At 38.3% G+C, this 144,179-nt stretch overlaps 1 protein-coding gene across 3 annotated transcripts; it reads left to right on the forward strand.

Annotated features, from left to right (window-relative positions):
* Window positions 1-13,826: 13,826 nt before the first annotated feature.
* LOC149821280 (uncharacterized) lies at window positions 13,827-90,107 on the forward strand. 3 transcript variants are annotated; one of them, XM_089982132.1, is made up of 21 exons: window positions 13,834-14,190; window positions 14,778-15,364; window positions 15,458-15,912; window positions 16,683-16,751; window positions 16,871-17,075; window positions 17,695-17,971; window positions 51,812-52,021; window positions 52,100-52,213; window positions 52,335-52,416; window positions 52,493-52,552; window positions 52,630-52,682; window positions 52,769-52,935; window positions 63,838-64,042; window positions 64,709-64,766; window positions 64,855-64,911; window positions 65,008-65,253; window positions 66,055-66,116; window positions 66,247-66,303; window positions 66,433-66,526; window positions 87,758-87,898; window positions 89,719-90,107. In XM_089982132.1, exons 2-21 carry the CDS (start codon window positions 14,797-14,799, stop codon window positions 89,794-89,796), a joined length of 3,258 nt encoding a protein of 1,085 aa, XP_089838258.1. In that variant the 5' UTR covers window positions 13,834-14,190; window positions 14,778-14,796; the 3' UTR covers window positions 89,797-90,107. The 3 variants fall into 3 exon arrangements, 2 of the variants coding, with proteins under 2 accessions (XP_089838257.1, XP_089838258.1); XM_089982131.1 differs by having other exon boundaries at window positions 13,827-14,190; window positions 14,778-15,912; XR_016426405.1 differs by lacking the exon at window positions 66,055-66,116 and having other exon boundaries at window positions 13,827-14,190; window positions 14,778-15,912.
* The last annotated feature ends 54,072 nt before the right edge of the window (window positions 90,108-144,179 follow it).

Here is a 144,179-nt window from a genome sequence, read left to right on the forward strand (position 1 = left end):
TATTGATTTTGTAGGCCTGGTTGTGGAAGCATATTGTCGCCTTCGCCCTTAGTGTGATCCTGCGATGTGTGGTTTTCCAAAGATCGACCGGTGGGCTAGAATAAATGTCAAGGAAGATAATGCCAAGTTTATTTTAGATGGTCTGCAATTAAATGAGGTAAATGGTTTAAAATCGTTTACAATCATTTCAACGTTTATCATTTATTAGTAGAAATTGTTGAAATGCATAGCATTCTTAAGTAATTATTGCTACAGGATTTTGTATTCTTTAGTACAAATTGTTATCGTTTTAGCATTTAACTTTTAGTACTGTAAATCGTTGTAATTGTTTGCATTCATAAGTAATGATCGTTGCAGGATTTTGTATTCCTTAGTACAAATCATTATCACTTTAGCATTTAACTTTCATTAGTCTAAATCGTTGTAATCGTTTGCATTCTTAAGTAATGATCGTTGAAGGATTTTGTTTTTTTTAGTATAAATCATTATCGCTTTAGTATTTAACTTTCATTAGTGTAAATTGTTGTAATCGTTTGCATTCTTAAGTAATGATCATTGCAGGATTTTGTATTCCTTATTACAAATCGTTATCCCTTGAGCATTTAACTTTAGTTAGTGTAAGTCATTGTAATCTTTAGCATTCTTAGTAACAGTTGTAATATATTTAGCATTCGCTATTATAAATTATTTTAATATTTAGCATTCATTAGCATGAATAATTATCTATACCTAAACCATAATCTTCAATGTACAGGTTGTATGGAGACTGTATGCAAATGGGGAGGACGAGGACCAAGAGGTTGTTGCTGAGGCTGCGAGACTGTATGGCTACGATATTTGGTTGTTTAACAATTATGAAGCCGAGTTGCAGCATAGTAGTCGAGTTCTCCAACAATCTGGCTTGGGACAATCTACCCCAAAGAAGCTTATGAAAGTGAGAAGGAAGATGAATAGTGGTGGGGCCAGGAACGCGAATTGGCATGAACGCTACAGGGAACAATTGCATAACTGGAACAAAGGAGGTGATTGTGCCATAGCGTACGATTATAAAGAACAACAATATGATCCCAACTATTTCAAAAAATATTGGGAACCCATGCATCGAAATATGGAGATTGAGAATATTGAAAACACATGCGTCCCTCCTGTCCCCCATCATGTCATCTCCCAACATAGAAAACACATTCTTCTTCTCCCTCCAGCTACAACAATGATTACCTCAGTTACAGTACACGATGAGGAGCAAGCACAACTCACAAAAGAGAAGGTAGTCTTCACCGCAAGGTTTGAGATCTTGGAGATGGAGAATAAGGACTTACAGAAGCAGGTGACGAATTTGGGGAGACAAATACAGTCACAATATGATACACTGGTAGAGATGATGGCCAGTGTTTATAATAAGATCGAAGGAACCAAGAGGCCACCAAGGAAAGAGAGTCCAACAAGAAAAAGAAAGAGATGATTTGTATGTCATAGTCTATCTGAGTCGTCAAGTGCCACTGAAAAAACAATAGTGATTTTTTTTATCCTGATAATTATTTGTTGTAATTTTATAATTCTTTGTTGTAATTCTATAATTCTTTTTTTTAACATGACATTCTTTAATTGTTTAATTCTTTTTTTAATAAGTGTAACACACAAGTACCACTGAACAAATCATGCTAATGTTCGGCCTTCATAAATAAAAGTGATCGCGATTTGTTTATTATAAGAGATCACGATTGGCTTGCAACCAATTGTATAAGAGATCACAATTTGTTTTTTATAGAAGGTGTTCTATCACGATCTATACAACCATCCCACCTAAACTCATCAAATAATCGAACCAAATCTGTTTGAAAATCATATTGTGATTTGCCTTTACGAGCTCTGTCTAAGTGAACGATATGTTCCATCATAATTTACATAATGACTGATTCATATATGGCGGAAAAGAAAACTAAACAAATCGACACGATGTTAGATTGAGTAAAGAACAAATTGAGTTAACTTCAAAGATACATACGTCATTATATAAATCGCTCTGGGACAATATTATAACGATTCAGATACATTATATGTACAACAATTTGTCTTATCACGATTTACACTGACTAATACAAATCTACTTAGAACCACAATTCTTTAAGTATCATAATATAATAATATTTTTCTTTTAGCGATTTGCTTTTATGAGCTATGTATATGTGAATGATATGTCCATCACGATTTTCACAATGATTGATTCATAAAAGGAGGAAAATAATAACAATAAACAAATTGACACAACGTTTAGACTTAGTAAACTATAAATCCTAAAATAGTTGCATATCGATTTCACTGCAACGATACTTGCTTGATACCGATTGTCCTCTTGCTAATTTATTTTATGAGCTTTGTATATGTGAACAATGAATGATTCATGCTATCACAATTTGCTTAATGATTGATAAAAGCCTGAAACGATTTGTACGTATGAAGGTTGTGCGCTATCGCGATTTGCTTGATATCGATTGTCTTGTAACCAGTTATAAATATTTGTTTTAGGGTTTTATGTGGTAGGGTTTTAGGGTTTTATGTTGTAGGGTTTAAGGTTTAGGGTTTAGGATTTTAGGGTTTAGGGTTTTATGTTTTAGGGTTTAGGGTTTAAGATTTAGGGTTTAGGATTTAGTGTTTAGGTTTTTATGTTTTAGGGTTTTATGTTGTAGGGTTTAGGGTTTAGGAATTTAGGTTTTAGGGTTTTATGTTGTAGGGTTTAGGGTTTAGGGTTTTATGTTGTATGATTTATAAATTGTCACGTTGTTTATTGGTAAACTATAAATATAGGTAACTTAACAAATACAAAATTGACTTACAACCAAAATACTTTAAGATTCATAATTTAACAATATTTATCCTATTGTTATTTGTTGTTACGAGCTTTATCAATGTGAACGATATGTCTTAGCACGATTTACACAATTACTGATTCATAAATGCCGGAAACGAAAAATAATAAACAAATCAACACGATGTTCAAACTAGATAAAGTAAAATCGAGGTAACTTCATAAATATAAATCGTTTTACAACTTGATACCGATTTAAGTAACAGTTGCAAATCAATTTATGTTATCACGATTTGCGTTGTCGAGCTTTGTCTACGTGAACGATTTATCCTATCGCGATTTACACAATTACAAATTCATAAAATACAGAAGAGAAAAGCAATAAACAAATTGATACGTTGTTTAGACATAGTAAAGAACAAACCGATTTAACACTAATGATAAAGACGTCATTGTGTAAATCGCTCTCGGATAATATCTGGTATAACAATTTAGATACAGTACATGTAAAACGATTTGCTTGATATCGACTGGCTTGGTAACAGTAACAAAACATTGTATAACAACCAACGATTTGTTGTTTTAGAAGTGTTTTGACATGATTTGTACAACCAAGGACCAGTGTTGTGAGAGGCGAACGCCTCAGTACCTGAAGCGTACGCTTCAGAGGCGAAGCGCACGCTGAAGGTACTGAGGCGTTATAGTGATGTGTCTGAGTCTTGAAGCCCACGCTTCACATGGGTGAAGCGTGCGCCTCGCATCGAGAAGAGCTTCGCTTCTAAGGCGTAAGCATCAGCGTCACCAGGCCCGGCCTCCACGCAGAGCTCAACAATGAAAAAAAATAACGCAAATTCTCTACTGAACTCAAAAAAACTCCAAAAAAGGAAATCTGCCTCACGAGACACTATAAAATCCCCAAAAATCATACCGATTTTTGCTGAGCTTTGCAACTTCCAACTCTGAGGATGACGAAGAGCGAGTTCTGATACAGAAGGCACTCTGCCTACGTAATAAAAAAGAAAAATAACCCAAATTCTCTATTAAACTAAAAAATAACGCCAGAAAAGGAAATCTACCTTATGAAACACTAAAAATCCTCAAAAATCTTACGATTTTTGCTGAGCTCTGCACTCTCCAACTCTGAGGAAGACGACAAGTGAGTTCTGAATCTTCTTATACAGAAGGCGCTGTGCCTACGTAACGAAAAAAAATTGCAAATTTAAACTAAAAAAGAATGCCAAAAAAGGAAATCTCCCTCACGAAATCCCCAAAAATCTTATGATTTTTGCTGAGCTCTACAATCTCCAACTTCGAGGAAGACGGTGAGCGAGTTCTGAAACAGAAGGCGCTCTGCAGGAAAACCCCTTTTTCTTCTTTTGTTTCTTCTCCTTCTGGTGTTGCAGGAGAGGTTGAAAGAAGGCGGTGAAGTCTCGATGAAGGTTTTTGATTTCGAGATTTTCCAAGCAGGAGAGCAAGGAAGCGACGTCCATCATTGATTGGAGATGCGAATTAGGGCAAGACGATAGATTGAATCGATGATCAGAAGCTGCTTCTCCGTCAAACCTCCACCCACCGGACATCCCATGCCGGTGGTTCTAAAGAGGGGCAGGTCGAGCCTGTCGATGGTGCCGGAGATGAGGACGGCGTTGCCCCCCCGACCTTTCATCTTCTCTCAGTTTTCCCTTTCGTAAAAGGGGGAAACCAAAGGGCCTGCACCATTTATAAGAGAGGGTGGAAAAAGAAAAAAAAAGAAAAGTAAAAGGAAAAAAGGAAATAGAAAAAATAAGAAAAAAGGCCTGCACCGTTTATCGTCTATGTTTTACGGTAAAATTATCAATAAAAAATCATTATTTTATTAATATTATATATTTTATTATTTTGATCATGAAGCTTACGCTTCAACGCCTCGAGGCTTACGCTTCAACGCCTCGAGGCTTACGCCTCGCTTCATAACAGGCTCAACGCCTCGCTTCGCCTCATCGCATTTAACAACCTTGCCAAAGACATAAAGCAGAAACGATTTGTCGTATCACGATTTGCTTTTACGAGCATGTGCAGAATATGGGGAGACAAATACAGTCACAATATGTTCACCCTTCATAAATAAAAATCAAAGAACCATTTAGCATTGTGTACTTTGGAAATTATGATTTACTTTTACGAGCTTTCCAATCGCGTTTAACGATTTACATAATGATCAATAAAAGCCTAAAGTGATTTGTACATATGAAGGCTATGTGCTATCGCGATTTGCTTGATTCAATTGTCTTGCAACCAGTAAAAGGCAGATGAAACGATATTTATTCATTTAATTAATGCACAATGCAATTAATTTGCATGCAATTTTTGAAAATGGGCGGTAAGTGAAACAATATTTCCTTTATATCTGAATGACACATCGCACAAGTTCAGGAGGGTGTCACTTTGCTTTGCTTCGTGATTAAAAAATAGACGAACCGACATTTTCTTTAAAAATGACATGTTCGTGAAGCGAACATATAACTTGCTTCGTCGCAAAGGGGTACAATGTCGAGGAAAGAGACGACGACAACTACATGGCCATCTATGGTGACGAAGGAGATGACAAAAGCTACCTGGCCAGCAATGGCAACGAAGGAGACGACGACAACTACACATCCAACAAAGGTGATTCAGGCGTATATTGTCTAAACCTCGTGATGAGTTTCTTCAATATTTGTCTATTTTATGGCGTATAATCAATTTGTGTTGTGTACTGTAGAAAGGAATTTCAATGTCGTTTATTGAATATTCTGATAATGTCAACGGAACATCCACAAAAAAAGGTGCCCAAAAACTCTGCAAAGAACTCCAAGAGAACATCAATCTGCTGCAATAAGAATTTGCAGAAAATAACACTATCAGTAATTTTGTACGTATGAAACCACTATCAGTTATATATTTACGTATGCCATAGGTATATATGTTGACAAGTTCATATTTGTTGCAAACAGACTATATTTGATTTCATCATGTATATGAAAAGCAATGCAACATGCAATACTAGACGCATCGTCACCCTTTATTTCATGGTATATCGATTCTCTTATTTGTTTATTTTTTTTATTTACTCTTGTTGTTTCATGTTTTAACCTTACTATTATCACTGTTTTGTTCAAGAGACTTACGTCCGCCGAATGACATACTCCATTGAATTTCAAGATGCACTATCATACTGGGGTAACGATGATCACTGCGGAGACTTTTGGTCAAGTGAAAAGGTAAGTGAAGAAACGTCTTGTCCAAGGTTTAGGCCTAACAGTCGTAACACGATTTGTAAGATATTATATCGATTTGCAGATATTAATTCTTACACTCTTGGAAACTTCTGAGCATTGGGTCTTTTACGTAATGGCTTTACAACAAAAATAACTATGGTGCTACAATTTACTGGACTTTCACACTGGTGTACAACGTAACATTGTGCATTTGGTAAGTTTCTATCTATAAGTGTATCGTATATTGTACGGTGGTCATGAATTTACTTGATTTTGCATTAACCACTGGCAGGATTCCTCAAAGACGTTTTGGGTGTCAACATTGATGAGTGGAGATTGCTCTATGCACACCATGCTCCTTTACAAAATAATGGCGTCGATTGTGGCGTATTTGTAATGAAGTATATTAAAGCAATATACAATGGACAAGAACCTCATTTTGTCGCTGTATGCTCTATACTTAAACATGTTTTATTATCCTTTATTATTGGAGACTCAATTTATATATTGGTGTGACATTACCTTTTTGTTGCAGGATGATATACCTAGATTCTGCACAGAACTATGCAAAAAATTGACGAAGTTTCTAATTGCGAAAGAAAAAAAACTCAACCGGCAAGAATACTTACAAGGCAACGAACGACGCGACCCCACCAGGAGTAATATGATACACATAGATTTCTAACAAATTTTGTAGAATGTGTATACAAATTTTGTAGAATGTGTATACAAATTTTGTAGAATGTGTATACCGACGTCCCATTAGAATTAGTAAAGTATAAATCGAGATAAGTTCAACGATACAAATCGAGTAAACTTCTTAAAAACAAATCAATTTTGTTCATAAACACAAACAAAGATATATCATTGTCGCGGTAACTTCATAACTATAAATCCACATGATTTACAACCACATCCATTTATAAAAAATATTTGTAATGCAACCCATGTTCATCACCAGCATGAAACCCACGTTTATCATTGAGTTCATTTCTTGCTGCAAACTGATTCAAGGTGCAGTTGTGGATGCATTCTCTGCAAGAAAACGAGCTCATTAGTAATTGTAGCCCACTGCACCATTTTCCTCACCACTCTTGTGCACTACTTTAGAGAGAAGTATGGAGACAGAGCTGACAAAGCTGCATAAGGTATGGATGCTAACATGCAGAGAAGATGAATTTACACGACTGTAGCATATTTGTCATGAAGTGTATCGAAGATTAGGCAAATATTTTTCTAACTGTGAAAGATATATACAAAGAAGATAACCACCATAATCATCATCGAAGATTATCCAGATCTTTTCTCACAGCGTGAAACAACTAGGATATCAGTGCAGGTAAAAGGAACACAGAAGAACAAAGAAGAAAGAAAAATACAGGAGAGAAGAATGAGAAGAAGAAGAAAAAGAAGAAAAAGATAAAGGCGGAGGAGAAAAAAGGGATTGAAAAAGAAGAAACTGCGCTGCTGTAGAAAAGAGCAAGATAGGTTAAATAGATTAGGGTTTTAGACCTGCAGAATGGGTCGGGTAGGGTATTACATAGAATAAGGTTTTACACTGATCTATATTAGGGTTTTACATAGATTAGGATTTTACACATGTATACCTCTTCTTCTTTTTCTTATGTCGTTCTTTTTTCATCTCCTACTTCTTTATTCTTCTTCTTATGTCCGAAATGATTTATACCATCACGATTTACATAATGACTGGTAAAAAGCTGAAATGAGTTGCACAAACATTGATAAAAAGCTGAAACACTTTTGTCTTACCACGATTTTCTACTACGGGATTTGTCTATGTCAACGATATGTTATATAACGATTTACATAATGACTGATAAAAAATGAAGAAGAGGAAGGAAAAACAAATCGACATGATGTTTATTGGTAAACTATAAATCGATTTACAACTTGATACCGATTTAATAACAATTGTAAATTGATTTCACTGTAACGATTTGCAAAACCATGGATATAAAGCTGAAACATTTTGTCTTATCACGATTTGCTTTTACGGGCTTTGTATATGCTAATGATATATTATATAGCGATTTACATAATGACTGATAAAAGATGAAAAGAGGAAGAAAAAACAAATCAACACGATTTTTATTGGAACACTATAAATTGATTTACAACTTGATACTGGTTTAACAGTTGCAAATCGATTTCACTGTAACGATTTGTACAACCACAGACATAAAGCAGAAAAGATTTGTTATATCGCGATTTGCTTTTACGGGGTTTGACTATGTCAACGATATGTTATATAGTGATTTATACAATGACTGATAAAATATGAAAAAGAGGAAGGAAAAATAAATCGACACGATGTTTATTGATAAACTACAAATTGATTTACAACTTGATACCGGTTTAATAACAGTTGCAAATCGAGTTCACTATAACAATTTTTACATCCATGGACATAAAGTTGAAATGATTTGTTCTATCACGATTTGCTTTTACGGGCTTTGTTTATGTCAACGATGTGTTATATAGCGATTTACACAACGACTGATAAAAGACAAAAAAGAGAAAGGAAAAATAAATTGACATGATGTTTATTGGTAAACTATAAATCGATTTGCAACTTGATATCTATTTAACAATTGCAAATCGATTTCACTGTAACGATTTGTACAACCATGGACATAAAGCTGAAACGATTTGTTATATCGCGATTTAAACAATGATTGATAAAAGATAAAAAAGATGAAGGAAAAATAAATTGCGAAGATTTTTATTAATAGACTACAAATCTTGGTAACTTGATAAATACAAATCGACTTACGACCAAAATTCTTTAAGTTTCATAGAATAACAGTTTTTGTCCTATCGCAATTTGCTTTTATGATTTATACATGTGAAGGATATATATTACAACGATCGAACATGCAGGAAAGACAATCAAATACAATTATGTAACTGAAGAATTCATACGTGATTCCTATGTTGCATTGCTCGCAGTTGAATTAAATTGAGCCTGTTATGAAACAAAACAATATAAGACACTATATTGAGTTTAACAAGAAATGCAAACATCCTCTCAACATTGATTACATACCAAAAGACTTGTAAAACTGATGCCTTTGTTCCACTGAAACTGGTCGGGTGAATTGAAGGCCACAACATTTGAGTGCATGTCTGTAAGGTATTGCTGCATGTTGAAAATTACACAAGTTAGATATTGATAAGCTGCACGTAATGCAAAATACTTGTGAAACAATATAATAATGTATTACATACCTGTTCATGCAAAGGGATTAGTTGCTTTTGCTTGGGGGTAGGTTGTTTCTTAGACCTATTCTTGTCAACCAATTCTAGTGCACCCTTTGTCCTCCGATGACTGCAATTAGAGGCATATTTCATTTTAATACCCTTCGCTAGGTGAATATTTTCATCATAATCTACAACATTGACTCCTGATTTGTTGAAGATGATGTTTACGGTTCGGTGCAACTTTTCATGCAGGTCAGAGAAAGCATGATTTTCACCTTCGTTGTTCGCTCTCATTTTCTTAGAATGCTCTTCATGAGCTGCAACAGACTGATGGTGAATTAACTGTACATTTTCAAGCAAGTCCCTTGACACTTTTCTCATGTATATATAGGCTTCTTTACTTTTCGATGCCAAATCTGCAACATGCATACATGCCCTACATAGTTGTTGGTAACAAGAGGCTATGTGACACTTCTTATCAACACCAGATGAACTGACATTATCTGTATCCAGCAGTTCAATATTTGTTTGTCTCATCCATCTTCACATTAAATGACTCAAGTACTTCTTGTATCTTCTCTTGATTAAGTGCCTTTAATACATGACGACATAAAATACCTTTTAATTCATACGTTTTGCATGTACATTCAACTGTTTCGTTGTTAACATTATACGTAACATGTGCTTATTGCCTTTTCTGATGCTCTTCGCCCTCCCATATAATATAGTATTTATGCATATTCTCAGTTTGCATACGTCCTTCTATGTTGCATTTCATGACCTGTATAACCTCCTTAATCCATTCAAATACAGTTAGTGTATACAGATTTGCAGGTCGCATCAATATTTTCATGCCCAAAGTTACAGGACATGTGTTGAAGCATTTCACATCTTGTACAAGCTCATTTTGTTTAAGACCGTCTACAAATAATTCATATTGTTTTATGAAGCAAAACATTGTTAAACATGAATACAAGGTTTTCTTCAGTGTGACATGCATAGATTCAGCTCGTTATGTGTTTATCATACCTGCACAAAAATATTGTCTTCTATATGCCAATGCCCACTTCTCTTTGTCTGCATATAAATTTTTTAACCACACACAATCTTCAAGATCGTACATCTGAATCATTTCCTCTCAATCAGACATAAAGGTAACCTCGTCTACACTCTCAAGTACACACCTTGTAAACTTTTTATCAAACTCTGTCTTCTGATTAAATATATGTCCTATGTTCTTTGCTGCATTTTGAAAGATATGTCACAAACATAGGCAATGATGTGCATCTGGTAATACATGAGACACTGCAGCCGCAATTGCGTGATCACTATTTGTAAGTACAACTTCAGGGTGCTTCCCATTTATTTCCTTTATAAATACTCTGAACAACCACTCAAAGCTTTCCTTGGTTTAGTCATACAAAAAAGCGTCGCCTAATATGCAACTCTGTGAGTGATGGTTCACTCCGACAAACTGCGCAAATGACCACTGTTTAGTATTAATCTTCACTGTCGTATAAAAAACAAGCACATAATTGAAGCATTCATAATCTACTCTTGACTTTGAATCTGCCCAAAACATATTCACAACATATCTATCTTCATCCAATTGCATTGCACTAACGAAACTAGAGTCATTGCTTGATTTCTTCTGTAAGTAATCAACCAAATAACATATTTCTTCTTTCTTTATGTTAAATGTCCTCTTCCTTCTCAAGTGATTTCTTAAATCCATAGGTGTGAATGAAACATTCTCGCGGCCATCATCTATGTGCGCGCACAAATTATATGTCTTCCTTGGTGCAATGTCGGCGCTATCAACTATTTCAGCATGCGCTTCAATTACTTTATAATGTGACCTTAACATAAGACTCATATATGAAGCTACTAATTCATGGTTATGATCACTGATTAAAGTACGAACTACATATTTTCCATTCGAAAGTCTTCTCAACACCATTCTCGCTAGACAACCACATCTTGAATATGGGTTGCTCCTTGTTGGATTTTCACTTGACTTCTTCTAACCTTCCTTAGAACAAACATATGTCTTTTTCACCACGACACCCTATGCATTTTTTGACCAAGAATTTCTAACACTGAAGCTAAGTTTTAATGCATAATCATTGTAAAATTTATATGCAACTTCTTCATTATTAAACTGCATTGCTTCTACGGGAACAAAGTCAAGTGTACTGTCATGATCGTCTACCTCATCATCGAATTGCATTCCTTCTGCGGGAAGATTCAAGTCAAGAGTGAATCCAATGCTTGCAACCTTCTTATCATATGCATTATTATTGCACATGTTCACTTCTTCAGATGCGTGATTAGTACAGATGTTCACTTCTCCATAACTTTTCACTGATTGAGATACATCATCTTCACTGCAATCAGATGATAAACTCACCACTGTCATAAATAAGATATCAATTTGCGTTAGCCAACATATACATTTACTACGATTTACTCAAGATGCATATAACAACGGATACAGATTAGTTAAGCAAGTCAAAGAAACGATTGAATGAATCATAGTATTTGCTTATAGTATGCATCGAGTTGTTAATTACCATGCTAATAAAAGAAACGATTTAACGTATATGTGTTGATGATAACGATTCACGTGAGAGCAATTTAATTATATGTACGACGCTGTGAAGCGATTTCAATAGAAATCACTAAAATTAGCAGTGATTTGAATACGCAAATCGCCACTGCAGGTGCGCAACAATATATTTTTGCACCCACATATTTTTAAATCATACTAAAAATATCTTACAAATCGATACTAGAAAACACATAATATCTTACAAATCGATATACATGTCACACAATATATTACAAATCCATACGACAATTCAATATAATGGCTTACAAATCGTCACTACAAAACACATAATATCTTACAAATCGATATACACATCGCATAATATATTACAAATTGCTATGAAAATTCAGCATAATAACTTACAAATCGATATTAACAAACAATAAAATATCTCACAAATCGGTATTATGTTACTACAACCACGATTTGCGTTATATTGCATATACTGAGTGAATGGACGATACCAGATGGGGGTAGAGGCCCTTCTTCACTTTTGTAAACAAGCATTCTTGTCAACAGGTCTCAGAGCCCTACAAATATCTTTAATTTTCCAACTTTCGAAAATACATCCACCTGCAATAACAAAACAATGCCTTAATGGCACTCACGACGACATACGTTCTTCAACAATAGCATGATGACATGAAAATGTACTCACGACGCCTTAATGGCACTTGTTTGAATGTTTGTGTGTCATTGCTTTTTTCCATACTGCCTAACAAAAACGAAGAAGAAGAGAAGACTGTAAAAAGAGATGGCCAACAAATGCCCCTATGACAACCACCAATGATCGAACCCGTCAATCGATTTATAGTTATCTACACGTAGTAGGAACGAATCCGAGAATGTTTTGTAACACAAGGCACAAATGAAAAGGCGACAATGTGTTGTAACACAAGCTAAAAACCAAGGCGGGAACCTGGACTCAGGAGGATGACAAAGTGTGCTCCAACGGCAGCAGATGACGGCAAAGGGTGCTTCGACGACAACAGACGACAGTAAAGAGTGCGTCGTCAAGGAGCTCCTGTTACAACAGATGTTGCGTCGTCAAGGATTGATCCGCTGACAGCATAGCTGTTTACTGCTTAGGGCAAAAATAAAACATTTGGACTTTTTGAAGAATTAAGATCAAAACTCCCTTTTCTGGATGAAGAACATTTTTGTCATTTTCTCGAACCATCGTTTCATAGCGAGAATGGCGGAAAAAGGGTACTTAAGTGTTTGCAATCACACCGGACTCCGATGCTAAGTGATGCCGACATACATAGGGATACGAGCCACACATGCTTATATACATGGTGATCATTCGAACCCCGAACACGCACTGTAGAAAACCGTGCGTCTTCAGGGGAGAACACACAACACCCTCTCGTTTAACATGGATCTTATTCCTACTACCCCTTATAGGTAATTAAGGTGGGGAAAGTGTGTAGGGTAGGCTCTAATGTAACCCCATGTACCAAGAATCTCAAGATAAACCCCCTAAGTGATCTACATGACAAAATATACTAGACCAACACATGAGGGGTGATAACTTATCATGGCAAACTCTTGGTTTAACAGAGTTCCTACACCCAAGATGCACTTGTTCACATCCAAGCCATGATTAACTCCAATAACGTATCAACTAGCAAGCCACATAAGACCTGCTTAACATCTCATCAACCCGAACGGTTGATCTGAGCAGTTATCAAACTCATCTCTTATCGAGTTGCAACTGCCACGTCAGCGCCTCAATCTCAACGATGGAACGGCCAAGCCGCATTATTTTGAACCGTCGGTGCCAGGTAGGCTTGCCGCATCATCCGCGCACCCACGGTCGAGCTGCCACGTCAGATTAACTTTTTCGGTTGTGTGGCTTCCGATTGGCTGGAGGTGAGGAGTAGGATGTCCACGTCATCGCGTGAAGCCCGGACCCAAACCTATAAAAGGCCGATGCGCTATCCGCGTCGCGTCCTCCCGTTGCCTTTTTCAATTTTTTTTTTACTTCCCCATTTCGGCCCTCTCTTCACCGCCTCTCCCTCTCAGAGGTGGCTTAGCTTCTGGGGAAGAAGGGGGCGCGGTTCGATTCGACCCCTAGAGTGGCGGATGGGCCTTCTTCTTCTGTGGCTAGGGAAGCACCGGATGGATCTGTCGTTTTCTTGATGCCCTTGTTTTTGCTCTTTCATTTTGCTCCTGGTTCTTCTCAGGTCGGGGATGGATTTTGGAGTTAGGTCTTCCAGTGGGGCTTTTGCGCGGCTCGTTTCATCGGAACTGCGAGATTAGAAGAGGCAGAAACCGAGGGGATCTGTCTCCCTGGTTTCTGCAGCGTGGAGGTTAGTAGTATTGTTAATTTGTGAAATTTGGGGTTGTTTTTTGGTGGTTTAGGGCTTCATATCTGCGTTGAATGTTCTGTGGTTAGTAGGAACCTTTTTTTTGGGGTTTCAGGTCATTTTCGATGAATCAGGGCTTCATTTCCGTGGATTCTCTCTCTCTCGGTTTTGTTCTGCGGTTTTTTGGTTATAATAGCGTTCCAGTTGGTTACCTTTATAAATCTAGTGTTATTTTTTGGTGGAAATGGGCGTGATTTTTGTTATATGATTGTGCTTGAGTGTTGCTTTCTACATCTATGGTCACTTCGTTGGTCTATATGGATCTATACTCACTTTTAGGCAATGAATGCCTTTTTTTATATCCACCTGTGATTTTGATGATAATTTTTCTTGTTTCATGTTCTCCTTTTCTTACTGGATATTTTTTTTTGAATAAAGAGAGTGATTGGTAAAGACTATTCATAGTTTTGATATTAAAACAATGTGATTTTTTTTTAAACTGATCGCCCATTAATATTTTTGTTTTCTGATATCAAGGAAGATGCTGCAAAATTCTTTTGTTATTGGGTATCTTTTGTTGATTTTTGCAGACTCTTTTGTGGTGGTTAAATGCTGGCTGATGGTCCAAAGGTTTGTGGTAGTCCAGCGACTAAGATGGGTGCACCTGCCAATTTTGGGCGTCCTCACCATTTACATCATGATGAACCTGTTCCTCCAGCTTCTAAGAAGCTGGATAGGGAAGTGATTGAGGAGGACTGCGAGAAAGATGACTCATTCATGGATTTGGTGGAAGGGGCTATTCCTCATTTCGAATTTGACTCAGAATTGCATAGCGATGATTGTTTGGTGTATGACATAGATTCTAGAGTTGCAGAAGCTGGTGCTTGCCTTTTGGTTCCTCCAGAAATTAAGTCCAGAAATGTGAATTTGGTTGAGTCTCGTGAGGATGCCTCAAAAGTGGAGCTATATGATTGTGGCGATTCCATGCTTTCTACTTTCAGTAAAAATTTCAAGGTAGAATCTGGTGATGGATTTGAGTCTTTGACGACAGAACATTCTACTATTGAAAGCTCTGGTGATGACATGATTCACAGAAACATTGAGTTTGATGTTAATGGGTACACGGATAAAAATGGATTGGAAAATAATCCAAATGTTGAACTTCGAGGGTCAGTAGGTAGTTCTTTTCCTCTCTCCACTCATGATAAAGTGGAATCCTGTTCTCGTGTTCAGCATGGTGATGATGCTATTAATTCTTCCTTCATGGCAGCTATGAAAAATCTTTCTAAGGATTTGGATAGAGGAACTTATGAAACTAATATGGCAATTGATAGTGATGAGTCTAAATGTTCAGTGGGACCTTCAAACTACAACATGGAGGACCAGACTTTGGCTGTCATTGGCGAAGAATTAGACAGTAAAACATCATCTAATGCTTTTAGCTTTTCACAACAGTCAAATTCTTCCATGGGAATTTCTGGTTCATCTGGTGTTCTGATGAATGAAGAACTTTTTGGGGCAAATACAGATGGGAAAATGGAAATCGCTGAACTGGATGTCACGGATACTAACAATGTTGTATCACTATGTCCTCATAAAAAAAAACTCGATCTGAAGATATCAAAGAAGGTGGCTGTAACAAAGTTTCCTTCTAACGTCACAGCATTTCTTGGAACTGGTCTTCTGGATGGCTGTCCAGTCAGATACATCAATCCTGGAGAACAGGTTGGTTGACATGCACCTATGCAATGCATGCTTGCAATGTAACCCTGCATTTATAAACATGTAGAGTTACTCATATACTTGCTATCTACTGAAGGTTAAGGTTATTCAGTTTTGAGGTATGGGTATGGACAGACAGAGGCAAACATGCAAGCTAACACATACCCATTTACATGCATGCACTCACCCATCTACATGCATGCATACTTTTGTATGCTATATGCATTCACAGACATGCTTTCAGGAATGAAGTTGCTTATCCCCCCCCCCCCCTCTCTGAGTGTAATATTTGGAAAAACAGTTTCTATACCCCTATTTTAGTCATGACTAGGATGGTCGATACTCTAAGAACAATCTCATCAATCTGATAAAATAAAGTGGCTCTGCCAGGATTAGCTTTTGGTTGTGGCATAAGATTACTGTGGGTTCATGATTTAAAATAATGGTCAGGAAGAATGTGGGAGTTTGGTTGGTCATGATTTAATTGATTGACATGATTCTTTAATTATGAATCACGGAAAGCTACTTTGCATATGTGTGGGTGCATGCACATGCATGTTTTTTCTTTTTTCTGTAAGGGGAGGGCTTTGTGGTTATATGCACATATATGTATAAATATATGCTTCCGTTTTGTTTTTTTATCTATTGTTTTGGGGGCAAGAGGAGTGTGGGGCAATATGCCCATTTCTATGCACATATATCCTCATTTATTTTTTATCATTTTTTGTCAATTTATTTTAACATGGCTTCTCTTATTTGGAGAAATTCATCAGAAAATACTCCATGGAACAATAAAAGAAGGTGGATTTTTGTGTAGCTGCTCCTCATGTAATAGCTCTGAAGTAAGTCAGACTGCTTACCTAATATGATGTTATAGGGCATAATGTCTTTGTTCCATATGCTACTTGATGTGATGCTGCTATTCCGTATCTCAATCTGATTGTTAGAAATTTGTTAACAGATAATCACTGCACTGGATTTCGAGCGTCATGCTGGTTTTTTAACAAGGCATGCATACTCATATATATTTGTACCAAATGGGATGCGACTATATACAGCAGTTCGCAAACTAAGGGATGCTCCTCGTAGCATGTTGGATGAAATGATTAGATTCATTACTGGTCTGGCACCAAAAAATGGCCATGCTGATCATCACGATGAAAAAGGTGATGGCCTTTAATTCTGCATGTTAAATGTGACACTCAAAGCTTTAGATTATCTAATTTGATGAGATTTTTCTCTTTCATACCATTATGCTACTCTTGTGAAAAACCAACCCTTTGGGGTGCTTTTGGATTCATTGTGGCTATATGTCTTGGATTCATGTCTGGGAAGTGTTTGGATTTTTCCAAGACATAGACACGATGACTATAGTAGTCTTAATTTTTAGTATCTTCATTCCTTGAAGAAAAGTTGAGTGTTTTGGCTTTGGACATGTCTCATTAACTTTTCCGTTCATTGTTTCACTTTTTTTTTGACATGAAATTGTAGGTCTATCATGTTCACTTTTTAACTTTCATTTTTTTGTCATTTATTTTTCTGTACTCTGTGCAACCCAAACACAAGTACATGGTTATTGATGTTTAGTTATGTTTGTCCTTGGTCCTTTTCATGTCGGCTATCCTTACCCAAGAACCAATCACTACCTTCATGCTAGTATTCTACTTCTTTTCAAGCCAGTGGATCTCTCTCACTCGCTCACTCACACATACACACACACATACACACAAACAGATACACAAACACACGCATGGAGACATAAAGCATTATTATTTTCATGTCCAGAATTTGTTCAACCACCAGTGGAAAAACTTCCAAGATTTCGAAGAAAGCAAAAGGTGTCTCAGCATTCCCCAGACAATTCATATGTTCAGACTCAAAGAAAACGAACTGTGCCTCGACGTTTTCAAGACAGTTCAGTTTTTCACACTCACAAAAAGAGCAATATGTCCCACCGTTCTTCAGATAATTTGTGTTCTCAGGCTCCCCAAAAAAGAAAGGTGTCTCAACATTCTTCAGACAATTTATGTGTTCAGAGTCTTCAGACATCTGCTAGCAGAAGGTAGCATGTATATGTCATCATTTAATCTTCTCATTCCATTATGATTGCAAAATCAAACTTTTGAATTCCTGAGTTCTCCAGGATGTGCTTATGGATTTTATGTTTAGAAGTTTTGATCAATGCACTTAATTTCGATGTATTATAAATTCAGGTTGCAGAAATTGATGATCTGTAGACTGTGTTTGGTTTTTCTTCTAAAATCAGAGAAAAAATTCGTCTTATATTGGTGTGATCATGTAATTTGTTGCAGTCTCACTGTGGCAAAAAAAAAATCTCCTCTTTGTGCAAAAGAATACAATTCCAAGTAATTATGATCAGGGGAAACAATATTGAGGACTGTCTAGGCTGGTTCTTTTGTTCTGAAGAAAATTGGGGGTTATTATGGAAGCCTAAGTATATATAAGGCTGTGGAAATGCAAAAATTGTAGAACAAAATTGAAATATCTTACTAACTAACAGAATGAGCAATTATCTACTCTAGAAGGATAAAGGCTTAAAGCTTCATCCGGTTTATTAAGGAAGCCAGCAAGCAATCTGCAATAGAATTGAACAAGGAGTATCTTATTCTTCTGTGTTCTACCTTTCAAACACTACTAATGTGTGCTCATAACAGGCTTTGTCTAAAAAATTTGAACAATCAATATCGATGCATGCTCACCAAGGGATTCATCTAAAAACATGTGAACCATGAAAGTGCGTTGATTGGAATGATCTGTGTCTACAATGACAGATTGTTATTTCATCAGGTAGGTGATGGAGATGGTTTCTCTATATGATTGTTATTTCATTAGGTAGGTGATGGGAGATGGTTTCTCTATACTTGTATTCTATAGTCAGACTAGCAGTATGCCTAATTTTCACTCATCTAGAACAGTTATCAATCAGCAGGAGGTGCATAAATGGATAAATTGATGTTATGAATTTCTGCCATCTTTGTTTTGGAAATCTTAACTGCCAATAAGGTATGAGGTAATCCTAGATTCCATCAATTATTCAGGTTTCACATTTTGGCTGTTTATGTTGTCGAACTTGGCATTACTTAAGCTTTAATCATTTGATGGAAATTGAAATGGATGTATTGCCTCTAGTATCTCTCATAGATCCCTAACCCCTTGGCTGTTTCAGGGTCGGGTTTTGGGTTGAGAGGCTACTTCCAGAGTCGAGCTAGCCACCTCCCCCAGGCTATGGGGGAGGCTTCACATGGTGATAGTTTTGCTCACCTGGATTCCGGGAATCATATTATTGATACAATCATGATCTCTGATGAGAAAAAGGGTGATCGTGTAGTTTCAAATCGCGTCAGTAGTAGGTGTTCTCTCATTGTTCAGATCATGGGCTATCCTTCTATCCCTCCTCAGCAAGGATTTGCCTCTTCTAGAAGATGATGAAGGGTGTAAGTCTATTCCATCATCTTTTTTGGAGAGTAGGATAAACCAATATAAATTCTCATGTGTGTGCAAGTGGGACCATAAGTCTATGGAGAGAGAATTTTATATACGTGAGTTAGTAATAGATGGAAGTTGTCTGCTAGGCCAAAATTGTCTGCACTTCCTCATAGTGAGTTTCTTGTGGCCTTTGACAATGAGAAATATTGAAATTTGTTTTGAGCAATGGCTCATGGGTGGTGGCTCAGAGAACGTTGTTGTTGGAACAATGGGATGGTGTTGTCATCCCTAAATTTCATGGGCTTCAATCTATTCTGGTGTGGATTCAAGTTTATGGCTTGCCACTGATTGCATGGTGTCATGATGTGTATTGGCTTATTGCTGAAGCCTTGGGTGGTAAGTGTAATGAAATTTGCGGAAATACAAAATAAGGGCCTCTAAGGGCTTATAATATCATAAACACAAAGTGCTCATAAACATTCATAAGTCCAACTAAAGGACAATACAGGAGCACAAAGGTAATATACAAGTACTAAGTGCATTCAAGACAACAAAAAATTTAAAGAGGAACACAAGAACATAAAAAATATATATTTTATTGAGTATGAATACTTAAGAGAAGCATTAAAGAACAAGAGGGGGTTCACCCCTATTTATACACAAGAGAAAGTCTTAAATAGAGTTGTTGGACTGTTCCATATTGGTCAACTCTATGTTGACTAGTCCAAAAGAAACCAAACAACTCTATTTGGTCAAAGACCAAATACTCCCTATAAAAACAGAAAAGGACAAAAAGAACAAAATAAAGTAAAAGTACTAATGTGCTTCTAATGGGTACAACTTATTATAAGGATTGAAATGACCAAAATACCCCTAATGAGTATTTACCTATTACATCATTATAAATAAATAAATAATATATATATATATATATATATATATATATATATATATATATATACAACTTAATGAAAAGAAGTCGCCATTCATATCTGGGTTTGGATCCGAGATCCAGACCCAACTCAAGTTCATTATGCCACATGTTTATTAATGGTTCAATTATATTTAAGCATGTTGTGTAAAGGGTATTTTGGTACCCTAATATTTATACTAGCATATACTTACTGAAAAGCCTAATACGCAAATCCCTATTGAGGGTTTTCAGCAGCACACGTTCTCTCTCCCATTCTCTCTCTATTCTTGTGATTGAACATCGAAATCTTCAATTTCTATCATGGTATTCGAGCAACAGATCCAGTCTTAAAGATCGTGATCTCCTTGTGATCATCAAATCGAGTTTTTTGTCTCTTTCTAAGGTAGTTCCCTATCTAATCTCGTCTCTTCTTCCTGTGTTCTTTCTTCTTATTGATTTTATCAACCCTTTCTTTCATTCCTTTGTTTTTAAATCAATTCTTGGATTTGTTCGCGTTGACGTGCTTTCTTTTTCTGTTCTCTTCTTGTTTGTCTTTTCTCATCTGAATGTGATCCCACACGAACAATATTTTTGAAAAATCACGTAAGATCAGATTTTAATCTAGGTGTGATTCCAAAATTGAAAAGGATCACGTCAAAGTCCTTTCTCCTGATTTCCAAAATAGATGCAAAATCAGACTCTGATCTGGGCGTGATCTCCTCTCCTATTTGATTAATCGATATCCTGGTTGTTGATCAACTTTTTGGATTTAGCTTTTCTTCCATTATAATTCAGAAAACATGTAATTTTCAAAGCGACGTGCTCAATACTGGTTGAATTTTGTTCAAAACATATTTTACAGTAAAATCTGGTTTACCGCCTCTGGTCTGTAGACCGTCTGGAATATTAAAAAAAAAGGCAGCATGATTTATTTGAAATCTAATTTCTTTTCTGAATCTCTTCTGAACCCAACAGATTTTACTTGCCACTGCATCTTTGTTCTAAAGTCATTTTTCTCTTTTGTTTCTCATGCTTTCTCGCTTTCGATTTTCTTCTTCTCTAGAATATGGATTCATTTCCTCATCAATCTGGTCTTTCCTCAAGCTTTCTCAGTCAACTTGTGTCTGAGAAATTGAACAACTCCAATTTCCTAATTTGGAAGAGACAAATCATCCCGTTCATAAGAAGTCAGGATCTTTTCGGACATCTGGATGACTCTGTCTCCAGAGTTCATATCACAAGAAGACAAGAATGGTAAGGGAGACTCTTCTATTACATATGTCAGAAATCCATAGTATGTATCCTGGATGAAGCGAGATCAAACGTTGGTGGCCTATATCATTTCTACTCTGTCGCAAGAGGTGCTTGTGGCAATCTGATGCAGAGCAGGCCCAGAACAATGATGCAAAGCACGTCCCAGATCCAGCAGCAGGCAGAGTTTGTCTCGGGTCCGGACCCGAGACCCGGATCCAGCCAAATCCTTTTAAATAACTCAACTTAGGGTTGCGTGCGGCAGTGAATGGGAAAAATCATAATCTCTGTTATTTTGTTTTTTTAGCCGCACACCTGTTTCTTCTTACTGTTGATTTTCCTTTTCCTGCTTGTCCTTTTTCTGTTGGTTCACTGCAGCCGTAGGTTTCTTTCACGTTGTTTGCATTTATTTCTTTACATTCAGCCAATAGTCGTCAGTCTGTTTACCTTTTGAACCTTATAATGGTTTATTAGTCCATTGAAAAGAAGAAAAAAAAGAACGAAATTTCAGCAACCTCTTTCCTCCTGTTTTCTTTATTTTGCTTTTCCTCTGTCACGTCAGAATTGCAATAGTCCTTTATTTCTTTTTTTTTGTCATTACTTCCTTTCTTCCCTATTGTTTATTAGTTCCATTTATTACTTTTCTGTTTCACGTCAGGTTTTGCAGCCTTTCTTCACTTTGTTTATTTTGGTATTTCAGCCACATGTTATTACTGTTTGTTTATGTCTTTATTCCTTTTGAATCAGTTTGTTTAATCGCAGTTTGTTTAATCGCTGTTAGTCTTTGTCTTCTTTACTTCATTGCTTGCCCCGCCTCCGCCATTGTTTGGGTTATCGTGTTGCACAATCGTGCAGTGGAAGAGTGCAGCCAGCGACAAACTAGCAGCATGTCAGCACCCATTAACACGAAAGTTCACGCCGCATCAACGAGTATCGACGCCGGCACCCATTAGCGAGAGTTTTCGGTTCCTACACTGCATCACAATCTCAGATGACTGCGCAACTATGGAGTTATGGCACTGACTGGTTCAAACATATTCTCAAGTTTCTCAAGCCAGAGTACTGTTTGTAAAAGAGTTTCAAATGTTGAAAACGGACTCCATGACTATCATGGACTACTTGAACAAAATGAAAATTATTACAGATCAATTAGCTATCGTGGGTTGTGCAGCTAGTGACAAGGATATGGTGCAAAAAACTTTGAGCGGGCTGGGACCCGATTATCATATGATAGTTCCTTCCTTATTCTGTTTACCAGATTTACCTACATTTAAAGATCTTCGTGCCAAGCTTTTTTAGTATGACTTTGAAAAGATTTTCTGAAGAGACTCATGTTCACATTGGAGCACAAGACGTGCTTGCCATAGGAGTTGCTTATGGGCGAGGATGTGGTAGGTATGATTTTCGAGAGAAGGGTGGTCAAGGAAGGAATGGACAAGGAAGTCGTGGCATTACTACCTACACCCAACATTTCTCCTAATTCGTAGAGGCAAAGGATGATACCCACTTATTTTCTATGTAACAAAATGGGGCATATCAAAGCTAATTGTTGGTTTAACCCCCAAAATAGAGAAAAGCAATCAGAGACATGAAATGAGACAAATAATTTGCAGAACAATGGAGAAGCCAAGGAGCTGTTATTGTCTGCCTTTGCTGAATTAAACTTAAAACAGAATGATCATGGCACTTGGTATGTTGATTCTGGTGCAGCCACCACTCATCTTACTGGTGATGCTGCTAAGCTCTTAACTCTTGTTCCTTATGTTGGTAGAAATAGTATAGTCACTGTGGATGAATCTCACCACTTTATTTCTCATATTAAAATCTCTGTTATTCTTATGTCAAAATCCTTGCTCACTCTTTCGAATGTCATTCATGTTCCTAACATCAACAAAAATATTGTTTCTATTTTTAAGTTTGTTGATGATATTAATGCTTCAGTTGAGTTTACTCTTTTTTTTGTTCGTGTTAAGAATCTTCACACGAAGGAAACGTTCGCTGAAGGAAAATGATAAGGCAATATGTAGGTCTTTGAAGAGAATCCTTCTACTCGTGTTCGACCTGTTGGTTCCACCTTGAAGCTCACCTCACCGTCCTCTTCAGTATTTCCTAAGTGTCTTTGGTCTTTTTTAATGTATTGAGCCGAATCTTTGGCATGGTTGTTTGGGTCATTGTAGCAGTTGTTTCATTGAAAAGCTTGTTTCAAACAGTCTTATTCCCAAGTCAAGCTTAGGATTAAGTGTTGATGATAAAAAATGTTCTAGTTGTCTTCAATGTAAGAGTTATGTTCTTCCATTTCATTCTATTAATAAAAGAGCTTCAAGGCCGTTTATCTGTTCTGATGTCTGGGGTCCTGCTCTAGTTTCCTCTATGTCTGGAATTAGATATTATCTCATATGTGTTGATAGCTATTCTCGCTGTACATGGATCTTCTTTATGAAATACAAATCTGAAACCTTGAAGTTATTTCAGAATTTTCATTCCTTTGTTAAGAATCAATTCTCTGAAAATATTCTCTGTTTATAATGTGATGAAGGGGGTGAATTCTCCTAAAATGACTTTATTAATTTCCTTCAAACTATTGGAATAAGTAGGCGGGTGTCTTGCCCTCATACACCTTAAGAGAATGGGATTGCTGAACGGAAGCATCGCCATATTGTCGAGAGTGCAATGAGCATGATGCATGATAGTAATTTTCCAGTTACCTTCTAGGCAGAAGCTTTTCATTCAACGGTGTATGTCATAAACCGATTGCCCATGAATATCTTGGAAGATAAATCACCCTGTTTTTCTTTGTATGAAGTTCATCCCAATTATTATGATTTGCGTGCATTCGGTTGTGTATGTTATGTTCATGTTGACAGTTCAATGCGGCACAAGTTTTAGGATAAGGCCTTGAAGTGCAAATTTGTGAGATATGCTAATGATTATAAAAGGTATAAATGCTATGACCTCGTGAGTAAGCACATCAAAATATCTAGGAATGTTGTTTTTGATAAACTAAACTTTGATCATAATGTTAACACTTCTTCTGAAATTGAGGTTTATCATCCCTGATTGAACTTTGATATCTTTTCTAGTACTGATGATATTTGTCCTTCTGAATGTGATCAAAGGAATGAGGGAACCATGTTTGATGCCGCAGAAAAGACTCAAGAAAGCATGATATCCGAACCACTCTTGGAACCTGAAAGGTATAAAGGCATCGTTTACTCTCGACGAGAGAAGGAGGCACCCCTATCTCTAATTAGGAGATGAGCTCTTCTTTTGTTCCTGTTCCATCCCTTGATCCTAGAAGATCTACTCGCTCTCGACATTTGATTGAAAGATGAGTTAGTTATGAGAATTTCACGATGGACTTCTAACTCTTTTTAACCTCTTTAGGTAAGGACTATGTCACAGGGATTCGGCTAGCAGGGTGCCGCACCTGCGTCGACATGGGTTTGGGTGCGACACCGGGTGCGGTCAACCCGATCCTGGGTGCGTTGACCGCACCCAGGGTCATTTCAGTCTATTTTTTTGGATTTTTTAAAAAAAAAAATTTCCCTACGAAATGGGCTGCGAAATTTAAAAAAAAATCTGCTGACAGCTGCTTGATGCTGCTCTTGTTTTATAAAGGGGCACTTGTGTCCACAACATCTCACGAGCTTTGTTGGCATCCCAGATTCCCATGCTATTCCTGCCTCCAAACAATTAATTCGCAGCGTTGGAAAACACACTGTTAACTTGGAAATGCTGATCCATCTTCCTCAAAAATTAAAACCAAAATTTAAGAGCCTTTTGAAGTCTTTATCCTTCAAGGCTTCAACGATCCAGATCCTTCTTCGTCAAGGATTTTCTCTCTCCATAATAAATGATAATGATGGTGGTAGCCTTGGTGGCTATTAGTATTCACTTTTTTCCTGATGAGATGTCGTAGCCTTGTGTAGACCTCTCTTTTCCACATGTCAAATCCAATAAATTTCTTTTAGCTGTCATCTGTGTGCATGTAACGCCCCAAAATCGTGGACTTGAAACCTTTTATGAAAAAGGTTGAAAGCTTTGAAATCAATCATTTATCAGAGTTTAAAACAGAAGTTCAGCGGAAGATCAGGTTCAAAACAAGTCCCTAGACCTTGGGCGCATTACAACCAAAAGCAGATTCCCCCTTACAAACCGATTTGCAGTTCAAATATATATTTTATTGAAATGAAAAGAAGAACCACATTTTGGTAATACAGTTTTACAAATGCAGAGTTATAATCAAAAGAGATGCTTTCAAAGAAACCTTATACCACATCTATCAAAAGAGTCCCCAGTGGTGCAACTTCAGGAAAGGGCATTGTCTTGAATGCATCGCGTCATCGTGCCATCGCAAGTAGTAAATCCTGTTCACCACCTGCCCATGAAATGGGTCAGTCTCACAACAGACTAGTAGGGGTGCAAAGGACAATAAAGAACAAAGGCTGCAATAAGCAAGATAAACGCTAGCTCAAGTAGGAACAAGCAAGACTAACAGATCTAACCAAATGTGCTGTAGAGTCAGCAAGGCTCTAGTAAGGCAAACAACTACGTACAAGAGCAATAAGGATTATAGTGCTAAACAAGCAACTATAGCAATCTCATAGATATAATAGGTGAAGAGTAACTAACTTTATCCACCAGTCAAGCAAAGCAATTGCATAAGACTGGTATTCATGACAACACTCGTAATACCAGTATCATTGGATGGATCAGCCCATCGGCAAGTAGCTATATTAATCGTAAGGCACAAGCTATTGCATCACAAACAATTCATAAGCTACATATGATAAGCAATCATACGGCAGCAACTATATTACAAAGGTAATAACTAGTATAACGCTACTAGTATAAGGAATTGGCTAGTATGAGAAGCTAGTCATTCCCTTGCAGAACTGCGCAAGCAGTTTAACCAACTAGAGTAACGCCTCGACAGACGTACATAGCTCAACGGGTAGCGTACCTAACTACTGAGCTAACAAGTAAGCAAGCAATGCACATCACAACATGTGTATCTCATGATAATGTGTATGAGTTATATCTTGTCTCATTACTGAGCAGGTCGTTGTGGGTACGCACAAGGCAAAACGTAGAAACAACCGAGATCGATTCGGGGGTCCATTATGCTATGTATTTTATTATACCCCGAATGACTGACTGAGTTCGCTTCCTAAGGGGACGATCTGTGACCAAGAGAGTAAATCCTCAAAGGCAAACAAAGGCCCAATAGATGCGCATCCGAACTTCTGCAGAAGTGGCCTAAAGGATTTTCCCTAACCTCCGATGACTGAGGAAGGTCGGATCTTTGCCCGAGATTGCCATTAATGACTGTCCATCGGAGTTTTGTACCATCCATACTCTCTCTTGATGAACCGTCCCGAATGAGCACGACAGAGGGTTTCTTAACCGCCGTCCCATTCTACATGCTCTGGTCTTTCAACCGAATCGAGCATCTTGCCTGTGAAGGCGCATGATTATTATTTAGGTGAGTTATACGCGCCATTGCGCGTTCGAGGCAACCATACAATTCACATCCTACTCACCGTAGTACGCATCATACCTATTCGAATGTACAATCACGATGAAAAGGGCCAATCCATAGTGAGGGTAGAAACATCACTCTTGTGATCTCAAACACATGCCATTGCATGTTCGAGGCAGACATAGACCTCTCATCCTACTCATCGTAGTACGCAACGTACCTGTTCAAAAGTACAACCACGATGAGACGGGTACGGATCTCTCGCAGGAAATCCCAATGCTTCTACTTTATAGAAGCCTACAGTGAACTCATTCCAGTTCCAACTGATCGTGCTTGGGTCCTTTAGACAATCGCAAACAATCTGCCTATTAGGCGAAATCAACATAGCAGGATTAGCTTAATGTGACAATACACGCTTAGAGGTTACTATAGACCTCTCGTTCTGCTCTTCGTAGTCCAAACATATCGTACGAAACTAAAGGTAAAACTACAAGAGGAGGAACATGGATCCCTTGTAAGAGATCCAACAATACCTTCGCAAAGGAAGGAAGGCGCTACAATCTTGGTTGAACCAGAAAGCCTAGAAACTAGGTCTCGCATCAGAGGTGAGGTAACGCCGATCTAGTGATGGCGCAAGTACCTTGCTAGGATCCCCGCCCTACTCGTGCTCAGGATCCTAAACAAGGTTATCTAAGTCGTATCGAATAGGCAAACTAAGGTTGTACACATTTATCCCAAATACATCGATTTGGGAGGTCCAGGCGCTACCTCTGCTTTACAAGCTATACATCTTGAAAATAGGTTTGCACCTAAGACGATGTCTTTGGAGAACCGAAGTGCATAAGTGTGTGTCGTGGCTTGTAAGACAAGTGAAACGATATACACTATACATTCGAAGCTGCACTTAGGGAGTGCAAGCTGACAAGAGGCAAACTCATGCACATACTAATACAAAGGCAAAACGAGGGGCAAGACTCGTTGGGCGGAGCTGCACCGCGAGGGTAGAATGCTAGGGCTACTCACGAGGTATGAGATCATACCTCGATCATCGTAACGCACAAGCAGACAACTACGTAAGCAACTCGTGAGGTAGGAGATCCTATACTGACTACGCAAGTGTAAAGGACGACTCACGAGGCATGGGGTTGCACCTCGATAGATCGATAAGTGTAAGCAAGTGAAGAAGCATACGCCGAAGATAGAATACATGCATTTGCAAGGCATATGCACGAACTGCGGCAACAAGATAAAGACGAACACATACAAAAGGTAAGGGCAAGAGCAAGCACGACAGCACAGGAAGGTAAAACACGAAAAGTAAAACAGAAGCAAGGCCATGGCGCATAAAGCGCGGGGCAACAAGTAAATGAAGGAAGTAAAGTGCAAGAACGTAAAGGAGGACCAGGATGTCCTAGAGTAAAGACAGACATGTACAAGTAAATGCCAGGGCGCAAAGCGCGGGGCAATCAGGAAAGTAAAGTGCGGGAAAGTAAAGAGGACAAGGATCGCGAAACCGCGTCCTTGAATTAAAAGACATGAAATGTAAAGACAGGAATGGAAAGCCTAGGCACATATAGCGCGGCGGCGACAGAAAAGAAAGTGCGAGAAAGTAAAGAGGACAAGGATCGCGAAACCGCGTCCTTGAAGGTAAAGACATACGTATATATATTATACCTATACATATATCGTCCTCTTTTAATTATCTTTCTTATTTTAGCATTTATCAGTTCATTGTCCTTTCACGCAAGAATCCCCTACCTTAAGGGGTTGCTGGTCCTCGTACGCATGCAGCGTAGGCAAACAAGAGCTCGAGCCACAGAGGGCGAGCTAGATCCACCGTTCAACCTGGAGAGCTTAGAACGTTAGTATATGCCGAATATAAATAAGCAACAAGGCAACAATGTCTCTTGCCTGCAGGAGGCAGAGGCAGGAGCTTCTGCATCCTGCAGACAAGGGTGTCAGAGGCAGGGGCCTCAGCCCTGCTTGGCAACAACAGCAGAGGCAGGGAGCAGAAGCTCCCTGTCTGCCAGACACAAAGAAAAAGGCAGGGGAGGGAGCAGAGGCTCCCCGCCACGCCTGCCGCAACAAGGCAGGGGGGGGGAACACCCCCTGCCGAGGAACAACAGGAGAGCAGGGAGCTTCAACCCCTGCTGAGGAAAAACAGAAGGCAGGGGGGCCCTTGCCCCCTGCCGGCAAACAAAAGAAGACAGGGGGCGAAGCCCCCTATCGAGAAGCAACACCAAGGCAGGGGGGGACCCCTCCCCCTGCCGAGAACCAAACAAAAGAGCAGAGGGGGCTCAATCCCCCTGCTGACCCACTGCAAAAAGGCAGGGGGGTAACCCCCCTGTCGACAAGAAGCGACAGGGGGCTCAGCCCGCCTGTCGACCAACAACAAAAAGGCAGGGAGGGGGTAACCCCCTGCCAAAACAAGAGGCGACAGTGACTCAACCCCCCTGTCGACCAACCGCAAAAAGGCAGGGGGTAACCCCCTGCCAAGCAAGAGGCGACAGGGGGCTCAGCCCCCCTGTCGTCCAACAACAAAAAGAAAAGAGTGACAGGGGGCGGAACTTCCTGCCAAGAAGAGCCAACGACAGGGGGCTCAACCCCCTGTCGACCAATAACAAAGGGAGGCAGGGGGTTTAGCCCCCTTGCCAACAAGCGGTGATGACAGGGGGCTCAGCCCCCCTGTCGATTCACCCTGCACACAGAAGAAAAGAAGCGACGAAGAGGGGATGGTTCACCTCCGAAGACCGCAACGACGGGGGAGGAGCTTAGTGGAAGGGGTGCTGACGGCTCTGACGTCAGGGTTCTGGCTCAGCCGATCGCCAGACAGGAGGAGATCTCGCATCGTCGGGGCTGGAAGGACGAGGCCACCGGACGGAGGGTGGTGGCGCTGCCGAGGCTCAAGGGCTGTCGGAGCATCTGCCAGACGTAGGGAGGAGCAGTAGAGAGGCATAAAGGGTGGCCGAGGCTGCCGGCTGGCGAAGGCCACCAAGAGGGGAGGATCGTTGGTGCTTGCGCCGTCGGGAAACCTGCGGGACCGAGAAAAGGTGGCCGCCTGCGTCGATCGCCGACAACCGAAGATCGCCGAAGGCTGAAGGGTTGCCGAGGACTTCGATCACCGACAGCAGCAAAGGTGGAGGGTCGGCTCGAAGGTCGCCAGACTGAGAGGGGAGGCGGCCGGACGGAATCGCTCGTCGGTGTCTCTGATCACCGGCGGCAGCGTGAGGGGGGGAGATCGGAGCATGGGAGAGAGAGAAGGGGCGAGGGGTTCTGCCCCTTGCCCGAGACGCTTGTGACTTATTAAAGTCACAGGCTTCTCGAATGATCGAGAAGCCGGGTCCGAGTTCAGGCTCGGGTCCGGGTCCAGCTCGGATCCGGGTCCGACACGTCGGACCGACTGTGACACGTGTCCGACACGTGCAGGGCACATGTCTGACACGATTTTTTTTTCACGGTCGTTACAGTGCAACTGTATATAAAATGAAATTTGAAGAACCCTAGGCAATGGCATGGCAGTGGAGCCGTAGGCCTCGTAAAGACTCTCTCCAACAAACCACATCAAACCTTTGCTAATATTTTTTTTCGTGAAGACCAGGGAATTTCAGACATGATTGAATCATGACAGTCAGCAGAACGCAGCAGGCTGGGTCGATAACTGGACCCCGACCCGCGCCGGGGGAACCTACGGTATATATATATATATATATATATATATATATATATATATATATATATATATATATATATATATATATATATATATATATTACATTTTTGCCCCTGCCGCACCCCCGCACCCGGGTTTTTTGGAAGTGCCGAATCCCCGCACCCGCGCCTGCACCCATGTGACATAGGGTAAGGAAGATCAACCCACAATATTTTATCAAGGCACAAATTTTAAAAGGTGGATCAAAGCTGTGAATGAAGAAATGGAGGCTTTTTATGAATGTGGTACTTGGGATATTGTTCTTAGACCACATGATAGAAATCTTGTTGTGTCAAAGTGGGTGTATAAAATAAAGTACAAGCCAGATGGTACTATTGAACAATACAAGGCTAGACTGGTTGCAAAGGGTTTTACATAAGAGCAAGGACATGACTATGATGAGACCTTCAGTCCGGTTGTGAAAATGGGCACCATCAGAATTATATTATCATTGGCTATTGAGCATCAGTGGATCCTTAGTCAACTGGATGTCAAAAATGCATTTCTGCATAGAAATCTGAAAGAGGAAGTGTACATGGAGCAACCTACTGGATATGCAGATGAAAACTCTAAAGAACACGTGTGCAGGTTAAAGAGAGCTATATATGGTTTGAAACAGACGTCTCAATCTTGGTTTGACAGTTTCTCTCTTGAAGTAGAGATATATGGTTTTAGTTGATCTCTTTTTGATCTTTCTCTTTTCATATTCAAATGCAAAGATATAGTTACCCTGTTATTGATATATGTAGATGACATTATCATTACAGGTAACTCTAATGAACATATTGAGCAGGTCAAAGAGCTCTTGAACCATAGATTTAAGATGATGGATCTTGGTAAACTGCAGTATTTTCTTGGAGTTGAAGTTGACAGGACTACTGAAGGCATGAATCTCATCCAACATAAGTATACCATTGACCTTCTTAGCAAGGTAGGTATGAAAGATTGCAAACCTTTAAGCACACCCAGCATACGCCATCAGAAACTCAGTTCCCAAGATAGAGAATTGTACGAGGACTCTACAGGATATCGCAGGATAGTAGGGATGCTTCAATATCTCACTTTCACTCAGCCTGATATTGTCTACTCAGTTAATCAGGTATCTCAGGTCATATGGAAGCTGTTAAACGTATTCTTCGGTATTTGAAGGGAACTATCAGAGATTGTCTTCTGTATAGAAAGAGTATGAATAAGCATCATGCACATGAACTTCTTGCGTACACAGATGCAGACTGGGCAAGAGATCCAGATGAGTGCTGGTCGGTCTCAGGTTACTGTGTTTTCATTGGTCTAAATCTAGTCTCCTGAAGCAGTAGGAAACAAAAGGCCATTGTTAGGTCGAACACAGAAACCAAATATAGATCAATGGCAGCTGCCACAACCGAAGTAACATGGATTAGACACCTATTGACAGAAGTAGGAGAATCGATCTTTCGATGCCTTCTCTTACGTGACAATCAAAGTGCCATTAACATGTTCTTTAATCCCATCTACCACAGTCGTGCCAAGCATATTGAAATAGATCAATATTTTGTAAGACACAAGGTTGAAGAGAAGAAAATTGAACCTGAATTTGTTCGGACTACTAATCAAGTTGCTGACTTGTTTACAAAAGGGCTGATTAAGGACAAATTTTGGATGTTAAAAGACAAGTTGTTTATGGTTCAAAACCATGTACAACTTGAGGGAGGGTAAAAAGATGTCATCATTCATATCTGGGTTTGGATCCGAGATCTGAGGATTGAACCCTACTACTGCAGTAGAGGATGCATCCAAAACAACCTGTTAGGGTTATCCTGGTATGAGTTCTATCACTCTATCATGGATAGGGTCATCAGGCCTCTCGGGTATCTAAAATACATAGAATAATAAACTCCCAGAACGTTGTGTTGATGCCGAAGTTCAAGCTTCTCCCGTGTACCAGAGGGTGAACGATTAATATCAAAACAATGATTAGTTCTAGGTTCAACGATGTATGAATGTGCGTTGTTTTGACAAGTCTTGCATAACCTTGTGGAAGGTGTTGGGTTCGATATACTACTGGACCGATAGGGCAAAGACCCGTGTTATATTCACACGACTAAGCTAAGCTCGAGGAGCTCTCGCTTGGATTCGTGGGATACAGATGTGCCAAGTCTTGAAAACTTGAGCTCGATGTTCTAATTGAGACCCTGAAGAGGCTCACGTGATATATGCAAGTCTTGGAGACTTGAGTGAAATATTCAAATCATGGCTCAAGGAGGCTTTCACGGTATACGCTAAGTCGTGTAGACTTGAGTATTGTTATTGCGAACTATGACCTTAAGTGGTCTGTGTATTTTCCCGAGTTTATACTTGTTGATTTGAACCCGTTTAATGAGGAATACATGTATTGAACTTGCGATGCGATATGCGGAGCAAGGCGGCATTGAGTTCTAGGGTTTCTCCAGACAATGTTATACCGCTTCTTTTATAAAAATCTGTCTCATGGAATACAACTTTTTCTAAGCAGCGATGTTTGTACTCAACAACTCATTTTTATAAATAAAACACTTTGGTGGTCAATAATTGCTTGGCTATATACATGTGACTTGCTCGGTGTTTTCTAAAATCGACGACTCATTATGGTCCATTTTCGCTACTAAAAACCTTTTTTAAGTTCTGTTGTAAAGAAAAAAAAAAGAAATCCATGAATTTTCGACTTAGTATTGTTTTGGAAATCCAGGGCGTTACATAATTGATATCAGAGCCTATGTCTGAGAAACCTTGTTCTAGATCCATAATGTTCACGGTATCACACTGTATGTTTTAAAGTTTTTGATCGGGTAAAATCCTTGTCAACTATAGATGACAACTCATGATTCACATGAGTACTATTATCAGTGATGAATCATGCACTCCGAATGACTGTGTCCATTAAAAGTTCAAGATTGCCAATTATATGGCGATCGGCGGGCCTAATCTGAGGCTGTTCACGTCGAAAAAGAAATCTAGTTCTTAGGAATTGGATATGTTTTGACTCAACAGACTTGTGTGTGGTTTTCGCTTCTAATGTAGCGTGACACTTATAATTAAAGGCGATGTATGCTTGTTGCGATATAAGGCATATATACAAGTAAAGAAAATTTTAATTCCCTATATATATATCAAGAAACTGATTCATATTGTTTGTATGTGATTAGATAAATGACTCTTGTAACGAGGAGAATCACACCAAGTGAGGAGTTCCACACGCAGGAATTCCTATTAGAGACTCAACAACCTAGTGACTGCCATCCGTGTGACATGGCAAGAACCGGCCCCGCCTCGCAACGAGAGCTCGGGAGGAATAACCTATGAGAAGTCCTTTAAACTTGACCCAACAGTCTTCGCCGGTAGAGCTGATCAAGAACTTATCGAAAGTTAGATCGAGAAAACAGAACGTACGTTCCTGATATTGGGAGTACCAGAGGATATAAAAACAAATTTTAGCATGTATAGGCTGAAAGACAACACACGGAAGTTGTGGGATATCACTAAAATTACCTAGTTCTCAGAGCAAGAGGTCATCTCTTGAGGTGACTTTCAGAGAGCATTTTTTGGATAATTACTTCTTGATACACTACCGAAACAAAAAAAGATAGAGTTTGCGGAACTAGAGCAGGATGGTATGAGTCTCATCGACTATACTATCAAGTTTCAGGAGCGGTATTGCTCTAGGTTATTCGAGACTGATCAGGAGAGGGCCGACAAATATATAAATGGGTTACGGGAAGGGTTACAGTCTCGCGTGATAACTAGTATGCCCCAGACATTACGGGAAGATTAACGCAGACTGGGAGTGATCCAGAAGGGTCGCAGGGAAGAGGCCAGTAGCAAGTGATGGGAACAACAAGAGGACGTTCTCATGTGGCCAAGAATCACGACTACCTTCCCATAAGAGGGATTTCCAAGTAAAGAACTTCACTCCATCGGTCGAGCGGCCACCGTAGATGGAGGAAGCCATTTATCCCTTACCAACAGTCTAATTTTCGTTGCCCGAGGTGTAACTCACATCACCTTGGAGAGGCTTGTCCTCGTGATACAGGAGGTTACCTATATTGCGACAAACAAGACCATCATATAAGAGAATGTCACAAGAAGGCTTTAGATCATCAACGAAAGAATATGGGATATGGAGGACCCTCCCAACAAATACAACAATGTCCCCCATTCCAACGGCTATCATTACCTTTGGCAGAGCAGAAACCTGTGGCGGGTCGTGTTTATGCTGTGTCAATCGAACAACTCACGGATAATAACCTTATCGAGAAACCCGAATACCCTTGATAGGTAGGAGTTGTGTTGAGTAAAAAGGCAATCAGAAGATAAAATCAAATGAATACTCAAGCCTAGACAAGTGGCTCATGACCTTGTCTATGATCATCTGAATCGATATATATTTTGTTCTCCAAAGTAATGATAAAAAATCTTGGACTTATCAAATCGAATTTATACGTGCTTATGCTCAAATTGGTGGCTATCGACCCTATGAGTGGGTTGAGTTTGCGTAATTAAAACATTAAAAGTCGCTTAATAAAATTCATAAATCGTTGAAGAATTGTTTCCAAGAGAACTCTGTGAGGTTTTACATATCCAAGATCGGATAGTCTAGCCAGGGCGAGCGTGTGCGGATGTACAACTCCATGTGAGTATATATGTTCAAAACAAGTAGCTTGGCTAGTATGATTCTGTGAGGGTGTACTGACCCAATATCAGGTGAGTTTGACGAGGACGAGCCTGTGAGAAAGTATGTTTTCAAGACCAGGTAATCTGATAGGGAACTTGTTCCAATATGGTAAATCCTTGTGAGAATGATCAGGGTGTATGAAATAGTCACACAGAATGACAATGATTGATAGCCAGTTGTAAGAACATAGATTTAACAAAGATGCCCCCATTATAGCGTAATTTAAACTAAGATATAAGAAGCATACCCTTATCGATCATAGATTGTGATATGAGGTTATGATTAGAATAAATGTGATAACGAACTAGGTGAATGAAACACCACACCTACGTAGAAACCTTGAAAATGATTACAAAATTGTTATCCGATATCTGACTAAGATGTATACGTTGACATACTAGTGAGAAAAATGTCACGCCTGCTTAGTCTTTTTATTGATAGCATTATGAATCCAATATACAGGAGAAGTATCCTGAGGTATTCATTTAGTACTCTTAACGAAATTTCGAGGACAAAATTCTTTTAAGGAGGTAATGCTGTAAGATTCACAATTTTTTAGCAAAATTTTTGAATAAATCTACGAGGTATTTTATGTAAAAATAACATATGAACCCGAATTGCGAAACCAATAGATTTCAACGAGCCAATTATGCTTATGACGTACGTATCCTCGCAAATATATGCTTAATCAATCAGGGAGCCATAACTTCATCCCTGAGTAAAATTAGGAGATTTGCACGAGCAAACTTTCTTAGTTTCGTCGATACGAAGAGAATGACTTACTCAGAATTTTTCAAGAAAAAATTGTCAAAACCTCAAAAATTCGTGGGACCTCAAAAAATGTTGGCAGGCCCCACGTAAATGTTAGAAAGTGACTTTGAATATATTAGGTTCAATAATAAACCCATACACATGCACATGAAGTGCGAATAAACCCACTCAATGGAACAACACAAGCACATCATGTGCTAATACATAAACCCATAAAAGGGGTAAATATGACTTAAAGTCATAAGTTGAATATTATTGAAGAAAAAGGAAGAAGAGGGTAAAAACCCTATACAATGGAGCAAATGCTCATACAAGGAGTATTCTACACAAGAGGGAAAGACCCCTATTTATAAGCCTTAAAGGGACCACCTTGGGGGCTCCCAAAGGAGACATTGGAGAGCCCCCAACGTCTCTATTGGGAGGCCCCCAATATGGTACGAAAAAGTAAAAATAAAAAAACAAAAAAGAAAAATATTCCAATTGGAATATGCGTAAAATGACAAATTACAGAAATACCCTTGAGGGTATTTTAGGAAAAAAAAATATATTTATATTTATATTTATATAAATAGAGATACATATATATATATATTTATATATATATATATATAAATAAATATATATATATATATATGTACATTTAAGGATTATATTTCAACATACATATATGTGTACTCATACACCTATTTTAACACCCCCTCAAACTTTGCGGGAAAACGAAAAGGTTGAAAAAGGCGCAAGACTCCAAGAGGCTTCGGTAAGGATGCTATTGAAACTTGTAAATGCCTTTCTTCAATTGCCTTCTAATGGTGAACATATGTCCCGATCCATCCAGGGTACTTCCTTTTATCCTATCTCCAAGATCCTGTGGAATAACAACAAAGAAACAAGTAAAACATATCTTTGCACTTTACTCAAATGGAACATTTCTAACAAGATTAATTGAAACCATATCGGATGACACATCCGCAAAACAATGGTGCAAAAATATAACTTATGCATAAAAATTTGAAGCACATGATAGGATAATTATTTTAGCATGAAAAGTAAATTTAGAAAACCAAAGTTTCAAAATCATACATCATGTTAAAGAGTGAGCGGAAGCAAATTATGCGGAAATGAATTGCAAGAATGCATAATGCATTCATAAGGTCCAACATTGGACAAACATAACCCCATAATGGGGAATAACACAATGGTCCCCTAAGGGACACCACAGTAAGCCTACGAAGAGGCATAAGTTACATATGCTTTATTGAATGAGAGCCTAAAAGGCCATAACGAGCATATGCATATACTATCATGAAATGAATTAATACTTAAATGAATCATTAATGAACATGCTCCAAACATGTAATGAAGTGCCAAACAAGAGAAACGAAGTCTCCAAGCATACTTTAGACAAAATAAGCACAAGAGTTCACAAGGTTTTAAATCCATTTACGAGGCAAAACGAATAGTGTTATTTGAGTAGAGAATCTTACCCATTTAGGAAAATCTCACTCAATTGACAAAAAACACATTTTGCATACAGAAGTGGCCAAAAAACCATAAGCACTTAATATATAGATTAAATACCAAAAAATCAATTTGATTTTAAAATATGCATATCAAAGATATGATTCACTTGAATATCTTAAAACACAAGTCATGAATGAAATTTTGCAAATTTTAACAATAGTTCATCCATTACAAGCAACCACCTCATTAGTCCTCCAAAACCCATAAATCAAGTGTATAAGCTACTAGATCAAGAATATAAATATAATGCCATTAAAGGCCCAAGACACACATAAAGGTCTGCAAAAGAACCTCTTGTCTACATATAATAATACTTGAAATGAGTGTATCTACGACAAGAACAAGAGAATACACGTCAACATGGACCAAAAAGCATCTCTTGTCTACGTAAAAATACACTCAAAACCAAGTATGTTCAGCTACTTGAACAAGAGTAACAAGCCAACCATGGGCTAAAACACAATACATCTCTTGTCTACATAAGATGGCACTTGAAATGAGTGAAATAAGCCAACCATGGGCATACATCTCAGCGACTAGAACAAGGACACAAATGCCAACATAGGCTAAAATCACACACCATGGTGTGAATCAACGTGCCTTGTCTACATATAATAACACTCAAGATAAGTGTGTTCAGCTACTAGACCAAGAGAACAAAAGCCAACAGAGGGCTACCAACACACGAATGTGTAATAAAATTCTTGTCTACATATGATGACACTTAGATAAGGGGCATAAAAGGAGAAGACTTTTGATGCAATAAAACTTGTAATGAAAAACATATAAATAAAACCTTGAAATAATATTCTTCAAAAAGAATACCCATAACAATATCATTTTGGAATAAATGTGTGAATATACACACACCAAGAACACTTGTGCACAAAAGCACAAAACATAAATGTGCAAATGCACTCATATGATTCATAAACAATAAAAGGTTGGGCAATAATCCCCAAAACCTTGATTTTAATATACCTTAAAACATTTAAGGTTTCAAACACCATATATCCATCACATTTACATGTAAATGAGAGCATCCATTAGATCAATGGCCAAAAGAGAAAAAATGAGTGACACACTCATAATTAGAGATCATATAACAAATCATTTTAGAGTCCCAAGGTGCCCATAACTCACCTCAACAATCATCTATAATATGGCAAGTGGACAATCTAGAATGATATAACACGAGGTGCCCATAACTCACCTCAACAAACATCTCTAATATAACAATAATAAGGCCAAAACAATGATGCATTAAAAAACATGTGATGGACAAATATAGATGCCACAAAAAGGCAATAAACACTTTAGGAATCATTTTTCAAAGAAAAGACGACCGATTAAAAATTGAATCAAAGGTCCAATATAATCAACCACAATAATATGCTTTATAACAACAATTTTGCATAAACACGAATTATGCTTAATCTTCAAAAGAAGTCATTTATACAAAAAAGACTTATTATGCAACTAACACAATTATGAAATATTAAGCAACATCATGCGTAAGAACCGATTTGGAATAATAAAAAAGTCAAAAACAAACCTCAACTATGATAGATATAAAGTGTAATTAAATGCAAACCAAATGATAATAGATGCACTTTTATGCAATGCAAGATTTTTAAATGACAATAATCTTGAATGAGCAAATAACAAACTTAGGCCAATATAGGCATTCATAAAGATGGTGAAGTTTGAAAATCTTATGAAATTCACTATTGTAACTTAAAAAATGATGCTCACAACCAATCTCAAAAGATCCACAGAGGGTTACAAGTATTAATGAATCTTCGAAGGATATTATGCAAGGGAAAAGATACTCACAAACAATCTTCTCACAACAACCATGAAATCTTTACAAAAGAGTATATACTCACAAGAAGATCATAAGGACAGAAAGGCTCCTTAAAGAGAGCTCAAAAAACACACAAAATTCCCAAAGAAGGGGGAAACTCCACTAAAGTGAGAGAAATCCCAACAAAGAAGAATAATAGATTTATTAAAAAACCTTATGATAAAGTAAGATTGTACTATGACATAAATCTATAAAATTAAACATTTATTGAGGAAAAATTCAAAAGCTCTTAAGTTTTATAAAAAAACATGACTTAATAGATTATTACCAACTCCTAATGTAATAAGTACGCAACAAACATTAGTGAAGACCATAATTTTTATAATGAGACAAGCTCTTTAAATCAAATTGAAAAATCTTTTAAGAGTATAAAGATGCAAAGAAAATCACCATATTCCAAAGAGTATTTTAAAACTTAATTCAACCGAAATTATAAAAAAAAACTTTCTTAATTAAATGTTGCTCATATAAAAAGGACACATTAGGTAAGTGAATCAAAACTTATTAAGGAATTTTTCATATATGTCAAGCATTTTTCGAAAAACTACATCTCACAAACATTTTAATCTTAACATACCTTTCTTTAAAGACTTACCATATATAAAAGGTATTCTTATAAACAAAGTTAGGTTTAAAATATAAATTCAAGGCTCCAATGGTCATAAATTTTTACCGACCCATTATGTTTTGAGCAATCATATATCTAATTTTTCGCCAAACAAGTTATCATTTTAAAATTTTTCAAAGAAAAACATACGAAAAAGTATGTATACGAAAAAAATTCAATAGAGTATCAAGTAACTCAAATTTTTATAAAAAAACATAATGACAAAGAGTACACATAAAAAAAGAACATATTAAATTCTTCATACAATACTTAAAGAAATAGAATGCATACCGAATAACTTTAAGAAAGAAAAGAGAGAGAAATGAATACTTCACCATTTTTCTTTAAAAATTTCTTGAATACCACGCTTCCCGATGCACCAAAGAGCAACTCGATCTCAACCTTGCTTTGATACCATGTTAGAAAGTGACTTTGAATATATTAGGTTCAATAATGAACCCATACACATGCACATGAAGTGCGAATAAACCCACTCAATGGAACAACACAAGCACATCATGTGCTAATACATAAACCCATAAAAGGGGTAAATATGACTTAAAGTCATAAGTTGAATATTATTGAAGAAAAAGGAAGAAGAGGGTAAAAACCCTATACAATGGAGCAAATGCTCCTACAAGGAGTATTCTACACAAGGGGGAAAGACCCTTATTTATAAGCCTTAAAGGGACCACCTTGGGGGCTCCCAAGGGAGACGTTGGAGAGCCCCCAACGGTCACATTTGTGACCGTTGGGGGCTCCCAACGTCTCTATTGGGAGGCCCCCAATATGGTACGAAAAAGAAAAAACAAAAAAACAAAAAAACAAAAAAACAAAAAAGAAAAATATTACAATGCATATTCCAAATGAACCAATATGAGAATTTCGTTGGGGCGTTCCCTACTGAGCGACGCGCTGTACTCTCTAGGTCCGGAGGCAGTGATAAATGGGCAAGGGTTGCTAGGTCGTCGCCCAGAAGCGACGTGTCACACCGGCGCTCGGGTGTGGTGTCAAATAGGCAAGGGTTCCCTCACTTTGTTGGACGGGTGGGGGTAAAGAAGTTAGTCCAAGACCATAAAATTAGGTTAGCCACTTGGAACATAAGGTCTTTAACTGGTAAGTTGGTAGAGTTAGTAGATGTTATGTGTAGGAGAAAGATTGATATTTTATGTCTACAAGAGACCAAATGGGTAGGTGAGAAAGCAAAAGTGATACAACCTTGGGGATATAAGATTTGGTATACAGGAATAAATAGGAATAGGAATGGAGTAGGGATTGTTATGAGTCGTCAGTTTATAGATAATGTAGTTGAGGTCCGTAGGAAAGGTGATAGAATTTTACTTATTAAATTAGTATTAGGTACAGATATTATTAATATTATTAGTGTTTATGCACCTCAAGTAGGTTTAGATGATTCCATTAAGCATCAATTTTGGGAAGATTTAGATGGAGTAGTACAAGGGATATCTTATGGAGAAAAGCTTTTCATCGACGGTGACCTTAATGGACATGTAGGCATTAGTAGGGATGGATTTGAGAGTATCCATGGAGGCTATGGTATAGGAGAAAGAAATGAAAGTGGAGAAATGATTTTAGATTTTTGTTTGTCCTATGATATGATCTTAGCAAACACTTGGTTTAGGAAGAGGGAGTCTCACCTAGTAACATTTAAAAGTGGGGTTAATACGAGTCAGATAGATTTTTTCCTACTTAGAAAGAGAGATAGGGGTTGTTGCATCGATTGTAAGGTTATACCAGGAGAAAGTGTAGCTACACAACATAGAGTCTTAATTTTAGATCTTAGAATTAGACAATGCCGCACAAGGGATAGACATAGGATAGATCCTAGAATTAAGTGGTGGGCACTGAAAGGAGCTAAACAAGGAATGTTTGTAGAGCAGGTAGTTAAGGAAGTTGATTGGTGTCTCGAGGAGGATTCAGAATCAATGTGGAATAAGATAGCGGGTGGCATGAGAAAAGTGGCTAAGGAGGTATGTGGTGAGTCTAAAGGCAGTGCACCACTAGGTAAGGATACATCATGGTGGAACGAGGATGTCAAATTAGCTATTAAGGTTAAAAGAGAGTGTTATAGAAATCTAAGAGTCGTGATAATGAGAATTTGGAGAAGTATATGATAGCAAAGAAGGAAGCTAAAAAAGTAGTTCGAAACGCGAGGGCTAAGGTATATAAGGAGGTTTATGACAAGTTGGATACCAAAGAAGGCGAGAAGGATATTTATAGGCTTGCAAAGATGAGAGATAGGAAATCGAGGGATTTGGGTATGGTTAGATGTATCAAAGATGAAACGCAAAGGGTTTTAGTCAAAGATGAGGAGATTAAGGAGAGATGTAAAGATTATTTTGATAAGCTTTTTAATGATAGTCATGCTCAAGATCTTGGAGACTTGTCCATTCCTTTTCATGAGATAAATCGTGGCTTCATGCGCAAGATTCAAAAGAAAGAAATTGCAGAGGCTTTGAAGAAAATGAAATCAAGAAGGGCAGTTGGCCCAGATGGTATACCTATCGAGGCTTGGAAATGCTTGGGAGAGAAAGGTTTAGAATGGTTGACAAATCTTTTTAACTTGATTTGGCGAACAAATAAGATGCCTAATGAGTGGAGGAAGAGTACTTTGGTGCCTTTATATAAGAATAAGGGTGATATACAAGATTGCACAAACTATCGTGGTATAAAACTCATGAGTCATACTATGAAACTTTGGGAGAGGGTGATTGAGTCTAGGTTGAGGAAGGTTGTCATGATAACGGAGAATCAATTTGGTTTTATGCCTGGAAGATCAACTATGGAAGCTATACATCTTCTTAGACAACTTATTGAAAGATATAGAGAGAGGAACAAAGATTTGCATATGGTTTTTATTGATTTAGAGAAGGCATACAATAGAGTACCTAGGGACGTTCTCTGGTGGACAATGATGAAGAAAGGTGTTTCTCTCAAGTACATTAGTATAATTAAAGATATGTATGAAGGAGTAGTAACCAATGTCCGCACTTGTGGAGGGGTGACAACCAATTTTCCGATAACGGTTGGGTTACATCAAGGATCTGCTTTAAGCCCTTTTCTATTTGCGATAGTGATGGATGAGCTTACGAGATCAATTCAAGAAAATGTACCGTGGTGTATGTTATTTGCTGATGATATTGTTTTGATTGATGAGTCTAGAGCTGGGGTTAATGCTAAGTTAGAATTATGGAGACAGACATTGGAAGCTAGAGGTTTTAAGTTGAGTAAGAGTAAGACTGAATATATGGAATGTCGGTTTAGTAAGCAACAAAGTAGTGATGGAAGTGTAGTGAAGCTTGATGAGCAAGAAATATCGGTGAATGATTATTTCAAATATTTAGGATCCATCATTCAAAAGTATGGAGAAATTGATGGAGATGTAAATCATAGGATAAAGGTTGGGTGGATGAAATGGAAAAGTGCAACTGGAGTGCTGTGCGATCGTAGAATGCCATTGCGGTTGAAGGGAAAGTTTTATAGGACGACTATTAGGCCCGCTTTACTATATGGTACGAAATGTTGGGCTGCCAAGAGACATCATGTTCAAAAAATGAGTGTAGCTGAGATGCGGATGCTTAGATGGATGTGTGGAAATACAATAAAAGATAAGATTCGGAACGAGGAGATACGTAAGAAGGTAGGTGTTGCGCCCATTGAAAACAAGATGCGAGAGAATCGTTTACGGTGGTTTGGACATATTCGGCGAAGGCCTAATGATGCTCCTGTTATAAGGTTGGAGAAATGGGAAAATATATTAGTTAAAAGAGGTCGGGGTAGGCCTAGGAAGACTTGGATGGAGATGATAGGAAAGGATATGAATGCTTTGAACCTCACCGAGGACATGGCATTGGATAGAAATGATTGGAGGAAAAAGATTCATGTGGAAGACCCAAAATGAATTTCTTTTTTGGTTCATATCGCTGACCCCAATTGTTTTGGGATGAAGGCGTAGTTGTTGTTGTTGTTGTTGCATATTCCAATTGGAATATGTGTAAAATGACAAATTACAGAAATACCCTTGAGGGTATTTTAGGAAGAAAAAATATATATTTATATATATATATATATATATATAAATAGAGATACGTATATATATATATGTATATGTATCTTTATATATATATAAATATATATATGTACATTTAAGGATTATATTTCAACATACATGTACGTGTACTCATACACATATTTTAACAGTAAAAATATCTTAGAAAATATCTTATGGGACCCACAAAATATCTCATGAAAAATTCAAGTGGGTCCCACACCAAAGGCACTGCTTGACCTTATCTTAAAAGAGAAGGGTAAAATGGTAAAAAAGGGTAAGCCTTATCCTTTAAAAGGAGAAAGCTTATTCTTAAAGAAGGTTAAGGAAACTTTCTTTCTTGGCCTATAAATAGAACCCCTCTCCCTTTTGAAAATTCGACCCCCCCTACTCTCTCTATTTGTTTCTCTCTCTAAAACCTCTCCTACCTAGCCTAGCCTACTTGAGTCCACTTGACCTGGTTCTGACCTAGCTTGAGCCTGCTTGACCTAGCTTGAGCTTAACTGGGTCTAGTCAAGCTTGATCAAGTTAACCTCTTTTGGTCCTAAACTAAGTCTGACCCACCTAACCTAGACCTAGCCTACTTGATCTAAGTCTAAACCCACCTGACCCAGTTAACTTGGACCGAGCCCAGTTGGGTTCAAACCACTTGGTCTTAGTAGCTTGACCTGCTCTTTCTTTTTCTCAACTAGGTTGAACCCATCTGACCTAGTTTAGCCTCTCTAAGGAAGGTTCAAACCCAGTTTAATCAAAACTAGGTTCGAAGCACAACTGAACCCATTTTACATGTTTGAGAGTTAGTTTGCTCACCGATCTCTCTCTATCAAGTGATTGTTGATTGATGTGGTGTGGTATAGATCGTATACATTCCTAAAAAGAGTATTTGACCCTAGTCCTTGTTTTATGCCCTCTAAGACACTTCAGTGTTCACGTGTGTACCCTTGTGACTATCGTTTGATATTTATGTTGAAAACGCAGTATATGCATTCTTGAAAATAGTATCTAGCTTTAGTTCTTGGTTTACGCTCTCTAGGATACTTCAGTGTTCACGTGCGTACCCTTGCGACTATTGTTGAATATTTTTCAATAAAAGCTTCTGCATCCTGCATATATATATATTTGCTTATGCTTTTAAGATTGCCGTTGCATCGAACGATGTCAAGGCTCCTGCTTCTGCATATTACATATATATGTATTTGCTTATGCTTTTAAGATTGCCATCGCGTTGAACGATGCCAAGGTTCCTGCTTTTTGTAATTTGCTTCTACATTTAAGATTGTCGTCGCGTCGAACGATGCTAAGGCTCCTGCTTTCTGCAAATATATATGTATTTGCTTTCTGCAAGTTATTTAGTTCAGTTTCTCCCGCCGAACATTATATATGCTTTCATGTATGCCGCCACGTTATATCGTACAGGCTCCTACTTATATTACATATAGCTGCGCATAAATGAACATTCAAATGGAGATTAACTCCTATCGCCAATGCGATTTCATATGCCGTTCTTCGATCAAGATTCTGATTGACGAAAGAAGCCCCTAATGGAAAAGCTTCACTCTTGCATAAAACCGCTTTTTCGTAGAAACCTAAGTCACTCGCGCATGACCTAGCTAAGGTCTAAGGTTCCAACAAACCACGATAGATGCGAAGTATGCACAATGATAGGCATCTATTCCTGAGTTAAGTGTAACGTTTCTTCCATCAAAGAAGGAAAGCGTTGCCGAATTTTCTGAAAAGATGCTCACCGAGCTTAAAAGAAGACGGTCGAAGACGATGATGGTAATGCCGTGAGTAACATGTATTTATCATGAATCGACAGAGTTCAAGGGACCTCACATCACTCAGGAGGTTTGGAGGTCGGGTTATCCTTAAAATCTGAGGATTGAACCCCACTACTGCAGTAGAGGATGCATCCGAAACGGCCTGTTAGGTTTATCTCGGTATGAGTTCTACCGCTTTATCATGGATTGGGTCATCAGGCCTCTGGGGTATTTAAAAAACATAGAATAATAAACCCCTAGAACATCACGTTGATGCTGAAGTTTAAGCTTTTCCCGTGTGCCAGAGGATGAACGGTTAATACTGAAATAATGCATTAGTTCTAGGTTCAACGATGTATGAATCTATGAATGAATGCGCATTTTGACAAGTTTTGCATAACCTTGTGGAAGGTATTGAGTTCGGTATACTACTGGACTAGGGAAATGACCCATGTTCTATCCGCACGACTAAGCTAAGCTCGAGGAGCTCTCGCTTGGATTCGTGGGATACAAATGTGCTAAGTCTTGGAGACTTGAGTGAAATGTTCAAATCATGACCCGAAGAGGTTTTCGTGATATACTTTAAGTCATGAAGACTTGAGCATCGTTATTGCGAACTGTAACCCTAAGTGATTTGTGTATTTTTTCGAGTTTATACTAAATGCTTTCTTATTAGACCAGCAATGGTTCTAACTGTTAAAATAGAGCATGCACATGAATCTGGATATTGATCCAGATCCATACGCACGTCAATCCTTTTAACTATGCAGCTGACGTCTTTTTCATTAATGGCATTTATGTAATATGATTGTTGTGGTGTGATATTTTAATCCCCATTGTAAAAGCGTTTTAATATAAAGAGATTAGGGCTTGGAGGTGGAGTTTAGTTTTTGCCGCCCCAGCCATTCTGCATCCCCCTCTCTCCCTTTTCTCTGTTTCCTGTGCAGGCTGAACATAGGCTGAACATATGAATAAACCCCTCACGATATCTTATATGGTATCAGAGCTTCGGTTGCGGAACCCTACCAGAAGCATGTTCAACGAGATCTGAAGAAGCAGGTTTTGATTCATCTTTGTTTCCTGTTATTCTATCCTCTTTGATTCCTTTTTCTTAAATCTCTGTCGTGAATACTCTTTTATTCTTCTTCTTCATAATATTCTTCATTTTCAACATCATCTACAACTTCTTCTTCACCATCAATGACTGACGTTCGCTAAGGGAGAGCAACGAGGAAACATGTACGTCTTCAATAGATTCCCTCAGTTCCAGTTCTCCAGTTGAAGCCGTCCAAGCATTCTTCGATGTCCTCGCCTTCAGAGTTTGTCTTTCACTCCATTGAAAGTTTTTAATTCATCTCATTATAATAAGTCAGATATCTGGCACCGTCGCTTGGGACATTGTAGTCGGGGGTTTCGTTGAAAATCTTGTATCTGATGGTCTTCTTTCAGAGTCTAGTTTATGTTCATTTTTAGAGAATAAAAAATGTTCATCTTGTGAACTCTGCCTTTTCATATTATTAATAAAAGAGCTTCAAAGCCATTTAAGATTGTTTGTTTCGATGTTTGGGGACCCGCACCTATTCTTTCTCTCTCTGGCAGTTATTACTATGTTATCTTTATTGATTCTTATTCCCGCTATACTTGGATATATTTTTTGAAACATAAGCATGAAGTTTTCCAAATATTTCGGGAATTTCATTCGGTGGTCAAAACAAAGTTTTCCTGTGATATTGTGCATTTATAATGTAATGGTGGAGGTGAGTATTCATCGAACGAGTTTATTGCCTTTCTTCGGGATAAAGGAATAAGTCGACATGTTTCTTGTCCCCATACCTATCAACAAAATGGGGTTGTGGAGAGGAAACACAGGCACATTGTCGAAAGTGCGATGCGCATGTTACATGACAGCAATGTGCCCATTAGTCTCTGGACAAAAGTTTTTCACACATCTGTTCATGTCATAAATCGTCTTCCTATGGTACTTCTAGATCGGAAATCCCCTTATTATACTTTATTTGGGCACATCCCTCTTATGATGAGCTGCGTGTTTTTGGTTGTGCATGTTATGTGCATATTGATTCATCTTTGCGAAATAAGTTTCAGGACAAGGCCGCTAATTGCAGATGAATATAAAGGCTATCGATGCTATGACCCTACTACAAAATGTATTAGGACCTCCAGGAATGTTGTTTTTGATGAGCAAAATTTTTAGATCAATGACTCCGAAGAGTTGCCATCTCGAGAAGTAGAGGTATATGATCCATGGATGAACGCAGATCTTTTTGCCAATACATGAGAGACATGTCAGGCGACTTGTCCTTCCTTTGACTTGAGTAGGGAGTTTGATGACTCACAGATGTATGTTGCGCCATCTTCAGTTGAGCCACCTCCAGTTTGATGACTCATATCTGCTAGTGTTTGAACACAATAGAACACCGAGTAGGGAGTTTGATGACTCATATCTGCTAGTGTTTGAACATAATAGAAAATGTGAAAGAAGAAAAATTATGACCTGCATGATACATCCTACTATGAAATACAAAGTACAATTCACACATGCGTAGGGAGGGAGCCTGCGTTGTGGCCAAAAGCCTGGGTGTCTGACATTTTTTTGCAAAAAATGCAACGTCACTAGTCAGAAACCCAGAAATCAATGCTCAAACAAAAAATAACAACTATCACATTCAATGCTAGAAAAATTTATAATTCATATTCCTGTTGCAACCATTTAGCAAATGCATCATGTTGTAAGCATATAATAAATAATACATCAAGTAAATTTCATAATTCATATTCCAATTGCAAGTTGCAACCATTTAACAAATGCATCATGTTGTAAGCATTTAATAAATAATATATCAAGAAAAAATCATAATTCATATTCCTGTTACAACCATTTAACAAATGCATCGTGTTGCAAGCGTTTAATAAATAATACATCAAGAAAATTAATAAAGTTAATTAAGCATACCTTTTTCAAGAAATAAATCCAATGACTTGTTATTTGAGGCCGTGATCATAAAAAAATCAATAAACTAAAAGATTACATGAAGATATAGTTAAATTTTTAAATACACAAAACAAATTATGCATTTAAGCACTAAAAAACATATTTAATTTCATGCATTTCAAAGTTCAAAGTATAAACTTGAGTCTTTAAAATTAACATAATTCACTTCAACATTCAAACTTCAAACCATCAAATCAAACAAACAAAATATTACAAGTCCATAACAAAAAAAACACTGCCAAACAGCCAAAGTAACACAAGAGTTTTCAAAGTCCAACACTCCAACTAAATAATCAAAATAAATAATCAAGAGTTCATTTCATAGTCAATAATCAATAATGCATCATTTTTCTCTCTCACTTCATTCACCAATAGATTTGGAGGAACTTCTACATTGATACCACCACATAAAGTCTGTCACACAGGCACTCCATTTTCCCTCGGTACCCGTGTCGACATGCGTGTCCCCGTGTCGACACATGTCGACACTTGGAGACGCCATTTTACCCTCTGTACATACAAGTTTGTATTCAATTTATAATTATATTTTCAGTATATAATATGTATTTTAGATATAGCATATATATTTAGATTATATTTAATTTATTTGAAATTTATTTTGTATTTATGTTATATATATATATATATATATATATATATAGTGTCCCCATACCCACATTTTTTGAAATTGCCATGTGGTACCCTCCGCACCCGTACCCATGTGACAGCATAAAGTAAACAAATATTTGTGTTTGTGTGAAGAAAGCAACCACGAATCTATAAAGTATAAACTAATCACATTTGCAACTATAAAGAGTTCTAACTTCTAAACAAATTTCTTAATTAAAAAAATGAATGCACATTCTACATTGATACTACTGATATATAGAAAATGAAACATTGAATTTTAAGTTCAACATTAATGGGAGGATTTTCAAGCAGCTTGGCTGTTAATATGCCTGGATCATGATCAACGAGTAAAAAACTACATAGACAAATAGAAGCTAAGGTTTGAAATGGAACTAAAGATATTCAACAAATGAGCCAAGTCAAACTGAACAAGAACCCAAGCTTAAGCTGCTTAACAACCTACTCAAAATTCAACATAAATTTGAAGCTAGAACTTTCCTACAACATTTGTCCTCATAAAACATAAAAGATGCTCACTGGAAAGAAAAGTCATTTTTAATGCAATAACCAACCTTTATTCTCAAGAGGGCAAACTCACATGGAAGCTCATTCTCGTATGTGCATAATGCATACATTTCCGCATGTAATAAGAGGTTCAAAGCGAGCAAGAACCAGAGAGAGAGAGAGAGAGAGAGAGAGAGAGAGAGAGAGAGAGAGAGAGAGAGAGAGAGAGAGAGGTACCTGAGAATGCCTATCGCCATTGTTGAAGGAGAGAGGGAGAGTGAGAGACAGAGAGAGCGAGAGAGTGAGAGACAAAGAGAGGGGAAGAGAGTGAGAGACAGAGAGGGAGAATCAGAGAGAAGGACGGAGCGACTGAGAGAGAGGAAGAGGGGAGAGAGAGAGAGAGAGAGAGAGAGAGAGAGAGAGAGAGTTAGAGAGAGAGAGAGGTACCTAAGGGTGCCTATCGCCATCACCGGAGGTTGGAGGCTTGTAGGAGGTCGTCGGAGGGTCGGATGTCGGTGGAGAGAGAGAGAGAGAGAGAGAGAGAGAGAGAGAGCCTATGTGATTTGGGGTTTTTTCACAAAAAAATTAAAAATGACCATTTTGACTTCATAGAAAACACATTTCCTTTTTTTTTGGTAAAAAAGGCTTAATTAAGGGTGTAAAACTGTCCAAACCGTTAAAAAAAGAAACTCATTTCCCGATTTGGGGAAATGCGCTTCCCTTTATTGGGAAGCACATTTCCTGTTAATGGGGAAGTGTGCTTCCAATTAAAGGGTTGCTTCCCCCCGCATTTCGGAAGCTTCGCGTTTTGCGCTTTCGAAGCGTGTTTTGCAGAAACGCACTTCCCTACTCCTATAGGTGCTTTTGGTAACCCTGATCCAAATATCAATCCTCACAAAACAAGACCATTTAGATCATATCTACAGGGTTGAAGCATCACGTTTCGCGCTTCTAAAGCGTGTTTCAGGGAAGCACGCTTCCCCACTCCTATAGGTGCTTCCGGTAACCCTGATCCAAATGTCAATCGTCACAAAAAGACCATGTAGATCATATCTACAGTGTCAGATTTACCCAAGAAAACAAAAGGAAAAAAAGTAAAAGAAAAAGCTAAGTTGATTGCACATGCAATTGATTGTAGCAAATATCTTCCTTTATATATGTATATAAGTGTGTGTGTGTGTGTGTACACATACACACATGGGGCTGGACAATGTGCTGGGCAGCCTGTGGATGGCCCATGACCACACACACACACACTGTAGCATTTGCATTCTGGAGATATATGACTTGAATTCTGTATTTATGGGTTTTTACCATTAAATAACCATTAAGAGACTTTGTAAAGCTGCCAGACTTTAAAAGGAAAAAATCTTTGGCCTTGTGTAGTACCCAAAAAATCATATACTCTGAAAAGAATCAGTAGCAGGTCTTGTTTGCTTTCAGATGAAGGTGTCCATTTAATTTCGTCAGACTCATAATGTGGTTAATTTCTGATGAATCTTAAACTGCTACAATATGAAAAATTATTTTGTCCGTGTTTATATATCTTTCTTCATTCTGCCCACTAACTAACATCATTGAATGTAGCTTTAACCGTGCTGATTTTGTTATGTCTTGAATTAAACATGCACTTTTCTTTTATTTTAATTTTTTAATGTAGTGGATGCTTTTCAGGCCATCACTGTCAATTAAGATATCTGGCCCCAGACATGGTGCATCCACCATGCAGTTGGAGCAGGCCAATGATCCTCAAATTACAGTGGAGAGAGATGAACAGAAAAAGATCAAGCTAAGATTTTCAATGAAGACGCCTAGTCCCAAGGATATGGTTCCCATCTTTGGATTACAAAAGACAAATAATTCTCACGATGTGATCAAAGAGAAGTTTGTATTTGTTTGCAGTGTGATTCTTTTAAATGAAAAAACATTATTTTTCTCTTGTTCAAGATAATGGTGGTGCAGGTCACCAGAATTGGTCAAGTCATGTGATTGGAAAGAATTTGATCCTAAAGATAGTGCTGCCATCTCCGCAATGCTACCCATGAACAGCCATATAGTTTGCAAGAAGAAGAAAAAGTTGGTTTCCTGTCCTTTAGTTGGGTTTGGTCCCTGTTCTCTGTATTGGCATGCTAGAAAACCATATTGTCCCAATTAGGTGCTAGATTGTTTCTACAGCTAGTTCTTGACTTTTTTTCAGGGATACCAGTTTGCATAAATTAGTCTTCATGTCAAATGGACTGCCTGATGGAACTGAATTAGCATATTATATCAGGGGACAGGTCAGTTGCTTCTTAAATTTCATATGATGTACTCTTTTGAATGTGGCAGTCTCCAATTTGTTCTCATTTTCAACAGAAATTGCTTGAGGGATATAAGCAAGGAAATGGTATAGTTTGTAGCTGCTGTAACACTGAGGTGAGATTGTGTGCCATGTATCACTCAAGTATATGCAAGGTTGTTTCGTTTCTGAGCTTCTAAATTCTGCTGAGCAGGTTAGCCCTTCTCAGTTTGAAGCTCATGCTGGATGGGCATCAAGGCGCCAACCGTGAGTGTTATTGAAACTATATGGCTTAACTGTATTTATAATTGGCAGTCCTTTGACAATGAACTTTTCGCTATGGGATTTTGCAGTTATCACTATATCTGTACTCCCAGTGGACTTTCGCTTCATGAAATTTGTGTTTCCTTGTCAAAAGGTCGGAAGGTCACTGCTAGGTACAATGATGACCTCTGTACCATGTGTGGGGATAGTGGAGACCTTCTCCTTTGCGATGGATGTCCTAGGGCCTTTCATGCAGGTTTACTATCCTCCTTTTTTTTTTCAAGTTTCCTCATTTATCCTATTTTATTTTGAAAATTTTGAACGTGTCACATGAAGGTTGTCTTATTTTCCCTTTTTAGAGAGTCTTCAGATCTGTTGCCTTATTTTTCCTTTTTAGAGGATCTTCAGATCTGTTGCTTTGAGCTTACTTATCTGCTTATTTGTGTGTCAAGGCTCAACCAAACAAGTCAGGAAGGCTTGTTCAACTAGTGCTCAAGATCTAATAACCAAATTCTTCATTAAATGATTGGAGATATTCACTTATTACTATTGAATACAATGTTGGAATATATGTAGTTATTGAAATGAAATGGGGATCTTCGAAACACGAGCTTAGATTAACAAGGGCAAGTGTCAAGAATGACACTAAAGCATAACCCTTAAAAAGGGTATAACTGGAAACAAAATAAAAATAAAAATGTATTCTTTATTGATATGAAAAACCAATTGCTTAAGAAGCATTGGAATGAAATACAAGAGGGGCTGCACCCCTTTATATACACAATTGAAAGAGGACTCAATAGAGCTGTTGGGCACAGTCCAACAGCTCTATTGCTAGTCAAGTCTGGACAGGACTTGACTAGCAAGAGTCATTCTAGTTCAAACTGAACTAGATGACATAAAGACAAAAAATAAAAATAAAGGAAAAAAATTACAGAAAAGAAAGAAATGAAAAATGTATTTATATATATATAAAAATATAATATTATTATATATACATATATGTACAGTTTTACATTTTAACACTCCCCCTCAAACTTACGGTACAATGAGCGAAAGTTTGTCTAAGAGAAAGTGAAATCGGGGAGCAGCGAGAGGCTTTGTAAAGAAGTCTGCTAACTGATATTCTGAAGTGACATATTGTAACGACCCCAATCCAGACCCTTTTAAAAATGCGGATTTTTTTTTTCTAAAGAGTTGCAGAAACCTTCCCAGAGATCTGGGGTCCTCACAGTTCCACTTTCCATTGGATAACCCATCCACCACAAACGAAGTTGCAATTATCATCCATATCAACCAACTAAAACTCTTTTATTAATGAGTAATAAAATTTCAAAGACAAGGTTTTCTTCAACTGAAAGTAAAGTAACAATTGCAGAATTTAAAAGAACTGAAAGACAAAAGAAAGAGCCACAATATCCTCTACTGAAGCTGACAGGTCCAAGTATAACTCATCCATCCCCAGATGCATGTCCAACTTCACTGTTCACCATTTCCTGTGAAAAACCAACAAAGTAGGTGTCAACCGAAATTCTGAGCATAACTACTTCTAAAGAAACCAGATGAGAGAAAGAACATGGATAAAATTTCATGCAGTGATTTGAGTGAGTGCAGATATAAAATTTTCAACATCTAAATTTCCATAACTACCAATGATTTCATTTACTCACCAATCAATAACAGTAAACAGTGTCATATATCAACAACTAAATAACCAACCTTTCAGCATGATTTCACGAAGTAAAGCGTATGCTACCACCAAATGATGTCATGATATCAAGAATGATTCAAACATGCATGATCTAATGCATAACAGAAAAATGCATGATTATGTGCAATGCATGATTTCTTCTGTTATCTTTCATTTAAGTTTCATCTTTCCATATGCATGCCCTATTAGATGCACACATCTTTAAGTTCCTCTTTTTAATTACCGTGGCCCGCGGATACACCAAACGGGTACAAACCCCGAGGTCAAGTAGGTTCCCAGGGTAGCTTAACACACAATTTGTATTTTATTACTGGGTTCCAACTTAGCCCTCGACCGATATCAGGAAATAACACCATCCATCGGAACATTAGACCTCCACATCTAATGTCGGGGACACAAGGGACACCCCACGCCCACAAGTGCCACTTCCTTGGTACCATAAACTCACAGCTGTGACTAACACACCACTCCCGGGTAAAGTGCCAGATTCTCCCTAAAACCGTGGCCAGGAGAAGAACCTCAATATCGGGTTCAGGGGCAACAACGCACACGGAGTTTTTGTATCCTCACAGTCTCCCCAAGACCGGATATCCAAGATTCTCATACTCCAGATGAGATATCCCAGAATGTATATTACACTGTTCTTATTCTTTATTTATATTTAAAGTTCATTCTTTAAGTTTGCAACACTATATGCAAAAGTAAAGTGAAAACCCTGCATCCTCCCTTGCAGGGACCCATTCGGGACTCCAGCCCGTGTAAACACATAGAACAGTGTAGTAAAGTGCCAAACCATCTTATGTGGTTTAAGTGATGCTGTTAAAAACATAAATAAAAGAAAACCCACCCCACGGCACTCCAGGCCGATGATGGTCAAATTTGGCCATCGGTGCATCACATAATAAAACCATAACAGTATTTCCTTTATAACACTAAGCCAAAGTGCCAAACAACATACATCTTCATGCAAATATAAACCCAAACATATGCATGTCATAATTCATTCATATGCATTTTCAACATGTGTGTGTTACCTACATCACATATGGGTCTTAACCAATCCATGGTTTCTTTAAGTGTGTGAGTGTACATGTACCATTTCAAGAAGAATTATCAATAATTGGATCATGCTCACATTCTTATCATGTATACACTTGTACCAAAGCAATACATTTTAACAAAAAATCAACTATTTCCCATGTTACAAATTCTACAGCACAAGCACCGATGCCCCGGTACCTTTAAACCCGTAAGCACACAACCATTAAGTTTAAAGTTATCTTTAGATTTATCTTTCAATGTGCATAAATTATCAGCTCCAAATACCCGCCTCGGGTATCTAATCCATCTTGTCCATTCGGCAAGGCATGTGTCTAAATTTCTCATAAGCAATTAGAGAATTACAGCCCATTGATTCCTTAGAGAGTATGCCATCCCGATTACAAAAGTTTTTAAGAGCATGGTTATATACCCCTTCCTCAATACCCACACATATTCCAGAATTTACACATTTATGCAGTCACAAACTATTTCAGAATACAAGTATTTTACTAGGCAACTAACCTTTCAAGCGTACGACTCATTCATACATTTGAAACAGTAGACATGCATCATAGCAGGGTTTTGAATACAAGGGAAAAGTAGTACAATATGCATCTGATTACCCAATACCATGTGTAGTTAATTTCAGAGTCTTTGCCTCTTACAGTCTTAATAAATCCCTGACCTAAATGAATATATTTTTATATAGATCTGTGACCATTAAGGTTTCATTTGCTCAACAAAATCTCAATACGCCCGAAGCATTATAGTAGTGTAAAGGTAAAGAGTTCTGACTTAATTACATTAGATAGATACAGATGACAATTATTCATTCAGCCAGCATATTCAATTCTTTCTAATACTACATGCTAATTTTATACACCTATCCTACTGTATGAACAGGGATGACCCCAGTTCTCAGACTATTCAATAATAGGATGCTATCTTGCGGCTAAATCCAAACCAAGCAATCCTGGTAATAAGAAAACTGATCACTTTCTACACAAGTTAATCCTCATAACTAAATTAATGAATCAAAAGATTATGATAAATATTTGACCAGCATCTGCAAATACAATCTGCCTTAAATCTAGACATATTTACACAGTTTACCACATAAAACCCGAAATCACTTACCACAAGGTCTCAAGGGATATGATGGAGAAAAAGAAGAAGAAGGAACTGCTCTAAATGAAATACAGAAGTCGGTATGCTATTTCAACCCATATGCCAACAGTCTAGATCATTGAGAGAAAAATCCAAATACACCTCCAGAAAACAGAGTTTGAATACTTAGTGGAAAAGAAACAACCGTAATGAAAGTTACTACTATAACGGCATACAAAGATTACAAGGATATCCCCGAGAAAGATTATGTTAGTATACAAATGTAACAAAACCAAATCACCAGCGAATCTGACAGTATGTCATTACAAGAATTTATAACACAGCTAGGAAAAGATCTACACAAGTCGAGGTACAGGCCAGCTCCCAGCTAACTGGGTCAGCTGGGCCTGCTATGGCCTGGTTCAAAAGGTGCACAACACCCAAAATAAACAGACTTTGGTTTCCTCTTTCCCTTTAGTATTTAGGTTATTGGGTCCCAAAACAGAAATCACCCAAAAATTGGGGTTATCCATTTCAAAGAATCGGAAATCCCACGAATGGGGCTAGTCCGATACCACAGCCAAACCCCAAATCGTTTGGGCTAGGAATTTTTGCAACGTAGGGTTAGGTAAGAAAAATCCCCAAATCGATTTGGGATGAACTTTGCTACAGTTTAGGGTTAGGTACAGTGAATCCCCAAATCGTTTGGGTTTTCGAAATGGGGAAACAACCTAATCCCCGAATCCTCCCCTCAATCCACCCATGGAATCGAACCCACGTTCGATTCCTCACCCCGAGTCCAAGAAGTACCGTACCTGATTCCGATGGGTTTCCCGGCGATCGAAGGCTGGGGACGCGAAGGTAGGGCCGCGATTGACACTCCTTGTTGCTGTCGCGACAGGGGGGGTACTCGCTGCAGTCGCTGATGGCTGCTGGTTGCCGCAGCTCGCCGGCGAACTCCTCCTCTCCGATACACACTGACAGAGAGAGAGAGAGAGACGGGGGAAAAGAGATGGGGGAGGAGAGAGTGCCCGAGTGAAGAGGGAAAACCCCCCTCTCCACTCCTTTTATCGGCCCTCTCCATGCCGAGATGGGAGGAGTTGGTTACGCATTGCGTAACCCCCTCCTGCCCCCCTTTCCTTTTCTGTAACAAACCTATCGGGCAACCCTTATCGGGTTGCCCTTTTCTTTAAAAAAGCTGTTACACAGGGGCGCGGCTCGGGTCCGGACCCGAGACCTGTAACCCGGCCCCAATCGATATGGATCCACAAGTGGATCCAAATGGATCCACTGTGGATCCTCGAATTAAATTAGATTTTTTTTTTTAATTTAAAATTTTTATTTATTCATTATTATCATTAAATCAAGGTTTCAAATGAATAAATCCTAATTACCCCCCCTTTATGGGTCCTGGATCCGTAATGTGGATCTAGGCCCAACTTGAAAAATTTGAGATATTTTCAAATAAGAAATCTCGGGTTTTACACATATGGCAGATCAATTATCCCGTGTAGATATTCCTCTCTGACGTAGTGACAATCCATTTCGATGTGTTTGGTGCGTTCGTGGAATGTTCTGTTACTGACAATGTAGATCGCGCTTTTGTTGTCACAACACATTTGTGAAGCCTTTGTTGCTTCAGCTCCCATGTCGCAAGCAGTCGTCGGAGCCAAACTATTTCCATGGTCGTGGTTGCCATGGCTCTGTATTCAACTTCGGTGGATGAGAGAGATACCTTCTGCTGCTTTTTACACCTCCACGAGATTAATGATTCCCCTAAAAAGACACAAAAGCCAGTGGTTGAGTGTCTGTTATTGGGATCACTTCCCCAATCAGCATCAGTATATGCAATTAAATCAAGTGAAGAGGAGGAAGATAAGAAAAGTCCTCGTGAAAGAGAGGACTTGATGTATCTGATAATACGCATGATTGCTCCCATATGAACAGAAGTAGGAGCATGTTGAAATTGACTTGCTTTATGAACAACATGTGCTATATCTGGTCTGGTAATGGATAGATAGGAAAGTGCCCCGACAAGCTGTCTGTAAGGAGTAGGGTCTGCAAGAAGTTCCCCATCATCAATCTTCATTTTAACATTAACAACTTCTGGAGTGTCAACTTTCTTATCATCAGTAATACCAGACCTGAAAACAATATCAAAAACAAATTTAGTCTGAGATAATAAATATCCTCTAGGAGAATAAGCAACTTCAATGCCTAAAAAGTATCTCAACAAGCCTAAATCAGTCATTTCAAAATGAGATTTAAGAAGTGTTTTAATTGTTTCAACTCCCTGTTTATCGCTTTCGGTGATGATCATATCATCCACATAGAGAAGAAGCACAATGATCCCTACATCAGAATTCTTAATAAACAAAGCAGTGTCAGTTAAACAGAATTGAAAACCAATATCAATCATAACACGACTAAACCTATCATACCAAGCTTTTGGTGCTTGTTTAAGTCCATAAAGAGTTTTTTCTAAGCGAAGGACTTTACCCTTAGGAATACTTAGACCAGGAGGGGGTTCCATATATACTTCTTCAACTAGCTTTCCATTTAAAAAAACATTTTTGACATCCATTTGAAAAATAGACCATTTTTTGATAGAAGCTAAGGCAATTAAGGTTCGGACAGTAGTCATACGAGCCACTGGAGCAAAGGTTTCTTCATAATCAATCCCATATTCTTGGGCATAACCTTTGGCTACTAAACAGGCTTTATATCTTTCAAGAGTACCATCACTCTTGGTTTTAATTTTATAAACCCATCGACATCCTATAGTTTTCTTCCCTGGAGGAAGATCTTGAATATTATATGTAGAAGCCTTTTCAAGTGCATCTAATTCAGCTTTCATGGCTTCTATCCATTTGATATCATTTTTTGCTTGAAAATATGTGGATGGTTCTTCATATGAGTGAATTAATGCAATAACTGCCCTATATGTGGGTGAGAAAGACTCGTATGATACAAACTTTCCTGGAGGCCTCGAGATTCGGGATGATTGTCTAGTTGGAATGTTAGAATATTTCTCAAGTGCACATGGAGGATTAGACTCTTGTCGCCTGGAATATTGAATACTAGTATCTCTATGAACTTCTTCATTTTCAACATTAAGATCAATAATTCTTTGATCATCATCAAAGTTACAGTCAAGGTCATATTCATCAGATGTTGATGTTAGATCTAGCAAAAAGGAGTACTCAGTGACGTCTTTTAATTTTCTAAAATCAAAGAAGCTCTCCTTTTCAAGAAAGGAAACATTTCTAGACACATATAGTTTATTATTTTTGAAGTCAAAACATCTATAACCTTTCTGGTTTTCAGCATATCCTAAAAAGGCACAGGGAATCGCACAAGTGGAAAGTTTATCATTTTTGTCAGTAAATATGAAACATTTGCACCCAAATATTCTTAGTCTAGAGTAGTCTGGAGAAATGTTCATAAGTTTTTCAATGGGAGTGATATTTTGTAACGAAGAAGATGACATCCTATTAATGAGATAGGTGGCAGTTAAGGCAGCTTCTGCCCAAAAGTCTTTCGGGACTTGATTTGCTATTAATAAAGTCCTAGTGGTTTCTATAATATGGCGATGTTTTCGTTCTGCCAGTCCATTTTGTTGAGGTGTATAAGGACAAGATCTTTGATGTGTGATGCCATGCAATTTAAGATAATTTTGAAAATCTGTGGATAAAAACTCTCCCCCTGAATTTGTGCGAAAAATAGTAATATCATTTTGAAACTTGTTTTTAACCATATTATGAAAAGTTTGAAAGTATGAAAATACTTCAGACTTATGTTTGAGAAAGTACATCCACGTATGTTGGGAGAAATCATCGACAAAAATAACATAGTAAACAAATCCTTCTTTAAAAATTACTGGTGCAGGACCCCAAACATCCGAGTGTATTAATTCAAGTAGTCTTGAAGAGAAAAAGGTTCTGTTCTGAAATGGTAATCTTTTTATTTTACCGAGAATACAATCTTTACAATCAAATGATTCAGAGTTACAAAATCTCCCTAGATTTGGAAAATGTTGGATTTTGGCTATATGTGGGTGACTAAGTCTCTTATGCCACAGTTTCAACTCTATTTTTTGAATATTATAACAAAAAGCTTTCTTCGGCATTTCCAAAAAATCCATGTAATAGAGTCCTCCTTCTCTATGGCCTTCCCCAATCAGCTTGCCTGACTGGCGATCCTGTACCCAACAACCATGAGAAGAAAAAAAAATATTACACCCATAATCAGAAATTTGAGATATAGATAAAAGATTTAAATTTAATTTGGGAACATGTCTAATTTCTAGAATAATTTTTTTTTTGTTTTATAAATTTTTTCAAAATTTCCTATTTCTTCTATTTCAAGAGAAGTCCCATCAGCAGTAAAGACCTTTGACACACTTGTTTTATTTTTAACACATTTGGATAGACTTTGATTATTTGGGGTCATATGAAAAGATGCATCAGAGTCAAGAAGCCAAGAAATTTTACCTAGATCAGAAAAAGATGAGCCTGCTGCGCCGGTTGAAGCTTCAGATGAGGAAGAGACACCTTTGATGAGAGGCTGAAGAATCTCCATTAGTTGGGCCAGGGAAACTGGTGCATCCTGATCTTTAGGATCCGATCCAGCAATTGCAACTCTTTTTTCTCTTAGCTCCTTAAGTTTGGGACATTGTGGCCTGTAGTGTCTCGGTTCATGACAGTGATGACAAATAACTTTCTTCTTATCATAGTCACCATTTTGTCGGTTAAAGTGAGGAGACCTATATGATCGAACATGATTCTCTGGTCTAGACACGGCTAAAACGGAATCATCTTCAATTTTTAAAGAAACTTTCCGGAGACGATTTTCTTCCATTGTTAACTCTTCAATAGTTTCAACAATAGAAGGAATTTTTCCCCGGTGAAGTAGGGCCGATTTAGTGGTTTCAAATTCCGGCCTTAATCCAGTGATAAACTGGTAAAAATGTTCAACATCGAGTTGTTTCTGACGAAGCTCGATGTCTTCGGCACAATGCCACTTTGGTTCTAAAAGAGAAAGTTCTTCCCAAAGTTCAGACAACCCATTGTAATATTCACGAATAGTTTTGTCTCCTTGTGTCATCATTCGAACTTTTTCTTGGAGGTTGCACACGTGTGCAAGTGCAATATCTTTAAGGGAATACATATTCTTAAGGTATGATCAAATTTGGCAAGATTTGAGCATTTTTTAATGTCAACGTTATTGATAAGCCATGACATTATCTTCGCATGAGATATTCTTCATTCTTTCCATTTCTTCTCGTATGAGGCAATAGCCTTGATTTTCTCTTCTTCCGATAGAGGGACCTCTTTATCTCCCTCCTTTTTAGTAAGAGATAGCTTAGGTTCCGAATCAGAACCATCCACAATCCCCCATAAGCCTTTTCCCCATATATGGTGCTTCATGATTGAAGCCCATGTTACATAGTTCGTATCGCTTAGTTTCATAGGCATGATGGTGACTTTATCATTGTCATCCATCGATTACAAGGAGAGAAAGAATAGGGATAGAAGAGAAACAAGAAGGAAAATGAAAAAGAAAGAAAAAAAAAACAATACAACAAGATGTGAAATCTTCTCCAATGAAGTGATAAAACACTTCTCTTCAAGTGGCGAACACTTTTGCAAACGGGCACGGAAACCGATGCAACTTTTCCTCAAGATTTAGTACTTCCGCGGCTCTGGTACCATGAAATGAAATGGGGATCTTCGAAACACGAGCTTAGATTAACAAGGGCAAGTGTCAAGAATGACACTAAAGCATAACCCTTAAAAAGGGTATAACTGGAAACAAAATAAAAATAAAAATGTATTCTTTATTGATATGAAAAACCAATTGCTTAAGAAGCATTGGAATGAAATACAAGAGGGGCTGCACCCCTTTATATACACAACTGAAAGAGGACTCAATAGAGCTGTTGAACACAGTCCAACAGCTCTATTGCTAGTCAAGTCTGGACTGGACTTGACTAGCAACAGTCATTCTAGTTCAAACTGAACTAGATGACATAAAGACAAAAAATAAAAATAAAGGAAAAAAATTACAGAAAAGAAAGAAATGAAAAATGTATTTATATATATATAATAATATAATATTATTATATATACATATATGTACAGTTTTACATTTTAACAGTTATCATGTTTGATTTGAGAGCATTGAAAAAAAGGCTTATCCATTTAGAATAGTTTGTGATAATTTGAACAATTTCAGTTGCAAAACGTGTTCACATCTGTTGTTGGGAATTCAGTCATGCTGTTTTTACTTATCATTTGTCACTTTTAAAATGGATAAATTAGGTACATGTAAATTGTTCTAGTTGATGATATATATTACTTTGAACACTTAGAAATATTATGATCTTTGATGTCTAAGAGTCCAAAAAAAGAAAAGCATGTAGTAGTGTAAACTGTTGGTCAAATATACGTTCTAGAAATTTCTTGTCATTTGAGAGATATAATGGATTGATGGTTTTGAATTTGTTAGGCTAACTAAAATATGGTTTCTGTCAGTACCTGTGTCATAAGGAAACCAGTGATATTCTTTTGATATACATAGTTTATAACAAGGGATGATCCTATGTGCAAGTATATAGGGATGGAAGCTGGTGGAATTGGCAGTTTGGAACTTTGGAGAGACTTTTCCTCTACAATATCCATCCTTGACATAGCTGACAACCCTTTCTTGAGAAGAACGCCCAAATATGACCCTATGTGATGGATATAGGCATCTAAGGACATTTTCTTTTAGCAACATAATTTTAAAATAGTCAGCATTTTTAATTGCTTATGCCAGAAATAGATATTTACCAGTATAAACTTAGTTAATTGTCATTTTGTATGGGACATATCCTTGTATTGATATTATTAAATGTGTAGCAGGTGGGAGATCAACTGCTATATGCAAGTAGCACATGAGAAACATGGATACTTCATATATAACTTATAACAGCATTTAGCAAATAAGCATGCAGCATTCAACTAATTTGGGCTCCATCCATGTGGATTCAACTAACCAAACATGCAGCCAACCTCTCCCTTCTAATTTCAAATCATTGCTATCTTTTGTTCTTGTGCATCCTCGGATCCATCTATAATTTATATGCAATACTCCTGATTAGCTGCTTCTGACTATTTCTGGTCATCATTTTAGCCTCAGATTGCTGATGGAATATATATCCATGCTGAACATCTTATATTTATATCCTTGTATTTACTTGGTTGCAGGCTTTTTCTTTATCATGATGTCAAATTGTTTACCTGTTTGGTTCCTTAGGTTGTCTGGAAGAACAGAGAATTCCGGAAGAAAGTTGGTATTGCCCATATTGCAAAGATAAGGCTGTGCATGGACACACGGCAGTTTCTGGGGAATCACAATCAAATGCCTTGCCCAACCTTGAAACAAAGAAGCACATTACCATTCGATGCAAACGTGTTATTAAAGCACCAATAACTGAAATCGGCGGATGTGTTATCTGCAGGTACATCAGAAAAGCCATCAGATGCTTATATTTCATTCCTGTATCCCATCAGGTTTATTAGAACACATCCTTTCCATCTTAATAAGGATGTTATGAACTTTTGATTGTACATGAACATGTCGATTACTTGGCCAGCCAGGTCTTGTGAGGTTTGGGGTTCAAGTTGTCACAATGGCTGAGACTAAAACCAAAAGTGGTTCACCTCTACTCAAGCTGAAGCCTGAGTCTTGAGCTCCAGGGCTGCAGTTATCTTGGATGGGCTTAACTGAGCCTATCATGGACCTTTGGCAACTGAGGCCAACTGGAATCTGGTTGTTCGAGTCTGACTCTCTTAGTCTGTATGAACTTGGGCTCCATTGCATAAATTTGATGGAGTCTGTGCTTGAGTTCATTAAATTCCTGTTGGAGCATGACTTTCTTAGTCATGTCTGGATAAATCCATCTGAGCCTCAATCGTAGCTGAGTTCCAGTTTCCAAACTGCGCTTATTGGTAAACTGTGTCTGTGTTATTGTTGCTCAATGGTGTTATTTATGGGGGTGAATTAGAAATTCTTCTACCTTGCCCGTATTACTTTCTGTCGCTTTTGTTTTTGTAATTATTACTTGTTCCTCCGCAAACTTCTATGCGGCTGTTGTTCTCAAATTTCTCAACAAGTTTTTATTCAGGTGTCATAATTTCAGCAAGGGGAAATTTGGTGGATGGACAGTAATTCTTTGTGATCAAGTAAGCTTCTACATATGATGAAGTGTTTTGCTCAACTTTGCGAACCTTGTTATAACATATCTGATGCTTTGATTTCTTTACTTTGTAGTGTGAGAAGGAGTTCCATGTTGGCTGTTTGAGGGATTCTGGCTTGTGTGACCTAAAGGTGTTGGCAGGCTGGTCCCTTTGCATTGTGAGGTTGCAGATTCTAATATCTTGCCAGTATATGCTGTTACGATTGATATTAATTCCTTTGCTGCAGGCATTACCAAAGGAAAAATGGTTCTGCAGTGGAGCTTGCAGTAATATTCATTCTACTCTTAACCAGTTAATAGCCAGTGGACCAGGGATGCTTCCTGATTCAGTTTCAAGTATTATAGCCAGAAAGTATGAAGAAAAGGGCTTGACTCTGGATGTTGGGAATAATGTGAAATGGCGACTTCTTAGTGGGAGAATTGTTTCTCCCAATAGCAGAATGCTTCTTTCCAGAGCTGCTGCTATCTTTAGAGTAAGTTTTCTTCGATTCAAACTTTGGATTCTGCACTATTGACTTGGATGAAGTCAGCTTCACTCCTTTCATCTAGTCATAATGGATCCTTTGTCCTCTTTTTTGTCAAGAACTTTGTCAACGGCAAAGGAGTTTCCTAAGGTGAACAGTCCCTTCCCCTTAGTCCAAAGTCAACTGAACCATCTGTGCAATCTGTATAACTATGGTGCTGCTCTGCTATATTTGCCGACTACTTTTCATATATTGATAAAAACAGGGGAACATAAACCTTTATTCCTTCCATAAACTCTTTTCCCTCTCCTTTTTCTTAACTATAATGGTAGCTGTCCCTACTTCAGTTTTTTATGCTATAGAAGGGCATGGAAGCAATTAAGAAAAAAATATTTGGCCAATATATAACAATAGCGTTGGAAAAGGTAGCTTCTACTATCAATTTCCATATATCATTGTAGATGTGGGAGTGGGACTGCTTGTTTGGATTTTCATAAGGGGTTTTTGGTGGAAATTCTGTAGTTCAAGAAGTGTTAGAAATATCTTGCTTTCTGTGGCTCTAGTTATCTCGAACTGTGTAACACTAGTTTCAAGGAAAGATTGACGGCATGTTCTGCTTGTAATCATCTGTTGGGTCCAAGTTGTTGTGCTTGAGATCTCATCAAATGATCACTATATTACTTCATTTACATCTTTCTTAGTTCTGTATTTGTTTTCTCTGAATCAAGTTCACGAAGAACACGTCTATTGCACCTTGTTCACGTGTTCTTGCAAAAGTTGTGTCCCATTGTATTTTTTGTATTTACACAGGATTGTTTTGATCCTATCATTGAAACATCGGGCCGTGACCTGATACCATCAATGGTCTATGGGTAAGCTAATCTTTTATTGCATGATACATCTTAGCTCCTTATAGCATTTCTTTTTCCTTTTCATGTGCAAATATTATCTATCTATGTTTGCTTGTGGATCTGAGCTTTTCGTTTGTGGAACATTTTGCAGGAGAAACATAGGGGGACGAGAATTTGGGGGAATGTTTTGTGCAGTTCTGATTGTAAAGTTAGTATCAATTTCTTGGATATTGAACCTATTCTGCAGTCTGCTAGCATATTTTGTGTCACTTGCTTTACATAAACTAATCCCAAAGTTTTTAAAATTGTTATTTTGTCTCTCTCTTTCTCTCTGCAGCTCAGTAGTTGTATCAGCTGGAGTTCTCAGAATTTTTGGTCAGGAGGTTGCAGAACTCCCTTTAGTTGCAACAAGTCGAGAAAATCAAGGACAGGTAAATTTCATTCTTGGGCAAGAAGGGCATGCTCTTTTATTTGCCTGGGAGGATTGATTACCCTAATATTTTAGCTTCCTGCCCAAGTGTTTTGTTTCATTGCCATTTCTCAGTACTCATATGCCTTGTTTTGGAGATGACTTCCTTCAGTCAGAAATATGAATCCTTGAATTAAGTCTTGCTTTGTTTCTATAAACTTGCACTCATGGGTTTCTAATATGGTTGTACAAGCTAATAATGATGAGGGTGCATGTTTTGCCCTCAATGCATACAATGGAGAAAAAAATCAAGGGAAAAGGAAAAGAACAAAGATTGAGACTAAAGGAGAAGAAAAAGAAGAAAGATCAAAGAGGGATAAAATAGGATTGTCTGAAACCAGCCATGTTTCATTCCAATTACTTGATATTTTTCTTATAAATGCACATAAATAAGATGAGAAATAAGTCACATAAATGACCGTGCCACAACCAACAGTCCATCTCAAATTGCTGCAAGGATATTTTTCGTGCACATCTTGGAAATTTTTCATAAACATTTGCTTTTCCTACTTACTAGGTGAGTCCATATGAAATTGGTCTTGGGATCTAATACGTGCAATGAAGACAATAGGAGTAATCTTATCCCTGAAGAATTGATAGTCTGAAATTGTTGACTGATGGCAATCTGAGTACCCTCGATTAAGGGAGTTGGATCCAGGTTTTGGCCCATCTCCCTATCCGTGGATCTTTGCAGAGATCCTGGCATTCACACACCCTAAAGTAGTCTAATGTTACTGTTTCATCTCCTTTGACAAAATATATGATTTTATTCAATTGGAGGGATTACTTTCTTCATGCATCATATTTGCATAAACGCAAATGGATAACATTTTGGCGACAACTTTCTTAATCTTGTAACTTTTATTAGTAAGTATCTAAGTGGGTCTTGTTAAATAATATATAGCATCCTAGGCTAACTAGGAATTGTTTTTCTTTTTAGCTTAGTTAGAATATGATTTTCTTCTTTTTTAACCTTTTTGACTAGTCTACATTTGACTTAGTAAAAAAGTAAAAGAGCCGTGGCTCTATTTAGAGCCGTTGGGAGCCCAACGACTCTCTCTTCTACCCTCTCTTAATGTAATATAAATATGGGGCTTTGCCCCCTTACAATGTATGTTTTTTAAGGGTGATTCCCAACCAATAATATATTTTTTCTTTCTTGTTGTTATATACCTTTTTTGGGGTATTTTGTATGAACCTCTGTGGTTCTTGTGAATGATCTTTCTCGACATTTTGGTTGGAGCCATTTGAAGTTTCGATTGGTGATGATCCAAGAACTCATCTTCTTACATGGTATTAGAGCTTGGTGATCAAGCTAAGTTTATTTTTGATGTATCGGGAAACATGCCATTCAAAGTTTGAAAAAGAAGTGTTCTTTTCAAGTGTATGTGAAATCATGATCGTGTAAAAGCTTGGAAGATCCCTCATACTCGTTATCGGTGGTGGAGTACTCATTATCCTCTCTTTCATCTCTTCTCTTCTTCTTCTCTATTATTCTTCTTCTTTTTAAACCTTGTAAAATGGATGACAATGATAATGTCACTGTTAAACCATTAAGCTCAACGACTCTAACTATATTACATGGGCTTCAATTATGAAGTACCTTATATGAGAAAAGGGGTTGTGGGGATTAGTTGATGGGACCGATTTGAAACCTAAGCTAATCCTTACGAAAGTAGAAGGTGAGAAAGAAATCCATCTTACAAAGGTTGAGAAAAAACAAAGTCATTACCACTTACGAAAAAAGGTGGAAGGAATGGAGAATGAGACATGCCAAGATTATGTCTTGGCTCATTAGTAGTGTCAATATAAAAAACTGTTCAAGTCTTACAAAATTTGAACATGCAAACGATGCTTGGGACTATCTTAAGAGAATGTATTCTCTTAAAGACATTGCACATGTGTGCAACTTAAAAGACCAAGTACAAAATATGGTTCAAGGGGACAAGCGCATTAGAGAGTACTATAATAGCTTGTCCGAATCATGGGAAAAGTTGACTCTTCTTGAACCAAAGTGACATTGTCCATAAGACATAGAACTCCGTCAAAACCAAATAAATGCGGATCATTTTTTCAATTTATTAGTGGATTAAGATCAAAATTTTAATAAATCAAATCCGTTCTTGTTCATCGAGGAAAGGTTCCTTCAATAGAAGATACAATAGAAGAATTAAGCATGGAAGAGAATAGTCTTAAGAAGAGAATCTCCAAGTGTGATGATGACTCGGTTCTAGTCGTATCTAGACCGAAAAACTATGTCCGTACATACAAACTTCCACACTATGAGAGGATAAATGATGAGAAACAAGGAAATGAATTTGAAAAAAAGAAAGTCATTTGTTACTATTGCCGAGAACCGGAACATGTAAAAACTTATTGTCCAAAATTGAAGAAATCATATAAAAAGGTTGCCTCAGTTGGACCTCCACAAGAATCAAGTGAACCATCCATTGGAAACATGTTCTTAACACAATTAGTGGAGGCACTTCAACCTCTGCTCAAAGGAGCATCTTCATCCACTTGAGCCGCAATCTCTTCTGTCGCCATCTCTGATCCCGGTAAATCTCTTTGGCTCCTTAACTCAGGTGTCTCTTTTTATATGACACCAAACATTGATATGTTATCCGAATGTCATAACTCAAATGGGTCAAATGTTTTTACTGTTGATAGAATATCTCTTTAAATCAAAGAAATAAAAAATTTTGAAAATATTTCTCAAAACTTAAAAAGATTTTGGATTCTACAAATTAGATATATTTCTAAACTTAACCTAAATCTTTTATCTGTCTCTCAATTATCTGACCATGGATGTAATGTTTCTTTCTCCTCTCATGGTTGTCGAGTGCAGGATCACCAGTCAGGAAAGCTGATTGAGGAAGGCCATAGAAAAGGAGGCTTATATTACATGGATTTTTTTAAAATACCCAAGAATACATTATGTTAATGTTCAGAAAATGGATTTGAATCTATGGTACAAGAGGCTTGGCCATCCTAGTGTATCCAAGATTTAGTTTTTTTCAAAAATGGATTTTTTTTGTAATTTTCAAACCTTTACATGTGAAAAATGTATTCTTGGTAAAATGAAGAGATTATCTTTTCAAGAAAGAACCTTTGTCTCTTCTCGATCACTTGAGTTAATACATTTGGATGTGTGGGGACCCACACCTGTTGTATCAGAAGGTGGTTTTATGTATTATGTAATTCTCGTAGATGATTTTACAAGACATACTTGGATCTATTTTCTTAAGCATAAATCCGAAGTGTTCTCACACTTTCAAATATTTCATAATCTAGTCAAAAATCAATTTAAGAATGATATTTCAATCTTTTGCACCGATTCAGGGGGAGAGTTTTTATCAAAAGAATTTAAAGATTATTTGAATCTATACTGTATTACACATCAAAGATGATGTCCCTATACCCTTCAACAAAATGGTTTAGCAGAAAGAAAGCATAGGCATATTATAGAAACGACAAGAACTTTACTCATTACACATCAATTACCAATGATTTTTTGGGCCGAAGCCACTTTAACTGCAGTTTATTTTATTAACATAATGCCATCCTCTTTATTAAACAATATATCTCCTGTTGAAAAACTTTTCAAACAAATTTCAGATTATTCTAGGTTAAGGGTTTTTTGGTGCAAGTGTTTTGTTTTTTATGACGAAAATGACAAACTCTCTCCTCGTGCTATTCCTTGTATTTTTTTAGGATATGCAAATCACCAAAAAGGCTATAGATGTTTTGACCTTAAAACTAAAAAGTTATATGTGTCCAGAAATGTATCTTTTTTAGAAAAAGAAAGTTTTTTTGAAAGTGAGAACTCTAAGGAAATAGATGAGTATTCTTTTTTATTGGACTTAGTTTCAAAGATTGATGAAGGTAATATTAATGAAAGTCAAGAAGATCAAAATGACATGACAAGTACAAAATCATTTAGTGATAATCAAGATTGTATTTAATACTCTAGGCGGGACAATTTAGAACAACCACGTGCTCTCGAAAAATATACTAAAGAACAGGAACAAGTATCAACTACAAAGTCGTCTAGAGTATCAAAAGTCCCTGAAAAAATTGTATCATATGAGTCTTTTTCACCAAGGTATCAAACCTCCATTGCCTTAATACACTCCTACATGGAGCCTTCTAACTATGCTGGAGCAAAGGAACAATCTGAATGGGTGAAAGCAATGACAATAAAATTAAAAGCCTTATAAAAGACAAATACCTTGACTATTCAAGATATTTCGCCAGACAAAAAGCCTATAGGTTGTCGATGGGTGTATAAAGTTAAAACCAAGAGTGTCGACACTCTTAAGAGGTTTAAAGCCCGATTAGTTGCCAAAGGCTATTTCCAAGAGTACGAAATAGACTATGAAGAGACCTTTGCTCCAGTCGCTAGAATGACCACAATTAGGATCTTAATAGCTCTTGGCTCTGTAAAGAAATGACATATATATCAAATGGATATCAAGAATGCATTTATCAATGAAAGCTTCGTCGGAGAAGTGTATATGGAACCACCATCTGACATCAATATTCTTAAAGGAAAAACTCTTCGTTTAAATAAGGCTTTGTATAGTCTTAAGCAAGCCCCAAAAGCTTGTTATGACAAATTTAGTCAAGTTATGTTTGATTTTGGTTTTCAATATTGTCTTACTGATACAACTTTGTTTGTTAAGAATTCTGATGAGGTATTATTATTCTTCTCCTCTATGTAAACGACATGATCATCACTGGAAGTGATAAATAGGGAGTTGACAACATTAAAAAATTTCTCAAAATACACTTTGAAATGAGTGATTTGGGTTTTTTAAAATTCTTTCTTGGTATAGAAGTTGCTTATTTCTCTAGAGGCTATTTGCTAACTCAATCTAAATTTGCTCTAGATATTGTTGACAGGTCTGGTATCTGAGATAAAAAACAGGTCAACACTCTCGAAGTTGTAAATATTAAAAGGATATTGATGACGAAGAACCACTTGAAAATCCAACACCTTACAGACAACTTGTCGGGGCACTGTCAATTTCAGCATGCTCCTACCGCTGTTCATATGGGAGCTATTTTACGTATTATTAGATATATTAAAACTTTCATTTTTCGCTGACTTTTCTTATCTACTTCTTCCTAAGATTTAATTGCTTATACTGATGCAGATTGGGGAGGCGATCCCAATGATCGACACTCAACTACTGGTTTCTGTGTATTTTTAGGTGAATCATTGATCTCTTGGAGGTGCAAGAAGCAACAAAACATCTTCCTCTCTTCAACTGAAGCCGAGTACAGAGCTATGGTTACAACCACTATGAAAGTAATCTGGCTAAGGCGCTTGCTTCATGACATGAGTATTCAAAGTACAGGAGCATTCTGACTATGGTGCGACAACAAAAGTTCTATTTACATTGCCAACAACTGGACATTCTACGAATGAATCAAGCATATCGAGATGGATTGTCACTATGTACGAGAGTAATTTCTACACGACACCATTGATCTTCCCTATGTTTCTTCAAAATATCAACTGGCTGATTTCTTTACCAAACCTCTCGCTGCTCTTCGATTTTACTTTCTCTTTGACAAACTTTTGGTTATCTAACTGTAAGTTTGAGGGGGAGTGTTAAATAATATAGAACATCCTAGGCTAACTAGGAATTGTTTTTCTTTTTAGCTTAGTTAGAATAGGATTTTCTTCTTTTTTATTTTTTACTTTTTTAACCTTTTTAACTAGTCAACATTTGACATAGTAAAAAAGTAAAAGAGTCGTTGGGCTCCCAACAACTCTAAATAGAGTTGTTGGGAGCCCAACGATTCTCTTCTACCCTCTCTCAATGTAATATAAATATGGGGCTTTGCCCCCTTACAATGTATGTTTTTTAAGGGTGATTCCCAATTAATAATATATATTTTCTTTCTTGTTGTTGTATACCCTTGTTTGGGTATTTTGTATGAACCTTTGTGGTTCTTGTGAATGATCTTTCTCGACATTTTGGTTGGAGCCATTTGAAGTTTCTATTGGTGATGATCCAAGAACTCATCTTCTTACATGTCTAATTCCTTGAGATCAAATAATTATTTAAGATGTTCCTGTAATAAAATGGTGGTCTTCCACAAAAGTACGATAAACCTTCAAAGGAGTGTCTATTGGAGACACTTCAAGCACAACCCATAAAAGGGTAAAAATGAAAGAACACACTAAAATAATAAATCTGTATTTCTTCACAAGAAATGCTTAAGAAGCATTAATACAATGTGGAGGGAGATCACCCCTATTTATAGGGGTGGGAGAGAGATAAAGGAAAGCTCTTTTAGAGCTCTCCTTGAGAGTAGTCCAACGACTCTAAATATAGCCGTTGGACTAGGTCCAACGACTATATCCTAGTCAAGTCCTAGTTGGGACTTGACTAGAATACAATGTCTAGTTCAAAATGAACTAGACAATAAATAAAAATAAAAAGAAAGAAAAAGAGAAAATAAAAAAAATAATAATAATATAATATAATATTATTATTATATATGTTACATTTTAAAATTCTTCCTCAAACTTATGATACAATGAGCGAAAGTTTGTTTAAGAGAAAGTGAAAACTGTGAGCAACAAGAGATTTGGTGAAGAAGTCTGCTAATTGGTATTTTGATGTAACATAAGGCAGATTAATGGTTTAATGTAGATATTTCTCTTTGACATAGTAACAATCCAACTTAATATGTTTGGTGCATTCATGAAATGTCCGGTTGTTGACAATATAGATCGCACTCTTGTTGTCACAACATATTCTTGAAGCTTGTGTTGCTTCAACTCCTATGTCAGCTAACAGACGTCTAAGCCAAACTATTTTTATTGTCGTGGTGGCCATGACTATATATTCAGCTTCGATGAAGGAGAAAAACTTTATGTTGTTTTTTGCATCTCCACAAAATTAAGGATTCACTTAAGAAAATACAAAAACTAGTGGTTGAGTGTCTATTATTGGGATCACCTTCCGAGTCAGCATCAGTATAGGCAATTAAATCTAATGACGATGAAACAAACAAGAAGAGTGCTTGTGAAAGAGAGGACTTTATGTATCTAATAATACACAAGACTGCTCTCATGTGAACAAAGGTGTGAGCATGTTGAAATTGACTAGTTATGTGTACAACATGTGCTATATTTGGCCTAGTAATGTAGACATAAGAAAGTACTTCGATAAGCTATCTGTAAGGAGTGGGATCATCAAGAGGTTCTCATCATCAATCCTCATTTTGATGTTGACAACCTCTGGAGTGTCTACTTTCTTGTCATCTGCAGACCTGAAAACAATACCAAAGTCAAATTTAGATTGAGATATTAAATACCCACGAGGGGAATAAGCAACTTCAATTCCTAAAAAATATCTTAATAAACCAAAGTCAGTCATTTCAAAATGAATTTTAAGAAGAGTTTTGATGTTTGCAACTCCCTGTTTGTCGCCTTCGGTGATGATCATATCATCCACATAGAGAAGGAGAACAATAATGCCTGCATCAGAATTCTTAATAAACAAAGCAGTGTCAGTAAAAAAAGATTGAAAACCAATATCAAGCATAACACAACTAAATCTGTCATATCAGGCTTTTAGTGCCTGTTTACGACCTTAAAAAACTTTTTCTAAACAAAGTGCTTTACCCTTAGGGATACTAATACCAGGTCGGGCTTCCATGTACACTTATTCAATTAGATTTGCATTGAGAAAAACATTTTGACATTCATTTGAAATATGGGTCATTTTCTAACGGAGGCCAAAGCTATTAATGTTCTGACAATGTTCATATGAGCATGTGGGGCAAAAGTTTCTTCATAATCAATGTCGTACTCTTGAGCATACCCTTTGGCCACTAATCGGGATTTATACCTTTCAAAAATTCCATCACTCTTGGTTTTGACTTTGTAAACCCATCGACAGCCTATAGGTTTCTTACCTAGAGGAATATCTTGAATAGTCCAAGTGTTAGCCTTTTCTAATGCGTTGAATTCTGTCTTCATGGCTTCTACCCGTTCTATATGGTTTTTGGCTTGAGAATAGGATGACAGTTCTACATATGATTGTATTAATGCAATAACTGCCTTGTATATGGGTGAAAAGGATTCGTATGACACAAATTTTTTCGGAGGTCTAGAACTTCTAGATGACCTTCTGGTTGGTTACTTTGGAATATTTTTCTAATGCACATGAAAGATTTGACTCTCTACGTCTTGAATATTGTAGACTAACGTCCTTATGAGTTTGCTCTTTTCATTATCAACATTATGTTCAAAATCAATAGGACTTTGATCATTGTCAAAAGCACATTCAAGATCCCATTCATTAGATTTTGAAGTCAAATCTATTAAAAAGGAATATTCAGTGACTTCCTTGGGTTTTTCGAATTCAAAAAAACTTTCTTTCTCTAGGAAAGATACATTTCTATGTACATATAATTTTTCATTTTGGAAATCAAAACATCTATACTCTTTTTTATTATCGATATATCCTAAGAAGACACAAGGAATCACACAGGGAGATAGTTTGTCATTCTTGTTGGTGAAAACAAAACACTTGCATCTAAAGACTCTTAATCTAGAATAATCAGGAGATAAGTTGACAAGTTTTTCAATTGGAGTTATATTTTTCAAAGAAGAAGATAACATACTATTAATAGGATAGGTAGCAGTTAGTGCAACTTCTGCCCAAAATTCTTTTGGAACTTGATTTGCTATTAATAAGGTCCTAGTGGTTTTCATGATGTGTTGATGTTTACGTTCGGCCAAGCCATTTTGTTGTGGTGTGTAGACAATATCTTTGATGTATGATGTCATGTAAGTTGAGATAGTCTTTGAATTCTTTGGACATAAATTCTCTCCCTGAATCAGTGCAAAAAATGAAAATATCATTTTGAAATTTATTTTTAACCATTTTATGAAATGTTTGAAAATGTGAAAAAACCTCATATTTATACTTGAAGAATTAAATCCAAGTATGCCTAGAAAAATCATCGACAAAAAGTACATAATATGTGTTGAGAATAGGTGGTTTTGAGAATAGGTGGTTTTTAGAATAGGCGCACCGAGTAGGGACACGATTCCACTGCGTCAAAGGGAAAGCAAACACAGAGACCCAAACAAAGCACAAGTCGTGCACACAGGCATGAGCACGATGGACACGTTGAGAAGCCGAGCACCCAATCACCTTGTGGCAAATTAGCACAGCTCACACAGCCACGACGACGCCGGGCATCAAAGCCAACACAACTCGTGCGCCAATGCATGTACAACATGCCCGAAGCTCCACCCACTAGCCGACACAATGACCGAATGAGCGAGCAAGCAAGCCAGGGGCAACAGACGCGCTGAACGCGAGAGAAGATCCGATGCAACCCATACAGTAGGCAACGCGTGCACAAGGTGCCTCGCCCGTGCACATCACGTGCCTCAACATTCTGAAGTTTCGTCCCCTATATAGGTGTTTTGGGCGCTGACACCCCACTGATAGGAGGAACCCGAAAAACACCTGGCCAACCATAAAAAAATTTGAACACCCAATCGTTGTCGCAGTGCGCAACATGTGCAACGGCCGCACCAGCAACTGCTGCACTGTGCCGCAGCTGCGCGTATCAGGTGCACGCAACCGCACCCACAAGTACCGCAGTCGCACGAAGCATGTGACGCAGAAGTGAAACAACCTTAAGAAAAAATGAAAGAAAGAATAGAGGAGAAAGAAGAATCAGAAGAAGACTTAGAAAAGATGGAAAGGATCTTTGGAGACACACCTTCTGGAGAAGATCTCAGCCTTAGGTACAGATCTGCTCTGATACCATGTCAGAAATCATCAAAATAGCAAGAAAACTCAGAGAGGAGAGTGATAGGGCTGTAACTGATCACATATTCCCTTAATGAACAGTAAGGGAGGCGTGATCTGATTCTATTCAATATAAAGTAATAACCCTAATGCATGATTTACAAGAATACCCTTATATATCACATGTATTTACAAAGGTGTCCAATATTACACACTGGACAGGTTACACAATGGGTTGGATCCAGATCTAGACCCATATATGAAATATCGTACTCTAATAGTAACAATGTATTAAGAAATGCTTAAAAAGCTTGAGAATGAAGGGGGTATTCACCCCTATTTATACAAAGAATGGGACCCTAGAGGGGCTCCCATAGAGTCGTTGGGAGCCTCCCAACGACTCTAATGTGGCCCCCTTTACATTGATTAACTAAATAATAAAAACAAAAATAAAAAAGAAACTAAAGAAACAATCCTAGTCGTGTTTTACATTAAAGGAAAAGACTAAATTTCCCCTAGTGTGCATTTACAAAATATAAAAGGGAGATAATATATATATATATATATATATATATATTAATAGATGCATACACGAAGGATCAACTATACCCTCTTTTTGTATAACATCATATGGGTTGTCACTTCTCGAACTATCACTATGAACCTCATCCAGTCCTGCATATCATCATTATATGGAGGAGATAAGATAGAATTTTCTGCATTAAGCCCTTTTCTGTAAAAACAAAGTTTTCATCATCAAATATGACATGCCTTGATATGATTATGAAATGTTTCACTGGATTCCAACAACGATACCCTTTATGCTCATCGTTATACCCCACGAATCTGCATATTGATGCTTTGGAAAGAAATTTGTTAAGATGTAAGTGATCAATGTGCACATACATACACACCCCCAAACTTTCAGTTTTGTTAAGGAGTGATCTCTTTTAAACAAAATAGGGTGTTCTGTTATCCAAATTTTTCATTGGCAGCCTGCTTATGATATGCACGACTGTATGGAAGGCTTCACTCCATAATTCCAAACCAGCTCGGTTAGAATGAATCATTGTCATCGCACTTTCAACAATGTGCCGATGTGCCCTTTCATTTATGCCATTTTGTTCAGGTGTATGAGGGCACAATTTCTGATGTTCTATGTCATGATTTTGTAAATATTCCATAAAGACATAGGAACTTTATTCACCTCCCCCTTCACTATTGAAGCAAATAATGGTTTGCCCAAACTGATGTTTGACAAGGTTATGGAAACGACAAAACAAGCTGAACACTTCGGATTTGTGCTTCATGAAAAAGATCCATCTATAACAATTGTACCCATCTATGAATGTCACATAATATCTACTCGAAGAATAAGAGTCAATGAGAGTCGGCCCCCAAACATCAGAAGGGAAATAAGCTCTTTTATTGATAATTTTGAAGTGGAGTTGATGACTTTTACATACTTGGCAACTAGAACATAAATTCTTTGTCATCAACTCATTATTACAAGAACTAGACACCAAACCAGAACTAATCAAAGACTACAAAAAAGGATGACCACAATGCGCCAGACGACGACGATGCTAAATATCAATTGACAGTTTTGGATGAGATCGGGACTAAAAAAGGAACGAAACTTTGGAGCATCCTCTATTACTTAAAGATTCCCTTTTCTCTCTCCCTCAACGCCTGTTTCCTTCGAGTCTAGTCCTTTCACACAAACAGATAAAGGAGTAAATATAACAGAAGAATTATTTTGCTGACAAAGCTGAGAGACAGAGGCAAGATTGTGTTTGAGACCCGGAACAAGGAAAGTATTGGACAAAGTTAAAGGTTTGGGAACACTGGAAACATGAGCTTTTCTAGTGTGAGTGATGGGGTGAACAGTTTTGTCGCCTGTAATAATTTTACCATGGCCAGTATAAAGGTTTGAGTTCAGAATTTTTACCCTCATCACCTGTAACATGATTTGTTGCTCTTGAATCTAAAATCCATGTTTTTTCCTGATGAATCCACTTGCATTTGCTGAAAAGCCACAACCAAGGCTTTATGATTACGCTGTTGCTCATTTCCCAGTTGAACTTGAATGTAGTTGGCATTATGCTCCACCTTTTTCGCTCCAACTACCACTCCATATCTGGGTAAGTCCCAATAATCAATCATGCCATGCCCTCTTTTCTTGCACAACTGGCAGGTAAGAGCTCCATGATTTTGGAAGTTTTGACCAGAGTTACCGGAAGCGCCTAGGTAAAAAGGGGAAGCGCGCTTCGGAAGCGCGAAACGTCGCGCTTACGAAGCGTGAGGGGAAGCATCCCCCTTTTATGGGAAGCGCATTTCCCTTTTATGGGAAACACGCTTCCCATTTATGGGAAGTGTGCTTCCCCCACGCTTCCCCCTCGCTTCCCCATTTTTTTTATTTTTTTCGCTTCCCCCTCGCTTCCTGTTCGCTTCCTAGGTCGCTTCCGAGACGGTTCGAAATTTTCTTCTAAGTGGTCCCACGCTTCCCTGCTTCCTAAATTTTTGAAAGTGCCTCGCTTCCCGCTCCCGCTTCCCGTATCGCTTCCCGTTCCCGCTTCCTCGACTGGTAACTCTGGTTTTGACGCTGATGAAAATTTTTTTGTTGCTACTGCGGTAAGGGAAGTAATCCTCTTCCCCCTTGTTCATAGCTTCTGCCTCGACCCCTTGATTTAAAATTATTTTGCCACCCTTAACCTTTACTTGTTTCCACGTTAATATTGAAAACTTCTACATGCTTATCTCGTTGATGATCGTTCCCTTTAGGGACATGCAAGGCTTCAAATTGCAGCAAGGTGGGACGTAATTTTTCATACATAGGAAGTTTCACCTGACACTCCAAAGATATGATCAGCATAGAGTATTTTGATCCAAGTCTAACAAGGATCTGTTGGACTTTATCATTGTCAGGGATAGGTTTGTTAAAATGTAATCCCTAAATCTAGTTGTATGGATACATATATATCCATATATATATACTTATATAGATATACGTATACATGTATATGTATCTCTATGAATATGTATATATAGATATATATTTATTTTCCAAATATACCTGAAAAGGGTATTACTGTAATTTCCCATTTTACGCATATTCCATTTGGAATATGCTTGTAATTTTTGTTTTATTTTTTTGTTTCTTTATTTTTCTTTTTTTATTTCTTTATTTTCTTGGTTTGCGCCACCTAGGGAGGGGCCCCAATAGAGTCGTTGGGGCCCCCAACGGTCACAAATGTGACCGTTGGGGGCTCCCAACGACTCCTTTAGGAGCCCCCCTTGTGGCTTCTTTTTGTGTGTATAAATAGGGGTGTTCCCCCTTGTAATTTGTTAAGGCTTGAGTGTCTCAAGCTCCTTCTCATTCAATATATTCTTGTTACATGCGTTTGTGCATGTTTGCCTTATTTTACGCTCTTGTGCGTATTTGTTCTAGTGTGGTTTGAGTGCTTTTGTGCACATCTTTTGTGAAGTATTGGTGCTCGTATGCGTAGTGTCTCTTTACAAGGTTGTCTGATCAAAGCCATCTCATCAGTGATGTTTTTTATCCTATTCATGTACTCCATGATAGAAGATGGATTTTGCTTCATGTTCAGGAATTGGGATTTCAACTGCATCACTCTTGATTCAGAGACCTGAGAATAAACTTCACGAAGTTTATCCCAAAGTTGCTTTGCACTCATTCAGTCATCTATACTGACAAGAACGTCCTGAGAAAGAGTAGACAAATGGTATGCTACCATTATTTTGTTATGGCAAATCTACTAATAGTGTGAGTGCCGCGTTCGACCACTTCCACTGTTCCCTTCTCCATCTTTGCTCTCTTTCAAGTATTCATAGAGTATAGGTTCAGAGTCATTTAGGTGCCCAATCAAATCTAGACTCTCTATGAAGTGAGTGATTTGACTTTTCCAAATGAGATAATTTAAGGTAGTTAATTTTTCAGGGGCAAGCTGAGAAAGGAGAATCATTCATGGAAAGAGTAAGAAATTGGGCCATTTGAAGATTCTTGGGTGACATGAATAGCAAAAGATAAACAAAAAAAAACTTCGCGAGCAGTTTTTTTTTTGCTAGACTTTAACAGAGGACCCTCAAACCGTGATGACCACAAATATTGGGTATTTGAAAGGGGGTAAATCTAATGGGTTCCCCCTTTTATTTGTTAAAGCGAATCACTTGAATGGTAACACATCAATAATAATGCGTGAACAGTAACTCGTGTTTTTTGAAAATCACGACTGCTGGGTTAGGTTCACAGCAGTAGGGCAAATATGTTCTCGGGTTTCAAGAAGGAAGAGAATCACGTGAGCAGTAACACGTATTTCTCCCTCGTCTTTTTGGTAAGGATAAGAAGAAGGAGACATGAATTTCAAAAATATAAATTATTGGTTCACCAAGAACGTGAACAACAAAAAAAGAGGGATTTTGAAAGATTTTGATCTAATCAAGATAAATTGATTGTGAAAAGTGGAAGGAGAAACAAAAGGGCTGAGAAAAAAAAGGGGAAGCGATTAGAAAATTGCGTAAAATGGAATGGAGAGGAAACCAAGAAAAGAAGAGAGGGATTAAAGAGTGAAGAGAAGACAAATCTGATGAAGGGCTACCTGGATGAAGATGTTGGCTCTAATACCATGTGAGAAACCTCGAAAATCGAGCCTCTAAAACCTGTAGCAACACGTTTGAGAGAAAGAGGAAGAAGAAGTTGGAACAATGTAGAGAGCAACCCATAATTTCTGTTTTGGCTACCTCTTTTTTTCATTGGTATTAATATTGGTGATTAGCGTTCAGGTTTGACCTGATTACCCTTAATACAAAACAAATATTACATAAGAATACATCCTATACAAGGTGGATCAAGTCCAATATGACCCGATCCAAATTGAACACCTGTGACTCTATTTTCTTACATGCATGTCCTCTAATCTCAATGTATTTTATTCTATAATAGAAAGTTTCAGATTGATATCCCATTTTCGACTAGTTCCTTTGTAGCGATTGTTGCACCTTTTTATAACAAGAATGCAAAATATGAATGCTAACAAATAATCAATGATACATAAATATTTTACAAGATATCAAAATAAAAGTATAAAACACTTTAATTATACATGTCAATTAATCAAATTTGAATGAATATACACCAACGTATCAACACTATCTTCATTGAGCCTACTTTTTTTAACATTATGAATGTAGCTATTAGGTGCTCCACACACTTTCTGCAGAAGATGTGTTGATAGGTTGAAATAGAACCTTAATGGCTAATACTCTCAACTCGGGCGTATCACCACCATAAAAATGCCACCAATTAAGGACTGATATTGTAGGACTCAATGCATTGATTTTTGCTGCATTTCAGCTAAATTTCCACTTCTTGATGCAAAAGTTATAAGTTGTGACTAGGGCTGGTAAATGAGCTAAACGAACCGAACATGGCATGTTCGGGCTCAACTCGTTTACTAGTAGATTGAGCTTGTGGCTCGGCTCGTGTTCGTGTTTAGCCAAGCCGAGTTCAAGCTCGGCTCATCCATGAATGAGACGCGACGAACACGCACTGGCTCGTGTAAAAATATTCCATAATATTCATATATAGTATATATATTTTTATATATTATACTTGAAAATATATATAACATTTTTATAAATTACACTTAATAGTCCATATTTTATGTATTCTTTTATATATTACACAAAATATATATTATCCATAAAAATATATATATTTGATCTATACACGCACTATCGAGCCGAGCTGAGTTGAACACCTTGTGTTCAGGTTTGACTCGTTTAAGACAAACGAGCTGCTTATGGCTCGACTCACCAACTATATGAACCGATCATGAACGAGCTGAACCAAGCCGAGTCACGAGCTGCTTTGTTCGTTTACCAGCCCTAGTTGTGACTATTAAAGTGTAGAGAGTTCATTTCCTGTAGATATGACCAAGTGCGAGCATTACATCATCTAAAATATCATTGTCTTTTTCGACAGAAAAGAAAAAGATTGTTTAGCTATAGCAAGAAAATGCAAATGAAAGAATAAAATTATTAAATCATTAAAGTTTAAATTTTAATATTTATTAAATAGATAGAATAAATTTTTTATCCAGAGAAACTCGTTTGACTCCTCCCAGTGCTGGGATCTTGAGATACTCTAATTCATAATATTTTGGAGTAAGCATGTGGTCTAGACTATGGAGGGGCACATTCATTCTATCCCATTTATTTGAGACAATCCTATGAATCTTTTCATACAAATCTAGTTGTCCTTTTAGATTGTCTTTGATTTTTTTCAACATATTGTCCATGCCTTCGTACACTTCACCAATTATGGGCCTTCTTGATCACAAAATTTAATCATCTTGTAGATGAGTTTTGTAATCAATAATGTTAAACAAATAAAATCTCAGTATTCTTCATCAAAACAAATTTTTTTATCGTAATAGCCTTTATTTTCAGTCCCATCAGTGTGTGATTGCTTCTACTCACTCTATTTATCTGTTATAACTGTAAGCCTCAAGCTCTCCTTTACATCAAGCAAGCTCTTCGGAGTAATATAATGTGAAACAAACCTTATTTTTGTAATCTTTATTAGCTCCAATTTTTCATTACTTCTTAAGATTGTTAATGCTTTCAAATTATTGGTAATATATTTCATAATATTTTTACTTTGCAAATATGTCTCTCCCAACCAATGAAACTCACGTGACAACTCTTTAAAGATCAAATTGAGGGTGTGCACAACACAAGGTGACCAGAAAATATACTTGTATTTTTGCCTAAATTCTTCACCAACTAATTTGCAATTTGCTACATTGTCTGTAATCACTTGCACTCAGTGTTATTAAAAACGTGCCTTGCCTCAAGGCGAGGGGCTTTGTGCCTTGAGGCACACGCCTCATACGCCTTGAGGCGCACACCTCAGGGCGAGGCACGCCTCAAGGTGAGGCGTACGCGCCTCACCTTGTCAATGTGTTTTTATAAGAAATCTGCTCAATGAGGTTTGGGGGGACTTTCAAATCAACTGGGATAACATCAACTTCCCAAGAGTTGTATTTGTTTCAGCACACATGAACTGGAAAGGTAAGAGATGGAAATTTCTCTGGCGAGTGTGGGGCGTTACCTGCTTGGAAGGCAATATGGACTAAGCGCAACCAGCGGATTTTTAGAGGAATATACACAGACCCTGCTGCATTACAGGATCTATTAAGGTGGGAAGTTACAAACAGAGAATGGCCTCGATGCTCGACTGAATGGATTGGAGGTAACAAGGCCATTTTTGTGTGGATCGACTAGGCAGATCTGACCTCACAAATCACGACCCTACATGGCTGCTGGCTTCACTGTTTTTAATTTTGTATTTGTTGTTTTCTGTTTAAAGGGGTCCTGATATCTCATCACACTCATTCATATGTTCTCTGTGATTTATATTGCTGAAGCAATGAAATTTATTCTTCAAAAAAATAAATCTTCTGAACTTGTTCAGTTCTTAATTTCCCTTCCATTCATGGCTCAAGGGAAAAAAATAATAGGTTTTGATGTTAATGAAGCCTTATATGCACATACATTATGCATATGAAAGCTTTAACTGTGTATTGTGTCACATGTCACCCGCACAGGCATGAGAGGAACAATATCACTCGTGTGATGGATAGCTTGGTTCCTCAGTATTGATAGTATATTTATCCTGGTTGCATGGGCAGGTGGTGCTTCAAATTAGCAGAACACAAGCATATGTAGATGCTACCATGGTTCTGTACTGTATTCTTTTCCTTAAAAAATTACTGTATTCTGGTGTCTTGTTTCTGAGGGAGCATTTTCAAGTCTTGCTCTTTCATATGTTACAACATTATGTTGTGTTGATGCATACGATTTTGATAGGTTTTCACTAATTTTTGCCGTTGGTGGCTGTTCATGCTGCTGAGATTATGCAAATGGATCGGTTGATGGTTGTCGACAACAAAAACCCAAGCGAGCGGCCCCAGATTTAGAATCCACCGCAGGTCATGGTGGCACCCCCAATTAATCAAGAGGATGGAGATGGGCTGATCATCAGATCAGGTCTGATCCATAAGAAACAGGGTCGCAAACATAAGCCCCCAAAAAAAAAATCTTCTGGGGGGCGCTGCCCCCCGCCAGGGACGACCCCTCCTGGACCCCTTCCTGTTGACCACGCAGCGGGACCCGAGCCGGGGGGAGCCCCCTACTGCAAGGGCAAAAACTCTGAATCATGCTCCACAACTTATTATCTAGACGAACCGACATACCTTGAAATCTGAAGAAGGGTTTTTGGGAGAAGGAAATGATTTTTCGGTTCTTCCTCTGTAGAAGAATGGCGAGTAGCCGAGAGAGAGAGAGAGAGAGAGAGAGAGAGAGAAGGAAATGATTTTTCTGTTTTGCGCCAGTTAACTTCATTACTTGCTGAAATTGGATTGAACACAGAAGGGGCCCATGCTTTCTCTACTACATATGACTATTCTCTGGATATTTTTTTAGCTCTGTTTTTTTTCCTGCAAATGTGGCAAGAGAACAATGTAATTGAAGAGAGTTTTGGTTTCTAATGTATGAAAAACAACATAAATAAGATCTCATGTTGTGATTGAATTTTGGTTTCTTAGATACTTAATTAGATCAAGTTGTTGCATTAATGTTACTTTTACATGTTAATCTCATATTTTTTCAGTATTTATTTGAGATTTTTTATTTTTTGTTGGTTGTTACTTCATTAATAAAGCATTTTTTATTTATTTATAATTTTAGATATTTTTTATAGTTTTTTTTAAGTTTTCAAAAAAAAAAATTTGTGGCTTATGCGTTACGCCTCGAGGCTTAAGCCTCGCTTCAGATTTTGGTGGAGCGCCTCACTATGCCTCAACACTTTTCACAACACTGCTTGCGCTACATTAGAAGACCCCACCATTTTAAATTCAGTCTTCACAAACTTGACAATATTTGCAGTCGACTGTTGCACATCAGAAAAGACACTCGCATATAAGAACATCGACTCAAAACAATTTGATGTAAGTATATTTATAAGTGCTTATTCTTTATATTTGTCCAACCATTTGAGACAATGAAAACTCTCAACTCTTCAAACTTTTCTCGAAATTCACTTTAACTCTTTGTAAATATACTCCTCATTGTCAAGCAAATTGCTGATATAGCTTTTCCCAATACAGTGATCGGAGCACATTGAAAGGCATGTCATTTGCACATAAAAATCTAATAATTTTATGAACTACATCGTCTCTTTCTACCTTTTTAAAGGTATCACAAATATCAACTATACTTCGGCTTTCACAAGAGGCAAAAGATGTAGTTATATTAGGCTTTAGTTTATAAATTCTTCATCTTTTCAACTTAAATGTGCATGATGAAACTTTTACTCGTCGACCTTGCCTCTTAATTTTTCTTGCCAACTCCTTATTTTTTACAACTGTAGAACAAAAGGTAATCTTGAAACTCTTTCCCTTTGAAGCTCCCATTAAATGTGCAAAAACTCGAGTATATGACCCATGATAAATATTTTTGCAGTGCTTGCACATAAAAACGTGACTTTCACCTTGCTTTTTTTGCCAACTCTTCTTTTGTTTTCATACATGGTGTCATAACACTATTGTTCTACACATGCTAGGTGGTTTTGGGTCATCTTGTATCATAGTACCCATCTAAGTCATATTCTTCTTTATCTCTCATCGAAACAATTTCCTTCTCCTTCCTCAAACTCATATGGACAATCAAACTCTTTATCATTTCAGTCATTCTCATTCAATACCACTAGCAGATTCATGCTTCAAATTGCGAAAAGAATCGTCCTCATCACCATAATTGTCGAGCTCGTAGTCTGTGATAGTCATTAGTGAACCAAAGAACAAGCAAATATACCTGCATCACAAAAGTATCAGTCTAAAAACTTTATATAACATGAGCACAACAATATGCTAAATGGCATGCCTTTGTATGCATCCAAGAGACAACCTTCAAAATGATACCATTCCACTATTTGTGGCAATACCATTACCAAACAGTTTGTGCATAAAATCAAGCCAAAATAAATGTATCTAAACAAGCCAAGATTTTAACATGCATGCCTGCATTCAAGATTTTAACATGCCATAAATAGTCAAGATACTAGTCATAGCACTTAGAGTCTTAGACTGTAATCATGATTTACAGAACCTCTGTTAAAGCTCAACAACATTCAATTGGAATGTAAAAGCATGGGTTTATGTGCAATAATCCAAATGCTAAGCAACTTTTTATAAAATACACTTAGCCAAGATAACAAATAAATTCAAAGAACATTTCCTATTTATAAGATAATTCAAAGTTCCAATTTCAAAGCATCGATTTGGGTTTTGTCACGAAACTTTCAAAATGACCATTTGGCCCTCTCATTAAAAACACGGTTTCTTTTATTTTTTTTTGGTAAAAAATGTTTAAGAAAAAGGGTAAAACTATCAAAAACCTTAAAAAAAAGGAAACTCGCTTTTGATAATGGGAAGCGAGCTTCCCATTAAAGGGAAAGGAGTAGCGCTTCCCTACACTTTTCGGAAACGCCGCGTTTTGTGCTTCCCCATGCCTATGGGCGCTTCCGGTAACCCTGGTGTGAACAGGAGTCTGAGCTACTCAAGAAGTTTCATTAACTTGAATCTAGAATGTCAAAGGATTTCCTTGAAAATTGGTCTTACTCAATTTATTCGATCTTATCTGTGTGGCATGTTTTGGTTGCACAATATGGCATACAGTCTGTACTACAGTACAATCTATATGTGAAATTTGGCCATTTTCTGCTGTCCCTTAGTCATGGGCTTTCTTCCCTGATCACATTGTCTATATAACTTTTATCATCACATACATTGTTTATGCCTTTCAGTTTCCACCAGATGCAATCGATGTAGAAGCTCTCTCTTTAGCTATACTGTGATCCTTTTTTCCTTGTTGGTTTAGTTATCCATTTCTTTAGTTTTAAGGGAAGATCAATTTTCACTTTGCTTGCTGTTAGTATTACCATTATGATGGTATCTTCATGTTATGATCATGAAATTGCTGCGATATGTACCAGCCACATGTCCTAATATGCCTACCATTTTGACAGTTGTTTCAAGTTGTTTATAAGGAAAAAGTTGGTTGTTTTGTGGCATCCTCATAGGAGCATTGCTTTTTTAACTGGTGATACAGAACTAAGAATTTTCTTTAAGCTTGTTCATCGGATCATCAGTTTTGTATTTGACATTATCACAGAATACTGAATGTGCGGTTGCGTAAAAACTAAATGGCTTGCAGTGTTCTAAGGACGTTTTGTTCCTCAAGTTCTGGTTTCCTGCTTCGCCTTTTGGTTTTGATTGTTTCATTTCTCATGTTGTTTCAATCCCTTTCCTCAGGGTTACTTCCAGTCCTTGTTCTCGTGCATCGAGAGCTTACTTGCTAGTTTGAATGTGAAGAATCTTGTTCTCCCTGCTGCTGAAGAAGCTGAATCTATTTGGACAAAGAAATTTAGTTTTAACAAGATGTCTGATGAGCAGGTAAGTTTGCTATCTATATTGCTTAGACTATTACAGGAAAAATGCTGGTGGATTATGCCAAATGCCTTTAGACAAACCTTGTACTGAAGCGCATGCTGTTGGGATACTTATTCTCGAGGTACATCTGCCATGAACCATTAAGAATTATGCCCCTTCGCGATGTGCCTTTATATGAGATATCCTTGAGCATGCCATCCAAGGTAGGACCAAGGTACATTATATGAGAGTAATTTCAGCCTTTTAGGTTGAGCCTATCAATTTCACTCCCGCATACACGACGCGTAGTCTAGTTTGAGATGGCGCAGTCAAGTAAATTCTGGAACTATTCACATTTTGCAAAGGTATAACATTGGTTATAAAATTAATGGTGTTCAATTTCTATTTGATGCCAGCATAATTTTGAGTCCGCTTATATCCCTTTTTTTGGTCTTCTAATTTGCCTCTGTTTTCACTTTTAACCATTCTCTTATCCGACGATTTGCTGAGGTGGTCAGCAAATTAAGTCCTATCATCTTTCACAGTAATACTCTCAATTCTTTAATGTTAGATACCATTTTACATGAGGATGAGCTTACGAGATCAATTCAAGAAAATGTACCGTGGTGTATGTTGTTTGCTGATGATATTGTTTTGATTGATGAGTCTAGAGCTGGGGTTAATGCTAAGTTAGAATTATGGAGACAGACATTGGAAGCTAGAGGTTTTAAGTTGAGTAAGAGTAAGACTGAATATATGGAATGTCGGTTTAGTAAGCAACGAAGTAGTGATGGGAGTGTAGTGAAGCTTGGTGAGCAAGATATACCGGTGAATGATTATTTCAAATATTTGGGATCCATCATTCAAAAGTATGGAGAAATTGATGGAGATGTAAATCATAGGATAAAGGTTGGGTGGATGAAATGGAAAAGTGCTACTGGAGTGCTGTGCGATCGTAGAATGCCATTGCGGTTGAAGGGAAAGTTTTATAGGACGACTATTAGACCCGCTTTACTATATGGTACGGAATGTTGAGCTGCCAAGAGACATCATATTCAAAAAATGAGTGTAGCTGAGATGCGGATGCTTAGATGGATGTGTGGAAATACAATAAAAGATAAGATTCGGAACGAAGAGATACGTAAGAAGGTAGGTGTTGCACCCATTGAAAATAAGATGCGAGAGAATCGTTTACGGTGGTTTGGACATATTCGGCGAAGGCCTAATGATGCTCCAGTTAGAAGGTTGGAGAAATGGGAAAATATATTAGTTAAAAGAGGTCGGGGTAGGCCTAGGAAGACTTGGATGGAGATGATAGGAAAGGATATGAATGCTTTGAACCTCACCGAGGACATGGCGTTGGATAGAAATGATTGGAGGAAAAGGATTCATGTGGAAGACCCAAAATGAATTTCTTTTTTGGTTCATATCGCTGACCCCAATTGTTTTGGGATGAAGGCGTAGTTGTTGTTGTTTGTTGTACCATTTTACATGAGGAAAACATTCAATTTGCCAGCCATCAGTATAATTTTGGATTCCATTTGTTTTGTTTTTTCTAGTTTATCCATCCGTCCATTTTGAGCTAATTTCATCATCAAGGACTTTTTGTTGATGGCCAATTCTCTCTCTCTCTCTCTCTCTCTCTCTCTCTCTGTGTGTGTGTGTGTGTAGTGAAAGAGAGAAAAAAAAACATACTATATTACTGATTATTTTCTTGGGTTGTTTTTGAAACTCAAGCTCACTTCAATCCCAATCATTTCATTTTGTATTAGAGAAGTTACAGAACTCTAGAACAGCTATCATTATTCTGTGTTTATGTGACAAAAAGCTTGTTGTATGAGCAGTTGCGGAAGTACATGAGGGATCTGCCGATGATGGTATTCCAGGGGGCGTCAATGCTTGAGAAGGAGCTGCCTCAGTAGCAGGGTTGCTGCAGTGGCGATTGCCCCAGTTGTAGATTCAAAACTGTTTCTTTTGTTCCCTGTTGGTTTTTCTTTTTTTTTCCTTATTGTAATTGTTGCTGCAAATTTTTGTTCTAGGAAAGTGGATCAATAGCTCATTGTCAAATTTTAGTTTGGATTCTCCATAGAAATCCATATAAACAGGAAAGCAACATGCGGTGAATAAGAGATGATAGAAAAAACATGTATAGTTTTAGAGGGGTTCAAGGAATATAGGGTATACATTGATTCTTCAGTTAATATGAAAAGAAAGAAAAGTTGTTTGGGTTAAATGTTTCTCTTGCTTGCTTGGGAGTAGGGGTGGTCATCGGCCCCCGCCCGTTTAGAGCTTGCCTCATTGAGTTTTAAGTGCGGCTTGGCCGGGTTCTTAACGGGCTCGGGTTTGAAGAGCAGCCCATGACCTGGCCCAATGGGTCAATGTTTAGCGGGTCGGTCTAGCTTGCTCCAAATCCATTTGTAGGTTAAATTTGAATGAAGTTCATAAATTAATTTCTCTAATACCAAAAGCAATGAATTAAATGAAAGATTAAATCCCTCATCTAATTATCCTTTTATTTTTCTTATAATCAATGCAACTAATAATTGCCAAGTTACTGTACATCCAGGTACTTAATTTAATTAATTAGGTAGCTCAGGACCGACCCAGTAGCCAATGAGTCAGGGCCTAAAACCTTGACCCAAACTGGGTTGGCTTGGCTCACGGGCTTGGCCAGACCATTGCCCACCCCTACTTGAGAGAGTATTTTCTCCCCTTTTCTCCTGTTTGTGAGTAAAGAAAAGAGCTTGATGAAGTCCCCAGATTTGATGAGTCCGTTCTATCATGGGACTCGATGTTGGAGAACCTTTTTCTTTCCTTCATTTTTCTTTTTCTGAACGACTAATGACAATTTTGGTTTACTCTGGACGGTATCAGGATGAAGTCTTGCACTAAGACCGTTTGGTAGCCTTGAACCAGAGATGTGTTGGTCAGTGCTTTCATGTTCTCTGCTGTTTGAGATATGTGGTGTTGCTAAAACACTGTGTTGGGAATGAAGTTTGCAGCTCACATTGCAACACCACATTTTAACACCATTCACAGGATGATTTTGGCAATTCCACCAGCACCACGTTTTGGCAACACAGAGAAATATTGTTTTCATTCTCAATACAAGGCTCTCAAAGAGAGCCATGCTGAATCTTGTATTAGGGTAGCACAGTGGTGTGCTGGGTCTGGTTTAAACTTCTTTCTGATGGAGTCTGATCCAACCAGATGGGGTGCCCAACAGGGTTTTCCATTTATATGGACCTAGACCCTGAGCCCGATCCTAACAATACCCAATCACAGTTCCAGTCTCCATAACAACGGGTCCAGGTCGTTTATATGTCTAACCTTCATTGTTTCCTATTAGGGTCTAATGGGCCTAATCCAGCCCGACATGTTGTCTGCGCCTATCAGGATTGAGAGCTGTGGACATTTACTATGGTCTGAGCCAGGTCTGGATTCAGCCAACAATAAGTCCTCCAGAATTGAGTGATGCACGGCCTGGCTTGATCCAGTTCCTTCATCATTAAAAAAAAGACATCACCTGATCCGACCTCTCATGTTGGGGCATTTCATGACCCGCGCAGCAACATAATGCTGGCCTTACTCAAAATGCTGCCATGTGATTGGCACTCACAAAGGTGCGAAGATTGGGTACCCGACTCGAGACGGGCTGAGTTTTTGCCTGCCTTGCACAGCCCGAGCTCTACAAGAGTTGGCACCCTGCCAGCCTGACTAACAAACGGGCAGGTTAGAGGTAAAATTCCAACTCAATGAAGCCCATCCAGAACCACTTGGAGCCCAATCACGACTTAGGCATGGCTTGTTTAGCAAATGGGGCCGAGTTTGGAATAGAGGTAAAATTCATAGTCAATGCAGCCTGGCCGGACTGTCTTCGACCTAGTCCATAAAACCAAGGCATGGCCCAAACACAACAAGACTCTGGCCGAGCTTTTGATGTGCTCTAAGGGGCCATTATTTTATTAATTTTTATCATTTTAAGATTTTATTTTAATAAAAATCCATTTTTAACATTAAAATATCAAAAAAATAAATTTTTATTGAATAAAAAATAACATTATTTTCTTATCCTCGTGGCATATTTTTCCAAAAAAAAAATTGAACTTGTGAGTCAAATCCACATATGTGTCCTTGTGTCTTTGCGACGTAGGACTTAAGTGATCATTGGATCTCATATCCCACATCAATTGGGAGTTGGGACAACCTCTAACCCCCCACAGGTAGAGGATGGTATTGGCTGTGATTAGGGGTGTAAGCTGTTCGGGTTTGGTTCTGACCCAGGTGGAACCAGACCTGGCCCTTATTTTCAGGTATGGTATCAGTGTAAAACCCAGTTTTAAAAAAAAAGAGATCGGACCTGGGTCGGGTCCAGACCCGACCCGGATCCAACCCGTGCCCAGCCCCTCGAAAAGGGTTTTCGGAGGGGCTGGAAGCCCACAGGGGGGGGGGGGGAGGGAGGGGGATCATCGGCGACACAGGGGGTGGGTCCTGTGTGCGCCCCTCCTTTTAAAAGGACGAGAGGGGAGGGCTTACGAGCCTCTCCCCCGACTCTCTCTCTCTCTTCTCTTTCCCTCTGTCTTTGTTCTCTTCCCCCCCGACTCCATCTCTCTCTCTCATTGCCGACGCCGGCGAGCCCCTCTTCACGGCAACCACTCCCCGGCGACCTCCCTTCTCTCCGACAGCCTCAGGTGAGTCCCCTCCCTCTCACTATCTCCTCTCCCGATAACGGTAGGCAGGGGCCAAAGGCCCCTGCGACTCTCTCTCTCTCTCTCTATTTACGCTCCGGCAGGGGGCCATCGGCCCCTGAACCTCTTCTTTTCAAAGTCCAGCAGGAGCCGATGGCCCCTGCCCTTTTTTCTCCATGATCGACAGGGGCCATTGGCCCCTACCTCCTCTCCTGTTAAGCCGCAGGGGGGCTTTGGCCCCTGCGCTCCCTCTCTCTCTGCTCGTTTCCTTGGTAGGGGCCATCGGCCCCTGCCCTTTTCTTTTAAAAACCTGGCAGGAGCTGAAGGCTCCTGTCCCTCCTTTCTTTAAAACCCAGCAAGGGCCTCCAAAGGCCCTTGCCCCTCTTTTGAAGACCCAGCAGGGGCTGATGGCCCCTGCCCCTCTCTAAACCGACAGGGGCCTCTGGCCCCTGTCCCATTTTCCTGTCGAGCAAAGCTCAACAGGGGCCATTTGGCCCCTGCCTCATCTTCCGAGGGTCGCAGGTGGGCATTTGGCCCTGCGACCCCTTCTCTCTCTCGTTTTGCCTTTCGACAAGCCAACGAGAGGGGGTGGGAAGCCCCCTTCCATTTGGGGTAGAACTGCCGGCAAGGGCCTTTGGCCCTTGCCTCATGTTTCTTCAGGACTCGGCAGGGGCCCTTGGCCCTGCCTCGTTCTTTTTGAAAGCCGACAGGGGCCAAAGGCCCCTGTCTCGTCTTTTGGGGAAACTAGCAGGGGCCTTTGGCCCCTGCCGCCCGATTATGTTCGTCAGGCAGTGGAAATAAGCCCCTGCCCGACCTTTGTTATGTTTTCAATTAAGATCCATGCTAATATCGTACTCTTGCAGTGTTATGCAATGGAGCTCGTTCGCACCCTGCGAACTAAACCAACGATCACCTACGCTCGTAGACGACTTTTTCCTCGCAATACCCCAAGGTAAGAGAAGTTGCACAAGGACTTAAATAATTAAATTGAGCTTAAATAATTAAAGATTGAAAGGACTTAATTACATATTTATATGCATATACGTATATAAATGCGCTTTTAATTCAAGGACGCGGTTTCGCGATCCTTGTCCTTTGCTTTCGCATTTTCTGCTTTTTGTTTGTCATCGCGCTTTGCGCCCAAGTTTTTGCTTTCATATTTACTACTTATTGTCTTTTAATTTAAGGACGCGGTTTCGCGATCCTTGTCATTTGCTTTCGCATTTTCTGTTTCTGTTTGTCGTCGCGCTTTGCGCCCGTGCTTTTGCTTTCGTATTTACTACTTACTGTCTTTTAATTCAGGGACGTGGTTTCGCGATCATTGTCCTTTGCTTTCGCATTTCTTGTTTCTGTTTGCCGTCGCGCTTCGCGCCCAGGCTCTTGCTTTTCGCATTATTGTCTTTCATTTTTGCCTTGCCATCGACTCAACGTATTCGAGAGGAATATCTTTTCCACTATTTTACCCAATATGTTTTGGGGAAATCCTTGATCTGGGACAAGATCAAGTTTTTGGGTGATGGGTTCTTTTGCGAAGCCCATTTACCAAGACCAGTGTCGAAACGTGCATAGCACCCAGACACTGCATCATCGGATGCGAGATTCGAGAAAATCACATGCCATATGTTGGCAAGTTGTTGATCATTTCGAAAGATTTAGAATGTTAAAAATAACTTTTTAAAAACATTATATCTTTGCGAAACACACTTCTGAGGCTCCTATTGAGGACCTATATCTCTTTCCCCGTAGTGTACTCTTGAACATGTGAGGCATGTTAGTACTACGACGATTGGATGAGATGGTCTTATGACCTCGATTAGTGCTTTGTGCACGTTGTTGAAAAACACATAAAAAAATGGGATCGCCTTCATAGGCAAGATGCTCGTTTTAGTCTAATGGACCAGAGCATGAAGAATGAGGCAATGGCTAAGAAACCCCGTCGCGCTCAATTCAACCTGGCTTCGTCAAGAGAGAGGACGAAGGGTACCAACTCCGATGGACAGTCCATTTATGGCTTTTTACGGGCAAAAAACATGTCTTCCCCAGTCATCGGAGGTTAGGGAAGATTGGGGCTACAATAGTTAGCCTAACACTTCTGCAGAAGTTGGATACATCCCTATCTGGCCTTGGGGACTTACTCTCTCGACCATCGGTCGTCTCCATAGGAATAGGATTCAGTCAGACAATCGAGGTATCTTAAAATACTTAACATAATGAACACTCGGCTTGGTCTCGGCTGTTTTGACTCACGTGCCATGTATGTACCCGCATGGCCGGTTAACAAGTAATAACTAAATTGAGCATGCTAACCTTTCAGTTTGTTGTACTTAGCTTGTTTCTTCAGTTTATCTGCTTAGTCTGCTCGTTACTACCTACTGCATAAATTATTTATACCTAATTTAGTTCTTTCTGTTTTTGTACTCACCTACTAGTTTTTCGCAAAACTAACTCATTTAATGGGTACAGGTGACGAATAGGTACATCACAGGCGATGACGCGACTGCGAGATGACTTCAGGATTCACTGTTTCTGCTCGTAGTTCTTCTCCTAGACATTTTAGTTTTTGTTACAGTTTCCCTGGAGAAAATCCAAATTTTGTACAAACCTGACACTCTCTTTTAATAGAAGAAATGGTTTCCTAAGTATTATTGCAGATCGTCCATGGTAAATCCTTGTTCTCTCGCTAACGTGCCCAAAGTTGTCAAACTTGTCCTTTTTCTTTTTAAGAAATTGTTTCCGCTGATTTTAAAAATAAACTCTATAAAGAAAAGGAATTTTTCAACTATTTCAAGGAAATTATAAAGTTCGAAATTTTGGGGCGTTACAACTTGGTATAAGAGCAGTTGAAAACAGTGATTTTTGGTCATCGAGCATCCGCATCGCGTTGTAAGTAACTTAATTTCTCTCTTTTCTATATTGTTTGGCTAGAGCATACCTTACATGGGTGTTTGGGGTTTTCTTGTTTAAAGAAAATGAACCCTTTGGATGGTGAGAGATTGGGATGCAGAAGAGGCGCACGAAGAACGCGTTGTCGTTCAGTTAGGGGCATAAGCTCTATGGTAGGAAGACTTGAGCGTTCGACTACCGGTTCAGAATGTTGGACTAGCAGGCCGTCCCCTTCCACTTTTGCGGATTCTTGGGGCTTTACGCTTCTGGATGCCTACCAATCACCGCTAACCACGACATGGGCAGCAGTGCACTTTCGGGAAGGTTGTCGCGTGCCAAATCATGTTTTACTTAATCAGCACGCTTCTCTGGAAACTTCTGAAGCAGAATCTCCCTGGCAAGCCCAGATGGAGTGCGAATTCTGTGGTGAAGAAGGTCACACAATGAATAATTGTCAACTCAGGGAAGCATACGACAGAAAGGCGTCTGCCGCACAAGATCTGGAAGACACAGCGTCCTCGGTTCAGGGTATTTTAGACACACCAACGTGTGATGGACATATATTACCCCAAAAGGGTGCTCAGGGCGTCGCTCCACCCACTTATATGCCTTCTCCCAACTCACCAATATATACACCAACCCCAGACTCACCGCAGTACATATCAGATACTCCGGTGAATACTCCAACTTTACCGCTGTACATATCAGATTCTTCGGTGTACACACCGGCTTCACCGCTGTACATATCGGATTCTTCGGTGTACACACCGGCTTCACCGCAGTACATACCGGATTCTCCGGCGTACACTACGGCTTCGCCGCCCTATGCGCTGAATACCTCACCACATTACACCCCCACAACTCCTCTTCACGGGCAAGGAGTCTTGATCGAGGATTTGCATCCTTTTCCTCCTCTGCGCAGGTTAAGGCGCACGGGTATTGCAAGAGAGTGCTTGAAAAAGTACTCTCATCATCCCTAAAATGAAGATAAAACGCGTTGGTTTTTGTACACGTGATCGGTTTGTGTTTTGCTATTGTAAGTAACCTCTTGTACCAGCACTACTAAGATTTTGCAATCTCTATTACTCAGAAATACGATAACCTTTTTTATATTATTCTTTTCCTCCAAGTATTGACTTACGTATCATCTGGTTATTTTAAGGATGGTTCGAGGTTCGAACGAAGGTTCGTCTGACGAATGGCCAGATCAGCGAGGATTCATCATGGATTCCCTGAGCGCATTGGCTAGCACCATGTGAAATCAAGTGCACAACCAAGTACCTACCCCAGAACCAAACCACCATGCGACAGTATCTTATGAAAAGTTCTTAAAGCTCGATCCTCTAACCTTCACAGGCAAGCCTGACCCCGATGCAGCTGAGAACTGGATTTTGGAAGTGGAACGAGTACTCCAAGTTTTAATAGTCCCAGAAGACAAGAAGACACTTTATGGTACTTTCAGGCTTTTGGGTGTCGCCCGCCATTGGTGGGACACGACCCGGAACATACAGTTCCCGACATCTTTGTTTATTCCTTGGGAGACCTTCAAAAGAGCGTTCTTGGAGAACTATTTTCCTCCTCATGCAAGGGAGAGGAAAAATGTAGAGTTTTTGGAACTTTGTCAAGGCACATCAAGTCTGGTAGATTACATCTCCAAATTCTAGGAGTTGGAGCGATATTGCCCTGACTTATTCGAAGATGATCGCGAGCGGGTGGGGAAATTCATCTGCGGATTGAAGGAAGGACTCCGACCAAGGGTCCTTAACAACATGCCATCAACTCTCTCCGCAGTTGTTGCTGCAGCCACTCTCCTGACCGAGGATTGGGAGCGCTCCAAGAGCACCCAAAGCAAGAAGGCACCCATTGCGGGTAGCGATCAAAAGAAATATCCCTCTGGAGGTCAAACCAAGCGACCGCCCTTTTTCGTAAACAAGGAAGGTGGAAGAAAGCAATATCCTCCTTCAAAACGTCAGCAACCTCAGGGCAACCCTCCCGCCCGGCAGCAGGCGGGCGATGTCTGCCCCAAATGCGGACGACCTCACCCCGGGCAGGCATGCCCTCTTATTACAGGCGGATGCCTGTACTGTGGCAAGACGGGCCACTTCGCACGCGAGTGCCGCAAGAAAGCGGCTGACGACCTCAGATGGAATAGTGGAGCACCTCTGCTCCCTCGACCACAGTCGCAACTGCAACAACAACAACAGTCTTACCAGGCGCAGCAACCACAGTCCAGCGGCCAGAAGAAAGCACCGGGATGCGTTTACACTGCCACGATCGAACAACTGACCAAAGGCGAGCTTGTGCAAGGTATCATCTTGATTGCTAACCAAGCAGCTTTCGTACTCTTTGATTGCGGTGCTACTCATTCTTTTATTTCTGTAAAATTTGTTGAACTCTTGCACGTACCTGTAAGTTCGTTAGATAATGCTCTCAACGTCTATAACCTGATTGGGAAAAACACTATTTGTGCGACCTACGTGCCAGCTTTGGACGTGGTCTTGGCGGATCGACATTTGCCGGCTTGCGCTATCCTTCTAGATATGACCGAATTTGACGTTAACCTAGGCATGGATTGGCTGCACAAGTACCATGCCAAAATATTTTGCCATGAAAGCAAGATTGTGTTGTCTCCACCAGGGATGCTTAAGGTAGAATTCAAGTTTGCGAAGGCGGTCCGTGCAAGCAAGATGATTTCTTCACTAAAGGTACAAAATTACCTGAGAAGGGGATGCAGTGCCTTTTTAGTCAGTGTCGTCTAGTCCGAGTCGACGCAAGTTTCGATAAGGGATCTGAAGGTGGTTCGGGATTTTTCGGACGTCTTCCCAGAGGAGCTGTCAGGACTTCCCCAACCATGAGAGGTTGAATTCAACATCGAGTTGCTGCCGGGTACTACATCAATTTCTAAAGCTCCATACCGTATGGCGCCAGCCGAGCTCGAGGAGCTCAAGAAGTAGTTACAGGAGTTGATGGATTTAGGATTCATTCGCCCTAGTGTCTCGCCTTGGGGAGCTCCTATTTTATTCGTTAAAAAAAAAGATGGATCATTGTGGTTGTGCATCGACTATCGAATGCTCAACCAGGCCACAATAAAGAATAAGTATTCGTTACTGCGTATCGAAGATCTGTTCGATCAACTGCAGAATGCCAAGATTTTCTCAAAGATCGACCTTAGGTCAGGATACCATCAACTCATAATTAAGGGAGTTGATATCTCCAAGATGGCTTTTCGAACCAGATATGGGCATTTTGAGTTTACTGTCATGCCTTTCGGACTCACCAACGCACCTACAGCCTTTATGGACCTCATGAACCGTGTGTTCAAATCCTTTTTGGACACCTTCATGATCGTGTTCATCGATGACATTTTGGTATACTCTGAAACCTGAAATCAACATCGTGAACATTTAATCATCATTTTGGAAACCTTGTGAAAGGAGCGTTTGTTCGCTAAATTATCTAAAAGCGAGTTTTGGCTTAAGGAGGTTATGTTTTTAGGACATGTTATATTCGAGAAAGGAGTGTCTGTGGATCCTGCAAAGGTGGAGGTCGTGCTAAGCTGGCAGCAGCCAAAGAACGTTCGGGGCATCAGAAGTTTTCTTGGCTTAGCTGGATATTATCGAAGATTTATCCAAGACTTTCCCAAAATCTCTTTACCTATGACAAAGCTGCTAAAGAAGGAAGCTAAGTTTATGTGGGACGATTCGTGCAAAAACAGTTTTCAGTTGCTGAAAGAGCGACTTACTATCGCTCCTATCTTGGCCTTGCCTTCAGGACAAGGCGGATTTGTGATCTATATTGACGCTTCTAGGACAGGCTTGGGTTGTGTCCTAATGCAGAATGGTAAGGTAATCGCCTATGCCTCGCGTCAACTTAAGATTCATGAGAAGAATTATCTGACTCATGACTTGGAATTGGCAGTTGTGGTGTTCGCATTGAAGATATGGCGACACTACTTGTACGGGGAATAATTCGAGGCTTTTACAGATCATAAGAGCCTCAAGTACTTGTTTTCACAGAAGGAGCTAAATATGAGACAACGATGCTGGCTAAAATTTCTCAAGGAATATGATTTCACCCTCTCCTACCATCCAAAAAAGGCTAACGTGGTAGCCGATGCTCTCAGCCATAAGGCTTCTAGCATTTCCATCAACCTACTATATGTTGGTTGGAGGTTGATTGAGGATTTGGTCTCATGGAAACCGTTTGTAGTCTCGTCGAATTCTATCAGTCTTTCTAATCTGATAGCTCAACCAGAGCTATTAGTCAAGATCCTTGCTGAGCAAAAGACTGATGCGCAGTACGAGAGGCTGAAGGCTCGTACACAGTAGACTGAAACTCCTTTCCGACTTAAGGACGATGGAAGTATTTGGCTCAAAAATCGTCTTTGGGTCCTGGATGATCCTGTTTTGAGAGACGAGATTCTCGTAGAGGCCCATAAATCCAAATATATGATTCACCCAGGAGGCACAAAAATGTTCAAAGACTTGCAGTGCAGATATTGGTGGAGCGGAATGAAGCGAGACATGGCCGAATACATCTCTAAGTGTTTGACTTGCCAGCAGATTAAGATCGAGCATCAATGACCTGGCGGAGTGATGCAGCAGATGAAAATCCCACAATGGAAGTGGGAAGACATCACTATGGACTTTATCGTCGGTTTGCCTAGGACTCAAAGAAAGAACGATGTGATTTGGGTGATCGTTGACCGACTCACCAAATCAGCTCATTTCCTTCCTATCTGTATTAGTCAGTCTTTAGACAGTTTGGCGGACCTCTACATTCGTGAGATTGTGAGGTTGCACGATGTTCCTGTATCTATCATCTTTGATCGTGATCCGAGGTTTACCTCGAGGTTTTGGGGACAACTTTAAATCGCTTTGGGTAAAAATTTAAAATTCAGCACCGCTTTTTAACCTCAGACATACGGTCACTCTGAACGCACAATTCAGACTTTGGAGGACATGTTGCGTGCGTGCATGATGGACTGAAAGGGAGAATGGAATTCTCATACCAGTCTGGCCGAATTCGCGTACAACAACAGTTATCACGCTAGCATCGGGATGACCCCTTACGAGGCCTTGTATGGAAAGCCCTGTCGTTCGCCTCTTTACTGGGATGAGGTTGGCGAGCGAAGGATGGAATCTCCTGTAGTGCTACAACACCACTCAACAGGTGCAGATGATACGGGAGTGACTCCGTACTGCACAGAGTCGGCAGAAAAGTTATGCGAATCATCGTCGTCGAGAGCTCACATTCTCGACGGGAGATATGGTTTTTGTTAAGGTATCTCCCACAAAGAGCGTATTTCGGTTCGGGAAAAAGGGAAAGCTAAGCCCTAGGTTTGTCGGACCGTTCGAGATCCTGAAACAGATTAGTGAAGCAACTTATCGTGTGGCTTTACCTCCTCAGTACGCTCAGATCCATAATGTTTTTCATGTATCCATGCTTCGAAAATACGTTCATGACCCATCACACATCATCTATTATGATGATGTAGACATTCAGAAGGATTTGTCTTTCGAGGAAAGACCAGTCGAGATCGTTGATCGTCGAGATCAAGTGCTTAGATCAAAGACGATATCTCTTGTAAAGGTGCGTTGGAAGCACCATGGGATAGAGGAATGTACTTGGGAGCGTGACTTTGATATTAGGGAGAAATACTCTGACTTGTACTTTGATCGATAAGTTCAATTTAATTTCGAGGACGAAATTATTTTAAGGAGGGTTGGATGTAAAACCCAGTTAAAAAAAAGAGAGATCGAACCCGGGTCGGGTCCAGACCCGACCCGGATCCAACCCGTGCCCAGCCCCTCGAAAAGGGTTTTCGGAGGGGCTAGCAGCCTACGGAGGGGGGGGGGGGGGGGGGGGGGGATCACCGGTGACACAGGGGGCGGGCCTTGTGTGCACCCCTCCTTTTAAAAGGACAAGAGGGGAGGGCTTACGAGCCTCTCCCCCGACTCTCTATCTCTCTCGTCTCTTTCCATCTGTCTCTGTTCTCTTCCCCCCGACTCCATCTCTCTCTCTCATTGCCGACGCCGGCGAGCCCCTCTTCACGGCAACCACTCCCCGACGACCTCCCTTCTCTCCGGCAGCCTCAGGTGAGTCCCCTCCCTCTCACTATCTCCTCTCCCGATAACGGCAGGCAGGGGCCAAAGGCCCCTGCGACTCTCTCTCTCTCTCTCTATTTACGCTCCGGCAGGGGGGCCATCGACCCCTGCCCCTCTTCTTTTCAAAGTCCAGCAGGGGCCGATGGCCCCTGCCCTTTTTTTCTCCATGATCGACAGGGGCCATTGGCCCCTACCTCCTCTCCTGTTAAGCCGCAGGGGGCCTTTGGCCCCTGCGCTCCCTCTCTCTTTGCTTGTTTCCTTGGTAGGGGCCATCGACCCCTGCCCCTTTCTTTTAAAAACCTGACAGGAGCCGAAGGCTCCTGCCCCTCCTTTCTTTAAAACCCAGCAAGGGCCTCCTAAGGCCCTTGCCCCTCTTTTGAAGACCCAGCAGGGGTTGATGGCCCCTGCCCCTCTCTAAACCGACAGGGGCCTCTGGCCCCTGTCCCATTTTCCTGTCGAGCAAAGCTCGGCAGGGGCCATTTGGCCCCTGCCTCATCTTTCGAGGGTCGCAGGTGGGCATTTGGCCCCTGCGACCCCTTCTCTCTCTCTCGTTTTGCCTTTCGACAAGCCAACAGAAGGGGGTGGGAAGCCCCCTTCCATTCGGGGTAGAACTGCCGGCAAGGGCCTTTGGCCCTTGCCTCATGTTTCTTCAGGACTCGGCAGGGGCCCTTGGCCCTGCCTCGTTCTTTTTGAAAGCCGATAGGGGCCAAAGGCCCCTGTCTTGTCTTTTGGGGAAACTAGCAGGGGCCTTTGGCTCCTGCCGCCCGATTATGTTCGTCAGGCAGTGGAAATAAGTCCCTGCCTGACCTTTGTTCCGTTTTCAATTAAGATTCATGCTAATATCGTACTCTTGCAGTGTTACGCAACGGAGCCCGTTCGCGCCCCGCGAACTAAACCAACGATCACCTACGCTCGTAGATGACTTCTTCCTCGCAATACCCCAAGGTAGAAGAAGTTGCACAAGGACTTAAATAATTAAATCAAGCTTAAATAATTAAAGATTGAAATGACTTAATTACATATTTATATGCATATACGTATATAAGTACGGTTTTAATTCAAGGACGGGGTTTCGCGATCCTTGTCCTTTGCTTTCGCATTTCCTATTTCTGTTTGTCATCGCGCTTTGCGCCCAGGCTTTTGCTTTCGTATTTACTACTTAATGTTTTTTAATTCAAGGACGCGGTTTCGCGATCCTTGTCCTTTGTTTTCACATTTCCTGTTTCTGTTTGTCGTCGCGCTTTGCGCCCATGCTTTTGCTTTCGTATTTACTACTTACTGTCTTTTAATTCAAGGACGTGGTTTTGCGATCTTTGTCCTTTGCTTTCGCATTTTCTGTTTCAGTTTGCCGTCACGCTTCGTGCCCAGGCTCTTGCTTTTCGCATTATTGTCTTTTGTTTTTGTCTTGCCATCGACTCATCGTATTCGAGAGGAATACCTTTTCCACTATTTTACCCGATATGTTTTAGAAAAATCCTTGATCTGGGACAAGATCAAGTTGTTGGGCCTATTTACTAAGACTAGTGTCGAAACATGCATAGCACCCAGACACTGTGTCATCGGATGCGAGATTCGAGAAAATCACATGCCATATGTTGGCAAGTTGTTGATCATTTCGAAAGATTTAGAATGTTAAAAATAACTTTTTAAAAACATTATATATTTGCGAAACACACTCCTGAGGCTTCTATTGAGGACCTATATCCCTTTCCTCGTAGTGTACTCTTGAACATGCGAGGCATGCTAGTACTACGCCGATTGGATGAGATGGTCTTATGACCTCGATTAGTGCTTTGTGCACATTGTTGAAAAATACATATAAAAAAAATGGGATCGCCTTCATAGGCAAGATGCTCGTTTTGGTCTAATGGACCAGAGCATGAAGAATGAGGCAACGACTAAGAAACCCCATTGCGCTCAATTCAACCTGGCTTCGTCAAGAGAGAGAACGAAGGGTACCAACTCCCATGGACAGACCATTTATGGCTTTTTACGGGCAAAAAACCCGTCTCCCCCAGTCATCGGAGGTTAGGGGAGATTGGGGCTACAATAGTTAGCCTAACACTTCTGCAGAAGTTGGATGCATCCCTATCTGGCCTTGGGGACTTACTCTCTCGACCATCGGTCGTCTCCATAGGAATAAGATTCAGTCGGACAACCGAGGTATCTTAAAATACTTAACATAAAGAACACTCGGCTTGGTCTCGGCTGTTTTGACTCACGTGCCATGTATGTACCCGCATGGCCGGTTAACAAGTAATAACTAAATTGAGCATGCTCACCTTTCAGTTTGTTGTACTTAGCTTGTTTCTCCAGTTTATCTGCTTAGTTTGCTCGTTACTACCTGCTACATAAATTATTTATGCCTAATTTAGTTCTTTATGTTTTTGTACTCACCTACTAGTTTTTCGCAAAACTAACCTATTTCATGGGTACAGGTGACGAATAGGTGCATCACAGGCGATGACGCGACTGCGAGATGACTTCAGGATTCACTGTTTCTGCTCGTAGTTATTCTCCTGGACATTTTGGTTTTTGTTACAGTTTTCCTGGAGGAAATCCAAATTTTGTATAAACCTGACACTCTCTTTTAATAGAAGAAATGGTTTCTTAAGTATTATTGCAGATCGTCCATGGTAAATCCTTATTCTCTCGCTAACGTGCCCAAAGTTGTCAAACTTGTCCTTTTTCTTTTTAGGAAATCGTTTCCGCTGATTTTAAAAATAAACTCTGTAAAGAAAAAAAATTTCAACTATTTCAAGGAAATTATAAAGTTCAAAATTTTGGGACGTTACAATCAGGTTTAATCGGACCCACCATAAGAGAAACCATACACGGACCCAATAAAAACTACATGAACCAGACCCGGGCCATACCTAGTAAAATACTGATTTTATCATTTTTACATTTGAAAATTGTGGGTCTTAATCGGAAATTGGGTCGGACCCAGGTCTGGCATAAAATTTCACAAACTATACCCGGATTCATGTATTAATTGGACCTTTGGTTCTAGACCCGGATCTTAATTGGGTCTTCTTTTTTATCACCATACCCGGACCATATAGGGTTTGGTCCGGGTAAACCCGACCAGTTGACACCCTTAGTTGTGATGGACAAACCCACTGATTGGATTATTAGCCTTGGCTCTGTCCATGAGCTTCAGTGAGATCAGGATGTGCTCAATTAAAATAGTATTTCAGCTAGACCCAAGCCGGGTCCAGTTTACTATTTGAGAGGCCCAGCCCTAGGTCTTATCAGGTTTCTGGCTGCATATTCAGATTAAACTTGATCCTATAGTTGCATTGTTACTTGTGCACCCTACCACATCGCGTAGTGGGCATACCAGTGCCACATACTGGTATGAAACTCGTGTCCGAAACCATAGAAATTTGAGAAACTTGCCCCCAATTACTTGAGAAACAAGTACCAGCTTACATATAAATACGTTTCTATAACATTATAATTGTGTATCAAGTTCTTTTCTATTAGTTTTTTATGCATACAAACAACAATTTCATTTTATAAAGGCATTTTTTATTAAGATTTCTAATATTATAATTTATAAAAATAATTATTATACAATAATTAATGGATTTACATATTGTGATTAACAGTTGCAACATATACATATAGGTATCTTTGTAAAAATATACACTACATATCAACTTTTTAGAAACTCATACCAACTATTTTATTTCCCTTGTTAACGTTTATAGGAATTCATCACTATTTTTTGGAATAGTATCAATGTGTGTTTCAAATAAAAACGTAAACGAAACCTTTTAAGTCCTCCCATACCCATACCCATACCCATACCCATACCCATACCCATACCCATACCGTACTCGGGTACCCGTTTCTGCCAACTATGCTCGATACTTCTTGAGCCAGTCATCCGAGAGCCTATCATCTAAATCTCCACCATAAATATTACTTGCCATCGAGAGCTGATCAGGTCCAAGGAACTTGCTTAGAAAGCTGTCTAAGGTAACTTGGATGTCGTCCATCAAGAAAGTAAACGACACCCAAAACCCTACAAAAAGGATGAGCCCCACAACAAATTTTTCATGCCATTCCACTTCCAGATGGACAGTATCAATGACTGAGAAATGGATGGATGAAATTCATTCAAATACAAACCAATAAGATTTTTTTTTTGTTTTTATTATATTAAAAACTAAAAGTGGTCAATTCAACTCGATTTAGTTTGAGTCTGAATCAGCCGAGTCTCTGAATTGATTCAGCCGGTTAGGGTTTGAAATTGCAAACATTCATTTTTGAAAATAATATTTGAAACACACACATAGCTTATAATGTACCAAATTTTTACTCATCAAAAATTTTATTTTTATATAAAAAGACACGATCCAAAGGTCATCCCCTACTGCTAAACCCATCCATAAGATCAAATTCGGCGCAATGACCTGCCCTGACATGTTTCAACTAGGAAATTCGGAGTCTCTCTCTCTCTCTCTATATATATATATATATATATATAGTTAGATAGATAGAGATAGAGAGAGAGAGAGAGGACCCTTGGACCAACGATAATTAGACCCAGGACCAGAAGGAGAAACAAAGCATAAAAAAACAAAACAAGAGTTAAGCTTAAACAATCGCAGCCAGCAAACCATGCACTCCCCACTCCCCCACCGAATGCGAATGACAGCAAGGACATCATAGTTGATATGGTGCACCAGCGTCGTCAAGACTAAGAGAGAGAGAGAGAGTGAGAGAGAGAGAGAGAAAGAGAGAGAGAGAGAGAGAGCTAAATTGATCTTGTTGTCTTTTGTTACTACCTCAAGTCAGGGGCGTAGCTAGGGGGGGGGCAGGACTGGGCTGTAGCCCAGTCCTGCCTCCCCAAACAGTTAAATATTTTTTTTTTTAAAGCCCAGTCCTAGCCCTGCCCTGATTCCATATGAAATAGATTTTTAGCCCAGCCCTGACTGCAGCAAATAGTTTGATTTGTTATGAATTAGATTTTTATTAATAATTGTAGCCATTTTTATTTTATCTCAAAAAAAAAAAAATTCGGGGCACTGCCCCCGAACCCCCGACTATCACACAAAAATTTTTTTTTTTTGCTACACCCCTGTTTGCCCCCCCCCCCCCCCCCCTCACATGAATCCTAGCTACGCCCCTGCCTCAAGTAAAAAACCAAGCACCCCAAGGGCCTTGGTTGGCACACCACCAGTCAGGGTTCGATTTCCTTACATAAGCCGAAGCTCAGCATAGTCCCTCGGGGGCGAAGGTCCTAGCCACCAAGTTTTACTCCTCCGAGTATAGCGACTAAGTCTTCATACCCCGGGTTGCGGTTTCCCGGTGCAAAACATGGAAAAAATGTCAAAAACAACAGAAATTTTTATTGCAGGTTACCCATATGCTACTTTACTTTATGTACAAGTTCTTTATTAATTTGATTTCAATACCTGGCACTAGCAACTAATGAATCCGTCCTTATAACACTAGAACTAGGACTGGAAGACATTTTGCAAGTTCATTAACTAAACACATCTTATCATATTTAAGAAACCAAAAATGCATTGAAGATGGTTTATGCACCAACATTAAAAGCACTTATAAATGAAAAGCCTCAAATCATATTGAAAAAAAAAGGGAATCTTCTAATCACAATCCCTCTCCAAAGAAGTAATGCATACAACTCATGCACACAGTAACATAGAATTCCTTTCTGGGGATATGGTGTATAGGATAGTCACAAACATTGTTGACATGAGGACTATGTCACAGGGACACGCCATTTTGGTTATGTGTCTATGGTGACACAAGTGGACACGGACATTGACACATTTTAATATTGTTTTGATATTTGTATTTTTAATATTAAACTATTAAAATTTTATTTATTTATATTAAAAAATCCATGTCCTCGAGTCCTATTTTGCAAAACAAAATCAAACTTAAGAGTTGAACCTGTGTCATGCATGTATTCTGGTGTCGTCGACCTGTCTTTATGACACAGCATGAGGATGACATTATATCTAAAAAATGAAATGTTTTCAAAATATCACCTATATGAAAATATCATATTTTTTTTGAAAGGCAAGCTGGGCTCACATTTTTAACTAAACATTAATGCGATGAAAACTATTTTTGCAGGTGTTTTTATATTATTCATATTTTTATTTATTTATATATGTTTGTGTGTGTATATTTATCCATTTATTTATTTATATACCAATATTTTCTCTATTGTTTGACAAAAAAACATTTTTTTAGAATATTATAAGATTTTCTTAAAGTTTTTTTTTTTCAAGAACGAGGTTTGTGATTATGGTGGAGACTAAGGATGCGTTTCAGTTAGGGCACCACCAAAAGTGTAGCCAAGTTCTAGAACTCCATTGATTTTAACCTGCACAAGACACAAGTGGTAGAATTTATTTTTTAAGATAACCAGGTAAAAACTGCTTCACTCATCAAGTTCATTAGCATAAAACCCCATATCCCTCAACGAGTAGACCCAACTTCGACCTCACAACAAAGCATGTGGACTCATGGGTTTCGAAGCCATATTCCATCAACTTGGTGACGCTCATGAGTCACATGGTAGAAACGTTAGAATTGGTAATGCATAAATAGCATAATGATTGGAGGTCAAGAACCTTTTTTTTTTATATTTATGGGGAGAAACCACCCTCGGGATTAGAGACCTAACCGTGCTTTGCCTCTCATACTTACGGTCACTCACCTGACAGCGTAAAACTCAGTCAGCTTGCCCTCAGGGAGTCACCATGCTTCAGGTTGCATAAGGGGTGATTGTTAGATTGCAGAAGAGGGTGAACCCAATGTTGGACATTATCAGTTGCGGGTCCAACCCACAAATGTGACCTTGTTTGACACCATCCTAGTGGGTCACGTTAGTGACCACGTAATGGGGTAGTGGGTGGGAGTTACGTGAATGTGGTTATTCCACATTCACGTAACTGCCTAATCTCCCATTACATAAGGGGTTAGGGGCTACAAGGATGATGAGAGACTGGTAGCATTTTCCCTGCCCAAATTCAGTTCCGCATTTGGACTCAGCGGAATAGGGTCCTGCTCACCGTCGACCTAAGGCCTAGGCTCATTGTGGGCGTCGACCGGCTGATGAGAACGCCGAACTTCCTACACTAACTATAGCGAATTCAGGTACGCTTCCTGTCAATGTTGATTTTACAGGGATTCGCCAACATTGGGTTATGGGCCCACGATGCCACGCATTTCCGCTGTGCATGATCGTGTAGGCCGTTTCGGTGATTTGGGCGTCGGTGGAGTCGTTGTGGGGCGACAACCACCGGTAAGCAGCAGATCAAATCCTTATAAAAGAAAAGAAAGGAGGATCGTTGTATACCTGTGTCCGTCGGGCTGCAGGGAGGTTTTGCCTTCGCTAGGGACCGTCGCTGGATTCATCGCCAGCAGAGGTAAATCCCCGAATCGCCTATGGCTGTTGGGTTGCAGAAGGGTTTACACTTTGCAGGTGTGCTTTCGCATGAAGATGTGGCCGGCAGATGGCGAAAGGGGTTTAAAAACCCCTTTTCTCTCTGTTTTCCATTTCAGTCATCGGGCGGGGGGCTTTTGCTGGAAAGCTGCAGGTGACAGCGGCGGTCTTGCCGGCGCCACGGGTTGCCCCACCTCATCGTCAGAGTAACCTGTAAACCGGCGACAATAAAAAAAAAATTATAACTCTTACCTGTCGCCGGGGAGGTGGGTTCGCCATGGGGCATTTTGCCGGCAAGGGCAGCCATTGGTCGGCGGCAACCTTGATAACTTTGTCGGGGTTGCCGCCGGACTGGCAGGCGGCGTCGGTCTTCAGCCATCGGACGGCGAAGCCGCGAATCGTCGCCATGGGGCGACGTCTTTTGACGGGGGGCTGTCGCCGGATCAGCGTCACCGTGGGGTGACGCAGGTCGCCGGCAACCGGCGTCGGTCGTCGTCACGGCGACGTGGGTCGCCGTGGAACCGAAAAGGGCGGAAACCCTTTTCGGTTTCCCTGAAAATGAAAACATAAACCCATCGGGTTTCTGTTTAATTTTTATTAGGGGACCGGATCGAGTACCGAGTGAAGACCCAATCCAAACCCATTTTGGGTGGATCGGGACTGCTATTATTTTTCTTTTGGATCTAACCCGGACTCATAATGGTATCGGGTCTGGGTCTGATCTGAAAAGGATCGGATCTCCATTTAGGATCGGGTCTGATCTGGATCCATTAAGAGTCGGATCCGACCCGGATCCGTTTTGGATCGGGTCTAACCCGATTCTGTTTTGGGCCAGATCGGACCCAAGATCCATTTAGGACTGGGTATAACCCGGTTCTGTTATGGACCGGGTCGTACCCGGGGTCCATTTCAGATCGGGTCTAACCCGGAGTCCATTTAGGACTGGGTCTAACCCGGTTCTGTTATGGACCGGGTCGTACCCATGGTCCGTGTAGGCCGGGGTCTAACGCGGACCCGTTTTGGACCGGGTCCGACCCGGGTCTGTTTTGAACCGGGTCTAACCCAGTTGCTGTTAGGGCCGGGTCTGACCCGTATTAAGTATGGGTCGGGTCAGACCTGGATCCCATTTAAAACTGGGTCGGATCCATGAAAGCAAGATCCAAATACTATTAAGACTGAATCGGACCAGGAACCTGATCCGACCCCTTCCAGAACCGGTTCCAAGATGCTGAGACCCTGTTTTCATAAATATAAAGAGATACAGGGATTTTGGCATACGGTCATAGGGTTTTATGAACTTTTGTTCATATTAAGTATCGGTTTATAAGGTTTACAACTGATTCGAACCCTTAGATGACCGGTTTGGGGCAGATTCAGACCGGTTCCTACTTGAGGACCCTGAGTTTTACCCATATGAGCATATTTTTGTTATTTTTCATGCTTTATAAAGTATTTATTTTAAATAATGCATGACTTATGCATGTTAATTCATGTATTTTGCGTTGGTTAAGTTGTGCATGATAAATTTAAGCATGAATTGTAACTAAATTCATGACAATTAGTTTATACATATTTGTTGAAGTATGAACTTATATTATGTCATGAATATACATGCATTAAAATGTGTGCATGGGCGTGCTCCATAATACGAATAGGATTTTCGGTAAAAGATCTTGATTGACCGATTTGTGTAATCACCAAAGTGATCTGAGTCGTGTTAATTAAGGATTCTTTGGACCGTATTAAGATTTATAATTATGATTGTGTGTGAATTTATGAAACATCGATTTTACCCAAAGGTAGGTCGTTGTGTTCCAAATTTACACAGGGTGTGATAGCAGATGTGTATTCCAGCCCATGAAGCATGTTCGTACCCAAAGGTACAGTGCCGAATTGCCTCTGGTTACATGATTTGCTAGTTTCACCAACTAAAGTCAATTCCTTGAGAATTGAAGAGACGGAGCAACTATGAGTATTATCGTTTTCACTAAAGTGGAACGATAATGGCTCAACTATGCTTGTCTTAGAAAAGGTGAAAATAAAGGGTCTCACTTTTACCTTTTCAACACGAGTCTTGTCTGAGCAATAATAGTAATGTTTTTCCATTTTCGTTCCTTGTTTTATCAGGTTCCTTCCATATCGACGATTCTGGTAATATCCCCATTTTAGACGGATCAAATTTTTCTGATTGAAAAGAAATTGTATTATTCACTTTGGGCTATATGGATTTAGATCTGGCCCTTAAAATTGACGAACCTCTCTCTCTTACAGAGCAGAGTATAGCTGATCAGAAGGCTACCTCTGAGAAGTGGGAGCTCTCGAACAGACTTAGCCCGTTGCTTTTGCAATCTCGAGTGGCTAAGAATATTCGAGGCGTCATTCCCCATTGTAGGACTGTTAAGGAATTTTTAGGAGCCATTGAGGCTCAGTTCGTCACTTCTAATAAGGCAAGGGCCAGTACGCTCATGTCCAAATTAGTGTCTATGAAATATGTTGGTGACAGTCACATCCGACAGCACATTTTAGAAATAAGAAATATTGTGACTCAACTGAATGACATGAAGTTCGCCATCTCTGACTCCTTCTTAGTCCATCTGATCTTAACCTCGTTACCTACTGAGTATGGACCCTTTAAAATCTTCTACAATACACATAATGATGAGTGATCTTTTAATGACTTATTGGCAAAGTGTATTGAGGAAGATGAGAGATTGAAGGGTGAGAGAGTGTCAAGTGCACATATGGCCTCTCATAAGGATAAACAGAGATCGAGGCCAAAGAAAAGCTCATTCAAAAGGAAGAATCAGAAGAGAGCCACTGAGGAGAATTCAAACTCTCAGGCGAAAGCCAAATCCCAGTTAGGTGGCCCTTCTATAAAGTGTTTCTTCTGCAAAAAGAAGGGGCATAAGAAGGTGGATTGTTTGAAGTACAATAAGTGGCTCAAAAATAAAGGTAATAAGTCATTTGTTTCTCATGAGTGCAATCTAATTCATGTTCCATTACATAGTTGGTGGATTGATTCTGGTGTCACGGTGCACATTGCCAACTCTTTGCAGGCATTTCTGAACAAAAGGAAACCAACAAAGCATGAAAGAAGCATCTTCTCAGGAAATAAGATGTGTTCGCATGTCAAGAGCGTTGGGACCTGCAGAATTGTGTTGGAGTCGGGATTTATATTGGATTTGGTCGATATATTTTATGTTTCATCTTATAGTCGAAACCTAATTTCAATTTCAAAACTTGATAAGTTTGATTTTGTATTTAAATTTGAAAAATTTGAACTTATTATTATGAAAAATTCAATGAATATAGGTTCTGCATATATGTGTGATGGTTTGTATCGATTAAGAACCAAATTCCAAATTCAGGAATCTCACTTCATTGAGAACACAATAATTGGCAATAAACGTGGCCTAAAGGATGATCAATCCTATTTGCTTTGGCATCGGAGGTTAGGACATATCTCGAAAGAGAGAGTCCAAAGACTCGTGAAAGAGAGAATCCTTGGATCCCTTGATTTTACGAATGTAGAGTTATGTGTTGACTGCATAAAGGCTAAGCAGTCTAACACTTATAAGAAAGATGCCAAACGCAGCAATGAAAAGTTAGAAATAGTGCATACGGATGTCTGCAGCCCTTTTTCACCGTGTTATACGGGTAAAAAATATTTGGTCACCTTTATAGACGATTACTCACGGTATATGTATCTCTACTTATTATCTGAAAAATCAGAAGTCTTTCAGGTTTTTAAGGACTTCAAGAAAGAAGTAGAGAAACAAACTGGTGAAGTTATTAAGGTTGTCAGGTCTGATAGAGGTGGCAAATATCATGGTCGTTTCACTGAGATGGGACAAAAGGAAGGTCTATTAGCGCGGTTTTTAAAAGAGTAAGGCATTGTATCTCAATATACCATGCCTGATAGTGCTTACCAGAATGGTGTAGCTGAAAGGAGAAATCGTACGCTTAAAGAAATGGTTCGAGCAATGTTGAATCACTCAAACCTTCCTTTGACTTTGTGGGGTGAAGCTCTTAGGACAGCAATGCATATTCTGAATAAGGTTCCTACGATGGTTGTTCAAAAGACTCCTTACGAGTTATGGACAGGTAGAAAACCTTCTTTATCATATATGCACATATGGGGATGTCCAGCAGAAGCTAAATTGTATAATCCACATATAAAAGCTTTTGATCCTAGGACAACTAGTGGTTTCTTCATTGGTTATCCAGAAAGATCGAAAGACTTTAGGTTTTATTGTCCATCTCATACACCACAGATAGTGAAAACAGATAAAGCAAGATTTCTTGAAAATGGTTTTGTTGGGATAGATGCGTCTCAAAATATTGATTTTGAGGAAATGCAGGATTCAGGTTTCTCACATGCTAAGAATAAAGACCCGATTTTCTCTATCATTGTTCCTTCGAGTAATGTAAAAGAAAGTCCAGTCAATGAATATCAATCCCAACTAGATTCGGATTGTTGATGAGGATATACAACAACAATAACAGATTACAGAGGCTCATTTTGAACCACCTGTAGCACCTGTATGGAGGTCCACCAGAATTAGGAAATCTGCTATCCATCCGGACTATATGGTGTATTTACAAGAGTCAAATGATTTCATAGACATTGATGAAAATCCCTTCACATTTTGCAGAAGCCATTGAAAGTGAAAGATCAACACATTGGATCAATGCTATGAAAGAAGAGCTTGATTCTATGGCAAAGAACCAAGTGTGGGATCTTGTACCTCGACCTAATGGAGTTAGACCTGTTGGTTGTAAATGGGTTTATAAAACTAAAACAGACTCTAAAGGTCATGTGGAGATGTATAAGGCTAAGCTTGTTGCAAAAGGTTTCACACAGATAGAGGGCATTGATTATAATGAGACTTTTTCTCTTGTCTCAACTAAGGAATCATTGAGGATAATCGTGGCCCTAGTAGCTCATTTTGATTTAGAGCTGCATCAGATGGATGTGAAAACTCCCTTCCTGAATGGGGATCTGGATGAGGAGGTATACATGCAACAACCTCCTAGTTTCAGTATAGATGACTCGAATAACTTAGTTTGCAAATTGAATAAGTCAATTTATGGACTTAAACAGGCCTCCCGCCAGTGGTATAAGAAGTTCAATCAGGTAATTATGAACTTTGGATTCACTGAAAATATTGTTGATCAGTGTATTTACATTAAGACTAGTGGGAGTAAGTTCATAATTTTGGTTTTATATGTTGATGATATTCTTCTTGCAACTAATGATTTGAGTCTTTTACATGAAACAAAAGATTTTTTTTCTCTCATTTCGATATGAAAGACATGGGTGAGGCCACTTATGTCCTTGGAATCGAGATCCGTCGTAACAGAACTAAGGGTGTCCTTGGCCTATCTTAGAAATCTTATATCCTTAAGGTTCTTAAAAGATATGGGATGGAGAATTGTTCTCCTAGTTCGGCACCTATAGTGAAAGGGGATAAATTGAGCTTAAAGGACTGTCCTCAGGATGATATTGCGAAGGCTCAGATGGATGTTGTCCCATATGCTTCAGCAGTTGGGAGTTTACAGTACGCGAAAACCTGCACTCGACCTGATATAGCATTTGTTGTGGGAATGCTTGGTAGATATCAGCCAAATCTAGGCATTGCGCACTGGAAGGCAGCGAAGAAGGTCATGCGCTATTTATAAGGAACAAAAGACTATATGTTGACCTACAGGAAAGCTCACCACCTAGAGGTCATTGTATACTCTGATGCGGACTCAGGAGGGTGTATTGACAGTAGAAAATTCACTACTTGATACATTTTCCTTTTAGCGGGTGGTGTTGTCTCATGGAGAAGTGAAAAACAGTCTACCACTGCTGCTCATACCATGGAGGCAGAATTTATTGCTATATACGAGACTTTGTCACAGGCCATTTGGATAAGGAACTTCATTATGGGTCTTGGTATAGTGGACTCTATTGAGAGACCACTAAAGATCTTTTGTGACAATGAAGCAGTTGTGTCTTTTTCAAATAACAACAAGAGCTCAACATCGTGTCGACACATGGAGTTAAAATATTTTGTTGTTAAAGAAAGGACTGAGAATCATCTGGTATGTATTGATACAATTGGGACGAAGGAAATGACTGCGGATCCCCTTACTAAAGGGCTAGCACCGGGATTGTATTCCCAACATGTAAAGGGGATGGGTCTTTTTTTATTCCTTCTGATGTATGACAATACATTATGTGATCACATTTGTGTTTATGTTTTGATTCTCTAAGGTTTTGTGTTATTGTTGATTTTGTATAAAGAATCTCTCATATGGGTTAGAGATATTAGCAGAATAACAATATTAAAGGACCAATAAAATAGGTGAGAGACCAACTTATTCATAAAGGTAATTTTTTACATGCCTAAGCACTGAAGGTGAATTGTAGCGTAGTACATGGAAATATGACATTTCATAAAGGGGTGTTCATATCCTTGACTCATACAATTCATCCTTGTGATAAAGGGTGGCATGCGAACCCACATAAAGAATTAAATCGAGATAACGGTATTCACCTCGATTTAGTACACTTTTGGTGTCAATGGGTCAAGTGGGAGAATGTTGGACATTATCAACTGTGGGTCCAACCCACGAATGTGACCATGTTTGACACCATCCTAGTGGGTCACGTTAGTGACCACGTAATGGGGTAGTGGGTGGGAGTTACGTGAATGTGGAATAACCACATTCACGTAACTGCCTAATCTCCCATTACATAAGGGGTTAGGGGCTACAAGGATGATGAGAGACTGGTAGCATTTTCCCTGCCCAAATTCAGTTTCGCATTTGGACTCAGCGAAATAGGGTCCTGCTCACCGTTGACCTAAGGTCTGGGCTCATTGTGGGCGTCGACCGGCTGATGAGAACGTCGAACTTCCTACACTAACTATGGCGAATTCAAGTACACTTCCTGTCAATGTTGAATTTACAGGGATTCGCCAACACCCAAGTCAAAGGATATACACTGACACAAGAAATCACCACATACAATATCTTTCACAACCTCCTCTTTCACTATTAGATTTCTATTGTTTAAGAAATCTAGTAATTATCTCTTCCCTTTTATCATATGTAGAGTTGGCCCCTAAGACCCTTCTTGTAATCTTGAAAGAGGGTTAGATTGAGACATGTCCAATGAAGAAGTGTCCCTTAAACTAAAAGAGTTGTATCCCTTGAGAGACAAGTAACCGCTGGAGGTGACCCTTTTCAAAAGTTACCTTATGGCCACATGTTTTCAACATTTTTCACTTGCGATAAGAGGAAAATAGTATCATAAAGTTTTTCTTTCATTCATGGGCTTATCTTTGTATACTAATATTACTTGTATACTAGTCAGACATTCCACAATTTTTTTATGGATACCTCATAAAGGCTAATGTTCATAAATATCTAAGTCTTAATGGACTCACATGTCTTAAAAGACATTATATAATCAACTTCATTATTTTTCATTTTCATATCTTGTACAATACAAATAGTTAATAATATGATTATAGAACATAACTCACATGTTATAGAATTATCTATGATATTAGTTGTTACACTAATTATCATCAATATATTTCTCATGAGCACGTGAAATTTTATACTCACCTCAAACGTATCATTTCATGCATAAAAATGTTTTTTCATAATATCTTGAGAATAACTATCTTCAAGATATATGTTCATGTTAACATGCATATTATTGAATAAAACTTATTCACATATATTATGAACTTTTTCATGACATTATGAGGTCTTTTGCTAGCATATTACTATCATGATCTTGGTCATGTCTATGGTATATCAAACTTTCAACATTCTTTTATCATAACCTTTAGTACAAAATAATGCATCAAACTTATGCATTCAAAATCTTAATAGAGCAAACAAGCATATACTCTTATCTATAGTAACACTATATGTATTTCATCATGTTTTTGCTCATACAACACATATCAGTAATGTTGTCTTATCTCATATAATCAATTCTTCATGAAGCTCATATATAAAAATTAATTATTTGGGGTCTTTTATGATTTTTTAATTACATTTAGACATCTTGTACTAATATTGCACATAGTCTATGCTAAGTTAATCGTAACTTACATATAACAGTTATATGCATATTAGTGAAAATCATTTATCACTTTGCACAGATCCATGACAAATACACTTACCATTTTTACTAGTAAACCAAACTCCTACTATCCATGTGCACCATTCAAAATATCAAATAAAATCAACATTGTGTGCATTTTTAAATATACACTTTTTATTTATCACATATTTATAAAATATGTTCTAACAACCATGCCTATCACTTTTTGATAATTTTGGTTTAATATAAATTCATATCTAAATCATCATGAATTGGACTATCAAATCCATGTTGCACACCATGCATTAGCCTTATGATATTCAATTGACTTTTCATATAACAAACCATTTAAGGAGCCTAATTCAAAATTATGATTATTTATCATCATTTTCAAATAAATATTCACATGAAAAAACAAAAGTAAATTAAACTCTCACTTCTCATGAATATTAATTTATCGATGCAAAGTAAAATATCACATGTCAAACATGTATTATTTCTCAGGACAAAATATAAGTCTTCTAATCAAAATCAATTTAATATGAATTAGATCTAAAATCAATGAAAGTTTCTTTTTTTATTCTGTCACACTAATTATCTCAAAGGCTATAAACTCATTTTAAGACTCTTAACATACCAATAATCAAATAAGCACATGAATATTTAAAATATTAGTTTAGATTTATATATAGATATGAGAGCAAGTTCATTTGATTTAATTCATATCCAAATCCAACTTGAGATATTCTCATCAAGCCAAATAAGATAGACATCAAGTTTATTTCAAAATATAATCATATATCATATAGAATTTGACTATTATCGACACTCATATGATTATCATCTAAGTTGAATGAATATAATATCATATTAAGACCTAGAATATATTCATGTGTTTATGCTTTCAATCATGAGCCATGTAGGATTTTGACTATAATCCAAATTCATGTTATTGACATATTCATTTCAATGAATTCATATGAGTCATAAAATTTACATGAGATGTTATCATCAAGTTAAAATTGAATCTTCATGCAAAACTATAGGTTATATAAGATTTGACTATAGTCCAAATCTATTATATATGTGGATCTAAATATATCAAACACCAAATTATTCAAACTAAGTCTATTGAACATTGACCATTTATAAAGCATAACCCTCAAGATATTTTGAATCTCATTATGTTATTATAGATTTTACGTATCCATATCAACTTGAGATATTATTATCAAGACATTTAAAATACGCTTGATACAAGCACAAAGTTATACAATTTTATGTCATGTGTCTTAGTATTTATTTGAATCTATGTGATTCTATAGATTCAAACTGGTTTTATATCAAGTTCATTCATATGCTTAATTATGGGTGACTATGATTCAACTATAATCATAATTCATAGATAATTAGGCTCATAACTTATCCAATTTTACCTTATCTATATCCATCATAAAATATGAACTAAATTGAATTCATGTATCAGTAGAATCTAACACTACAAAAAAAATGTGTATTAGCGACGGACGCTATCCGTCACTAAGCCGTCACTAATCCATCGCTAAATACATTAGCGATGGATTACCAACGGATAGTATATGTCGCATAACCCTAGTCGCTAAACTGTGGCAAAATTTATCTATCGTCAATCTGTTGCTAAGTAACGACGGATTAGCGAGGGATCATGTCTGTCGCTAATTAGAGACTAATTTGGTTATGCGATAAAATTTAATTCGTCGCTACTATTTAACGAGGGATACATTTTCGTCGCCAATTTAGCAACGGCCATTAGCGACAGCTTAAATTCCAATGCAAATCAACGACTGCTTCAAATTGGCAACGGATATTAGCCATCGCTAATTTTTAATAAAAAACTAATTTTTTTATTAAAAATATTTTAAAACTCGAGAAAAATTTCTCGTTATACAATTCATATAACCTGCTTATAAAAAAAATACACATAAAAAATACATATATAGGTGAAACAAATTTAATATAAGTTCTAAGTTAAGCAAACTTTAACAACCAAATACAGTCCTTGCCAAGTTATAACTAGTTACAAGTACGTCAAACAAATTAAACAAATAAATTTAATCCTCGCCAAGATTTTGGGCATCATCCTCTTCATCTTCTCAATCTGCCCCTCCCTCCATGCCTCCATCAGCTCCTCTACGCTGATCATCTCCAGCATCCTACAAGAGAACAAAAATGTTAGTATTTATAAACAAATTATAATGAAATAAATTATATGCAATACACTTAATCTAATGCAACAAAGTAAATGGCCGAATCACACATAGACCACCAATAAATTGAAGGACATTAACATAATTCAAATATGTGTTCTAAGACTGGAAAAAAATTATAGTGATTCAATCATGCAGATATGTGTTTTAAGGTTGTCAAAGAATGTCACAGTGATTCACGCATGCATATATGGTTTATAAGGATGTCAAATAAATGTGTTATGTATCACAATCATGCATATATGTGTTACAAGACAGTCAAAAAACTTCCATAGTGATGAAATCATGCTTATATGTGTTCTAATGTTGTCAACAAATTTTCATAGTGATTCAATCATGCTCATATGTGTTCTAAAGCAGTCAAAAAACTTGCATATTGATTCAATCATGGATAAATGTGTTCTAAGGAAAATTTTATAGTAATTCAATCATGCATATGTGTGTTCTAGGGCAGTAAAACAATTTCATAGTGATGAAAGCATGCGTGTATGTGTTCTAAGGTTGTCAAAAAAATTTCATAGTGATTCAATCATGCATATATGTGTTCTAAGGTTGTCAAAAAATGTGCATATTGATTCAATCATGCATATATGTGTTCTGAGGTTGTCAAACAACTTTCATATTGATTTAATCATGCATATATGTGTTATAAGGCAGTCAAAAAACTTTCATATATGATAATATCATCCTCATATGTATTATAAGGCAGTCAAAAAACTTTCATAGTGATTCAATCATGCTCATATGTGTTCTAAGGCAGTAAAAAAACTTTATATGTGATTCAATCATGCGTATCATGTTCTAAGGCAGTCAAAAAATGTTATAGTGATTCAATCATGCTCATGTGTTCTAAGGCAGTCAAAAAACTTTATATGTGATTCAATCATGCATATCATGTTCTAAGGTAGTCAAAAAAATTTATAGTGATTCAATCATGCATATATGTGTTATAAGGCATTAAAAAACTTTCATATATGCTAATATCAGGCTCATATGTGTTCTAAGATTGTCATAGTGATGAAAGCATGCTTGTATGTGTTCTAAGGTTGTCAAAAAACTTTTATAGTGATTAAATCATGCATATATGTGTTATAAGGCACTAAGAAAATTTTATAGTGATGAAATCATGCATATATGTGTTGTAAGGTTGTAAAAAAACTTTCATAGTGATTTAATCATGCGTATATGTGTTATAAGGGTCTCATAAAAATTGTATACGGAATCAATCATGCATATATGTGTTATAAGGTGTCAAAAAAAATCATAGTGAGTCAATCATGCATATATGTATTCAATCATGCATATACTAGCTTGAAATCTAACGACATGAAATAAATGACATGAATCTTTATACCTGACGGACACCGGAGCTCATGTTGAATGCAGAAGAAGTTTTTCTGTCCTAAAAAAGTTGCACAACTCATTATGGACAATATTGGGAATGACTTCATTTAAAAAGTACTGCATTTTGTCTTCAAGACACTGACAGACACTATCCCAAGATATAGCAGGGTCAATCGAATGTTGGGAGTTGATGCTGGCGGGAGAACTCTGAGAGTCGTGGCTGCAGGAGGCAACGACTGGTGTGGTGTTCATGTTACTCTCAAACCCGAATACATGATCCTTTTTGGGTTCACCAGTTGCAGTCACCCATGCTGCAAGATCAAAAGGCGGATGCTGAGTGGAGTTATCGCCATATCGATGTATCATTTGTTGCTCGTATGACTCCTACAAAGTAATGATTAGAATATGAATTAATAATTAAGAATTATAATACTTATGATAACGTAATTCATAATAACTTGTATATTACAATGTTTATTAATATAATAAATACATACCGATGTCACTCTCACCTTCTCTGATACAAAATCTTTTGTGTTCTTACGTTTATGTGTTTTAACAAACACATCTATGTAAGGCACAATGTCTCCTTTTTCTGCTTCCTGCAATATTAAATGATAAAAAAATTTATTAATAAGTATGCATAAATACTTACAAATTTGACAATATATATATATATATATATATATATATATATATATATATATATATATATATATATTTTGATAAGTTACCATTTTCTTCTGGTGGATCCCAAAAGTCCTAGATTCACTTGTGTGTAGATGGACATCGGGCATCTTCGCTCAGTTTTATGCAGTTTTTGCTAAGCGGTTTCAAAATTCATTGCTCGCTTACTTGTCGCACATGCCCTCCCAATAATCTCTTCTGATAGTAGAAGGTTCATGGCTCTTCCACTGTGGTGGATCATCTATCCTACCAGCTATTTTTTTTGTTGCAGTCTTCATATTGTGCAGCATATCGTCAAATTGATTGGCAACCACCTTCTACCATACTACCCTCGTGTCTTTCTCCTCGTTCGCAGTCGCTAAGCAATGGGAAGCCTACAAATACTTTCAGAAAGTTAGCACACATAAATATGAAACACATTAGTTATGATAAACGATTGCATGCCATGAATGGGGACATTAATCTGTCCAACACTTCCGTCAGGTACTCTTTTCATTGCGCTACCGGTAGTGGAAGATGCTGCAGTAGTGACTTTCTAATTTTTTGTATTACTTCTTGTTGCTCAAACCTCGTACTGCACATGAATTGACACACATTAACAATCGACTGTCGATATACATTATTTATAATATAAGTATTGGACAAGTGACAATGAAATACTTGCGATCGACTATCGATATATACTTTTTGAATTAGTCGTTGTGTGTCACACTGAGAAGACTCTGCATTCGGCGGTGTCTCGTGATGTGTATGCGTAGCTGGTGTAGGTGGGTCATGTGTAGGCAAAACATCACCTATAGAACAATGAGTTAGAAATTCATACAATGCATATTTAAACTAATCAAATATACAATTATTTAAATGATATACCTATTGAAGCAGCCCATGAAGATGAAGGCTGAGATTGGCTACCACTGGGTGCTCGACGACTGTGACCTCCATGAACCATATTCTAACAAATAAAAAACGGCATGCAATACATTCAAACATTGCAATACCTTCAAATCATTCAAGTCATTGCAATATATTTCAATACATTCAAATCATTCACATTAAATATTGCAATACATTAAAATATAAGATATGACATCACTTGCTAATCATGGATAACTTATCCTTAACTTGCAATACAATTGGATCAGTTACACAACTCTATATCTTCATAGATACATAATCAAATTGGAAAAAAACTTCATGCAAGACATTCAAATACTGCAATACATTCAAATAATTCAAATACGTTACAATACATTCAAATCATAACTCTATACTTATCGAAGATACATAATCAAATAAAAAATAACTTCATGCAATACATTCAAACATTGCAATACCGTAAAATCATTGCAATATATTTCAATACATTCAAATCATTCACATCAAATAGCGGTATATATTACACTAGCTCGAGAATACTTCCTCATCACTTGTTTGACTTTCATATTCTTCTTCTTCCTCATCCTCCTCTTTGTCGTCTTCTTCTTCTTCTTTATTGAGCCTACATCCACTTGGTATATCATTTGGATCACATTCTTTCATGCATGTGCCATCGGACAATGGAGACATGACATGCATACCATAAGCGACATCGTGACCATAAGAGAAGTCATACATATCATCTGATTGATAGTAATCACTCTCTTCAGCAATCTTGTCTTCCTGTAACTGATCATACTTGAGGTATAGTTTAGACTTCACCTTACAAAATATATAATTTATCTATTAATTCTTATTTGGTGATTGTTTGTAAAGAATTTTTTGTTTCAATTAATGCGTATATTTTTTTGTGTAACACCATCACATCATATTTATACACATCACAAGGATATTTAGAAATATGAAATCACATTCCATAAAATGATACATTCATTTGAAACATGTTTTCATGATACAATTTCACATGGAAGGCATAATCAAATAGAAAATAATTTCATGCAAGCATGGATACAGACATATCAAACATTACAATACATTCAAATCATTCATATCAAAACAATGTCAAACATGTACCTGCAGCAAACACACTCCAATATCCTGCTAACTACTATCATGCTTAGCATTGAATCTGTACTCCAAAAATAAGAACACTTCTATTCTCATACATTAAAATCATGCTCAACATGATCTCCAAACTTCATCAAAGCAGTCCTAGATATCCACAACTAAGTGAGTGCGTGAACAGAAAAGTGTTGCATCCAATAAATTAAATAACATGTGATGCGCTTGCATCACTTACTCACCACGGGTATTTACCCGATTTGAATTGCTTTTGCCTTTGCATTTTTTTCTTATTTCTTTTTGCATTGTATTTTTAGTCACATGCGATGTTTAGCACTAAGCATCGCACAATTAGCTCAACAACGTACCTGCGAAGCACAAATATACAAAACAATACAGGAAGGAGGTTTGACTCCTACCTAGCAAAAAAAGAAACAAGGAGGGGTCAGAGTCCCTCCCTCGCATCCCGTAAGATAGGGATGGTGAAAAAAAAAGAGAGGGGGGCTTGGCCCCTCCCTTTCATCCCGTAAGACAGGAAGACAAGAAGGGCCTCCCTGACAAAAAAAAGGAGGGGGCTCAACCCCTCCCTCTCATCCTGTAAGATAGGGAGACAGGAAGGGGGCTCGGCCCCTCCCAGGCAAAAAAAAATAGGAGAGGGGGCCGAGCCCCTCCCTCGTATCTCGTAAGATAGGGAGACAGGGAGGGGGCTCAGCCCCTCCCTAACGAAAAAAAATAAGGAGAGGGCTCGACCCCTCCCTGGCAAAAAAAAGGGGAGGGGGTCGAGCCCCTCACGGGCATCTCGTAAGACAGGGAGGGGGCTCGACCCCTCCCTGGCGAAAAAAAAATAGGGAGGAAGCTCGGCCCCTCCCTAGCAAAAAATAAAGGGGAGGGGGTCGAGCCCCTCCCGGGAATCCCATAAGACAGGGAGGGGGCTCGGCCCCTCCCTGGCGAAAAAAAAAGGGGGAGGGGTCGATCCCCTCCCACACATCCCGTAAGACAGGGAGGGGGCTCAGCCCCTCCCTGGCAAAAAAATCATAGGAAGGAGGCCGAGCCCCTCCCTCGTATCCCGTAAGACAGGGAGGCTCGGCCCCTCCCTGGTGAAAATGAAATTGGTCGACGAAAAAAGGAAAGAGACAGGGGAGTTGGGGGGTTACCTGAGCCGAAGGGGGAGGTCGATGGGCGTCGGGTGACTGTCGTCGGGCGACTGGCGTCAGCCGAAGGGCATCGAGCGACGGCAGAGGGGCGGCGGGCCACGGGGCGATGGGCGGCATAGACGAAACGTGGTGGGCGACGGAGATGAAACAAAAAAGAGAAAGAAAGAGGTTCAAATTAGAGATTTACGGGGAAATTAGCGACGGATTCACGACAGACGAATTCTGTTGCTAAGTCGTCACTACTTGGTGACAGCGTAGCGACAGAAAAGTTTTGTCGCTGATTCGTCGTTAAGTTACGACGGATATTAAGACAGGATAAATTCCATCGCTAATTAACGACAGATTACCGATAGAATATTTTTCATCATGAATTTTGCAAATAGGCAAAATTTTAGTGACGAATATCTTTCTCTCGCTAATCCGTCATAAATTTGTGATAGATTTTTTTTGTCATAAATTTCCGTCGCTAATTAGTATTTTTCTTGTAGTGTAAGTGTGGATCATCAGTAAAGCATTTTTAACAAAACATGTAGGGTCATAAAATAATCTTGGATCTCATATTGTCAATATGAATCCATACTCTTTTGATTATAAAATTTGGACCAAGGCTATCCAAAATACATAGGTAAGCAACAACATTCCTTAAGCCAAACTTTCAGTTTCTAATTCACATGGACAAACACATGAGATCTAACTCATTAAATCAAGATTAATTATTATTAACTTAAACTAATCAATATAATCAAGATTAATTATCATTGATTTGAACCAACCAATATATATGGTTAAGAGGGATTGTCTTGTACTTTGGTCCAACTAGTTTAAGACAAGAAGATCTAATCCTCAATGACTGAATTTTATCTTGTCCAACTTGACCAAACTGATTCAGCTAGATCAAATTGTCTTAACTGGGTCTACTAATATCCAATCTAATTTGACTAAATCTTGTCCAACTCATATAATCTCGAGCAATCTATTAAGGTTCATCCAGATTGAATAATCAAAATGGGTCCAAGTAGACTTGCACTGATTCTGGTCCAATTACAATAAGCATGGCTAAGCCCCATTCAAACTGATTATGCATATAATTCATCAGGTTTGAACAAATATGGTAAATTCAAACCGATTCAGTATAAGTTGCATGACTCAAATAAGTTTGATCAGATCTTCTAAGTCCAACCACATCCCCATAAATCCAATTTGATATAAATAGATCCAAACAAGGTTCACTAGATCTCATATGATCTAACCTTGGACTAACTCAATCAAAATTTAATATGTCTTGTTCAAAACTGAGACATCAATTCTCCTAGTTGCACATGACTTTATCTAAATGGATCTAATGCAATTCATTAGGACTAATTAGTTCAGATCATTTTATTGATCTGAACCACAACACCATGACATAATCTGAAATAGTTTCGCATAATGGATTCAATTCAGTTATTACAATCTAATGGATATGATTATGTCAAATTTTGGGTCAATATATAAAATCTAATCCAAAACGCATTATTTGATCTAAAATGTCTGAATCAATTCAACCCCAATAAGGCGATTCAATTTTAATAGATAATTACCCAAGTTGTTCATTAGGGCTAACACAATTGTGCATCTGTTATATCCATGATACATCTCATCAATCCATTCATCTTGTTTTGGGTTAAGATACTTATGCATATGAAACTTTTCTGAGTATGTCATTGCAAATCATGTATATTATGACTCATTCTCATAATAATTTATTAAGATACTTGAATAAATGTTTTCAAGATAACATGATAGGAATCATGTCAATACCGGTCTTATCTTAATAGCATGATATAAAAGAAAAACTTTTAATACACAATCTTGTATAAACACCCATTAATTAAACTTGTCAAAATATCAATTTAACCCATATTGTATCACATAGAACATAATATAGATTTGATCACAATAGATCTCACTAATTATTTTGGGCCTAGTTAATCACATATATGAACCCAAATCTGAAGAGATCCATACCCACAACTAATTATATTCCAGTTTGATATTGATGGCCATAGTAAATAAAAATTATAGTAAGAATAGCATAAATCACATACATAGAACATATCACAAAACAAACACTAACATGCAATTCCAATAAAAAATAATCATTTTATGAGGTTTTCAGAAAACTCAAACCATTTTTCTATAATTAACAAAAAAGTCAAAAGCAATGTTATGTAATATTCAACAAAACAGAACTTTCTCCAAGACCTTTTGAGTTTATCAGAAAAGAATAACTACTTTTTGTCATATCAGAAAAGTCAGAAACTAGTTTTTGAACAAAATTTTGAATCTTTTTTAGTTAAACAAAAAAGTTCATATGCCTTTATGTAATTTTAGAAAAGTCAAAAAGTCTGTTTCTAGAAAAAATGAGAGACACAGACCCTGTCTCGAAAATTTTCAGCCGACAACTCTATTTCGGAAAAATATCTAGAAACAGAACTGTTGTTCAGAGTTTTGCAGAGGGTTCAAAAAGGTATTTCTAACAATTACAAGGATTAAAACTGAAAGGATAACTTTTAATATTATTAAAATAGATTTAATAAGATGGGAGAAGGGTCTCGACACTTCTTCCTCCTCGAGCCGAAAACAAAAACCCTAAACCCTCTTTTCACGACCCCTCTCTCTTTCGACGATGAGCTTTCCCATTGAGCAATCCTTTAAAATAGCTTATATAAAAAAAAAAATTTAATTTCAGTTATGAAGAGCTTTCTTTTTGTTACTTTTTTTTTAAATGGATTTTAGTTGTGTTTTTGCAATGGATTTGTAATTTTCTTTCAATTTTGTGTTTTTTTTTCAACAAAAGATAGCTTACTTGAATGACTCATGTAATATCTACATACCACAAACCGTTGCCATTTCTGATTACTTGAGTGTTTCTGATTACTTGAGTGTTTCTGATTACTTGTGGTCTCTCTCTCTCTCTCTGTATTTTGATGTAATTAGAAAAGTCACACCTGTTTTTAATTCAACCACATACCAATGACTAATTTGTGAGGAGGGGATTAATGCCTTTCCATTTGTTTGTTTTTTTTTTTTGAGGTAAAGAATAAATAATATAAATAAAAACTTGGAGTGCAACAGCTGAGGATGAGATATCCTCAAAGCCGATCAGATCAGTTGTGGTTGGAATCTACATATCATTTATTAAGTTCAGCTAGGTGCATTATACAACTAATGATTCGCATAAAACCTGCACTCAAGATTGACCTTTGTTTGGCCACACGACACAAGCCACGTAGAGAACGTCACTTCATTACACGGGCAACTTTTCAAGGCGTTGAATACCCTCCAATTCCTCTCTTCTCAACCCGCCATCATGCCTTTCCAATGGTTAAGTTCAAATTTTACTTTTGAAAGAATTAATGTGCATGTTCACGTATTAACTGCAGTAAATAGAATCTCTCTCTCTCTCTCTTATATATATATATATATATATATATATATATATATATATATATATATATATATATATATATATATATATATATATAAAGTCACTAGAATATGAAAATTAAAAGATGAGAACTAGAAATATGGGCATTTCTATCACTTTTTTTTGCAAATCCAACCACGTGGATGTGCTTGGTATGGAGAATTTGCTACGAATCAATCATTGAATTGTGTATTTTGGATGAAAAAATGTGATTTTTGAATGCTTGAATATTTATGAATATTATGAGCCATTGATTTTAAAGCCTTAAAAAAATCTAGTTTATGCATATCAGTTGGATAATTCAAGAGTGGGTTCTTATAAAACCAATCATATGTACCGTTAGATTCAAGAGAAAAGAACAAAAAAAATCCATAAAATTTGTAGTTCACACATTAGTTCTCATATGTGTATATATATATATATAGAGAGAGAGAGAGAGGAAGAAAGAAAAATGCTTACGTGCTTGATCCATTACATCATTGATAAAATTTGATGGGCGAGTGTCCATCGCGTGCATGATGGACAGTCAGCATGCAAAAACACAGTAAAAAAGATGCAAATCATGCCAAAAAAAAAAGACCTTTAGCAGCAGTTTTGAAGCACCACTAAAGATCTCATTTTTTGCTGAGACTTTTAGTGGTACTCAAAACTGCCGCTAAAGGTCATCTAGGGATGCGTTTGGTATTTTTTGTTTTTAGCGCTACTTTATAAGCGCCGCTAAATGTCATTTTGCATGATTTTGCACAAAAAACATTGCGCATCCATCACACGTGCGATGAATATCTCAACAATATCAAGATTGTCATCAAGCATTTATGATTAAGCACCTATCACTATATATATATATATATATATATATATATATATATATATATACACGAACATCTTTTCTGCAGTTCCCTTTAAATTGAAGTCTTTTCGCCCAGACATAGGAAGGACCCTAATGGAACAACTTCAAGGATGGAGCAACCCACTGTCATATCCAAGAAAATGTGATAAATTCTGTACTTCATCAGGTCAATGTGCAGGTAGTTTTTAAAAGCCAAAATGCTTTAGCTAATACCTTGACTCATTTTTGTTATAATAAAGATCAAGTGGCCACTGGGTGCAGATATTGCCCACAAGGGTGCCGCTCATCTGGTAGGGATAACTTGTAAATATCACCAAGTCAACAGGATGTCACAAGTTCGAAACCCATGTGTTGTGTTCATTTCTGCAAGGTCAAAGCTGAGTGTCCTCCTCGCTGGGTCCGACCTCAGGGGTTTTGCCAACCAGAGGCCAGCCAATATCTGTCCAGAAATTGATCACTTTTTTTTAACTTATTTAAAAAGATAGTTGAAGGGTAGGGCTGGAAATGGGGCAGCCCGGGTCAGCTCGGCCTGTTTAGTGGACGGGCTTGATAAGGCCATTGATGGCAGGGTTTGGTCAAACCCAACCTGTTGACCAACAGGTCAGATCTATGCCCAGTTCGGTTCGGGCCCTATTGAAGGGATTGTTAAATCTTTATTGTACGAACATGTTACCCGCCCTTTTTTAAAAGTAATAAAATCTTATTAAAAGGATAAACCACAAAACATCATCGGCTTAGCCGTGCAAAGATCAGGTAAAATATGATTGCACAAATTTTGTGCCATGTGATTGCACCAGATCCGGACTCGGTTCACCCACTCCTAAAAGTTCTCTTTCTTGCATATTTTCAATAAAAATAAATTGTGGTTTGTTTTTAGCATACATATTTTTATGAATTTACATTTCTATCGTAATAAAAGATTTTAGTGTAAACCTCCTTTATCTAAAGCCGTCATATGGACCTGCGCTAAACTAGACTACTTCATCTTAAAAACATGCTAGGATGAGTAAGATGAACATTTTCCAGATTTCATCAGTTTCTTTCTATTTCTCTCCGTAATTCATATTTTTTTCTTATACGAAAAATAAGTTAAAGAGAAAATCAAGGAAATGTGTTGTAATTCTATTGTCACCTTGATGCTATATTGTCAAGGTTAGGTAACCTTTTCATGGTTAGTAAAATAGGATTAAATAGAATTTTATCCATCCATGATTAGGGTTGGTAAAATGAGCTGAAATAAACCGAAGAGATCATGTAACGTCTTCAAATTTTCAACTTTGAAAATGTAAAATTTTGACCATTTTTTTAAATAGAAATAGCACAACAGATATAATTGGGATTTAAAAAAATGAACAATTTTGGCGGGTTACAAAAATAAAATAATTGAATGAGGCTGGACCCAATTCCTATTAGAATCAGACCCAACCCTAACTCACAAAATAAAAGAAACGATTTTCATTTCATCTTCATCATATAGTTCAGAATATTTAAATATAAGTTTCAAAATCAAATTAAAATATCTGAATTAGAATGAGACACCCAAGAGTTGTCTTAGGATCATCAAGACTATTAGGCAATGATAATTCCCGGTCTCGCCGCTACATCACACTTTTACATTGCTTCCTCATTCATCACCTGCACCACATGAAACGGGGTTAAGACTCTTGCAAGCCGGTAAGCAAATCCAAACAATATGCATAACAATAAATATCAAACATGATATCATAATATACTTTCTAACAGTCATATAAATGTAGGTAATTCAACATGTGAGTCTAAACATGGAGATAATTCAACACATCATAACATGGGATCTCAAGTAAATAAGCTTCATGGATAACATAAAGAATCAATAACCAAGTTAGCTAGTTACCAGTGTTAGTAATTTTTGTTTCTCTATAATTATACCTTCGAATATGCAGAGGTAATTGTTATCATGCCTGCTAAAGTATACTACGGTGCTCATTGTGCCAATTATATTTTTGTCATAGAACATACAAACTAGATAAACACATCCAAGCGAGTGGTTCGTGACCAAAAGATTTTTTGTGCAAGGGCAAACCGCATTGCAATCCCCTACTACTACAGTAGTTGAAGTATATCAATCTTGAGTAACCTCGACCTCTCTAACTCCAAGTGACTCGAGGTTCAAGGATGCCTTTGCTCCATAATTCAAGTTGATATGACATGTACCTTAATTCTACATGTGACATCATCACTTGGGGTTATACCGTTCCATCCTCTCTAAGGTGGACTATAGTGTGATCGGGTACATCCCAATAATATCAATTGGGGGCTAACACTATATCCCAAAAATTATATTGATCAGGTGCTAACACTACATCCCAAAAAAATTCAAAACGGGTGTTGTACTTTATAATAGGTTTTACCTGTTTACATCAAGCTGCAAGTGATAATATCAGGCTTAGCATGATTTATCATGCCGCAAATCATAACATTTTGTTGTGGCTATCATGCGAGTGCATCATGCCGCAATTCAGGCTATACATGATCACACCATATCACAACTTTATGCTATCAGGCTCTATATGTGTATATTATGTAGCCATTCAGACTCCACATAAGTACATCATGTCACAAATCTACTATCAAGCTCAACATGAGTGCATCATGCTGCATTTTAGGCTTCACATGATGACATCATGCTGCAACTATCAGGCTCCACGTGAGGGCATTATGTCACAATTCAAGCTCCATATAAGTGCATCATGTCATAAATCTACTATCAGACTCCACATGAGTGCATCATGCCACATTTCAGGCTTCATATGATGGCATCATATTGCAACTATCACCTCCACATGTTTACATTATGTTGCGACTCAGATTCCACATAAGTACAACATGCCGCAAATTTACTATCAGACTCTACATGAGTACATCATGATGTATTTCAAGCTTCATATGATGACATCATGCTACAACTATCAGGCTTCACATGTGTACATTATGTCGTGATTTAGGCTTCACATGAGTATAACATGTCATAAATCTACTATCAGGCTCCATATGATTACATCATGTTGCATTTCAGGCTTCACATGATGACATCATGTTGCACCTATTAGGCTCTGCATGTGTACATTATGTCATGATTCAGGCTCCACATAAGTATGACATGTTACAAATTTATACTATCAGTACTTCTATGTTTGGCACACATGGGATATATGTCATTTAGACAAAACCCAATGCATTTAGTCAGATATAATCAGATCTCTATGATGTATACCAATTATGATACATATATGTGATATATTTTAATCAAATAAAACTCAAATGCAATTATTTGCAACAAACTATGTAGGTGTGATGTGTCATTTACCTAATAAGTTCACATATTCGTTTGTAGGCTATCATAAATATTCAAATTATAACCTCATTCCATAATCTAAAATCGATAAGAATATGATCCTCACTCCTGAGTTCAACATGTAATCATGCTACCACAATAGAAGGAAAGTCAAATCCATAGTTTTTCCCAAATGAGCTATTATATCAAACTCATATAATTCACACAATCCATCAAAACCATTTTATTTAACATGTTTATCCTCACAAGGTTTTACCACATCTCGAAACAAATCCCTCATCAAATGACTTGGTCTTGGACATGTGCACCCTTACAGAGGCTGGACTGACTATATCCCCTAGTTTTGGACATGTACACCTTTACAGAGGCTAGACTGACTGCATCCTCTGGTCTTGGACATGTATATCCTCATAGAGATTGGACTGACCACATCACCTGGTATTAAACTTATCCTTAGAGAGATTATCCGTTGGGAAACCATTCCTTGATGGGTTATCTGATCTTAGAATTTTATCAAGTGAATTCTAGTGTCGTATATGCATAAGCACAGTAGACCGCTCATACGGTCAAAAGGCACTATTTGGGCACAAACATTTCTACTAAGTTCAATTATCAAAGCACAAGATTATCAGCCATCACTTTGGTGCACCAACACAAATCAATTCAAATGACCCTACACAATGCCATGTACCAATTTGCCTCCATCAAAATTGTCCACTATTACTAGGGTTGGACTCCCTCAGTTGTCCGTTAATCATCATCGGCATGCTTCTTGGAACACTCCCATATGTAATGGCCCATATTTTCATAATAAATATAGGCACTTGTATCACGAGGGTACATCTGTCTATTGTGGAAATGATGGCACTTTCGGCATATTTGATTCAGCTCCGACTGATACATGGTTTCTTAATGTTGCTTATGCTTTTTCGTAGGAGGTGAAAGACTCTTTTTATCTGAATCCTTCTTGTTGATACTCCTTCAGACTCCAGTCCGTGGTATGAACTTCATCGGCTGAAGTTTTTGTGTCTCCACCTAGTCACCCTAAAGAAAAGTGGCCACTTCAATTGCCTCATCAAGCGTCTTTGGTCCATGGGTGTAGACCATAGTTAGCAGTGTCGATTTCAATCCTCGTGTAAATTTTATTGCACATTCTTCCTTGGTAGTATAGACATTGGGGAATTAATGCTCCAAACCCCAATTTTTGTGATATAATCAGCCAAAGTTGCCCCTCTTTGTTGTAGGTAAATAAACTTCATCTTTTGGCTCGTCTCATGCTTCAAAAAATATGTTGCATAAAAAACCTCTACAAATTGCTCACATGTGACTGGTCCACTCAAGAACTTGACATCGAAGATCATTGTCTACCAATGCTTTGCATTCTCTTTCAGCCTATAGGTCTCAAAGTTGACCTTTTTTTTCATTAAAGACCTCAAAAACTTAAAAAATTTATTTCTATTTCTCGAACCTAATTCTCAGCCGCCTCAGGTTCCATCTTTTCGGTAAAGGCTGGAGGGTTCATGTCCATGAATCTCTTGTACGAGATCTCTTCGCCAACTATGATTGCTTGATCTCATGCAACCTGCTGAAAGTTATCCCCCATCATCCTCATGACCTCGGCTTACTGGCCCACAACACTCGTTAGGTCGCTTAGGACATCTATAACATTGTTGAATTTAATTGCCCACATTATCTAATCGGACTAAAAGTAATCAAACTAAGGTCCACAATCATGTATGCTAAGTGTCATCCCTAACATTATTTCTAAGTTTTTGATTTCACATATGTATTCATAGCATACAGGAGAATATTTTAATTTAATTAATTCAGTTGGGTATACTTACAGTGCAACACCGATGTCGGGCGTGTCTTGAACCAATTTTCTAATCTTGCTTTGATACCAAAGTTGTAACACCCCAAAATTTTCAACTTTGAAAATATAAAATTTTAACCAATTTTTTTTTAAATAGAGATAGCACAACATATATAATTGAGTTTTAAAAAGTCAAAAAATTTCATCAAGTTACAAAAATGAAATAATTGAATGAGGCTGGACCTGATTCCCATTAGAATGAGACTCATCCATAGCTCACAAAATGAAAGAAACAAATTTTATTTCATCTTCATCACATAGTTCAGAATATTTAAATACAAGTTTTGAAATAAAATTAAAATATCTCAATTGGAATAAGACACCCAAGAGAGGTCTTAGGATTGTCAAGACTATTAGGAAATGAGGGTTCTCAGCCTCGCCACCACATCGCGCTTTCACATAGCTAACTTATTCATCACCTACACCTCATGAAACAGGGTTAAAACTCTTGCGAGCCAGTAAACAAATTCACATGGTATGCATAATGATAAATATCAAGCATCTATCATAGATATCATAACATGCTTTCTAATAGTCATATAAATAATGGTAATTCAACATGTGAGTCTAAACATGTAGATAATTAACACATCATAACATGGGATCTCAATTAAATAAGTTTCATGGATAACATGAAGAAGCAATAACTAAGTTAGTCAGTTAGCAGTGTTAGTAACTTTTGTTTCTCTATTATTATACCTTCGGGTACGCAAAGGTAATTATCATCGTAACTGATAAAGTATACTACGGTGTTCATTGTACCAATTGTATTTTTGTCATAGAACATACAAACCGGATAAACACATCCAAGCGAGCGGTCTATGACTGAGAGATTTTCTGCGCAAGGGCAAACCAGATTGTAATCCCCTCCTACTGCAGTAGCTGAGATATACCACTTTTGGACAACCTCAACCTTCCTAACTCTGAGTGACTAGAGGTCCAAGGACGCCTTTGCTCTTTAATTCAAGTTGGTATGACATGTAGCTCAAATCTACATGTGACATTATCACTCGGGGTTGTATTGTTTCACCCTCTTTAAGGTGGACTATAGTGTGAATGAGTTACATTGATGGTATAATCTTTATTAGGGTAGTTAGTATTCTATGCCCTCACTTCATGAGGCAAATAGGCTCAATAACCTTCATACTCCCTTTAAGGTAGTACATATGTTATGATATGGTTTTTGCCCAACCCAATTCACGTGTTATGACACTTTTAGCCCATATAAGCAGCTCGCTAGTGAAGACGATGACAAGGATCTTTAATGTGTGGATGTATGCATGTGAAGTGAGACTTTCTCTCATAATTGTAGGGACACAACCCACCCAAGCTCACAATAGAGCATTATCCAATAATGCATTTTAATAGTTAATTCATATTTTGTGAGACTTTCTCTCATAATTGTAGGGACACAACCCACTCAAGCTCACAATAAAGCATTATCCAACAATGTGTTTTAACAGTTAATTCATATTTCAGATAATATCAACACACTAGTCCAATGATGTTCACTCATGCCTCAATATTTTATATATATCATAAAGAAACATAACTTTCAAATGCTTATAGATGTATCTCTATAACATGTTATGTACTTCATTCATATGTCGGCTTCATGGCTAATTCGTGAGGCAGCATTTTACATGAAAAACTCGTTGCAGAAATAAAAAACATCATTATCACATGCTTTTATGCATCATATGCTATTTATGTAAGCTTATGCAAATTTTTCAAAAGCAAGTATAACCTTCATGTCATATGCACTTTATCTCATTGGATTTTCGCATAGCTAGACATTTTATATGCAAATTTGACATATTGCATTTAGCATAAACATTATATGTCACATGGCATTCGACACTAGCATAGATATTTTCTATGCATTTTAGACATATTGCATTTGGCATAAGCATAACATAAACATTTCATGAGCAATTTATCATAATCGCATTTGTCATAAAACAATGCATATACACTTATCGAAATTTTCAAAAGCAAACATTCATGTGCATGAGCATTCCTTACAAAAGCTCACTATATGCACTATGTATCTATGCACAATATGGTTCACATAGGTCAGGTTCAATACATCACGTATGCATTGTAAGTTTGCACCCATGCATTGATTTTCAAGTATGTGCATAAATTAGTTTTGCTAAGATGCTTGAGCATATCACGTATATGCTTACATGTGCTATACATAGATCATTAAGAATGTACGCATACTCTGTATGCTCTGTTGTACCAGTTTGCAGACATATGGATTTATCCTATGTGTTTTAAATTTTTATAAACAAGCTTTATCTTCTCTCTTTTTTCGCTAACTAATTCATCTCCTTTTTTTCTATAGGTCTGGACTATCAGGCTGGTCTACCCAGCGAGCGTGGACTGGGTCTGGGTCAAGCCAGTCAAATAGACCTGGGTTCAGACCTGGGCTGAGTTGAGCCAATTGGTTTGGCCAGTCTGACCCAGTTAGGCCTGAACCGCTTGGCTCGGTTGAGGCCGACCAACCTGGTCCAGGTCTGAACCACAACCCGGTTCAGACCTGTCAGGTTTGAGCATGGACCAGACCTAATATGAATCGTGGGCACAGTTCAGGCTAGATCTGTCCAGCAAGGGTGAATGCTCTACAGAAAAATATAAAACCTATTTTTTTCCTTTCTAAAAATGTTTCATATATGGCCGGTGTGTATATGTGACTTTTAATTTAGAAAATATTAGATATCACATGTGATTTAAGTGAATTAAGAGTTAAAACTAAATTTTGAACAGAACCACCATATAGTGAGAAGGTTCAAACAAACCATATGATGTCTATGGTTGGTATTTTGAGAATGAGGCATCCTTTTAACCATAAGTCAGCTTGCATCTACTACTCATGAGTCAAATTTATGCCTATGTTTCAACATCACTCTTCTTTTCAAAAAATTGATATTAGTTATAAATCATCTTCTTGATCATGGATGAGTTTGCAAAAATGCTTAACACTTGAGGTATTCATATTTTATCCATGAATAAGTTTCGAAATTGCTTAACCTTTAGGTATTAACATTACTATCCATGAAATAGCTATAAAAATCACTTTTCTTTTTGTGAAAAACACAAACCCTAAGCATGAACCATATTCTAACCACACGAATTTACTAGAATACTTGACATACGGAAAAATCATATATTTATTTATGAAAGAGTTGTGAAAATATCATCAATAGTGAGAATCACATTTCTAAGTATGAATGTGTTCGAGGAAGAGATGATTCATGAAATAAAAAATAATTCTTTCAAGAATGATAAATCAACCAAAATAACATGTAAATCAATTTTCTTAATATAAAGCATGGTTCAAAATGATGGAGCACCAAATCATGGTTTAATTTATGAAGATTCTTTCTCCATACCCACATGCACTATAAGAATACTTGTTTGTACGGTTTGAGGAAGAGAAGAAGAAGAAGAGCTTAAATAAAAATCAAAATGCTTAGATGAAAATTAATTTACATTTTTTCCTTAAAAATATGCTTTTAATCTGATTTCAAACTTTGTTCAACCATAAATTGTTTAGAACAAAGTTTCTCTAAGGCACCCTACACTACACATGAGTGTGAAAAGAGAGAAACTCCAAAAACTTTGGGAGAGAGGGAGAGAAAATACTTTAGAATGCCTCTATTCCACTTTTTTAGGTGCTTATAGGTAAAAAATCCATTAGTAGATGAGATGTGGGGTTTAGATTACATGTAAGAAGATGGAGGGTTGAGATTGATCTAATCTTCTTCTCAAAAAAGAGTTCTCAAGAATGACCCTTGACTTCCTCTAGTCATGTGAAGACTTTCACAAATTTGGTAAGCTATAAAAGTGTTATTACTTTTAGCATTTTCTATTTTTGATCTTTCTCGAATTTGTAGAGATTTTACCTTGGGATTCATGTGGAATCGCATTGGTTATACTTATCAAGGTAGGGACTTGGCCAAAATCGCCCTCACTTGGTTAGCTTCTAGTTGGTTTTATTCCAACTAGTTCTAACTACTAGTTACTTTTTTGGTATATTTTATTATTTGCAAGTTTCACTTTTTCTTGATATTACTTTTAAGAACTTCAAATTATGAATTTTTCATATTGCTCCTGATTTTATTTTTAGAAACTCTAAATCATAAAATTTTTATTATGGATCTTCTAGTTGGATCTTACCTCAATTGGATCTAGTCCAAATCCAAACTAGATCCAAACTCTACAAGAACACTTTAACAATTTTTCTTAATTTAAATTCATAATTTAATGAATAATTCAAGTGTAATTAGTCACTTCATGTTATTTAGACAATTTATAATTAACTATGATTAATTAATAAATAAACATTAATTTCATTACTCTGACTAATTAATGCCTTAATTTCTAGTTCTATAAATACTAATAAATCTTAATTAGCCAGGATAAACATTAAGTCAACTTGAATTTTTCACACCAAAAATTCTCTTTATTTTAATTAAAATTTTCAAAATTTTTGTGGGTAAGCGGAGCATGTTCAGGCCCGGCTCGTTTATCTGTGGATTGAGCTTGTGGCTCGGTTCCTGTTTGTGTTTAGCCAAGCCAAGCTGAAGCTCGGCTGGTCCATGAATGAGGCTAGCGGAACAAGAGCTAGCTCGTGTAAAAGAATTCCATGTTATTTATACATGGAATATATATACATATACATTACACAATAGTTTATATTTTATGTATATATTTTTCATTCATCCTTCTTTTTATATATATTTTGTGTGTTTTTCTTTTTATATATTATACATTATATATATATATATATATATATATATATTATCTATACGATCTCTCCCGAGCCTAGCCGAACACCTTGTGTTTGGTCAACTCATTTAAGCTAAATGGGCTGCTCGTTTCTTGGCTCACCAACTATACGAACCGATCATGAACGAGTTCATGACGAGACAAGTCACGAGCTGCTCGGTTTGCTTACCAGCCCTATCCATGATCCAACTAAGTAAAGAGAAAAATACTAATAATAATTACAGAAGCTTATCCTAAAGACACCGTTCATTTCAAAGCCTATTTTCACAAGAAAAGTCCATGCTAGTAGGAAAAGCTCCAGCTTTTCCCACCATCGTTGAAAAAATACGCAAATGAAGGGAGGGAAGAGTCAATGTTGGTAGTGTCGGCCCCAGCTTTTCCCGCCCTTTGGTGTGAAAAATCCCTTCCCATCTCTCCCTTTTTGGAAGGATTCTCATGGGAAAGCTGCGTTTGGCAACATCTTTTCAGAAATGTGCTGTTTCCCTGAAATTCTATTCCCATCTCTGGTTGTGAAACAAACAGACCAAGGAAAAGCATTTACCATCATGTCCAAGAAACTCTCTGATATATACATGCGCTTCATCACAGTGCAAAATCCCAAGTAATCCTAATTATCCGAATATATGGTCAGTATAATCTCCAACATCCAAAATTCCCTAAACTATCATTTAAAAATCAAGTATACTTTTCAATCTTATCAAAGAACTTAAATTTTCTAGAAGTGGAAACTCAGGCCTTCTCATGACATATAAACAATCCCTTAAATGAACTTGCCCTTCCCAAACGTAAAGTTTCTCCATCTAGCGGTGGGACCCACTCCACAACTACAACCATGTCCAACGCAAACCTCAACCATTTTTGGTTCAAGTACCTTGCTCTTTTGCCCCCAAAAGGGGTTTGTCATAGTGGGATGGGGCCTAGGCCGCTAAGCGGGTGGTCTAGGTTCAAATCTCATGGGCATCATCCCTTGCGCAAGCCGAAGCGTGACGACTCCCAAGAGAAAAGAGATAAGTCCATGGAGGTTTACACTGCTAGAACAGTTACCATAAGTATGGCAAGCAGAGGCAGCGTGGCTAGGTCTTTATCCTTCCCTTCCTCTTTTCAAAATCAAGGGTCCACAAATGCCCATTGAAAACTAAGGGTACCCATACGTGACACAATCGCGAACCCAAAAGTCAAGCTCGCAGAAATTCAAGTAGTCACGCATATTGGGATATTTTAAAAATATAATGTTGTCATAAGCCGTGATAATCCCCAATAAATCACACGATTTTTAAAATAGGACCTGTCTTTAAAATATCATAATATTAATGTGATATTAATACTTGTTAAAGTTTTTTTTTTTTAATTTTGAAATTGGTTTAGAAAATTTGAGATTTCAATAGAAGACGATTCATTTGCATCTTAGAAATTAAACTTAGGGATGTCAACGATTTGGGTATATGACCCATTCCCAATCTATACCAGATCCATCAGGATCCAGGTTCGTAATAAAGAAAAAAGCCCAATTAACTATTTGGGTCAGATACTTACGGTCAAATTAGCATACGGAGTTGGGTGTGTACAAAATTTCATACCAAACCCATACTCATATCCAAGTTTGAATTAGGATCCACAGTTTTTTTTAAAGTAAGCCATAAAAAGGTGGTATTTTTTTAGGTGTGGTCCGTGTTCGTATTGGGTACCCTACTCGACCGGAACCCAAATTTTCAGGAATGGTTATAAAAAGTGCTTATTTGAATGATATTTGGATTGGCCCAAACTCGACCCGAGCAATATGTGGGTCAGGTTTGGGTTATGATTTTTTGCCTGGTACACGACCCAACACTGCTTTTTATCAGGTACCTGACCCGATCAATTGTTTTATATATGTTTTTAGTAAGAGTAAACTCCTAAATTTATACGAATCCGGTTTTGGGATTTCATATTCATGATATGGAAAAACCCAAACCCTACGGTTTGTCATTTGGGCAGGTTTGGATTAGGGGTGGCAAAACCTGACACGACCAGCCAACCCACCTCTTAGGCGGGTTCGGGTTGGGCAAAAACAAATTTGTTTAATAAACGGGTCAACCCGCCTAACCCGTTTATTAAATGGGTCAGGTTCGTGTTAGGGGTATGCCAACCCGCCAACCCGTTTAATAAACGGGTTAGGCGGGCGGGTCAACCCGCCAACCCGACCCGATTGCCACCCCTAGTTTGGATACACCCTGACGGGCCGAATACTCAAGCTCGGTTGGGCACTGACATAGTACCCAGTATGGGTGTCAACGGGTCGGGTATGCTTCGGACACAGGTGAAACCCCACCCAGACCTGAGTTGAGATGTTGGTACCATTTCCCAATCCGGGTCCAATTGGACCTACTGTAAGAGAAACTATACCTTGATCCTATAAGGATTACATGAACCATACCCTGTAAATTTATATATTTTTATCCTTTTTACATTGGAAAAATTGTTGATCTTATATATATATTACATGAACCTGTCATTCCCTAATTCGTCGTAAATTAGCGACAGAACTGGTGACAGATAGTTTCCATTGCTAATTAGCGACTATAATTTTGCGATGAAAGCGATCCGTCGTTACTTCGACCCTAATTCGTCGCTATACACATTAGCGACGGATTAGCGACGGAGTAGGGTCATCACTAATTCACTGATTTCTTGTAGTGTCAGGTCGGGCCTAGGTCTGGTATGAAAGTTCACAAACCATACCCGGCTCTATATATTAATCGGATCCTTCGGGTCTGATCCAACCTTGATTCTATTGGAACTTTCTTATGAATCATCAAATCCTGACCCTATAGGGTTTGGTAGGGGGCAGGTCCATGCCAAACCCGACCCATTGACACCCCTAGTTCCCAGCAGCTCAGAGACTCTGATCAAAAGTAGCTCACTCGAATCCATTATAGATCCGACCCGTTTTGACGCCCTACTGTGAGAGTCAATCCCCTGCAGTCTACGATTGGCATACAGGGCGGCAGACAAAAAAGATCAGGTGCAATATGATTGCACAAATACTTGTGCATTAAGTCAGGTGCTTAATGCACAAATTTGGTGTCATGTGATTGCACCCGATCCGTACTCAATTAAACAAAGCCCCAGGTGGTGAACCGAAGGACACGGCGAAGAAGGGAGATCCGGTAATCCGCTTAATCACCGCACCGTTCGCCTTCCTCATCCCGGTGGTCGACTGCAAATAATTATTAATCACGGCCACATGATGACGTCATCCAGCACATAGCTGGCCCACCACTTCAACCGACGGTGAGGATGTGAGAATACAAATAGATGGTGATATGCCAGATCACCTTCTCTGTGGCAGAGGGGGGCCCCCGCGCTACACAGTACACACCCCCCTTGGGCTGACGAAAGCGACGTGAAACGGGCGCGCCCTTTTGCTTTATCGGCCAGGCGGGGGAGTTTCCATAAAAGAAGGCCCTGCATTGAAGGCGCCTTCCGCTGGGCCGGACGCAACCTCACCCTTTTCCCCCACACACAAGCACGCCCCTCCAGGAATGGCAAAGAGTCGTTCCCCCACTCAACCCATCGCCCGCCCCCCTCCTCCTTTTCTTCCCCGCTTCGCTATAAAACAATCCTCCAAGGAATATCTCCCTCCGTTCCTTCCTCTCTAGAGGCTTCCGGCGCACGCCTCAGCCTCTCGGCGGGAAGTTCCGGCGAGGATCCGAGAGTAAGGTGCTTAAAATCTCGATTCCGAGAGTTCTCGGCAGATCGCAACGGTTTTTTTTTTTGCCGGGATTAATCTCGAGCTTTTCTCGTTTATGTTCAGTGCTGTTTGAAGGAGAGATGCTTTACTTTGAAGTGTTGTGCTTCGTACGTGTCATCTTCTTTTCTGTTCTGATCGCCGATCGCGTGCTCTTTGTTTTTCTTTTCGGATTTTTTTTTTTGTTTCGTCGGGGATTTTGGATTGCGCTAGTTTCCGACGGTAATGCGGGTCGCTTCTTTACGTTTTCTTTTCTGTTTCGATCTCCGATCGCATGCTCTTTGATTTTCTTTTCGATTTTTTTTTGTCTCGTCGGGGATTTTGGATTTTACTAGTTTCCGACGGTAATGCGCGTCGCTTCATTACGTTTTCTTTTATGTCCTGCTCGTCGATCGCGTGCTCTTTGTTTTTCTTTTCGGAAATTTTTTTGGTCTCGTCGGGGATTTTGGATTGCACTAGTTTCCGACGGTAATGCGGGTCGCTTCTTTACGTTTTGGTCGGAGATAGAGGTTTCCGGGGAGTGAACGAAGTGTACTTCTGGAGGTTCCAGTGTTTTCTCGGAACAATTCAGTTTTTATGGAAGAAAATTTGCCGTTCGGGATATTTGCATGTCGAAAAAACCAATCCATCCTTTTCTTTTTTACAGTAGTTTCCGGCGAAAATGTGGTTGAAATTTTGTGTTTTGATGGAGAATATGAGATCTACCGGAAGGGAACGAACTCATTTTCTGGATATTTCTGGTGCATTTTTCTTTAAATTTCCAGATATTGTTGGCGGAGCAGCTGAAGAAGATTTTTCACGTTCTTTTCGAGAGCGCAAGGAAATCTCTTCTTTTCTTTGAAAGAATAGCGAGGAAGTCTCTTCTGTCACTGAGATTTTCAGGCAATTCGGCCTGAGAAAATGCCTGACACGTGAAAACGATCAACCGGCAGTAAATTCACGTTACTTTTCTCTAATAACGAAAATTTTCTTTGTTTTTTGTGATTTTCATCATTTTCAAGTTGTTTTTAATTTCTCCCAATTTCTTTAAATAAAATGCTCGGCCGATTTATTTCCAGGAAGCTTTCTGAGGAAGGCTTCCAACTTTCTATGCGTGCGTGCACGCACGTGTGTATCTGTGTGCATGCCCGCAAACACGTGTGTGTCGATCTCCCGGTAGCTCTTTCCGGTCGCCGGTTAAAATTTACCCCATGGTAAAAGGAAAGCAGCTTTGCAGATCTTCCCGTATTCGCTTAGTTCTTTCCTTCGGAAAATGCTTTTTTCCTACGGCCTCTCCTTTTCTTTTCCAATCGACGGGAAGTTTCTCTGCCTCCTGCAAAGTATTCCCTTTCCGTTCAGAAAAAGAAAAGGAGGGGAAAAAATGCTCTCGTTTACTCACCCCTTTTTAACCTTTGCGAAAAGACATGACCACACTCCGTCTTTTCTGCGATTTCTGCCGGTTAATAACGAAGCAATCCTGCGTCACTTCCACGAAATGACCAAAGTGTCCTTTCACGGTGTCACATCACGGTAACACGGGCGTGGGTTGCTTCTATACCATCACTTTGAAAATCACTCTTCTTCTTCTTGAATTTTGTTGGGCAAAAGTTTATTCGCT

Source organism: Nuphar pumila, chromosome 12, assembly GCF_984573655.1.
Source record: "Nuphar pumila chromosome 12, dmNupPumi1.hap1.1, whole genome shotgun sequence".
Classification (NCBI taxonomy): domain Eukaryota; kingdom Viridiplantae; phylum Streptophyta; class Magnoliopsida; order Nymphaeales; family Nymphaeaceae; genus Nuphar; species Nuphar pumila.

What these genes read in the sequence shown, in the direction of transcription:
- LOC149821280 (XM_089982131.1), top strand. Translation starts at nt 14,797, where the DNA reads ATGCTGGCTGATGGTCCAAAGGTTTGTGGTAGTCCAGCGACTAAGATG. An exon ending in CATATTATATCAGGGGACAG is followed by an intron (nt 52,417 to 52,492) that starts GTCAGTTGCTTC and finishes CATTTTCAACAG; the next exon opens with AAATTGCTTGAGGGATATAA. An exon ending in ACAAGATGTCTGATGAGCAG is followed by an intron (nt 87,899 to 89,718) that starts GTAAGTTTGCTA and finishes TTGTATGAGCAG; the next exon opens with TTGCGGAAGTACATGAGGGA.